Below are 144,179 nucleotides of genomic sequence, written 5' to 3'. Positions count from 1 at the left end.
TTCGCTAGACCCACGGTTTCTTCTACTCTTGTGCACCATTAGTTTATCATTGACTGTCAACCTACTTTTGGTTCACTCTGTACTTTACTCAAGCCAATACACATAGAAAACAAGCACAAAAAGATAATGCCTGCCTTTTTGTGCGTTTGTGAGTGTTGCATGCTTTCTCCCCCTCTCTCTAGCTCTCTCTCTCTCTTTCAAGCAGGGTTGTTAAGGGACCAGGAATTTTAAATAAATATAATTCCGGTCCAGGAGAGAAAATCAGCAAGCAAAAATGGGATCTGGACCGTAAAGAACCTTTTTATCTGTATAGTATTTCAATTCGGTCCAGGGACCTTTTTTCCCCGACCCATTTCAATACGGTCCAAGAACCTTTTTTTCTGAATGAATTTCAATTCGGTCCAGGAACTTTTTTGAATGTAACAATACGCAACTTGGACCGAATTTAAATGTGCGAGAAAAAAGGTTCCGGTCATGCAGCGGAACCCAATAGAACCCATTACAATTTATGAGTTCCTGGACCCTGCTTTCAAGTGACTATTAACAGATCTATACCAGTAACAATGTATACAATAAAAGTAAAACTATTGATTGATTTGCATTATTTTGCTTTGCTTTTTGGTCACTTTTGGTTAATCGCGAGGATAAAGTAAAACAAGAATGCAAGACAAATATAAGCATGAAAGCTAATTGGTTTATATTAATAGAAAGCAAAAATTGATTAAGTGGTAGTCATTCGAACTCGCAAACAAATTCCCATGGCCTGGGCATGAACTTTCTTTGTGAGTGTTCCTTGATGTAATCATCATTCATCCTTGTCGTCGCGAGAAGTCACAAGACAAAAGTAGCCGGAATGTGACGTGAAATAACAAAAATACAAATGTGTTTCCCAATTCAAAATATTTTGGAAGTCTTTACTGTTACATCATGCAGCACTATCTCCAAAGGAAATCCATGGGATATCCACAATGTGCAGATCAAATTCATGGATATTCTTTGGATGTCCATTTTTAGATATCCAGTAGATGTCCAGTTTTAAATATCCAATTATGGATGTCTTGAGGACAACTTTTCTGTGCCCACTTCTAGTAAATTCCTAATTACATCTTATATTCATATCATATATTTTTAATTCATATATTGCCTGCCCCAGTGGCGGAGTGGTTAGCACATCGCGTTACGACGCCACGGGTCCCGGGTTCGAATCCTGGCCTCGGCATGGATGTTTGTGAGTGTCCATCCATCAATTTAATCATATCATCGCTCATCCCCATCTTCGCAAATTAGCCAAAAGTGGCACAAAAGCGAAGTAAAATAAAGCAATTCAATCAATTTATTTCATATATTCTCCAGATGTTATTGGGGCCTCCCCGATGGCGCAGTGGTAGCGTCGTCGCCTTGTAATCAGGGGGTCCGGGTTCGATACCCGGTGGAAGCACATAGTGGTTCGGATTCCACTTTAAACTGTAGGTCCAGTCCCGATTAGCCTTACTGTGCATAAAGTGGACTTAAAACTCCAAATCAATCAATCAATCAATCCAGATATTATTAGAATAATTAAGTCAAGAAGACCTAGATGGGCATGCCATGTATCACGAATAGGAGAGTAAAAAAGAGTTCACAGGATTCTTGTTGGGATGAGACCTGTAGGAAGGCCAAGACGAAGATGTAGGGATAACGTTAAGATGAACCTAAAGGATGGAAAATATTGGATTGATCTTGCTCAGGATAGGGACAGATGGAAGGCTTGTGCTGCTGCAGCCATGAACCTTCGGGTTTTAGATGGCTATAGAGTAACTAAGTTAGTATTTATATCATATCGAAGTACTACATACATTTTAAGAATGAGTTACGAATAAAAAAATGTTCATTGAAGTCAGTCATTGTGATACAAAACTGTGGAACCCTCAACATTGAGTAGTAACACGTTACTAACACAGATGTTGGAATTTGATTTATAACTGCTCTAGCTAGAAATGCAACCATTTTGCTATTTCAAGGGTCAAAGAACTGAAAGAGACAACCAGTGGCATTCCTTCGTTTCGTTAATGCTCATCGATTTGAGCCCCTTCGTGGCGGAAACCAGGACCTCCGGACGAGACAGTGGGTGGTAAAGCGATTCCGCAAAACGACCCAGTACGTCACAGCGCCCCTGAGATTAGCGTAATACCCCATGGATAATTTCGTCATGTGTTGGAGGGTTGGATCCAAATATCTTTTAAGTTCGTGCAGAAGGATTGCCCCAATCAACAATTTCACGGGCACATTTGTGTAATTTCGGTAGGAAAAAAAACAAAGGAAGAAGAGAGGAGTATCGACCATTAATTACAAAATAATCGTATCAGGCTGGCGCGGCTCACGCAAACTGACTATTAATGAGAGCTGCCCCCGTAGACCAAACACGACGTTCGTCAACAATGCATTAGGAAGCCCCGTTGGTGCCACTAACTGATTCTTTCGCTCACATCGAAGCTCTGTTTTTGGCGTAACTCTTATCTGTCTGCTGTATCTAATTATGCGGCAATTAACTCGGAAGTTATAATTATTGGATGCCCTTAAATCGTAGGGTAAAGAAGCGAAGGAATTAGCCTGATCTGGTTAGTGGAATCAAGGTGATGTGGTCCATGCTTCCAAGGAATGATCCCATTGGCTAATCTTCTTTGCGTTTTGCCTAATTAACGATGGTTCACGATGTACATGAACTTGGTCGTTCAGTCCTCAGGTGCTGCACATTGCAGCTTCAGCCATTGTCCGGTTTAAGCTTTGTTGGGAAGTTCTTTATTCGTATGTGCAGAGACCATTCTGTGGTGCAGTGGGTACTAACATAATCCATGTAACTCATTATTTTTCGGTCATTACCGAAATTCTGTTTGAAACCACGACGGTAACTCATTACGACGCTGGTTCTTCCCGGATCGGATCGGGACCACTCTTGTTTTATACCAGATAAAATTAACACAAGAAATGTCAGCGTGGACCACTTATAAGCACTTAAAACTAGGAATAGGCTGTTCTGCATGTTCGATCTAGAATTCGAAAAACGAACATATGTTACAGAATGCGAGATTCTAATATCGGATCCAGGATACGACTTTCAAATATCCTGTCAAGGATCCGAAGGTCGGATATCAGATTAAGGTTGAGGATTTGGATATCGGAATCAGGATTGGGGATCCGGATAACGAATCCAATATTTGGGATTAAGTTATCGGATGTAGGATTGGGAGTTTCAAATATCGGATCCAAAATCCGCGATTTGCTTATAGGATACAGGATTGGTGATTTGATTATAGGATGAAGGATTGGGGATTTGGATATGGGATGAAGGATTGGGGATTTGGATACAGGATGCAGGATTGGGAATTTGGATATAGGATGCAGGATTGGGAATTTCGATATAGGATGAAGGATTGGGGATTTCGATATGGGATGCAGGATGAGGATTTGAAAATGGGATGAAGGATTGGGGATTTGGATACAGGATGCAGGATTGGGAATTTGGATATAGGATGAAGGATTGGGGATTTGCATATAGGATGAAGGATTGGGGATTTGGATACAGGATGCAGGATTGGGAATTGGGATATAGGATGAAGGATTGGGGATTTGGATATGGAATGCAGGATTGAGGATTTGGATATAGGATGAAGGATTGGGGATTCGGATACAGGATGAAGGATTGGGGATTTGTATATGGGGTGCAGGATTGGGGATTCGGATCTTGGATCCAAAGTTCGGTATTGGGATATCGGATCCAAGATGAGACATTGGGATATCAAATTCAAGATTCCAATCTTGCTGAATTCGTAAATTTCAGATTCGGATTCTAACTCGCATCCTTACTTGAAACCCTCCTGGTGGCTTTATTTCTCACCATATCATGAAATTAGATTCTCCCTTTTACTTTGCCAGCTGCTCCAGTACTTCTCCACGCCAGAAAGAAAGCAAAAGGTCTGCAGGAGAGAGACACGGAGGAAAGGGGCGAGAATCTAATCGAAGCTGCTCTGATGCCAAAGCACAAAGGTCACGTGACCCGGGAGGTCGAGGACCAATGTCGATTTCACAGCAGATCAGCCGAGAACAATAAGTTGTCCTTCCTTTGCCTACTTCAGCTAAACCCTTTCTTATTCGTTCGGGCTTTGATATATGCTCCATCCATGAACTTCGGCAGACGACTCATTGTTCACCTGGGGAGAAGAAGGAGGGGGGAAGCGGAACTACAATAAAAAGAAAGGAAAAAGGTAAAAGTGTCTAGGAAGGCACGATATAAGTAACAGACGTTAAAGATGGAGACGAATTGTTTTGCAGCTGCGCACTTGTATGTGTGCAACTGTTCATGTGTGCCTGGTGAGGAAATGTCCAGTGTTGCCAACCTCATTGATTTCTTGCTAGGTGTTCCATTCTCTTCTCTGTCCAATGTTAGGCTTATGAATTGGTAAGGCAAGGAGGGCGAGGGGTAGGCAAGGAAAGCAAAAGACTAGGGCACCATTCAAAGTTTTTTTCTTTCTTTGTAAGACAACTAAGTTAGAATATGCGACGGAGAAAATTGAACTTGGAATCTTCTGTAGTAATAGTGCGTTTTTAGAGATGTTCTTCAAACACCAAGGCATAACTGAAATATTATATTTAATCTTAAATATATTGTTTAATATGCTAAACTTTTAAAAATCAGAAATGAAAATCACGAATCTTTATATGTAACCTATACTATTTCTTAATGAGTTTTTTTTGTTACTAATTTCAAAATTTGAAGGATGTAAACATCACATACTATGGCTTAAGAAGAAAATATCGAAGGACGCACATATGATGTCGGTGCCTAGAGTGCGGGTGACGGTGGGGGAGGGGGATCTTGCCTAAGGTACCAAAATCTCTCCTAATTTGTAATACCAGCACAGTATTTTCCTCAGATATCTGAATGAATAGTGGGTTACTAAACTTCTCTAGCCAGTCTCCGTGTTGCAGAGGTAAGCGTGTCGTTCTACGAAGCTATGAGCATAACTTGAATCCGGTGTAAGGCATATGTGTTGTTGATGTTTCTTCAAATCGTTATGCATTCCCATCGCCGCGACTAATCTACAGAAAGAGAGATGACCTCCGTGGTGGATTGGTTAGCACATCTCGCTACGACGTCAGGGGTCCCGGGTTCGAATCCCGGCCTGGCATGGATGTTTTTTAGTGTCCATTCATCAATTTCATCACATCATCACTCATTCCCATCTTCGCAAATTAGCCAAAAGTGGCACAAAAAGCCAAGTAAAACTAAGCTAGTCAAGATACCCGGTGGAGGCACATTGAACAGTGCTTCGGATCCCACTTTAAACTGTAACCCCAGTCCCGATTTGCCTATCTGTGCATAAAGTGGACTTAAGACAACAATTCAAATCAATTCAACTATCTGCGAGGCCATGGACTTGGAGATTTATTCAAAGACCAGCTCTTGGACTGTCTACACTCTGGAAGTTGGCAACACCTCACATGACCGATATCGTGGGTGGATGGATCAAAGGAATATCGATTGATAGAACCAAGCAAGGGCAATCAATCTATGGCGCGTATCTTCCCATCTGATCTCCAGCATGATGGAGAATCACGAACCGCCGACCACTGCGTTGCACCGGCCAAAGAAGATCTGCGATCTTCGAGAGAATTGTGAAGGTTGAATGGGGTGGCTGTGACGCACAATGGTCGGATTTTGCCACTTGTTTTGTCGAGAGGGCGCCACGTTATCGTATCATCTTCTCTGGGAAAGGGCGAGACATGTTAAGAGTTACGGTTAAGCCGTTCATGAATGATGACCCAATACTCTTTGGATGTTCTCAAACCAGTGGTTTTTTGTAGAGAGGAGGGTCCCCTATAACCCCAAACGATAGTTGTAGCCTGCATGTTATATTGTTTACAAAATGATGCTGTACTTTTCCCCGGGAATCTATGGAGCAAGGTCTCGCATAACGGTAGAAAAGGTGAGGGCGGAGCGAAGCAGTACACACTTCCAGCTAAAGCTAGTAAAGTCACTCCCCATTCCACGCAATCCCGTTCCGTCGCATTGTCGATTAGTCGGACCATCTCGAGTCACTACTTGCGCAGAGGCTTGCTTGCGATCGCTTGCTGAGCCTCCCCGATGACGTTCGCTTGCTGAGCCTCCCCGATGGCGTTCGCTTGCTGAGCCTCCCAGATGACGTTCGCTTGCTGAGCCTCCCCGATGGCGTTCGCTTGCTGAGCCTCCCAGATGACGTTCGCTTGCTGAGCCTCCCCGATGGCGTTCGCTTGCTGAGCCTCCCAGATGACGTTCGCTTGCTGAGCCTCCCCGATGGCGTTCGCTTGCTGAGCCTCCCAGATGACGTTCGCTTGCTGAGCCTCCCCTATGACGTTCGCTTGCTGAGCCTCCCCGATTACGTTCGCTTGCTGAGCCTCCCAGATGACGTTCGCTTGCTGAGCCTCCCCTATGACGTTCGCTTGCTGAGCCTCCCAGATTACGTTCGCTTGCTGAGCCTCCCAGATGACGTTCGCTTGCTGAGCCTTCCCGTTGGCGTTCGCTTGCTGAGCCTCCCCTATGACGTTCGCTTGCTGAGCCTCCCCGATGGCGTTCGCTTGCTGAGCCTCCCAGATGACGTTCGCTTGCTGAGCCTCCCCGATGGCGTTCGCTTGCTGAGCCTCCCAGATGACGTTCGCTTGCTGAGCCTCCCCGATGGCGTTCGCTTGCTGAGCCTCCCAGATGACGTTCGCTTGCTGAGCCTCCCCTATGACGTTCGCTTGCTGAGCCTCCCCGATTACGTTCGCTTGCTGAGCCTCCCAGATGACGTTCGCTTGCTGAGCCTCCCCTATGACGTTCGCTTGCTGAGCCTCCCCGATTACGTTCGCTTGCTGAGCCTCCCAGATGTCGTTCGCTTGCTGAGCCTCCCCGATGACGTTCGCTTGCTCAGCCTCCCCGATGTCGTTCGCTTGCTGAGCCTCCCCGATGACGTTCGCTTGCTGAGCCTCCCCGATGGCGTTCGCTTGCTGAGCCTCCCAGATGACGTTCGCTTGCTGAGCCTCCCCGATGGCGTTCGCTTGCTGAGCCTCCCAGATGACGTTCGCTTGCTGAGCCTCCCCGATTACGTTCGCTTGCTGAGCCTCCCAGATGACGTTCGCTTGCTGAGCCTCCCCGATGACGTTCGCTTGCTGAGCCTCCCCGATGTCGTTCGCTTGCTGAGCCTCCCCGATGACGTTCGCTTGCTGAGCCTCCCCTATGACGTTCGCTTGCTGAGCCTCCCCTATGACGTTCGCTTGCTGAGCCTCCCCGATGGCGTTCGCTTGCTGAGCCTCCCAGATGACGTTCGCTTGCTGAGCCTCCCCTATGACGTTCGCTTGCTGAGCCTCCCCGATGGCGTTCGCTTGCTGAGCCTCCCAGATGACGTTCGCTTGCTGAGCCTCCCCGATGACGTTCGCTTGCTGAGCCTCCCCTATGACGTTCGCTTGCTGAGCCTCCCCGATGGCGTTCGCTTGCTGAGCCTCCCAGATGACGTTCGCTTGCTGAGCCTCCCCTATGACGTTCGCTTGCTGAGCCTCCCCGATGTCGTTCGCTTGCTGAGCCTCCCCTATGACGTTCGCTTGCTGAGCCTCCCCGATGGCGTTCGCTTGCTGAGCCTCCCCGATGACGTTCGCTTGCTGAGCCTCCCCGATGACGTTCGCTTGCTGAGCCTCCCCTATGACGTTCGCTTGCTGAGCCTCCCCGATGGCGTTCGCTTGCTGAGCCTCCCAGATGACGTTCGCTTGCTGAGCCTCCCCTATGACGTTCGCTTGCTGAGCCTCCCCGATGGCGTTCGCTTGCTGAGCCTCCCAGATGACGTTCGCTTGCTGAGCCTCCCCGATGACGTTCGCTTGCTGAGCCTTCCGATGTCGTTCGCTTGCTGAGCCTCCCCGATTACGTTCGCTTGCTGAGCCTCCCCGATGACGTTCGCTTGCTGAGCCTCCCCTATGACGTTCGCTTGCTGAGCCTCCCAGATGACGTTCGCTTGCTGAGCCTCCCCTATGACGTTCGCTTGCTGAGCCTTACCTATGACGTTCGCTTGCTGAGCCTCCCCGATGGCGTTCGCTTGCTGAGCCTCCCAGATGACGTTCGCTTGCTGAGCCTCCCCGATGACGTTCGCTTGCTGAGCCTCCCCGATGTCGTTCGCTTGCTGAGCCTCCCCGATGACGTTCGTTTGCTGAGCCTCCCCTATGACGTTCGCTTGCTGAGCCTCCCAGATGACGTTCGCTTGCTGAGCCTCCCCTATGACGTTCGCTTGCTGAGCCTCCCCGATGGCGTTCGCTTGCTGAGCCTCCCAGATGACGTTCGCTTGCTGAGCCCCCCCTATGACGTTCGCTTGCTGAGCCTCCCCAATGGCGTTCGCTTGCTGAGCCTCCCAGATGACGTTCGCTTGCTGAGCCTCCCCTATGACGTTCGCTTGCTGAGCCTCCCCTATGACGTTCGCTTGCTGAGCCTCCCCATTGGCGTTCGCTTGCTGAGCCTCCCAGATGACGTTCGCTTGCTGAGCCTCCCCTATGACGTTCGCTTGCTGAGCCTCCCCGATGGCGTTCGCTTGTTGAGCCTCCCAGATGACGTTCGCTTGCTGAGCCTCCCCTATGACGTTCGCTTGCTGAGCCTCCCCGATGGCGTTCGCTTGCTGAGCCTCCCCTATGACGTTCGCTTGCTGAGCCTCCCCGATGACGTTCGCTTGCTGAGCCTCCCCTATGACGTTCGCTTGCTGAGCCTCCCCTATGACGTTCGCTTGCTGAGCCTCCCCATTGGCGTTCGCTTGCTGAGCCTCCCAGATGACGTTCGCTTGCTGAGCCTCCCCTATGACGTTCGCTTGCTGAGCCTCCCCGATGGCGTTCGCTTGCTGAGCCTCCCAGATGACGTTCGCTTGCTGAGCCTCCCCTATGACGTTCGCTTGCTGAGCCTCCCAGATGACGTTCGCTTGCTGAGCCTCCCCTATGACGTTCGCTTGCTGAGCCTCCCCGATGGCGTTCGCTTGCTGAGCCTCCCAGATGACGTTCGCTTGCTGAGCCTCCCCGATGACGTTCGCTTGCTGAGCCTCCCCGATGTCGTTCGCTTGCTGAGCCTCCCCGATGACGTTCGCTTGCTGAGCCTCCCCGATGACGTTCGCTTGCTGAGCCTTCCCGTTGGCGTTCGCTTGCTGAGCCTCCCCGATGACGTTCGCTTGCTGAGCCTCCCCGATGACGTTCGCTTGCTGAGCCTAGCCAATGGCGTTCGCTTGCTGAGCCTCGCCGATGACGTTCGCTTTCTGAGCCTTCCCGTTGGCGTTCGCTTCCTGATCCTCCCCGATGACGTTCGCTTGCTGAGCCTTCCCGATGGCGTTCGCTTTCTGAGCCTTCCCGTTGGCGTTCGCTTGCTGAGCCTCCCCGATGACGTTCGCTTGCTGAGCCTCCCCGATGACGTTCGCTTGCTGAGCCTCCCCGATGACGTTCGCTTGCTGAGCCTTCCCGTTGGCGTTCGCTTGCTGAGCCTCCCAGATGACGTTCGCTTGCTGAGCTTTCCCGATGACGTTCGCTTGCTGAGCCTCCCCGATGACGTTCGCTTGCTGAGCCTAGCCAATGGCGTTCGCTTGCTGAGCCTCCCCGATGACGTTCGCTTTCTGAGCCTTCCCGTTGGCATTCGCTTGCTGAGCCTCCCAGATAACGTTCGCTTGCTGAGCCTCCCCGATGACGTTCGCTTGCTGAGCCTCCCCGATGACGTTCGCTTGCTGAGCCTCCCCGATGACGTTCGCTTGCTGAGCTTAGCCAATGGCGTTCGCTTGCTGAGCCTTCCCGATGGCGTTCGCTTGCTGAGCCTCCCCGATGACGTTCGCTTGCTAAGCCTCCCCGATGACGTTCGCTTGCTGAGCCTAGCCAATGGCGTTCGCTTGCTGAGCCTCCCCGATGACGTTCGCTTGCTAAGCCTCCCCGATGACTTTCGCTTGCTGAGTCTCCCCGATGACGTTCACTTACTGAGCCTTCCCGATGGCGTTCGCTTGCTGAGCCTCCCCGATGACGTTCGCTTGCTGAGCCTAGCCAATGGCGTTCGCTTGCTGAGCCTCCCCGATGACTTTCGCTTGCTGAGCCTCCCAGATGACGTTCGCTTGCTGAGCCTCCCCGATGACGTTCGCTTGCTGAGCCTCCCCGATGACTTTCGCTTGCTGAGCCTCCCCGATGACGTTCGCTTTCTGAGCCTTCCCGTTGGCATTCGCTTGCTGAGCCTCCCAGATAACGTTCGCTTGCTGAGCCTCCCCGATGACGTTCGCTTGCTGAGCCTCCCCGATGACGTTCGCTTGCTGAGCCTCCCCGATGACGTTCGCTTGCTGAGCTTAGCCAATGGCGTTCGTTTGCTGAGCCTTCCCGATGGCGTTCGCTTGCTGAGCCTCCCCGATGACGTTCGCTTGCTGAGCCTCCCCGATGACGTTCGCTTGCTGAGCTTAGCCAATGGCGTTCGCTTGCTGAGCCTTCCCGATGGCGTTCGCTTGCTGAGCCTCCCCGATGACGTTCGCTTGCTGAGCCTCCCCGATGACGTTCGCTTGCTGAGCCTTCCCGTTGGCATTCGCTTGCTGAGCCTCCCAGATGACGTTCGCTTGCTGAGCCTCCCCGATGACGTTCGCTTGCTGAGCCTCCCCGATGACGTTCGCTTGCTGAGCCTAGCCAATGGCGTTCGCTTGCTGAGCCTCCCCGATGACGTTCGCTTGCTAAGCCTCCCCGATGACTTTCGCTTGCTGAGTCTCCCCGATGACGTTCACTTACTGAGCGTCGCCAATGGTAGCGTTGTCGCCTTATAATGTAGGGTTCACGGGTTCGATACCCGGTGGTGGCACATGGCACAGTGGTTCAGATCCCACTTTAAACTGTAGGTCCAGTCCCGATTAGCCGTACTGTGCATAAAAACAGCAACTGAATCAATCAATCGTTTGCTTGCTCTAGAGATTTCTGGAATTGATTGATTTTATGTATTTTACTTCGCTTTTCTGCCACTTTTGGCTAATCACGAAGATGAGGGTGAATGATGATAAAATGACTCGGATGAAGGGACAGAGTCACAAACATTTGCGGACGACACAACACAATTCCTGCAGAGGATTATCCTGGCTGCAGGTCCAGACGCCACAGCCTCGTTAGTCTGCAACAATACAGTCCAGAGTGTACTACGTGGAAATGAGGTTGACATTTGGGTGTCTCTTAGAAGTGTCAACCCCTAACACCCCTAGTTTCAGAAAGGGCGGGTGTTTCTAGATGTGCTAAGAATTACCCACAGGCAGGCACTACTGCCAAAATAGCAGTGGTGTTGATATTTCCAATTTGGAAAACTTTAGTATGCTAGGAATTCCCACTACGACTCGTGCAAGAATTTTCATGATTGCGTTCCCTATTTGGGCCATTCCATGTGAAATCAAAGAATGAAAAGGCACTTTTCAACCTCACATATTTTGATTCATTTAGAATTTGGCTCACTGAAAGGACCACCTGAGGTAGGAAAATATGAAAAGTTGCAGATCCATTTCCTTTGCCGAAAATACAGGGATGCTAAATGTGCGATCTTGACAATTTTTTTCGGCAACTTGTTAACTTTGAACTGCAATATTTCGACAACCAGGGCACCTATAGAAGAGATTCAGACGGCTTTGGAAAGGTCTTGATGGCTCTTTCACATGAGATTGTAGGGTAAAAAAAAATGGAGGTGGTGGTAAGTCATTTTCTCAAAAACGGGTCTATTAATTTCTTTCAAAAATATCACATGTCATATGTACACTATTACTCAATTCCTTGTGTACGAGGGAGAGTGAACATTTTTGAGCCTCACAGGGAAGGGGTGTTTGAGCTAGAGTCTTCATTATGATTTCTCTACATTATCACATAATCTCTATAATCACCCCGCCCCCCCCCCCAGAACAATGTACTTAAGCATTCTGTGCTGCAATTTGTTTAAAGTCATCTGGTAGAATGATTTGACCTGAGTCTCACACAACTGAATGACCGCCTTCGTCCGTGTGGAAATGACGTCCTCGAAGTGAATTCTTCATAGCAGGGAAAAGATGGAAATCTGACGGGGCAGGTCGGGGCAATAAGGTGGATGGCGAAGTGCTGTGACCACACTCGACCAAAGCAGCCTGTGCAGTGAGGTCTTTCCGACAGAGGTACCGAATCAGCCACTCTCTTCTCTGACACTTCATTCATTGTCAACCTGACAAAAACATAGAAGAAAACATGTGGATTTCTTAACAGTTTGCACAGAGTGTCCTAAAACTCAAACCTTACATCCTCCAAAATTTTAACTACCAAGCATCACTCCTTCCATGTGAGGCTCAAAACTTTTCACTTTCCCCTCCTAGGAATAGTCCTACCACTTCTGATTCCAACGACCCTGTGACAAACCCCAGAAATATCCGTAACTGCAAGTTTCTTGTATAAAGGATCCAATTTGTATATTTCTAAGGCGTCTGAATATGATGGGAGTTGCTCAGATGGTTTGATTTATATTGCTTCGCCTTTCTGCGCTTTTGTTTAATCGCGAATATGAAGATGAGTGATGAAATTAATGAAGGGACACTCACAAAGTACACACATGCCGGGATTCGAACCCGGGACCGTTGGTGTGTTAACCACCTCGGAGGTGGGCAGGATGTTCTCGAGACAAGATCTCAGTTGGGGCTCTCCCCGATGGCGTAGTAGTAAATTCGTTGCCTTGTAATCAAGGTGTCCCGTGTTCGATTCCCGAAATTGCACAGTAGTTCCAACACCACTTTAAACTGTAGGCTCAGTCTCAAACAGCCTATTTGTGCATAATAGTGGATTCAAGCACACAAAAACAATGCATATTGTCTCCAGTGTAATGTTGATCTTCTGGAGATGCGGTGTTGTAGAGAGTTCTGGAAATTGATTGTCGTGGACCGACGCGTTCTCCTATGACACGCACGCTATAAATCTAAGGTTTAATAAAACAACTGATCAGTTCCTCATTAAGAACAGAGAGCCCTGTCTACCAGCACCATCTCGCGCCTAATTGTTAATGCTGAATAATGCCCAGGTACGAACCTAATTCCCTTTTTCTTCGGGTGTTCGGCTCGGCCTAAGAAATCCTTATCCGCAAATCGAACTCATCCATTATGTCCCGGGATGAAGATAGTAGTTTGGCCAATTAGTTACGCTGTCACTAAAACGATATAACATGATTTAAGTATGCAAAGAATTGACTGGTGGGGGAAGAGGTTGTGTGGGGAGGGGGGGAGATGGAAAGCTACCGCCAGCGGTTAGACCATTTAACTCTGCAGGATAGGAAATGCCTCTTTCGGCGGGGGAGGAGGGAGGCTGATTCATTATGTGGGACGAATCAGGTCTTCGCTCCGTGAGGCGACGGACCGGTAGCTGTTCAATTGAAACGTGGCAGGAGCGTTCCTTTGTGTTCCTTGTGGATTTGGAGATCGGCAGCGCCAATGTGGTACTGTGGTATCCATGCGCGTAACTTGGGGGGGGGGGGGACTTAAATTTGAGGGGAGCCTGGCACAATAGAAAACGTTCGACTGGGCACCTCTCCGCAGCGAGTTCTGGATTATAACACCATTAAGCCTTGTTTCCATGATATGAAAAACCCAATATGCCCAAAGTAAAGTTGGCTAGGGAAAGCCACCTGCTAGAATGTTCCAGAACAACTTTCTAATAGTCTGGAGGGGAGTATTTTTGTGTATATATATCGTCCTTTCCTTGTACCTTGTTACATTTGTACTTGGCACATAGTCTGAAGAAGACCTTGCTAGAAGGTTGAAACGTTACGTTTAGTTTATGTTTTATAATATAATAAATTACTGCCTTGGTCAGCATATTGAAGTTCTGGGTTGTTTCTCTTCAGAAACAAGCGCAGAGCTGCATTATCAAAAATCCGTGGAGATATTTCTCTTATGGTACACAAAAATCGAGTTGAAAACTTATTACTGCTTTCACTAAATATTTCCTGTGAGAAAATCGGTTGAGACAGAAAAAGAGGATTAAGATGGAAATATTTTTGAAAATATTATATAATCTTTATTGTAGAAAGGCAGAAGACGAATGATTTGGTACAATTTTTACGGTTTCAACTCCTTATTTAAGGAAGTTATTAACCTTTGAAAACCTTAAAAAAAATACTTATTTTTGTTGGTGAATATTGATTATCCGGATAATTAGGATATCCAGATAATCTGAATATTGATTATTCGGATAATTCGGATATACTGATAATCCGAATATTGATTATTCTGATAATCCGAATATTGATTATCCTGATAATCCGAATATTGATTATCCGGATAATTAGGATATCCAGATAATCCTAATATTGATTATCCGGATAGTCCGAATATTGATTATCCGAATAGATAGGATATCCAGATAATCCGAATATTGATTATCCGGATAATTAGGATATCAAGATAATCAAAATATTGATTATCCGCACAATTCGCATGTCCGGATAATTCGGATATCAGAATATGAATGTCCGGATAATTCGGATATCAGAATATGAATATCCGAAATGTAAATATTTGAAATCCGGGTAGAGAAGTATCCGATATCTGGATAAAATGTTATCTGGATTTTGCCATCCTTAGTAAAAACTCGAGGTCAACGTCTCAAGCAACACCAGCAAGGTAGGTGGGCTCATTATTTATTTATTTATTTATTATTACATCCGTACAGCTGCATTTGCGGACTTTCAACACTCGCAGAAACCTGTTTGCGTCAACAGAATTGACATTAGAGACAAATTGCTTTCAGTGTCGCTCAGCAGACACCATTGTTTCCATTACAGGACCCGTCCGCTTTTAAAAAGCATTACAGCATCGAGCGCTTTCCCAAGATCAGCTTTCGCGAGGAAGAACCAAGGGACCAGGCTAGATTTATAGTTGCCCAACTTTCCGCCGGCAAACACGGGAACGTAACTGTTCATCCACAGCGAGCTAATTGCTTGTCTGTAATGTTCCTGCGGTCAAATTTGACGCTGACCCCATCCGCGTTAAACTGAGGGAGTCCTCTGGTGGCAAAGGTTCCTCCTCGTCTTGGATGTTCTCTGCTGGCCGTGTCAGGTGGCAGCAGTCGCGTCTGACAGCGTCAAGTTTGACAAGACTCATTAAAGGAATTTGCAATTGAGGGGTGAAACACCTCACGCTTTCTGTTTGCTTTTCCGAGCCTCCTCAGCTCGGACAGTCTTTCGTGAAGTTCTTGACGTGCTTGTAAGCACGAGGAACCCACATTTGTCTCCTGGTGAAATCGATAATGGTTGTGGTCCTGCTTAACACTCAGACTCAGTCCTGCTTAGCCAGTCTGTGCAAAAGAAAATGAAGGAACTTTAGGCAGTGCAAGGATGCAAGACTGTGCTTTAAGCGATAATCCTTCGAGAACGAGAATATCCTTCTTGCAAGTTAAATCTCGAAGTCTTGGACTGGAAGCGAACAGCTTCCGAACTGCAACTCGACTGCATCACCAAATACGGTCAGTAGATAAAACTATAAACACTTGTTTTTCACCATGGAAACCAATAGCAGTTTAAGAAGTTCTTACCCTCATACATGGACGTATATATAGTTCACGTAAGAAAGGGGTTCAAATTTTGTTATGATTAGGGTTGCTTATTTCATAAGTGAAAATCCAGGGCACTGCTGACCGGAAGATTGTTCGGGAGCGGGGGGCGTATTTACTAACCCTACAGTACTGCAGAACCTCCAGCGATATTTGTCTACTGATTGGCTGCCATTCCGGAAGTTGATGCAGCGTTCCTTCAAGTTACCGCTAGATGGCAGGGTTCAAATTAACAGTGTAGATTTCTGATATCCATCCCAACAATATAAGAAACCCATTTACACTAAGGTTCATTTTTTATCAAAATTATTTAAATTAATGTTTTACAAGACAGAAATCAGAACTCTTCTTGAAGTGAATGATTTTTCTATTTAAAGTCACATCAGTGCAAACATTGTAACTACCAATGACTATTGAGAAAATTATGTATATCCAACGTATAGCATTTTAAATATTATATTTTATTATATAAACGTATATTTCTTAACATAATTTCTACAATCTGTTTACAAACTTTATTACTATACAATCACAAGTCTAATTTTCCCATACATTTGCTGTAAATGAAGAAGCAAGGAACAATGGACACGGAACATAAACACTTCCGGTTCACACAGCCAATAAGAAACTATAGGGTTTGTAAATACGCGAGCGGGGGGAAGGTGTAGGTAGTCACGGCCACGCTACTTACTATTGATACTTTTCTGTTCATCTTGTGTCAAACAACTTGAGAATGTTACGATGCTTAACTGGTTTTCTTAAACTGCATTTTTAAAAACCGAATTTCTGTAAGAAGACTCGAAGGAAGAAAATTATAACTGATTTGACAGTCCCAATATAGTTTCTTATCGCAGAAGTTCTGAAATTTTCAGGAAATTGTAGACATTTGCTCAGCAGTCCCATCTGGTGAGCGGAATTACGTAATTTCCTTCCCATCCATATCTCGTCCTATACGTCTCGAATTTAGGAAAATGAAACAAGTCCGAAGATATTTTTATAAACAAGCGGATAGAACAGGTAATCTGGTAATTTTACTTAACCAAAAAGGGGGGGTTTTACACGTGAACCCCCCTTAAATATGCCTATGTGTTTTTCCACACAACAAAACAACTACAACCAACATCTGGTTGACTTTCGACTTCCGTGATTTGAAACAAATGAACGAGTGCCAAGTCAAATACTCAAGCTTGCAACGATGCGTGCCCCGCGCTGTGGTCTCGATTTCTTTACTGGGCCCAAAAACGCAGGAGGTGGAGCCCAAGGACATTTATCCCTTTGCCCTTAGGTCCAGCAGCCCCTATTCCCACACGCAGGGTATACAGCATATACAGTGCTCGAAGTGAAAATTCCTAGCTGCAAGTTTTCTTGTTCGAGTTAGGGGATAGAAGGAAGGATCTTTATATGGATCAATGTGAAGACAATGCAGTAGGTGGAGGAGGATTCTTATGCAAATTATCCTACCTGGGGAATGCTTCATGATTTTTTCTTAGCTGGGGGATTGCATCCCCCTGTGTCCCTTACACCCCCCACCCGCCCCCTCACAGACTCTTCGAGCACTGATGATCTATTAACAAAATGGTTCTCGTTTCATGAAAAAGTATTTAAGAAATATCAGTGGTCTATCGAAAAGAAATGTCATGGTTAAAATTATGAATTATAATATTGAGGTCCGCTAATACCAAAATTAAATAGTGACCGTGCGGCAACAATCTTTACTCTTGGGAGATGGGGGGTCCAGTCCTTCCAATCGGCATTTCATTGAGTGACACATTTTCAGTGAATAAAGTCCCATCGCCGCTTTATTGTCTATCTCTCAAGACTGGAGCAGATTGAAATTTACCTTTTGATGTTAAGTCACCATCGACAATTTACACGTCCAGTCCAACCCCCATGACTAAAATGCTACTTTTGCTTGAGTATATAAATCACTATTAGTACTAGAAGGCTAATGTGATGAGCTCTCACGTTGAATCTTGGCCTGGCGTAGCCAGGGAATGGTTTTTGGGGCTGTTGAAGCATTCACCTCAAAGTCCAAAAGAGGAGTGTTTAGTATACTTTAAACAATTTCCACAAACAGTATTTTTTTTAAATGTATGTAACTTTTTTTAAAAAAATGTGTTAAACAAAGAATACAAAGGATCACAAACAGAATATTTGCCTGTGTGAAGCCTTCTCCCGCCTTCAGGAAAGGAACCCGGGCGGTGACACTGCGTTCAAGTAAGAGAAGATACAGTATTTCTAATTTCTTCTTCCAGTTATTGATCAGAGATTCAGGCCATCCTGTTTCAGTTTCGAGAAACTACTACACTGATATATATTCGAAGTCAATATACTTTATACAGAGTAAGGCTAATCGAGACTGGACCTACAGTTTAAAGTGGGATCCGAACCACTATGTGCCTCTACCGGGTATCGAACCCGGGACCCCTTGATTACAAGGCTATGACGTTGCCACGACGCCATCGGGAAGATGGCAAAAATGGGAAGGCAGAGTATTTGCGGTAAAAGTTAATTTAATATTCTGCGTCCGCGTCGCACTCTGGCATCTTCGCGATATTTTTTTCACTAAGGGGGCTCCCCAATATTTTAGGCCGAGTCTGCTGCCACGCACGTGTCAGCAGTAAAAATAAGCGTCAAATTTGCTCCTGCCACGTAATTCGTCTGCTAAGAGGATGTTACAAATCTTAAGAACAGATTAAAACGAGAGAAATGAAAGTTTATGATTAGTGAGAATGAATGTACAGGTAATTTAGAACTTTTTTTATTTAGAAAGCATTTAGCATATTATTTTAAGGCTAACAGAACCTAACTTAACTACCAGAGCATTTAGGTTTATTATTAGAAGAATGCTAAGGGACCTAATCTTAAAACATTTTTGTGAAAGTAATCGCTACAACTTCACACTATGTGTTACAGACGTAATTGCATATATAGCATGATGAAATCACGATAAAACAAAGACCGAGTCTGCTGCCACGCGCATCTTTTTTGAGGTTCCAGCAGAAAAAGAACGTGGCAGCAGACACTGCCAATATTTTACTTGCTGGGGAGGGGGGCAAAAACTTCGCTACGCCACTGCGACCGACGAAGCCTTTTTCCTAGCTCACTCCCTCCTTTTCACTACTCTTACAACGATACAGGGCCGCTGGTCGCTCTGAAGTCCACACGTGCCTAGGAGAGCACTTTTACAATGTCGGATTGCGCTATCGGGAAATACCTCTAGAATATATTGTCTTACGTGTCACTTTATGCAGCGATTGTGCTGACATCTATTTGCAGGTTTCCTCCCGTTTCACATGCTTGTCAGAATCGTTTAACTTCCTTTTGTATTTGTTTTTAAAAGAAGACAGTAATCTAAAAATAAAATTGCTAGAAACACTTAAATGGTAACCCAGTGTAGGTGCTCCGATTGGAAGTTTCCTGACTGAATTATACATTGAAATCACTCAAAGAGTTTCATATCCGAGAATTTAATAAGTGAAGCTCCTTCAATACTTTGCTCAACGGAACATCATTTGAGCATTGTGAACCATCTCCCATTGGGTCCTATAGGTTAAAGTGCCACTGGGCAATGTGCCTCACTGGGTATCGAACCCGGTACCCCTAGGTTACAAGGCGACGATGATAACACTACGTCATCGGGAAGGCGTGAAGTACGATAGGATTGGTTGATTGATTTGGTTTATTTTACTTCGCTTTGCTGCTACTTTGGGCTAATCGCGGCGATGAGGATGAGTAATGGTGTGAGGAAGTTGTGGAAGTGACACAAGGAATACCCAGGTTGGTTCTGGAACCCGGGACCCCTGTCGTTGTAGTGCGCTGTGCCAACCAGATAGGATAAGAACATGTACAGTCAGGGACACTTCTGGGTTGTAACAAACCCATTAACGTTCAACAACCCAGAAGTGTTCATGATTGTACAAGTACAGCATTGGAAATGTTGACGCGGCATCACTACAATCGTCTGCATACTGGCAAGGCACTCGCATTTCATGCACACCCAACAAGCGCCGATTCTCTCAAGATACACACCACAGTTATTCATGGGCCGGAACATTCATCCAGGACGGTAGTAGCATTGCCCTTGTAGCCGTGGCGTTCCGGATAGCTCAATTTGACTCGCTTCTGCATTATAGATAGGCTGCCGCGGTCCATTTCGACGTTGAGTTCGCCTCTCCAGCAACATAGTTGCCCGTAGCTTGCAAATTTAGTCATTAAGGCATCCTTCAACGTCTCCAAGGTTATCCATTTCGGATTTCGTTCTGCGAAGGCCTTTCTTTTATTTCCAAGTGCTCTGGATGGAAGCACTAGTCATTCCATACCATCTGCCGAAAGGGGAGATTCTATTTTCCCCACAATCAGGGTTGCCAGTGAAGTTTCTTTTCAGGTAAGATATTTGATTTTTATGATCTGTTACCTTGGCTAATCGTACCCGATGGAGGCACATAGTGGTTCGCATCTCACTTTAAACTGTAGGTCCAGTCCCGATTAGCCTATTTGTGTATAAAGTGTACTTAAAGCAGCAACTCAAGTTTTGGCTAATCGCCGAGATGAGGATGAGTCATGATATGATTAAATTGATGAAAGGATACTCACTAAGAACCCACATGCCCAGGCCGGGATTCGAACCAGAGACTCCTGGCGTCGTAGCGCGCTGTGCTAACCACTCAGCCGCGGAGGTCGGTATTGTGATAGAATATAAGTAGGCACGTACATAGAAATATATTTCAGGAGGCATCCTACGGTAACCAAATTTCCCACATATACGCACGTATATACAAACAATAACAGTCGAACTCCGTGACGAAGTGGTTTGCACAGCGCGCTAGGATTCCCTGGTTCGAATCCCGGCATGGGAGTTGGTGTTATTTGTGAGTGTCCCTTCATCAATTTCATCATATCATCACACATCCTCATCTTCACGATTAGCCAAAAATGGCAGAAAAGAAAAATAAATTAAACCAAACAAATCAATCAATAATGTTGAGTTGAATTGGTGTTTTAAGTCCACCTTATGCACAGTGAGGCTAATCGGGACTGGACCTACGGTTCAAAGTGGGATCCGAACCACTGTGCCATGTTCCTCCACCGGGTATTGAACCTGGGACCCCTTGCTTACAAGGCGATGACGCTACCACTGCGCCATCGGGGAGGCCCTCAATCAATATTAATAATAACAACAATATCGTTTATTGTTAATAATAGTGGGGATATAATTATTCATAATATAATTCAAAATATGTTTTTATTACCAATGGTATTAATAATAATTATTATTACATAAAAAGTAATAATGAATGTCCATATTCATTATCTAGTTTATTTGTAGTTTAAACGACTAAAATTTGTAATAAAAAAAGCTCCTCCACGAAGGAACATTATGTAAGAACCTTGTGAAAATAGTAACTTTTAAAATAGACGTTTGTGGTGTCCACGGTTTGAAACTTGAATATTTCCATCAAACCGTTTCCATTCTTTTTGTTCGCTTCTTGCATGCTTATAAGATTATTGTTAGTTAGTGACTAAAGCATATGAAAGCGCCATCTAGTGACTACCTCATAGCTCTAACATATAGGCCCCATTTTGTACTTAATGCATAATAATGATACTGTTATCTCGATATAAGTTCATTAAACAAGCGCCATTTTGCAATTAAAGTATATAATTTATTGATTCGGTTTATTTTACTTCGCATTTTTGCCACTTTTGGCTAATCGCAAAGATGAGGATGAGTGATGATAGTTATGATGAAGGGACATTCACAAACACCCATTCCCAGGTCGGGATTCGAACCCGGAACCCCTGGCGTCGTAGCGTAAAGCATATAATTTAAGCGGTGTTTGTTGCTAAATGCATAACATTTAAATACAATAACACCCTATTGTTCAATACTTTTCTTTTGTGTCTTAGAGAGTTATTTTTACTTTGTTTTCAGGCCTTCGTCCATTATTGTCGTACATCTCTCGATTATCTTCGGAAATAGAAGATACAAAAATAATTTTTAAATTGCACTGGCAACACTGCTTGCCCAGAATCCTTGCTGGATGCCAGTAACCATTGCCGGGAATGCACCATTTCGAACGGGGCATTTGAAAACGCGCTCCCAGTCACACACACACAAAAAAAGCAATTTAATAAAAGGTTGAACTGTTTGCTTATTGATCGCCCGAGGTGTCGTAATCGCTGTGTGGAGTTCGTTCAACTTTTGTCCGTCAGATGGTGTTAGTGGGATTTCCCTTTCTCCTATCCAAATATCCCTTTCTAGGAGAGGGAAATTCAAACAAGGGGAGAAGAAATGAACGAACATTCATGGAGGCGTTAAAAAACACTATTTTGAAACTTTATTCTTCTAAAGCAAGGAAGAAGTGCAGTTATCCTAGTTGAGAAACTCGTTTGAGGTTACTCCAAGCTTAGAATATAACTTTCGCCTTAAATCCTTGTGTACTTTGTACTTGCGTAGGTTAATCAACACGATAATGATGACTAAACAAACATCGCGGAACAGCCATGCAAGGACCGAGTGTCCAAGCTAAATCCTTCCTACATATCGTATCGTTCCCTTAGGAACCGGGGATCTTAACCCGGGACCTTCAGACGTCCCTTGAGTTGCGATAGTATTTTTCATCGTTCATACTCGCTTGGCGATTAATCCTCATGCGAGAGGTTGTACCTGGATAGCTAAGAACGGCAAATGAACACACAATACACACTAATTTGGATTTTAGGTCTCCCTAAGATTGTCTCGGCATGACGCAAGGAAAATAACTGTTTCAACCAGAAGCTGATGTTCTCCCAAGACTCGCCGTATGGAAGAAGAACGTAGACTTGTTCTTGCCGATGTATAGGTAGAGTATATCTGCACCACTACCTTGGTGCAACAGGCATTCAGACCGATGTGCGTTGCAAGACCACTCTCTCTCATGTAGTGTCTACAATCCTCTGCTCTCTGTTCAGATCTCACTGATCAACTGACGAACTGACTCTGAACCCCCCCCCCCTCTATCAGAATACACACTATTTATCCTCCAAGGATTGCTGTTGTAAACACCAGGTCGATGCACATCTTTACTTCCTCAAAGTTGTTTCTTAACCTGGTGCTCCACAAAGATTGATGTAACATCTTTACTCAGCAATACTTGGAGTTCCTAGCGACTGCTTCCTGGCTGTGCTTCTGATAGACAAGAATCGAGACCTTTGTGGTCATAATAAAGTATGAAATTGTAGAGAATTGATACAGTGATACTGAGGCGGTTTTTTGATTGATTGTTTGCTTTTATTTTACTTAGCTTTTCTGCCACTTTTGGCTAATCCCGAGGACGATAAAAGTTAATAAGATTTTCAGACAGTCACAAGCACACATGGACAGTATATAACACAAGCCTCACAGAAGATTATAGTGGATCTGAGTCGAGGCGCTAGGGCATCGTTAGTCTGCAAGAATGCAGTCTAGGGTGTGTTGCATGGAAGAAAGTTTGGCATTTGGATGTCTTGAGAAAGCGTCGCCCCCTGGCTCCCTAGGAAGAGGCTTTTTTTATATTAATAATAATGTAGGTAGTAAATATATGACATGGAACATTATTACTGATTTGAATGGGAGTGCGAAATCTTAGTAAGATACGTGTAGATAAATATGGAAAAGATGTTAAACAGAAAACGTACATACATTTGATTTCTTGTAGTTAATTCATGGAATTTGTCACTAAATGTTACAATTCCGGCCATTAAAGTACAATTTATTTGGTTTTAAGTCCACTTTATGCACAGAAAGACCAACCGGTACTGGGCCTACAGTTTAAAGTGCGATCCGAACCACTATGTGCCTTCACCGGTTGTCGAACCCGGGGCCTCTTGTTTACAAGGCGACGACGTTACCACTGCGCCATCGGGAAGGTCCTTAAGTGCAATTTAATCAGTCTTTCAATCACGATTTCCCTCGAAATAAATTAATTTCAGCATTTGTGGGAAATTTATACCGATTTTCAAGTATGCTTCCTCTTTAGAAAGGGATTTTTCTAACTGAAATTTCCCTCCATTAGAAACAATCATATTGTTGTCTGCAAACGTATGCCAGAAGACCGTGTCTTATTAAAGCAGCGCAAAAAGGAAGCTGAAGAAATGTCGTGTAATTCGCAACGGATAATGAACTAAAGGGGATGAGGCAAGAAAAAAGGGGGGAGGAGATCTCGAAATAATAAATATGTCAGCACGTAATAAATAAAGTGAGGAGATGAATGATGAAGACCTTGATGAATGATCTGGACGGATTAAAATGTTTCTTTGTGATGTTATGCTCGAGCTACTTCACTTGACGAGCAAATTAACAATGGAGGCAGCCTGCAAGAATAGTTCTTTGTTGAGACAATCGCCAATTTTTCAATTCCGAGAACCTTTGTCGTGTGTGGTCTGACTGCTTCTGTTAGATTCAGGTCTACGGTCACTTTTGCATGAGAGAGAGAAAGAGAGAGAATTAGGTATTCGTTGTCGGAAGTCTATGTGTTCTTTCCAGCATTCCAAACTAGATTTCCATATTTAGGCGCCATTTGGCGACTCAGGTGTAACACTTCCGTCGGTTCGGTAGACGTACGCTTTAAGTGGTCTAATTTCTTAAATAACAAAGTTGTATTACTGTCAGCAGAATAATAAGAAATTTGGTAAAATTTGAAAACTTATTTCTAAAATAAAACTAAGTTCAGTTACTCCAAGCCCTTTGTGATGGCGCGTTGGTAACATGTGGTCTTGTAATCAAGGGGTTCCAGATTTGACTTGAATTTTGCTAACTTTAGGTTGAATTTCTTCCATTTCTGGCTAATAGAAGAATTATAACATCTCGAAGGACACGTTACATGTACTGCTATAAGAATAAGTCTGTACGATACTTCTTGCTATAAGGAGACGAAAGGACGAAGTCAGTGCCAGCTCCTCACGACCACATTAGAAGTGGTGGTACCAGTGAAGTACTACAGTACCATTACAGGGCCGGACTGGCCCACCGGGTAAAATCCAGGTACGCCCTGTCAGTGCCCTTCCGAAAACACAAAACTGGGCGCCCTTTTGGCTGTACCAGTACGGCCCTGGTACCATATAGTTTCCTATGCAAACAGAAGATAGGATCTACGTATTCAGCAGAACCTTATGACCTCATTGCAAAATGTACTATATGGCACGTTGCATGAGAAGGAAATTGCGTAATTATATCAAAAGCAAAGTTAGTTTCCCGCAGAGAGTTGAATTTTAACCAAGATTGCAAGACAATGAGACTTATATTTGAATGTTTATTTAAAACAAATGTGTAAAACTCAAATTTGCACCAATGATTACATTGCAACATTTCCAAATCTAAAAGGATATTCGCATGCTTTTTACTTTCTCCAGGATAGAGCTCCGAGGCGACATCTATCATCAAATAAATACACTACAATGGGCCTGCCTGCAGAAGGAGCGCAGAACCATGAATTACATATGTAAACAGTCACTTAAACCAGTAACGAAACTGAAGGAACGTTAATGAGAAAATAAGACCATAGTTGTTTACGACCACACAACAGGTGAAGGAGAAAACAAAAAAACAGGCTTAGGCTTAACCTTGTTAGGTCTGGGGGGAAGTGGGAGGGGAGAGCCTAGAGGAATTGTATCGCACACACAGAGGGCTTTTTGTCTGTTGATTAGTGTAGTTTCGAAAGTGAAGCAAATAAACAAAGGGTGACGCTGAGATGCAAAATTAAAGATCGTTCAGATCCTACGCGTCTTGTGTCGCAGTTTTTGGCATTGAGTAATGTTAAGCAGTGTTGCAAACTTCTGTGCGAAGTGATGCAGAAAATATAACATGGGAATGACTAAGGACAATTAAAGAAAAATACAGTTTTCCCAAAGATCCCTTTCAAAAGTAACTGATATACTTCTTCTAGATAAGTAATACAACCAATTTCATACATGAACTGTATATTGTTCTCTATTTCACTAACGACTAACGCTAAAATTAATTTTCATTAATTAATAACAAACCTAATATCTATAAAAATGGAACAATAGAGGCACGAAATATCGGAGTAAGTGCTTATACTTGAAAAAAATTACGTCAAAGAAGACATTTGCTCGTAATAAAAAGAATAGGTACGTGAAAAATAACATTATTTTCTATTTCTTGTAGCAAACCATAAATTTTGTTTATTACTGTTGAAACGTACAGCACAAGTAAATGTAAAAAAGTAACGGTTAATTCAGTTGTTTGTTACCTGAAAAGTAACTATGATGTAGTTAAAGTTACTCAATTCTAAAAATAACTAATTACAGTTATTTCAAGGCTTAACTAGCTACACTTATTTCTAAAAGTTGGCTGCACTTTTTCACTCGTTTTCACTCTCTTTGCACCGAAGCGTCTAGTTGGTTGCACGGTGCAACACCGAGTTGTCTAGTTCGTTGATTTGGAGTCAAGTAGTGTATTTGGTGTCTGCACTACCTTCCGGACCAGTGTGTGTTTGGTGTATGGTCACGTGGTGCGTGTTAACTAATCAAACGAATGTTTAAAGCAGCAGACAGGCATTTGTTGAATCTTCTGCACTTGAACACCGCTATCCGTCTACTTGGTTGAACGTCATTTTCTTGCACCACTCTTGCACCACCCTGACACTGGATACACCTGCACTGCACCGAGTGTCAAAAAGTCCAGCCAACTAGACGAAACTAGTAGTTACAGTTATTTCAAGAAGTAACTAGTTAGCCTACATTTATTAAAATAAATTAGTAAGAAGTTAGAGTTATTTCAAAGGGTAAGTAGTTACAGCTATTTCCAAACGTAACTACAAGGGTTGGATAAAAAGTAATGGCAACACTGCTGTCCCTTGAAAGGGGCAAGTCTCAGCGCCACAAGCGTTTCGTGGCTGATAAAGGAATGTCAGACGAGGAAGTATAGTGAGTGGGAGCGATTGTATGTTATTCAGTCAAAAACAACAGTGCTCTGAAGCAGAGGACGAGAGTGCAAGCGCCCTAACAATATGTTTAGGCAAGAAGAACAACGTCTCTCAGGCAGACGGTCAACGCAGCCTACTTCTGCACCTTCTTGCAACACCACCTTCGTCTCGCATGAAGAAGGAAGCGACGGCACGGTGTCCCATCATCCTGCTTGACAATGCAAGGTGTCACACTGCGAACAATGTGACGGCGCTCCTGCATAACTGGTAGTGGGAGGTACTGGAACATCCGCCGTATTCACCGGTATGAGACCGTGTGATTACGACCGTTTTGTCAAAATGAAGGAACCACTGGGCGGGAAGCACTACGACACGCGCGAAGCCATCATACGTGCTATAGGGCGGTCACTGCGGGACATCGACAGAGATGGTCGCGCTGACGGTGTACGACGCCTTCCATACGTGTGGCAGAAGGTCGTAGAGATGAGGGGCGATTACTTTGAAGGAATGTAACACGTGCTCCTCTGCCAATACAGTCAAGTACCAATTATACCAGTGTTGCCATTACTTTTTATCCAACCCTTGTAGATAGAGTTATTTCAAAAGGTAAGTAGTTACAGCTATTTCCAAACCTGAGTAACTTCTAAAAGTAAGAAATTATAGCTATTTCAAAACGTAACTAGCTACATTTATTGAAAAGTAACAAGTTACAGCTCTTTTACAACTTAACTACTTAGTTAGTATTTGAAAAGATAACTAGTCGCAGTTATTCCAAAAAGTAACTGGAAATAATTATTAGCAATAGTTATTACATATCATTATTTCAAAACATAGCCAGTTTCAGTTATTTTGAAAGGTAATTAGTTACATCTATTTCAAAAAGTAAACCAGTTGTAGTTACATCACAAAATAACATTACAGTTGTTGCAAAAAGTAACTAGTACAGTTCTTTCATAAATTAAAGTTACTCGAGCAAAAAAACTGCTTCCTCCACAAACTGCAAAAAAAAATAAAAAAAATAAAAAAAATACGGTCTTACTTTTCTGAAGAATTTCCATTTAACAAAATTTGACGAACGTGGCATAGTTTGAATGAAGAAGATGCAGGAAATGCCAGCAAAGAGAGAGCAGATAACGGAACGCATTTCCAAGAAGTCAAGCAAACCAACATGAATTCCTATCTAGGTGGGAGTATTCAAACGAGCACACGTGTAAAGACTGGGAAGGGAAGAACTCATCCGCAACTCAGGTCGTATTTTGCAATTACACCTGAAAACATTAATTTATTGAACAGTAACGTATGCTCATGATTATTTTTTTAATAAATAGCGAAATTGTTATTTTTCCTCAAATTTTAGTGTTTATTGTGAATTTGATCATCTTTTCCCCTCCTCTTTACTTAACCCTAGGGGGGGGGACTCTCAGGCCCACTGATTCATTTTTAGCGTATTACATGTATATCCATTAATGTAAAAATTCATAAAAAATAGTAATTGTTCTTTCCAATATTTAAAATGACATAGCGTGATTTTTCACAAAACTGTTCATTAAAAAGTTACTTTATTTCGTTGATATTGTTTATAGGCCTCAAAGGCCCACCCCTTGGTAATTCTAAGGAAAGATTTCGTAATGATGTATTAAAGGTATTTCAATACATGAGAGGATATATATGCAATTGCTAAACTATAGTAACAATTTGAAATAATGAATGTATGGGTAGTGGAAAAAGAAAAAAAATATAACTTTGCTAGAATTTTGCACAGTTTAAGCATTGTTCCAAGTACCAACATTGTAATTGAAGAAAAGTAATAAAGGTTACAGTGATTTACTATAATTACTTAAAAATCATTATGTAATTTATCTTTCATGTTACGGTATAATCCATAACAAAACATGAAAGTAGTGTCTAATTAGTTAACTTATGTGTACAAATGACAGAAAACACACATCAGTCCAGTTCAATTGAACTTTCATTCATGGGCCTCTGAGGCCCCCCCCCCCTGGTAATCTGTGTAACAAAAAATACCTTGGTATTGCTAGTGTTAATTTTAAGGTGTGTCACGTTTTTCGAATGTACTACCTCCTTTCTCAATTTTTTTCTCAATCCGTTTTCCAATACCTTTTCTTTCCCTCTTGGTCTATTACTTCTTCCTTCTTTCTTTCTCGAGCTTATGTTTTTCCTCTTTCTCCCTCTCATTTGACCATTTTACCTTCTCTCCCTCTCTCCATCTTCCTTTGCTCCTTCTTTCTTACTGTATTTTAATTGCCGCCCTTCTCTTTCTTTCTGTCTTTCTCTCTCTCTCTCTCTCTCTCTCCCTCTCTCGCTTCTTTTTCCTTCTTTCTCTCTCATTTCATTTCTTGCATTTCTTGCTCTCTCTCTCTCTTTCTTTTCCGCTTTCTTGTTCTTCCCTTTTCATCTTTTTTCGCCTTTCTTTATCTTTCTCTCTCGCCCTTCCTTTTCCTTTCTATCTATCTATCTATCTATCTATCTATCTATCTATCTCTCCCTCCTTCATTATTACTTTTTCACGTTCTTCCTTTCTCTCTTTTAATCTTTTCGCCCATCTTTCTTACTTTATCTCTCTCGACCTTCGTTCTTCTTCTCATTTGATCTTTTTAGCTTCTCTCTCTCTCTCTCTCTCTCTCTCTCTCAATCTTTCTCTTTAGCCTTCTCTCTTCCTCTCTTCTGATCTTTTCGTCTTCATTTCTCCTCGTTGTTTTCTTCTCTTACTCTGCAGCATCTTTCACATTTCTTCTTTCCAAATCCCCTTAACACATGATGCTGTCACGTACCGACATGAGTATTATACCCTAGAAGAGTACGCAACTTTTCGATCCCCCCCTCCCACCAGGCTTTCAGCGGGCGCTCATGTCGACTGATCTTGCTTCTCCAGATAGGTAACTGTAATCGTAAACTAATTAACATTAAGAAAGCAAACTTTCCGAAGACATAGCGAAGCTGACTGACTGCCTCCATTGGCAACCTGTCGACTGAATCGAGCGTGGAGCAAACCGCATGGTTAATCACGGAAATGACAGGACGGGATGAAAGATGAATAAGGTTCTTACTCGAGACGACAGCCGAACGATTGTAAACCTGAAGGGGATCTGGATACGAACAATCCAAACAAACCCCCTTCCCTCGATACGTTTGCAATTCCGATGGAGACAGGTTCATTTTCTGAGCATCAGCTCCCCTCCCCCTTCCCCGTGTTGTTTTCTTACGCCCCTGGGGAACTTCGACGGTTGCGTGTGGGTGTAGTGCAATCTCAATGTTAATTTGCTTTTCGTTTTTAATTTGTTTGTGATTCCGCTCAATACGTGCTGTACTGGGGATAGTATTTCACTTCGTCAGAACAGAGAAAAATGGTGAATACGCACATTGAGAGATTCAGGAATCTCTATGGATTTCAGACTGAAGTCTTCCTACTTTATATATCGGTAAATATGCGATATAGCCCGAACGGATTTCTTCAAATTTACAGGAGAAGCTACTTACTGAAATCAGTTTCCGTAGCATTGTCGAAGTTCTTCGAGGTATCTTCTTTCGCGGAAACTGAAAACTTCACCATGGAATGCTGCAGAACAAGAAATAATAAATTTTTATGTAAGGAAGCAGCATTTTCTGTAAAGCGACAACATTTTGCCATTGTTTGCATTATGTACCTGCAGATGGCGCGAGCGTCGAAAGTCACACGGTCTTGTCAGTGTTTCCAAACGTGCCTTTTTTTTACGAGATTTTTTTAAAACTATGCTTTCCTAACCTAACCCAACCTAACCTAACCTTGCCGGAAATGGTCCGTGGGGCTATCGTGAATGGTTTTGGGGGCTATCGTGAATGGTTTTTGGGGCTATCCGTCAATGGTTTGTGGGGATATCCGTCAATGGTTTGTGATGACATAATAAACACGAAAGTAGGTATTTTCGGTTAAGAAGATTGAAACACTTCATACCCACTCCAAATCGACAAAACACAAGCACGACGCGCGATGATCCATGACGAGTGCACGCCATATAGTCTGTTACCCAAGCGGAACAAGGAAGACAAATAATGACTTGTAATATGAAAAGTTGACACTATTTTATGGAAAAAGGCATAACTTCACCTTAAAGAATCTTCCGCAATGCAGAATAGGCAAGTATCAATGCAAAGATGAACGAAATAAACGAGTGAGAGGTGTTCGGGCTATATCGCATAATTACCTATTTATCTTCTCTCTGTCTGTCCCGATTAGTTACTTCTGTTTCTCTATCTCTCTCTCTCTGACAAGCGACACGCGACAGGTAAAGTGACAACACCGAATATTAAAAGAGAAAGGAGAAACAGATTAATAATGTAAATGAAAAAGGGAGGAAACAAGGGAACGAGAATTCTAGCAGCCTTCAAGTCAGATAACTTATTTTGCCTTTATAAGATTGTAGGGCTATCTACAGAAAAGTTGTGGAAGAAAAGCATGAAAATTTGATGTTATACTTTCTCAGGGGTCCCGCACTTTGATTTCACGCTAAGCCTAACCTAATCTTGTAAGCATACAATAACGAGAAGCATTTTTTTACGCGGAACATAAACATGTGGGTAGGTTAGGACGAAGGAAGGCCCCAGTTAAGCCTCGGCTGGATGTTGAAAGAAAACCAAATTTCTAGGGTGTCGTTAGTTCCGTTCTAACAACAGTACCAAGGGAACACGAGGGAGGCGCTGACGTCGCTTTCAAGAAATTCTCCTTCTTCCCAGCCACAAACCCTCCCATATTCTTACCATCGTTACCTCGCTGCTTTTACGATCTTGCAGGGAGGGGGAGAATGGAATGGTCGTACCCACTGGCCATTGACAGATGTTCCGGAACCCTGAAGAATAACTGTTTTCCTTTCCTTAGTTGAAAAAAAGCTTACACATCGTCCTTTGAGATCACCAGCCTATGCACTGTGAAGCTGCATGTTTCTTTTTGTTTCCGTCGGTACATTCATTAAGTTACAGTAAAATGGCCAACTAACATAGATTATGTAGTAAAATACGAAGGGGCGAGGTGTAGGGGCCCCACAATGTGCTCTTGATTTTTTTATATAATCGCAGAAATTCCACAGATAGTGTCGCTTATAAAAAAAATCTATTTACGAAACAGAAATCTGGTTCCCAGTAACATCATATACGACGTCTGCGATAACAAGCAGTGACGTATTATCTCAGCCAGAGGGGCCCCGGTAACTTGTCATATGGGCCCCCCTCCGAAATGCAGAATTAACTTACTTGCTCGCAGATGTCAATCGATAGGAAAATATCCCTCATCTCATACCTTTGTATCTACGCAGTTTGTCGTAAACGTAGTGTAGCGTGTCAATTGTCTACAGTTAGGAATCCAGTAGAAATATTCAGTTGCTCAACCAGTCGATCCTTATTTTACAACAAACATCAAAATTGTTAATTCGTAACCTTTTAGTTTTACACGTGATATTTAAAATGTAACTTCCCACCAAATATTTTCAAGGAGGGGCCCAATTCTTTTCATATTGAAATAAGAGCTGAAATGAATTTCCCACATTGTCTACACTTGTTTTACTTCAAAGGGGCTGAAAACCTCAGTTAAAGGTGGGACCCATAGTAAATTATCCCTTTGCTGTAAAGACCATTATTCCATCCTCTGCCACGCAGGGTATACAACTTATGAGTTGAATGTGACCATTATTTTGTGTAATTTTGTAAGTTCATATTTCTTACAATTTGGCATTTTGTGGACATTTCTGTCGAACTAGTTCTTATTTTCTAATGTGTTACGATTTTGTTATCTGCAGTGTTCGAAAGGAAAATTCCTAGCTGCAAATTTCCTTGTTCGCGTTGGGGATAGAAGGAAGGATCCTTGTGTGGAGCAACTTGAAGATAATGAAGTAGATGAAGGAGAATGATTATGCAAATTCGAGCACTGATGGTCTATTAATAAAAAGGTTCTTGTTTCATGAAAAAGTCTTTAAGAAAGTATGATCACTGGTCTATCGAAAAAAGAATGGCAGCGTTAAAATTATGAATAATGATGTTGAGGTCTACTAACCTGTGGCAACCTTATTTTATTTTGGGATGGGCTCAGTCCTTCGAAGCTGCATTTCATTGAGTGATAAATTTTCAGTGAATAGAGTTCCTTCGCAGCTTTATTATCTATCACTCAAAGACTAGAGTCCGCAGTTATTTCTTCGTAGCAGATGGAAATTTACCTTGTGATAGGTTACTACCGACAATCTAGATGTCCGGTTCAACCCCCATTACTGAAGGATAAGTTTGTTGCTTGAGTATATTATTCACTCAGTATTAGAAGGCTAATATGAGCGACTCTTACGTTGAATCTTGGACTGGAGGAACCAGGGGCTGAAGGCACATTCACCTCGAAGTCCGAAAGAGGAGTGTTTACTATTTTTTTACAATTCCACCAAAACAGTATTTTTTAATATCTGTGTAACATATGTAACTTCATAAAAAATATTTCAAGCAAAAATACAAAGCATCACGAACAAAATATTTGGCAGCGGGAAGCTTCCCCCTCCTCCAAAAGTGATTCCTGGCTGTGTCGCTGCGTTGAAGTAGAGAAAATATTTCCAGATTCTTCTTCCAGTTATTTTTCAGAGATTCAGCCCATCCTGATTTAGTTTCAAGAAAGTACTACAGTGATATAAGTCGATAACAAAAAAATGGGAAGGCATAATATTTGAGGTAAAAGTTAATTTCTTGTACAACGAAGGGGGGAGGGCAGCTAACTATTGTACTTCCGTCCCACTCTGGCATCATATTTTTTTTTTTGGCACTAATGGGGCCCCTCAATATTTTACTTGCAGGTGGGCCCAAATATCTGCGCTACGCCACTGAGTGGCTCGGATCCCACTTTAAACTATACGTCCAGTCCCGATTTGCCTTTCTGTGAATATAATTGGTCTTAAAACAAGTTTAACAAACAAACGTTTTGCTATCAGTTCACAATTATGATTAGCTGTGCTCTAATAGTTGGTGATATTGATAAGTGTCCAAAATGGATAGATGCACGTAAAGAGTGAGGTATTTGCAAAATTTCCTGCAACTACTCTTGAAGCATCGATATATTATAAATTGTACATATATAGTCTCCCCACAATAACCAAATGTTAGCAAGTAGATGGAGCACTTCCCCTTCCCGTTAAAATACCATTCTGTACATAACCCCCGAACTCGGGATCTCTATTACTCAATATTAGTCTGTTCGATACCCGTTGTAGGCACATGGCACAGTGGTTCGGATCCCACTTTAAACTGTAGGTCCAGTCTCGATTAGCCTTCCTGTGCATAAAGTGGACTTAAAACAACAAATCAATCAATCAAGATTAGTCAAAAGCAGGTACGTATCAAGAAATATATTTCGGGGGGGGGTGTCCGAACCAAGTCTCAGAAATAATATTAGTAATAATATAAATGATTAAATTAAAGTATTCACATTAGATTAATGACATTAATTAAATATGTAAATTAATGTATTATTATTATTATTACTTGAATAGGCAAAAAGACGGTGTAGAAACAGGGATATAACAAAACGTATTCTTTATTTAGGTGTAGTTAATATCGCAAAAAAATGAAATGGGGAAATAAATGTCAAATAGATCAAGGATCGAATATTTATTGAATAACAAAAAAGAAGGTTGGATCCAGTAGACGAAAAGTAAATTTCTTGGTTAGTTCCATAAATCTTCTTTGACACTGGCCTTAACAACCGTATGTTCCCAATATAATCGTTGCCTTCCAATAAGTTCGGCAGAAATAAATAACCTTCGATTATACAACAAGTACTAAAAACGTATATTTTTATTATTTAATTTCAGTACTTGTGTACGATGAATTAGAGATTATAATTATATTTTCCTATATATTTTGTTTTGGGGGGCTGAACTTGTGAACTTGGATCGTGCATAAACAGTGGCGCAGGAACATTTTTCATCTGTAAGGTACAAAATTCGTCCTCAATATTATATATATATATATATATATAAAACGGAAAATCAGAGTTTTGTCATTTGAAAGTAGCGAATTTCTAATAATTTTAATGCAGGGTGACATTTGAAGGGACAATATGAAGGATTTTCCCCAGTCAGTGGCGTGGCGTGGGATTTTTAAAAGTGTTACCGGTTATCAGTAGGACATTTAAGGGAGACTTGGGCGCCTCCCCACCTCATGCCCCCCCCCTTCCAATGTCTTCCAAGTAGTTCATATAATATTAATCTGGTACGTCTGCAATTCATCAATTTCATCATATCATCACTCATCCCCATCTTCGCAAATTAGCCAAAAGTGGCACAAGGAAAGCAAAATCAATCAAATCAAATCAAAAAAGTTCTATGATGCTGTCATAAAGTGAAGTTTTTCATTTGAATTTGAATTTTTGGGTGCGTCATGGTCATGGTCCATGTTATCCACACCTGAATTCCACACGTTTTTTTTTTCACCCGAAAATTGAGTACATGGCCAAAAAAAGAGTTTCGACAACTGCGCACATCCACATAACCATGGATAGTCGTTATACCACGAAACATTAAAATGTCGGTCATATCCAGCAGACGATTTGGTTTTTAAATCGTTTAAAATAGGCTTTGGCCTCCCTTTCACCACAATTTCGCTTTTTTCTGCAAAAGAACGAACCGGAAGATTGCTTCAAAATATCTTCTATCGCACGATTACACACACTGTTCAGATAGGATGAACCCGCCACCTCGGAACTCGGAGCAAGCTCCATTAATTAATTGACAATGCCCGAAAACAACATAAAGACAAAAGACGCCACTCACAAAACTCCCACTGCACAGTCCCTCCCACAAACCGTTGTTTACTTTTGTAACACGTGAAGCACCCTTCTTGCCCCTTCCCCTTTTAGCATCGGCGCTTCCCCAATATTTCCTTCGGAACCTGCAAGAAGTGCAGTTCTACTACTGGTGCCATCTTAGTTCATTTGAAACCAGATTTGCCCAAATCGCGAAACTTTTCGTTTCAAATAAGACGTATGTAGAGTGATGTAGTCTTCATCTGTTTCCTAACTACTCCCACTCCCATGTTTCGCTAAATCCACTGAAATCTCATTTCTGACACCACTACTATTTCGTATATTTTACGTCCTTTGCTACCTTTAAGGCTTTCGCTTTATAGGATAATCGTGACGATGAGGATGCATGGTGAATTATTGAAATAAAATTATTATTTATTTGTGTATGTAATTATTAATTTTTATAATTATGTAAGTAAAATAATAACAACGAACATTGAATAACCATTTCTTGCTGAGGATTCGAACCTGGGACACCTGACACTTCAGAGCGTGCTAAGATAACAATCGGGAAATTATGCTTGTAAGTAATGTTTTCACCAAAAAACAGTTCTACCATCTCAAGAACATTGCTTCAATCCGAAATTATTTAATTCCTGCGACAACGTATGTCAATCTCAATTGGACCTTTCAACAATTATCAGAAATTTCTGTAACCGAAATAATATTATATGTGTGAAATATAGAATTTTAGGTTGACATTTTTAGAAGGACAGCGGACCCCTTGATCATACCCATCCCTCTCCTCTCCTTCTCGCCCATGATGTCGAAGAAGGACAAAGAGGACTTTCGTAATTGCTGATATTTAGAGTAAATACAAAATATCACTTGGTAGTTTGCTTTTCCCCCAGTGTGATTTGATTTTTTAAAATTTTGATTTGGCAATTTAAGTCCACTTCATGCACAGTAATGCTAATCGGGACAGTTTAAAATTTGGATCCGAACCACTTGTGCCTCCACCGGGTATCGAACCCGGAATCCCTTGATTATAAGGCTGCAACGCTACCACTGCGCCATCGTTCCCCAGTGTGACTGGACACCTTCAGAGTAAGATAGACCCGATTAGGCGACTTAGCTCTTTTCTGTCAATTGAATATGGCAACACTGATCTGTATCCGGTAAGGATCACCGGCAACTGCGGCGGCTAAACAGTCATGGCAATAACCCGCCTCCTCCTCCCGCCGTAACAGTCTTTGCCGCGACGGAAAGTCTTCCTTGGGTGGGCTCAGGGCCCTTTCCTCATGTTGCCTGAGGAGGGTACCGGATCAGTCCTCCTCTTCGCTTTTGCCGGTGTCAGAAAAAATGTCAGTCTGCAATGTTTACTTTACGACAATATTAGCAGTTTATGTACGTAATAATATTTTAAGACAGGTTCTTCAATTCTTTATATTTTGGTGTTACCTGCGGTAACAGCGGCTACATGCACGCCACGCCTCTGCCCCCCGTCTTGTTTTGAAACATCAAATTTCTAGTTATGAGTGACACATCTCAACCTGGGATCATTATTTTGAACCCACTTGTAAACTATATCGTACTTATGGTTTTCCATTTGGATTCATTTAAGTTTACCACACCATAGCTACATACAAAAAAATCTCGTTATGCAATTTATGGTGACTGTGTACAGTGACACCAATTTATACGGGTCTGTGGGACCCGAGTCCACCCAATAATTTATGTGATTTGTGAATTCAAATTTTTGAGCCCACCCAGTGTTTTTTTTTTTAAATTGGCACCCCTGACTGTCTCTTTTAAATGCCATGTATTCGGTATTTTTTCAGACTTCTGGTGATTCACAAGTATTCTTGTATCGAACACTAAAACTGGGCGGTGTATCTGACGTATGTTGAGTTGCTTGGTCATTTAATCTTCTTCGAGAGCTTGTTGAGATCTGTAGTATTTTGTTGTGTTTTATAAAAATAAGTCGAGGTGGTCCCCGATCTAGGAAAACCATACGTTTGAAAGCATTGTTTTCAATCTTCGTTGCACAGTATGAATGGCCGCTTTGAAGACAGGTTTATTTTTTAATATAGTCCTATTAAATGCACACACATGGCATTTAGATGATTAAGAACGTGTGTTTTATGGAAACATGTCATGTCAGCCAAAACACATTTTCACCTCACTCAAGTATTATGTGAATTCAATTGAAATTGTACCAATATCTACAACTGAATGTGAATGCGGGTTCCGTGCCATGAATCTAACCTTTACTGAACAGAGGGAGATTAAATATTTGGTTAAATGATAGAATACATTGCCGTAAATCAATTTCAGTGTTGGTGTTTTATTTTCATTTGGTATGAGCTCAAAATTTTAAACCTTCGTTTTAAAAGTAATTCAAACACAAAAATTGTTATTGGGGGCCATTTTGAGTTTTTTCGACTTTATTACTACCTTCATTTGAATATTTTATTTTCTAAAAATTTCGGGGGGGGCTGTAGATCCTTCAGCACCCCCTCTGCGTATGCATGCCAGTGCCCTCTGGATCTCCCTCCCCTAAATAGTCCTCGCCTCAAAAGTGACAGAAAAGCCAAGGTGAATTCCTTTTTCTAATCTCTAATTCTCCGAAACTATTCTTTTTCGAATGAGAAAATAGAGATTAAAGTTGATTTGAAAAAAAGAAAGTATTGAAGGACAATAACAGGGAAGTTTTCCCTTTGTAAAGTCGGCTGGGCGTCTCACTGGCCTGCAGGAGACTAAGATTAGATTCCTGGGCGTGTTTTGCAAGGTCGGATTTTTGCGGCCTTCTCTCTGCATAAAACGGCTCTGGGGTTCACTCATTCTCAAATAAATAGGTACCAGTGGAGGACGACACTTCTAGGGGCGGGGGAAGGCTAAAGCAAGCTGGAGCGTGATGCTTAAAAACCAAAGGATAGAGAATGAAAGTGAAAATAAAGATTGATTGATTGATTTGTGGTTTTATGTCAACTTTATGCACAGAAAGGCTAATCGGGAGTGGACCTACAGTTTAAAGTGGGATCCGAACCACTGTGCCATGTGCCTCCAGTGGAAATAAAGAGGCAAAACAGACTGAAAGAGAAGAAAAGGAAGTGGAAAACCAACCAAAACATACTATAATAACAGAGGGAGGGGTGGATTGAGAGAAATGAAGATAAACATTTCTCACGATGGAGTGAGAATAGGAACAAAGAAAAGAAACAGTACAGAACGATAAAGAGATAAAGGAAGGAAGAGAAACAAAAAGAGAGGCATACAGAGAAATCTATAGAAAGAGAGAATGAGAAACAGAAACAAAAGGTAGAAAACGAAATAGAGAACGAGCAAGTGGAGGGAGAGAGAGAAAGAGAAGGGCAAGAAATGAAGGATGCTCTATATCTGAAGAGCCAGGGAGAGAGAGCAAAGAACGCAGGAGGGAAAATGGAACAAGACCTAATCGTGAAAAAGATACTATGGTTTTACACACAGAGAGAGATAAAAGAGTTATAAATAAAATTGAGTTTTCTGTATTACAAGTTCTAGACTCTCCCAAGTCTCATTCCAGCTCAAATGAGGCGAAAAAAAAAGTCGCCCTAGTTTCGAGTGTAAACGAAATTTTAAAATTTTACTCGCTAAACTGCTGGAAAAGGAATACAATTCAATTGTATTCAAATATTATGCACCATTACCAAGGAGGGCCTACTTGTAATCAGAGGGCCCCGGGTTCAATAGCCGTTGAAGGAACGCCGCTCCCGAAGGAGTGGTTTGGATCCCACTTGAAACTAAATATTAAGATTTCACCAGATTTCTGACTGTGATGCACCGCAAAGTCATAAGTCCAATAGGCTCGAATGTCAGTTAATGAATGAATGCTTCCTTAGTTAATGTTACCAATGTCAAGTCACTGTTCAAATTGAAGGGGATTCCAGGAAAGTGTCTCCTGTCTCATTTTCCCCAGCCTCTACATCTTCAAACCAGTAACTTTAATTTTCCCCTTCGTAAATTTTCTGTTATTTTTGTATAATTTGTATTTTAATTTTTAGGTTCATTTAACGCCGACACGTCAGTCAAAATTGTCAATTTTTACATAATATTATATTAATTTTTGTATTAAGTCCTATGTTATGCACAGATAGGCTAATTGGGATTGGACCTACAGTTTAAAGTGGGACCCTAACCTGGGAACTCTTGATTACAAGGTGATGACGTTACCACTATGCGATCGGGGAGCATTAATTTCAGATGAAATTCATGGTTTGGAAATAAATTTATTAAAATGTTGTTACTTCACACCAAACTCAGACAGAGCATTGTCGTCCTATTAAATTTTGCGCTTTATACGTTTCATAATAATAATAATAATAATAATACGCATGATGATCATAATAATAATAATATGATGAATGTTAATTTAAATTTTTATTCTATTATTTACTTTGAGCTTCAATAAATTAAAATAAATCAGTTCTTGGGTCTCACCGCGCCGCAAAAGATTTAGTATAAGTAATATAATTGTATTAGGTAAAAAAAAGTCAAAATGCGAAAATGGGAATCTCTGAACCACTCTCTTCCATCCTACATTTTCTTCAATTCCCATTATGATGCATAACCTAGATATGTAAAAAAAATCGGAGAGCATCACAGAGTAAGTCAACGAAGTAACTGGCTTTCTTGTTTTGGATCAGACTTGTAAACCGACGTAATTTGTGTAAACTAAGTGATGGCGATTCACTTCCTCGACTTGCAAGACTGTCTGTCTTGTATTTTGAACGTAGCCACCCACTGAAGGAATGAATGCACTTCCCTGAGTTTCCAAGGTCTTTGCGCGGACAAAACATAAACCAGATGTCAAAGCAAGATAAGTTTGCAAATTGCGGTGTTTAACCCTCCCCCCCCCCTCTTCCGCTCCGAGCGGCACATGACCGGTGCCGCAGATGGGAGCATACACATTCAGAGGGTTGCTTGCCCATAAGCGACAGCAGCGCCATAAGCGGAAAATCCTCGAACTTCTAGAAGGCGTGGGAACTAAATACTTGTATTTTTTGTAATAAAATTATGTAATTTCTGTTGAAGATATTGTGCAAACGCTTGGAATTATCTATCTAAATTCACGACACTAAGATGCACAATGTTGAACCTAAACCGTAAGATGGTTTAAAATTCTTCAAACGCCCCATTTAAAGCTGCTTTCACATCCAATTAATGCTGCATTTCCAATTTTTTGTACGCTAAACTAGAATCCCAATTCGATTTTTTATTCAATACATCCCTTCGTGTATCCTTCTAGAAAAGCCTTGCAGAGTATCACCGAAATTGGAGGCATATGTTAGGAGATTTTGTCAACAGAACGAGAAGCAGTTTTCAGCTGTTGAGAGAAACATCCAGCCGAGGCTTAAGGCATAAAAACCGCACGCAGAACTGCACAGCCGATATCCCTCTCGTCGCGAGGCCAAATGCGCCGTACGAGATGCGCTGTTGCTTCCCACGCATGCGCACAAGGGCAAGAAGCAATGACGTCAGATGTTAGAACTCCCCATTCCGTGTGCACAAAACTTTGATCCTACAGCTTGCCTGCATTTCTGTCCCGTTATTAACATGTTCAGGGAAAATCTCCTTGAACCGCAAGCCAGGGAAAAACAAGTATTAGCCAAGAGATGGATGATTAACAGAAGAAAGAATCTGTTTTGGTATCCGTGCTGGGATCAATTTGAGAGGGATCTGCCCCCTGCCGGGAAGCAGGCGTAGATCGTTTCGTAGCTGTCAAACCCTTGAGATCGTTTCCCGACGCAGAGCAAATTGTATTCCCTTCTCTGCCCTCTCGCTGAGATCTTCATTCCCCTCATTTGATCCCCTGTGTTCGTCCAGAATGGAACACCTAATTAACTCCCGAGGGGATGTGAACCGCAAATCGGGCTTCTTTCAAAGCGATATCACGGCGTCTGCGGTTTCACCCAACAAACTGTTAGTTCCGGCAAACAGAATGCTTGAGAGATCTCTGAGCGAAGTTATACGAGCGACAAACTGCTGCTATCTTGGAATTCGACGCCATATTGATATACTTCCGGTTGATCACTTCACACCTGATTTCTCGTGAACTAGTGGACCGATTTTGATACATTTTGGTTTGATATGAAGTTTACAATGTGTAGTAACTTACAGTAATCGTCCCCAAGTGCTTCCAAAAGAGGTTAAAATATAACAATATTAATTAGAATTATATTTTTGATGAATTTATGTGTACTTGTGACAAGTGATCGAAAATTACACTAAATTGTGAAAACAGTACAGTTGTGATAATTTGCTCATTTTGCAGTATCGGCTTCGTTCTTGAATTTCCTCGGCATTTTGTTTTCATTCATGCATTTGTCACTTTACCTACCAACAAAAAATATGAATATTTAAGATGGATAATAAACATTTTAATCTGAACGTAGTAATATTGTTTCAAATAATAAAAAATCAATTTTGGGTAAAGAGAAAAAACAAAGATGCAAATAAATAGAAGGAGAAATAAAGAAGCAGTAAGGAAGAAACATAGAAAAGCAGAGAAAGGAAGAAAGAAGAAGTAAAAGAGAAAGGAAATAAAGATAGAGAGAGACAGGAAGAAAAGAAAGGAAGAGAGAGAAACAGAGGAAGAAAAAGGAAGAGAGAAACGAAGGAAGAAAAGAAAGGAACAGAGAGAAACGGAGGAAGGAAAGAAAGGAAGAGAGAGAAACAGAGGAAGAAAAGAAAGGAAGAGAGAAAACAGTGGAATAAAGGAATAGAGAAAGAGTGTGAAGAAAAAAGAAACAAAGGTAAGAGAAAAGAGAAACAGAAAGAGAGTTAGAAATAGAGAGAGAGAGATAGAAAGATAGATGAAGAGAGAGAAGACTGAAAATAAAATAGAGAAACAGAAGAAAGATATATTAAAAGAGACATACGCGTATAGAATGAGAGAGAGAAAAAGAAAAAAATGTCTGTTTTTCTTTATTTTTCAGAGGCCGTGATCACCGAAGCAGAGTTTGCCTATATATACATGTATACATATATTTCGTTTTAGCTTTTAAAGAACCAGAATGAAATTCTCGTAAGACAATTTCTCATAAAACAGTTTTTTAGTAATCCTGCCCAATCAGGTCTATCGTTGTAAAGTTATCAAATAATTTGATAAAAATAACAAACTAAGGAAAGGCAATAATGAAATTTTTTTTATCGCGGAAAAGCGTGGATTTAATTCAAACAACGTGGTATGTTTTTGAGTGATTGACCAAACTCGACCGAAGTTCGAACCCAATCACAGGTCATTGACCGCAACCACCACTTAACATGCCAACGACCAGAACACAATTCTCTTCATTACTTGCCTTCAAATTTAAGACTAATAATAGTTTCATATCCCATTGTAAGGAAACCATTGAATGCAATAAATCAAGAGTTATGGTTGCTGAAAAAGCTATCTTTATTCCGCATTATTTCTCATATAAGGTTCTAACGTTTTTTCTTATAACTTTCAGAACCACTCCATAAGACAAGACAATGGTATGAAACTATTATTAAAGTTAAGGATGGGGCCATAACACATTGCACCGGCAAATAGCTTTCGTTTTATAATTCATTAAAGCATGGTGAATTGAAATATAAAATATTAACTGTAGATGTCTCAGTTTTTGCATATTAAGTATCAGTTAATGGTCTCATGTAACTAAAGACAATTCCGGATATAAGAGGTTAGACTTAAAAAGGCAAATGTGGCTTCTTTTGTGTCTTTATGATTTTTATACTTTTGAATCGAATTAGTTGCAAAACTAACTTCAAGTGCCCTATATCTTCATGTAGAAACTAGTTGTTACGGGTTAAAATTCATGATTACGTACAAGGCCTTTACACCGCCGATCATTCACGATATGAACCAGTGATGTGCCGTAGACTATAAGTTTACGTCTACATGCGTTGTCTACACGTAATCTACGCGTAGATTACATTGGGTTGTTGTTTACATAGACTACGTAGACAATCTAATTTTCAAGGGTTTTATGAAAAGAAAGTGACATTTTCAACTATATTGGTTCCTAACGAACTGAAAAGAATCCTATTTACAACAAAATTTCTCTTCTCTTCTCGTATTATCAACTATGGAAGAAGATAAATAGTATGCAAAAAACAACAACAGATGGCAGTCGTGAGGTAAGAGTGGTCTTTTCCGCATAAAGCACTAGAATATTTCCTATGTTAGGTTTTTCCTAGATGAGAAATAGTTCGAATTTGAAAGAAAGAGTATGAAAAGTTCTTCACACACATCAGCAACTGATACGCAGTATAATTTTCTTCTAATTCCACGGCGCTCTTTGCTAAGTTATCACCTTTCGCCATGTTGTTTACATAGATTACGTAATCTACGTGTATAACAGTCTACATGTAAAATGTAGACTATCGTTGTTTACGCGTAGACGCACATCACTGATATGAACGCATTCGGATTCGTGTGTTAAGGACAATGACGTATTTATGGGAGGGTGTCCAGGGGATCCGCCTCCCCCGAAAGACTTACCATGTACTAAAAGTAAATAATTATGAAAATATACTTGTTTAACCTTTGCTATATAATTGAGGGTTATTCATTGCCTCTTAAGTTATTGGAAGGTAAGGATTATATTGGATCACATGGCTTTGAATGACAGTACCAAGGAAGATTTATGCGCACTACTACTTACACAAATACGCATAAAATATTTGTGGGGAATTTTACTTTTGTCAACTGTATCTACAATCCGTTTTTGTTATTCAATAAATATTAAATTTTTTTACCTCCTTGACATTGATTTCCTTGCCAGATCATTTAGGCGATCTTAACTACACCTAAGCTAATAATGAATACGTTCTGTTATATCTCTATTGTTGTGCCGTCTTTTTACCTATTCATGTAATAATAACAATTCAATATTAATTTTAAATATAAATTATATTGGCATTATTATTATTTCTGGGACACCTTGTTCGAAGCCTCCTCCCCGAAATATATTTATAGATATGGTCTAGTAATGGGTGTTTCATTGTTTGTGTTTTACCATCTGATATCGTCATTTCATTTTTCCTTCCAATTAACTCTATCCTCAGAAAGGAGATGTGAAATACGGGAAATAGAAAAAATGAAAAAGAGGTATAGGATGAGTATGATAAATATGAGGAGGAATAAATGCTGGTTCGAGAATGTACATCGTGAAGAAGTTGACCAATAAGGCTGGAGTACTTTCTATAAAATGCTGCAATGTTGTGACCAGGGGCGTATTTAAGGGGTGGGTTCAACGGGCCCAACCCCCCCTCTTTTGATTCAGTAAAATTACCAGATTACCTGTTCTATCCGCTTGTTTATAAACATTTCTTCGGACTTATTTTTTTCTCCTAAATTCGAGACGTATAGGACGGGATACGGATGGGAAGGAAATTACGAGATTCCACACACTAGATGGGACTGCAAACCAAATGTCTGCCAGTTCCTGATAGTTTCGGAATTTCTGCGATAAGAAACTGCATTGGGACTGTCAAATCAGTTATAATTTTTTCCCCTCGAGTCTTCTCAAAGAAATTTGGTTTTTAAAAACGCAGTTTAAGAAAACCAGGTAAACATCGTAACATTCTGAAGTTGTTTGACACAAGATAACCAGAAAAGTATCAATACTAAGTAGCATGAGTTCGTGACTATATACACACAATTTTGTCGGGTCCAGCACCCCTCCCCACCCGTTCCCCAACAAGCTTCCGGTCAGCAGTGACCTGGACTTTCACTTATGAAATAAAGCAATCATAATCATACCAAAAGTTGACCCCCCCCTTAATTGAACTATACATACGCCCATGGTTGTGACAGTTGCCTCGCGCTTACTGGAAAAGTAAGAGTTACTTGCAGTAACAAAGAGGAAAACAAATGCGATGTCTGCTTCGATAGATCTCAAGGGATCAAGAAGCTTTCTTTAAGTCCATGTGCTTAACGCATGAGCAAATTATGATTAAATGGCGATGTACAACAAGAAGTTGTCAATCAATAATAGTTCACGGTGATTGTTCATTTTCACGTCTAACGTCCAAAATTAAACGGTCACCCTCTAAGACGCTTCCAACAGCAAAAATAGGATAATTCGCCCCAACGACAGAGTGTTATTAATTAGCCACTGGACTAATCGGGAATGGACCTACAGTTCAATAAGGTTGGACTTGAATCAGTATCAATGCAAAAGGTTGACCAGGGACCCTCCAGGGGTCCTAGGTTGGAATTTCGGCCTGGGTGTAATTATGAATGTCCCTTCGTCATCAATTTCATCACTCATCATCGTCGCGATTAGCCAAAAGTAGCAGAATAGCGAGGTAAAATAAATCAAATATATCAATCAATATTGCTCTATACCAACGTTATACTATCAAAGAGATTATATTCACCCTCGCTCGCTACTGATCTGAACCTCTGCAACGGAGTTGATTGATTGAGTTCGAGTTTTAAGACCACTTTATGCACAATAAGGCTAATCGGGACGGGACAGTTTAAGGTGGGATCCGAACCATGAGCCTCCACCGGGTATCGAACCCGGGACCCCTTGGTTACAAGGCGACAATGTTATCACCACGACACCGGGGATCGAACTCGGCTTGATTTTATTTGATTTTTGTTATTAGCGTCGCGTTTCTGCCACTTTTGCCTAATCGCGACGATGATAATGTATGATGATATGATGAAGGGAATGCCCAGACTGGGATTCGAACTCAGGACCCCTGGCGTCGTAGCGTGCTAGGATGACCTCTCCGCCAGGGAAGTTGGCAGGAATCGAACCCGGGACCTTTTGATTACATAACAGATCAATGACGGCTCTAGCCATCTGATCGTCATTGCCGTTCCCCGTGCAGCGCGCACGTCTTTCGCCGGCCGTCTCAAAGAGCTTCCTAAAGCCGAGTCCTTCCTCCCGTGAAGACCTCACGCCAACTCTCTATGGTCCACGGATGGCCCGGGGCACCAGCCAAGAAGAAGATGCCCGTCACCATCCTACCCGCGCGCACTCTGACGGAAGTGGCAAGAACTAGCAGATCCCATCCGTAGCAAGAGGCGCAAAACAGGTGAATACGTACGCATACACAAAAAACACGCGCTACGCAAAACGTCTCTCATCCGCGCTAGTTGGTGTCCGACTGTACTGGAAGTGTTTCACCCCCCTCCCTCTTGAAAAAAAACCGCCGGTGCCAAAGATGGAGCAAGTTTGACCATCGGTTCATCCGACGACCACGATATCCGCAATGTGTCGCCCAAAGTGCCAGTGATTTTTTAGCCCCCCCAAGGAAGAAAAGTGAACCGAAGGGATATGTGTGTGCTTGTGGATACTGTCAGTAAAGTACCTGCTACATATTCGTCGACGAGCTGAAGACAGCAGTGTTTCCATCTCGTCTGATGGACGACATTGCCGACACTGACGACGCAAAAGGACATCTCGGTGCACTGTTTAATGACCAGACAAAATGCTACGGGGAGGAACCCTTTGCTAAACCCGATCTGCTATGGTGGGGTAACATTAGGAAGTGGGAAACAGGAGGACCTACGGACGTGGTAAGTAGTTTTTACCTCATTTACCCTGTTCAGGTAAAGGCTGTTACCGTCATCAGTGGCGCCTTTGGTCGATCATCATGTATTTGCCACAATTATCAATATTGCACGATCCATGTCGTATTTCAGTGCTTACCAGGTATTGCTGACAACAATGGTCTAAGCCGCCCCCTTGCGGAGCGGTTAGCACATCGTGCTACGGCGTCAGGGGTTCGAATCCCGGCCTGGGCATGGATGTTCGTGAGTGTCCATTCATCAATTTCATATCATCACTCATCCCCATCTTTGCAATTACCCAAAAGTGGCACAAAAGCTAAATAAAATACAGCAAATCAATCAACAATGGTCTAAGCGTTTCACCACCAACAATGCCAAGATCTCTAAAGTACCACAAAATACACTACGACAGTTGAGACTGCCAACAATCATATCGCATGATTCTTTCTGGCCCTCAGTACTCCCAGACAGACATTACTGTTGCCAACAATGGTCCAAAAAATTCTCCAACAATACGAAACACACCAGGACAGCCGAAATTATTATTCAACAATTAATAATATTGCATTATTGTCTCTATCTCTTAGTTTTCATAAAGAGACTATATTGTTCCCAATGGACCAGAAGGTCGTTTAACAATAGCAAGAGCCGGCTCCCGTGGCGGAATGGTTAGCAAATCGCGCTACGATGCCAGGGGTCCCGGGTACGAATCCCGGCTGGGCATGAGTGTCAATTCATCAATTTCACATGTCATCACCATCTTCGAAAATTTGCCAAAAGTTGCATAAAAAGCGAAGTAAAATATAGCAAATGAATCAATCTTAATGTTCAATTGACGATAAGGTCGTTCAACAATAGCAAGACCTCTGAAGTTCTACAAAAAAGACGTTACAGCCAATGAAATTTAGTTTCCAACAAGTAACAATTCTTTCCGGGTCTGTTTACTATGCGAGCTAATAGACTACATTGTTGCCAACAATACTCTAAGCGCTCGACAGCTTGAAACGAATTAATAATATCGTATGATCGTATCCAATGCTATCTTCCCCACCTCTCGGTTCATCTTCCGCTAGTGCCAAATGATAGTCCGGCTGTACCTTTGTCCAAAGGCCGAAGCCGGCGTGAGTTATGCCGGCCGCCCATCTCACGAACAGGCGAAGACCGATCTCAAGCTAAAAGAACCTTTAAAGATACCTAGAGATCCGAGAAAAAAATCACCAAGCATATTGTCATTCTCCAGTTGTTGACAACAATATACCTGCCAGCTCTAAGAAAAAAGTGTGCAATATTTTTAATTGTTGCGAATAAAACTTAACTTGAATCCTTGTCTTCGGAAGTATCTTCATTGTTGACCTTCATGATTTTGGATAATAGTTCTTGGAAATAACACACAATAATGAAATATAGCCAATTGTTGCAAGGAGCTAAACCTACAATCTAGCCATTGTAGAACTTACAAGCTTTGCCAATATTTGCCACCAACCTTCTGGACTATTGTTGCTAACAATAAATCTATTAAAATGCAGTATTGTTAATTGGTTTTAAACTAACACGGTGTTGTTGGTGTCAGAGGCCGTCGTGCTTTTGGATCATTGTTGGTCTATTAGTTTTCTCTGCGAACACTGAAGCTAGATTAACGATGAAATACTGTTCATTGTTGCAAACACTTGATTGATATTTACGGCCAACAATCGGTTATCTATCAACACCTTTCCCTCAAAATGTATCGGAAGAAAAGCTCGTAAAATAGTACTGTAGCTCAACAATCGTGTTAACAATTGAGCAAAGCAGTGAGTAACAATCAAGATGATTGTTAATCAACAATTAACCAATTGTTATTGTAGTTTTACATATTTATGGCCACAGTTCTGCGGAATGCGTCAAAAATCGTCACAGCATTATTTGTGAACGTAGATACATTCTGAATTTATCGGTCCTCTATTAATGGAAACTCATTGCTGAAATAATTGCGCTAAACCAGTGCTAGCCAGTGCATGAATATATATCTAGTATTTCGATTCGGCATTTAATTGTATTGTATTGGATTATGCAACTACTTTACTTCAGCTTTAAAACAATCCATAAAATTTCCGCGTTTTTGTAATATTAGTATTCTTGTAAATATCAAAGCAGTGTCAAAACTCTTTCATGAGTATGCAGCTACAATTTATCAATTATGTAAGACAAGATAATCAGAGCCATCTTGCGGGCGGGTTGAATATTTGTTGTATGAAATCAAAGCACTAATTACTGCTTATAATAATGGATTATCGATAGTAATATTATTTAAGCATGTTTATATGCACGGGCAACATTGGGTGTAGTTGGGCGTTATTGAAGGCATTTTTAAGTGTTAATTTAGCATACAAACACAGTATTGTGATAAGAGAAATCAAAGAACGAAAATCACAAAGCCATTATAATTAGGATACTGTAATATATATTCTTTCTTTACTTTATGTATTATTTTTTTACTTCGACTCTTTGCAGCATAGTGGTACAAAGTGCAGCTCCGTACAGTTATAAAAAATGTAATATCAATAATGCAAGTGCAACCTTGCTGCATACAATAATAATAATAATGAATTGAATTGACTCTTATTGTTATTGAATTTAGTTTCAAGTACACTTTGTGCACAGGGAGGCTAATCGGGACCGGACTTACAGCTTAAAGTGGGATCCGAACCACTTGTGCCTCCACCGGGTATCCCCTTGATTGCAAGGCGACGACGTTACCACTACGCCATCGGGAAGGCCTAATAATAATAATAACAACAATAAAAGCTGTCATTCCGTATGCGGTCAAATAAATACAAAAATGGCAGTAAGCTCCGTAGCGCCCCCCAAGATTCCACATCCTGGCGCCTCCTATGTACATAAATGCCAGAACACACGAGAAGACTGGAAGCTAGAACGTTCTGGGGCGAGACAAAGAGTCGTACACTCAACCTGCGCTTTCCTGGATTCACCGCTCTCTCAGAGATGCTCATATATAACAGTACCTAAAGTTGAATAGAATTTTTCCATTAATGCACGGTAAGGTCCACATCGCGTAATGAAAGCAGACACTTGTTATTAATCTGATAGCTAATTCAATGTAGTATTAGATGTGGAGGGGGGATATTAGAAAGAAAACATTACTTCGCTTCACTACCTCACAGGTAAATCGCTGCGATGAGGATGAACTATTGGAGTGTATGACGGTACAAACGCAATGATACTTCCTTACCCACGACTCGAATCTTGGACCTTTGGTTTCTTAGCGCGTTAATCGACCAATGCGGTCGGCAATATGATAACTTCAAAATGCGTCAATACTGTATGCATAATATAATAACACTAAAACGCCTTTTATTATTTATAGTAATATTAAAAACAATAGACAATGTAAATAAAAAAGCTTGGTGCGACTGTGATATTAGACATGTTTCACTATTTAAGTTCAAATGCCTTGATAGGAATTTCCCCGACAGTTTAGCGGCTAACAAGAAAAGCCTATTTGTAGATATATAATATAATAGTTAGGGCTTTCCCAGTAGGGATGGACGATATCGGAAATTTGATATTGCGATATATCGTCACAGACGATACGATATGGTGTTTTTTCCGTATCGTGATATCGGCGATACATCATCTCCATGATATATATCACCAAATATCGTGACGATATATAGTCTGGTTGATATCGCCTGGACGATATTTTTTCAATATCGCGATATATCGTCTGGACGCCCAACACCATTTACCACGCACGTAGCCAGGCCTCCGAAATCCTACAACTCTAAATAGTGTATTGTGGTAATTAACCCTTAGCATGATTCAACATCTCGTATAATAAGTTGTAATACACTGAGAAATTCGTCTTCACGGCTTCTACACCCACCCCCCATACACACACACACGGCTGATAAGGGATGAGCCTCCCCCGGAAATAAAATTTTGGCTAACGGGCCTGAGCTTACCCCGATAGCGTAGTGGTTAACACTTCAGCCTCGTAATCAAGGCAAGAACCAAGTTGTTACAACGTGTCCAAAAGTGCTACACACTTCCCGAAGCTGGAATTTAAACGATTTTGTTTACTTTCCTATACACCTTTGGCTATTTCCATCGCACCAAGATCAAGTAATTTCTCAAAGTTTTTTTTCCTTACTTAGCTGTGTATGGACGAAATAGAAGGTTTCCACGATAGGAAATTCGGTAATGGCTAAGGGACTAGTGGACCAAGATTGAATTAAAATTTTTTGGGTGCATCGGCACATTAGGCCATTTTGCACCCTTCAATATATATGGGGAACTAGCCCCCTATCTAAGACCTCAAAATTAAGAAAGGGGCAATATTAATGTACACTGAAAGACATTATAAGCACCCATTATTTTATTTCCTCCTTACTTAGAGTAAACCATTATATCTTTATGTCATTACATGTTCTGTCTTTCTTCCTAGATAATATTGATTACATTGAACCATTTTTTTTAACCAATTCCAATCCACTAATTCTTCTTTCGGAGAATTATTTTGTAGAAGTGTACTGTTTACAAATGTAGACCACACAATGTTACGTGTAGGATATGGAAAATAAGATTTGCTACCAATTTTAGTAGAATGTCTGAAATTGCTTTGAAAAAAGACTATTCCTTGTTATCGACCATCTAGTTTGGAACGTTCGTCTTCATAGAGAAGCCCTAGAAGATTCCAACCTTCGACTTCAAGGTCTATGTATCTCATCCGTGTACTTGCGATTTTATTTAGCAATCCATAGCTCCATTGCTTGTTTTAATTTCGTTTTAAAATCTCTAATCCTCTTCCTCTCCACTTCCATTATAATTGCTGCTGACTTAGTTAATTCCTCCCTTCTTGGTGCCTTATTCAGATATCGCGGTCAATAATTTCACAAATTTATCCAGCGTTTTCGATTCTGAATCTATTACACGATGCTTTTACAATTGCCACTACCACATATGAATTCTTTAAAAGAATCAATTCAATCCATTCTATCCGAAAGTCTTGGTGCCCTCGTCCGTCTTTAGGTAATATCATTCAACTGAGTTTGATAGGAGAGAAAAACTTAATCCTTTCTAGATTGTGATTCAAATTTAATGCAAATTTCTGCATACTATGCCGTTTTATGTTTTAACGTGTCATATGTTTCAGTAGTTTGTAGCTAGAGCCATCTAGGAAATCAAGTTTTCTAAGAGTAGTAATTAATAGTTACTATCATTTGGACAGCTTTTATATATATTAGCTGATCGCCCGGCGTTGGCCGGATATTTAAATATCCCAATCTTCTATTAGACAGGAAAATAATGAATTCTAACTATAGTGTAAAATGTAACTAATTTTATTTACAGGTATTTAAAAGTATAAGTACAGTATACAAATGATAAAGTAAAATCTTTTATAAATTCAATATAATATTAATTTAACTCAAAACTTGATTGTAAACAACATTGTTAGTTGCATCTCCAGGAGCAAGAATAAATCAATTGAACGGCATTGGGAGTGTCACTATTCACCTTAGCGACCCCGAAAGCTATGGATTCCACACTCAGATCGGTCGTTTTCGATTATTTTTACATGTCACCCCCTTCCCCCCCCCCTAGGGGTGTCTTACCCCCACAGTATTTCTTTCCAGATTGTAAGTGATATGTGTACCAAGTTTGGTTGAAATTGCTCCAGGCGTTCGAGAGTTATGCCGTAACGAACAAACACACACACATACACGTCTTCGATACCCGGTGGAGGCACATAGTGGCTCGGATCCCACTTTAAACTGTAGGTCCAGTCCCGATTAGCCTTACTGTGCATAAAGTTGACTTAAAACACCAACTGAACAAACAAACACATATATAAGTTTTGTTATATAGACCCCAGTTGAAACACAACTAGCCTTGACTGAAACCACTACATAATTTTATGAACCTCTACGGTGGATAAATTGTGACGTCACAAATTGAATTCGTAGGAAGGTAAGATTCTGAAACGGTTCATCCTCCTGTGTATCAAAATGAGCTGCATGAGGACTTTCCAGGATCACTTAGAGAATGAGGCAGAAATAGAGAGAAAAAGCTGTGTAAAGAAACAACAGAAAAATAGAAGAAAGAAAGCAGAAGACGGAAGTAAAAACAGGAAAGGGGGAAATATGAAAACAGAAGAAAGATAAAAACTGAGTGTAAAGGAGGAACAAGGGGAAAAGAAAGAGAGGTGAGAAAGAAACCGGAGAAGGCAGAAAAAACAGAAGAAGAAAGAAACCGGGTAAAAGAGAGGAATTGGAGAAGAAAAAAGAGAGAAGGTGAAAGAGGAAAGCAGCATAAGAAACATGGAAACAGAAGAAAGAAACATAGAGATGAAGAAAGAAAGGGAAAACAAAGAAAGAAAGAGACAGGATAAGTAAGAATAAAAGAAAGAAATAGAAGAGATGGAGAAAGAAACAAATAAAGAGTGAGAAAGAAAGATAGTAAGAACGTAAGAGAGAAATATATGAATAGAAAGAGAGCAAGGGGGAAGAGGGAGAGAATACTCTAACGACACGAACATGTTAACTCGACGATTCCATAAAAACAACCAGTCCAAATTTTAATAGGCAGAAATGAATGAGGCAAACCACATCTCTTATTGGTTTATACATGTTACCAGCCATTCCATATGAGAGTGGAAAAACAAGGTTAATTTATATTCTTATTCAAAGTATCATGTATGAAATTAGAGGGAAAACTATGCAGAATTTGGAAATACAAACATTAGTTTAATGACTTTTAAATAACATTGTTTCAAACCTATTACTTTTTATAGCAGAAATTGGATTATGTGTGTGGTGTTTTCACTTAATTTAGTTTCATTATGATACAGTATTATACCATAAAACTAAAATAATTCTAATTTCGTTCTAATTGTCTCATTCAGTGTTTCTATATCTTAAGCTCTGAAGCATCCTACTTCATTTCTGAAACAAGCCTTAGTTTGAAGAATTTATTTATGATAATTTTCATACTTTTTGCATTGTTTCATCATCCTACAAATTAAATAATGTGCATGGTGTCACACTCGTCACAGGAAAAGAATGTTTATAAAGAAAGTATGTAGTAATATTTTTTTAAACTAAAAGCATCAAAATGTCGAGTAAAGCTCGCTTTGTGAAAATAAAATAATATTGTCTCAGTAAACCAATGTATTTCACAGAGTTTTCTGAAAGACTGAGAAACGTCCTAAAGCCATGTCTCAGAAGTGTCACAAGTACAAAAAATTTATTTTCTGTAGCTCAGAATTGAGATGGGGAGAAATATTCAATAATTAACTACCTGAAAGGAAAATGAAATGACATGAATTGATAGAGTTACATATTTGAGGATGCTAAGGAAATAATTAAGGAATGAATGCAAATTTGTGTGAATGTCACACCAGTCACAATGGTATTGCCCTTATAAACTATTTTTTATCGTTTCTATGGGCAATGAATGAATGAGTGATTGAGAATAAATCTTGCCAATTCACGTGGGATTTTTTTTACAAACGAAACGTATTTTGTTTGCTTCTGTTTTCTGTGAGGAGTAAAGATAAATTTCAGTATTTTTCAGGTTGGGGACCTAGCTTGGTCATGAGTGTTATTTTCTGTGTCCCTTCATCAGGATCATATAATCATCATTCATCTTCATTTTAGTGATTATTAAAAAGGGGTAGAAAAGAGACACTAAATAAGATGAAACATATTTTATATCCGTATACAGGGTGTCTCAAAAATAATAGCGCAAACTGACACAGGTGAAAGTACACGATAATAGAAGCCAAAAAGTCTCAGTAAACATTAGTCCGCAAACGAGCCGTTTTCGAGATAATCGCGAATATGTGATTACAAGCCGCCACTGATTTCATTGTTTGTAAACGTCGTCCTAGTTGGTAAAATGCTAATAATGTGTGAGAATGTGTGGTTAGAAGCCGTCACTGATTGCATTTTGTAAACACCGAGTGCTTTACTCCTTGCGCGTTTCGAGGTTTACTCTTTGTTTACAAAACAGAACATTTCCGAGAGATGGCGTTGTAATGAAACAGGATGGATTCAATCAGTACACAGTCTAATCGTACTGTGGGAGTAACTTTTCTTACTGTATTATTAGCATTTTACCAACTAGGACGACGTTTACAAACAATGAAGTCAGTGGCGGCTTGTAACCACACATTCGCGATTATCTCGAAAACGGCTCCTTTGCGGACATGTTTACTGAGACTTTTTTGCTTCTATTATCGTGTACTTTCACCAGTGTCAGTTTGCGCTATTACTTTTGAGACACCCTGTATTGCATGTCGACCGCAATTGATTACACTGGGGAACAAAAAAAAGATTTTATTTTGCGGCATAAAGTTTAATAACAGTTTCAGCACACAAAACAGCTGTGATTGCCAATTGTATGATTGGTTCAGTTGAATTGACTCCAGTTATAATAAAAACACACCATGGAAAATATAGGAGGTAAAATTACTCTACGCTTTTCTCGGTAATATCAAAATTTGATAATGGGCTGAAATTCCCATAATAAACTTATTTATTTATTTGTAAATTGTTGCTAGGCAACTTATGAAGCATTGCTAGGCAATATATCGGACACTCAACAAACCTTAAGGAAGAATACCAAAACATAAAAATGGTTTCAGAAAAAAATTGAATATGCTGAACATAAGTGGCTCGTGTGTGTGGATTTGAAGATGGTGATTTTTTTACTAGGACAGCAAAGTGGGTACACAAAGTATCCCTGTTTCCTATGTTTGTGGGATAGTCGTGCTAGAGAAAAGCATTGGACGATAAAAGTTTGGCCCCCAAGGGAAAATATTAGTGGGAAAAGCTAATATCATTCATAAACCGCTGATAGATAGGGACAAAATCATCCTTCCGCTACTGCATATTAAACTTGGGTTGATAAAACAGTTTGTCAAGGCCTTAGATACAAGCGGTGATTGTTTCAAATATATATGCCACACTTTTCCAGGACTAAGTATTGAAAAATTGAAGGCAGGAATCTTTGACGGACCACCACAAATTCGTACACTCATAAATTATGCCAATTTTATAACTTACATATCTTACATCGAATCTGAGGCCTGACTGAGCTTTGTGTCCGTCGTCAAAAACTTTTTGGGGAATCACAGAGCAGAAAAGTACCCCGATATAGTTGGAAATATGTTGAAAAATTTTGAGAAATTGGGAGCTAATATGAGTGTAAAGATACATTTTCTACATAGCCACATTGACAGATTCCCTGAGAACGTTGGTGATTTTAGTGAAGAACGGGGAGAAAGGCTCCATCAGGATATAAGGATAATGGAAGAAAGGTACCAGGGACGGTGGGATCGCCACGTGATGGCCGACTACTGTTGGAGCTTACAGAGGGATTGTCCTAAAAAGCAATACAGCAGGAAATCGTATAGAAAACATTTCACATAGTTTGTTACTTCATTGTGTACATATTTTCTTAATTATTATGATTATAGGCCTATATAAATTTATTGTTATAATAATAATTGTAATCACAAAAAGAAATATTAAATTGTTGTTGGAAGTTCATTTATATGCATGTCTTATGTTTCCGCCATTTTGGTTTAGTTGCATTTATTTCATAAATTAGAGCCAATTCAGGAAATATATTATTATATCATTATTCAGCAGCATGAAATCGCCCTAAATTAACTCTCAAACACTGTGCCGCAATTTCACTGTTCCCCAGTGTTATTGATTGATCCATCGATTCATTGATTTGGTGTTTTAAGTCCACTTTATGCACAGAAAGGCTAATCGGGACTGGGCCTACAGTTTAAAGGGGGATCCGAACCACTATGTGCCTCCACCGGGTATCGAACACGGGACCTCTTGATTACAAGGCGACGACGACAATTTGATTATTGATCTTACATATTTTTCTGATGGTCAGACAGTAAATGAATATTTCAAATTTCTTATATATAATAAATATTGTGAAAGTGAAAAGGAAAAATGACGTTCACTAAGCCTTTGCATACGCAATTTGACATTTCCAAATGTTAAACAATCCAAGAAAGAAGATGAAACGGTATAATTATTTTCTGATATATTATAACGAAAAACTAATCATTAACATTAAAAAGATATATATTTCTCCCTTGCTAAGATGAAGACTAATGTACGTTAGACATAAAAGAACAAAAAATATAGCAAATTTTACCAGGGTACAAGCATTTCGAGATATTTGCTCTATTCGGAAATAAGGATTTCAAGACAGCACCACAGCATAGCTCTCATTTGCCAATAGAATTAGCAGTAGAAATGTATCGCCATCTCTCGAGCTAAAATTAATTCGTTTATTTGAAGTCTCAGAATTATCGGACAGAACTCCAATATAAGGGAGTGACAAGGGATAGATTACATGCTATATGCGACACGGACCAGCTCCGTTGCTGACTTGCGAGCTCGTCACCAAAGTTCCCTGGGTTCGAATCCCTGCCTAGGAATGGGTGTTCTTCTGCGAGTGTGCCTTCATCAATTTCGTCTAATCATCACTCATCCTCATCGCCAAAATAGTCAAAATAAGAAGAAAAGCGACGTAAAGTAATTGCAAATGCAAATCTCTCCAGTCCATACACACAGAAAACTAAATGCATCATATCGATTAATGCACCAGAATGCATGGATTGATGCATTAAAGTGTGTTTTGTAGCTTCTTCAAAGAATCAAATTAACATTTGATGCATTTGGATGCATTTTTGTATGCCGTGAAAGGAACACCAAAGTGCATCATTTGATTCAAGTGAGGATTCCTTTCAGTCGAGATGCGCTTCAAAGCATCAGTTCATGTTCCTTGATAAACCTTCCTGCATCATCAAAAAAGATGCATTCTGGTGCATCAAAACGCAGCAACTGATGCATTGAAGTGCATCTCGACTGAAAGGAATCCTCACTTGAATCAAATGATGCACTTTGGTGTTCCTTTCACGGCATACAAAAATGCATCCAAATGCATCAAATGTTAATTTGATTCTTTGAAGAAGCTACAAAACACACTTTAATGCATCAATCCATGCATTCTCCCGAGCGATGCGTGCAGTTTGTCGTGTCATTTAGGTGCGAAAGGTTGCATTTAGTTTTGTAGTTTCGTTTCCAAATCACTGTGTCGCTTGTGGCCTCTTACTTCTGAAAGCTCTACAACTTTAATGCTTTCCTTTAATGACGGCACAAGAAAAAAATTAGAGAGGGCGGGAATATTTTCTGAGTTGTCATATTTTGAATTACACCTAAATATTCTCGAAGAAGAAAGCACATTTGAGCTAAGATAACATTTATCTACAGCGTTGTTAAAGGTCCATCAACCCATAAATTCTAATGGGTTTATTGGTTTCCATTGCAGGACCGGAATCTTTTTTCGTGCACGATTAAAATTCGGTCCAATTTGCGTATTGTTGCATTGAGAAAAGGTTCCTGGACCTGGACGGTATTTAAATTGATCCGAAAAAAAAAAAAGGTTCCTGGACCGAATTAAAATTCAACCGAAAAAAAGTTTCCTGGACCGTACTTAGATTCACCCGGGAAAAAAAGGTTCCTGGACCGAATTGAAATACTTTACAGATAAGAAGGTTCTTTACGGTCCAGAACCCATTTACGCTTGCTGATTTTCTCCCCTGGACCGGAATTGCATTTATTTAAAATTTCTGGACCTTTACCAATCCTGTTTATTTATCAAAATTTTCTTCCTTGTTGAGGGGGCCCTCCGGGTGAGGGGTTAGTACCAACTAACGTCTCCAAACCTTGAAAAGCATCTAGCTTCGATGGTCAAGATTAGCGTCTCTGCAGGGAGTGTTAATTTTTGTTCATATTCTACATCTGCCATTGCATCGAGAGAAAAGAAATTTAATTAAATAATAATATAATGAATATTCATGAAGATGTTTATTATTTTATACTGATTTCATTGTTGTAGACGATACTATTGGAATATAAAATTACTAACTCTTACCCTAATATGGTTGTTGTTACGTATTTTTCAACATTAGTCTAAAAAGCGGAAGTCACGTTGTTACTTTTCGATAAATCCATTCTTACGTTCAATTTTTATTTTGTTAAGAAACATCAAGTACGAAAACCTTTGTCAGTGCTGTCTGAAACAGGTTCCGCCATGACGGGGAACATTTTGAATTTTGTTCGCCAATAATTTTGCCTGCTAGCATGAGATATGAACATTGAATAGTTGGATAAACAAAATATTAATTTTCATTAGTGAAGTCGAAAGGGGGAGCGAATGTAAATTGTATTTTTCTTTTCAAAATTCAGGAAGTATTATCAATAAATTAGCGTAATGTAAAAACCTATTTAACAAAAAGAAACCTAACTTTTGTTAGTACATTGTTTTTAGATAACTCGAAATATGCAGAGAGAAGGACGTAAACAATTTATAAAATATATTATTTAGCAAACGATACAACTGTTACTCACGAAACGGAAAAACTTCTTACAGAACTACAGAACTAGTTGTCGTTAACAAACGTTGTATGAATAATGAAGAAACAAAGAGAATGAAATCTGATACATGTACAGCTGAAAACGTCTCGACGAAGCAAGATAATTTCACATTGGTAAATGTTAATAGAACTATTTGCAATACAATATTCCCAGGAAAAATTAGGGTATAAATGATTCTCTTGACTGGAAAGTTCGCAAAAAAAAAAAAAAAATAATGAGGCTAAAACCTCAATATATTATCATTGGACTTACATAATTGTTTTTCTTGGGGTCAAAAACCAATGGCTAACGCACTGACTTGCAGTGACAGCCCTAAATTTACACGGTTCAGCGGACATCACTGTGTTCGGTTTTGCCATGTTCCACGTACATAAAATATAAAAGTGTGTATAAAATCGATTTCGCTGTGTGAATTGACAACGATAATGGATTTCAAAAACAGATGCAAAGAGCTTCAAAACAAGCCCAATATTGAATTTGTAGGACTACCCAATACTAAGAAACAGTTGTCTCGCAAAATTGATAAGAACGGTTTTTTCACAAATTTTAAAAACCTGGAAATTAAAAGTTGTGTTCAAAACCTTTCTGCCTGCGCCGTTCCAAAATTTCGTCACGATCGGACCATTCGTTGTTTATTTATAGAATTTTAAAGAGAGCGATCGTTCTCAAAACAAAAAAGAAACGCCACTTTTCTTGTTCACACGCCGATAAGAAATATAAGGCATACTAGAAAAAATGTGGTTACCATAGATTAACGCAGAATTGAATAATCTAAATTTTGATGTTACTCGTTTTCATTTATGTCTACTGGTTGATTTTTAATTGGAGTCCAAACTCGGCTAAACTGATAATGAAGTCTTTTAGAATGTTCACGAACAGAAGATCTAATAAAGTTATCATTTTCTTTTGACTGTGGGTTTGTCAATGTCTGGAAAAGTATCAGTTACACAACTGCTAGTTGTAGAAAATGTATGCTTTTATTCTCTACTTGATTTTTTTACTGCAAAATTGAGTTAAATGTTACTTAAATGTAAGTTTTCGTAATGCTGAGGCAAGAAAAATTAAGAAAGTATATATCTGCGCCATCTATTAGCGTTACTTAAAACTATTTCCGATTACCGCACAACCTGATGTGAAAATTTCGAACTACAGTGAGCCATATGCTGGTTTTGAAATCAAGATGCATTATGAACAGGACTGACCACTTAAATATAATGAAGCAATAACTACATGGAAGGCCTAACGATTTCACAACAGTAAAATATATTATGCCGCGGCAGTATACACATAACACATACGAGAGAGTTAGAGAAACGAATCTCCTATCTGTTCATACAGGTACGAATCAGTCTTCGAAATCAAGGTTACTTGTGCTTGGTTTCAAGTCCACCTCTATGCACATACAGGCTAATTGGGACTGGACCTACAGTTTATAGTGGGATCCGAACCACTATGTGCCTCCACCGGGTATCGACAGCCTGATTACAAGGCGGCAACGTTACCACTACACCATCAGGAAGGTTACAAATCAAGGTCGCAGCGATTAGAATGTTTTAATTTTGACTTTACGTAAATTTTTCAAGTAGCTGCTTATTTTTGCCCAACGAACGTAAAACACCATTGACCACTTTTGTCAATTGGAGAGATATTAATGCACATAAAATAGTAACTATCTGGATGGAAAATTCAACGATAGTACAGCTCCTGCCTACGATATTATTTGTGTAGAAATATTAACGAACGTAAAATTGATGATTGGCGACTTTTTTTTCAGATAGAGATCTCAATACACGTAAAAACTGGTAACGTTTTCCAAATAGAGATTTCAACGAACGTAAAAATAGAGGATTGGCCGGATTCTTGAAAAGATAATAGACAACAATTAGAACAACACACACTGACAGACAGTAGTACGCTTTTAGAAAAAATCGCTCGACAGAATTACTCGTGCATGAATTATTACATAACTGGCGACATATATTAAATGGTAAAGGGAAGGAATACATAGGCATTATTTCTCAGTAAAGCATTCGACAGTGTTCAACCAAATTTATTAATACAGAAATTATATCAGCAATTCAATTCTCTACCGCTACATGCAACTGAATCGAAAGTTATTTATGCAATAGGAGTATCGACACAAAAGTAGGCACCTCGATTTCGAACAGTCTGAATGTATCTCTCGATGTACCACAGGAATCTATTCTAGGCCCAAAATTGTTTAAAATACAGGGTGGTTATAAAGTCCCATGACATTTTTGGGAAATCGGCTACTAATAACAAAATAAATGGTACTATAGTACAGAAGAGACACCAAAACACAAAATTAACGCTTTTCTATATGACTTCCACAAAAGTAACACCTTCCCACATGACCTGCGAAGTGGGGCGGTGCACCGTCTTGTTGGAAGACCACTGTACCAAGGATACCATCATCCAACAACTGCGGCTCTAGGAACAGTTGTAACATGTCGAGGTAAGTGCCTCCATTGATTGTTAGTTCCACAAACATGAATGGCCCATAGACTTTTTGTTCGGTCATGCCGAGCCAGACATTCACTTTCGGAGTGCCCCTTTGTCATTCGATGGTATTATTGGGCGGCCCATATTTGACAATTATGACGGTTCACATGCCCACAAACGTGGAATGTAGCCTCGTCGCTGAAAAGGATGTTGTCCATTAACTGTTCCTGATGTGCAGCCTCACAGAGATCAAAGATGTGGAAAAGTGTTACTTTTGTGAAGGTCATGTGGAAAAGCGTTAATTTTGTGTTTTGGTGTCTCTTCTGTACTGTAGTACCATTTATTTTATTAGTCGCAGATTTCCCAAAAATGTCATGGGACTTTATAATCACCCTGTATTTGTACGCAGATGACTGTACTGCGCGTGAAGCAATTTAGAAAAAAAGTAATTGCAAATATTGAGAAAAACATGCCCGAAGTTCTTGAGTGGTATCAATCTAACATGTTGAAAGTGAACGAGTCTAAGACGCAAGTATTAATACTATCCATTGAAAACAATAGCAATACGCTGATTGACAACATTAAAATAGGAAATTCCAATATAAAACCATGTGAAGTTTCTAAAATATCTCGGTATATCCTTTTCACAACATGTAAGAAAAATATGTGCACGTGCAGCACCTAGAATCAAGCAGTTTCAATTTGTGTGCAAATATGTACACCTTGCCCACAAATTAGCGTTCTATTATACAAAAGCATTTATTAGGCCGTTACTTCAATACTGTTCCGCTGTACTTTATGGGATTAAAATAAATAACACCACGAAACTAGAGAAAATGCAAAATTGGGCCATTCGTAGCATAAGAAATACGGCGCACACGACCTCACGTGCAAGCAGACAAGAGCTGCAACTACCCACGCTGGAATCCAGGCGAAAACATGCATCTCTACTAAAAATTCACCAGGCAATTAACACGCACCACCACTTATTAAAGGACAAAGTAATGATATCTAGTAATATACATTATCCCAATCTGCGATCCAATAACACAAACAGTATCCGAATACCAACGTGTAACAAGGCAAGATACGAATCAAAATCCCTGTCATCTCTGGCAAACGAAGCGTGGAACCAACTGCCTTTAAATTGCAGAAAGAAGAGAAATTTGGCAAATTTAAAAGACAGATTAGGACATTAATCTATGAATACTGACACCGTGCCTCATCTGCCACACTGCCTCCTTCACGTAACGTATTTGCAACACTGTTTATTTCCTTTCAATTCTTATGCTTTTCAATTATATAATTTTGTATTAATTATAATAGCATAACTGTACATAATTCATGTAGAGCAAAAAAACTGTTATTATAGTTAAAATATATACAATATAGAATCAATATAAAAAGTAAATTGTAAGCTAAAATGTAACCCTACTGCAAATAAATAATAATAATAATAATTTTCCAGATATAGATCTTAATGCACGTAAAATAGATAACTTTTTCAGATAGAAATTTCATCGAGTAAAAGTCACTACTTACAGACATAGATTTCAACGAAGATAAAATAGGTGATCGGCCACATATCCAAACAGAAGTCAATGATGCCATTATTAGGTCAATATTCTGCAACAATTATGACAATATTTGTGAGAACTGCTTCCCAGAAAACCGAAACAGAATTTGGCAAAGAACTTACTCTCAAGCGTATTTCAATCTTGTCGAATCCGATATCAATTCGATCCTGTTACACGCATTCCGCGTCCATTCGAAAGTATGTACATTCTGATACAAAAATTTTGTGGAATATGATTCTACCGTGGATCGAACATGGCAGGAGAATTGGCTTCGGAGGGCATTGAAAAGTGCCAAATATGAGAAAAAGGTCGAAATATTTATCTTTACTCCGCCATTCATGTTTTAAACCTCGCGAACATAGCTCAGGTTTCCGATGGCACTATCATAAAAGGCAGTGTTGCCAGAATCTTGGAAAACAATTTCCAGTTTTTCAGGTCTAAAATTTATTTTTTCCCTTAATGTTAGAAAGATGAATTACTAACATAAAATTATTTTTTATATTAATGAAACAGCAATTCAGGAAAATGTTAGGATCGAGTGAATGAATGGACGAAACAATGAAACAATAATGAAAATTATTGATAAATTATAGATTTTGCAAAAAAATTAAAATACTTTACTTTTCATGACAACAGCTAATATTAACTGTATTATTACAACAACTTTAAAAGTTTGCTACCGTGAAAATATTGTTTGCTCTGAAGAGAATTTTAACTTAAATGTCTTATATTACGATTCTTATTTATTTATTTATTTATTTCGTCTTCTTTTACATGGCGACGTTAAGGCTGTGTAGCCTTTTCTTCCACTTGACCATGTTTACAAAAAAAATTGAATGTGAAATAATTAAAATATTGAAAAAAAGAAAGAAAAAATATATAAAAATTACAGAGAAATAAAAAATACAAAGAAAAATTACATATAAGAAAGGCAATCTAACCTATAGATACGGGCACACACACTCACACATACATATTTTTGCCGTTACACACGTACAAGCAAATACATAACACTACACTACTTAAGCACTACTTAAACACAGTCCAAAACGGCATATTTTGACAATAATTCATCTTAACTATTACGTTAAATCAATTTTTTGCCTTACGTCCTTCTATCATTCTCTGCACCCGCCACATTATTAGGGAAGTCAAACATTTAATTTTCATATATAATATGTGTAACTTTAACAATTTTTTGAACGTCACAATTCGTCACGATTCTTCTCGGGGGGGGGGGAATAAATTACGATGCGAAAGATAGGAAAATGCACATGCCATTCTAATATGGTAACAATTTCCATGCAATTTGAATATTTTTCGTAAAATTTCTCTTTTACCACTTTTCACCGAAAATTCGACCTGAATTTTCTTGGGTTGAACGATTTTTTTCCTTACCCTGGCAACGCTGATTTAAGGTTTCCACACATTATATTTCTATTTTGAAAATACACTAACATGTGAAATCGTCGAGAGACAAATTTTGTAAATAATTTTTATATTGAATTCATGCGCTTTGTTGTGCGGTATTAATTAGGCCTAATAATTGTTAATATTTATATTAATAGTTAATAGTAAAGATCGAATTTTTGACGTGTTTTGGAAAGGGACCCATCAGTCACCCGGAAATAAACAGAATAAGACGGAAAAATGTAGAAAGTTAAGCGAGAAACTGCAAACCGACTCGTGGCATACCATAACATTTCTCTGCCAACTTTTAAAACAAAACCTTCATATCTTGTACTTTTTTATTCCTAGTCTTTCAAAATTTCAACAGGACAAACACAAAAATTCATGCCTTACCCCGGACTCGAACCCGGGACCCCTGGCGTTATAGAGCGCTGGCCACTGAGGTCGGACCAACAAAGTTCGACCTAATTTTTGGCACCCGCTGTTCTATAAAAACTGCTTTTCCGGATTCTCGGGAGTAGCGACGCGCAGAGGGGAAAGCTTGTGGGCGGGGCCAGACTAGGTGGGGAAGGGTGCGGGATGAAAGCAACGAAGTGCTGCGCGGTGTAACAGCCGTAAAGCAAAACGCTTTCTGCTGCCAATTTCTTCTTTTATTCTTAACAATGGCCAGTGTATTGTTTTACACAAATAACAAATAATATTGCACGTTTATTTGTCTTTTGATGCTACGAAGAACAGAAAAAAATTAAAACAAATATAAACATACATTTGCAAAAAACATGCAAATAACCACAAACTATGAAACATCATGTATAAAAATGTGTTTTAAAGAAGTATGAAAAATATGTTTCAAACACTTCGTTTTAAACATTTGTAAAAAAAACAAACAAAGCCATGTGTTTCAAACAAGTTGTTCTCGAACACATTCAACACTATGAGGCGCTCTCCTGAATGCAGAGTTCCCCCAGACTTGCGAGCTGACATGTTTACTACGGAACTACTGGACGGCGAATGAGCCCCCTCCCGTGGATGCCCCTCCCCTCCGCGCGTTCATTGGACGAGGCGCACACCCTTCAACATGCGCACAGAACGCGTTCGCGTTTTCTTACTCCAGAGAATCCGGGAAAGGAATATACCTTGTGGAATTGTAGCTGTGAACGATACCGACATGAGGCCTGTTCAATTTGAAACACTGGCGACGTCACACCGTGGAGGTTTATACTGCCTCGTAGCATGGCCGTATTTAGAGGGAAGGGGTTAGGGTTCAAACCCGCCCCCCCCAAAACATCTGGCATCTTGTAACACATTTTCAAAAATTTATTCGCAGTTTCACAAAAATACAACAGGGAGACAGACAATCCTGGAATAATCGAGCTAGAATTTTCAAACATTTTGAATTCTGAAATTTGAGCGAAACGGGTTTAATTCTCAGAATCGCAGCCCACCCGCGACCCCTTCATTTTCACTTCTGCTGTCCTTTTTCCAGTGCTGTTCCTGGATCAGACTGAAAATTCCGTGATTGTCCCAAAATTCCAGTCCCAACTTTTAAATTCCCCCTTTATAAGAGTTCAAATCTAGGATATCCAGCTTCCTAGAACGTCACATTCACTATCCTTCACCTAGCGGTTCTAGGTGACACTTCGCTGCTCCAAGTTGGTGCAAACCTGCAAAGGTGCCGCCATCTTGTTTAACTGATTCCCAGCACCCTGTTCGCGAGGCAGGCGTGCCAGGCCCATCTGTTAAATAGTTCTAGGACGCCACCACAAAATAACAAAGAAACACCAAACATGGTCGTATTTTCGACTTTTTATACAACTTTTCCGGTTGTATACTGAATGTACCTTGTACATTGTAGTTAATACAAGGGTCGTTCAAAGTTGACCGGGACTTTTATTTCTGCAGAGGAAATAGATAGCAGAAGAAACACCAAACTATGTCAGTTTTTCAAAGTATTCTCCGTGCACGCCGAGGCACCGTTGCCATCGTTCCGGCAGCTCCCGAATTCCTTTGGCGTAGAAAGAACTTGGTTGTTGTCGTAGCCACTGGAGGACATCGCTCCGCAGTGCTTCGTCTGTCGTGAATTTCTTCCCTCCCAGATGGTCTTTAAGGGGTGTAAACAAATGATAATCACTGGGGGCTATATCCTGACTGTAGGGGGGATGGGGCAGAACTTCCCAGCGCATGTCTGCCAGAGTTGTTGTTGTCACATTGGCCGTGTGAGAGCGGGCATTGTCATGGAGAAGAATGACATTTTCAGACATCCCAGGTCTTTTCTTGCGAATGGACTTTCGTACAGCACCACTCAACAATGTGGAGTAATACTGGGCATTAATCGTGCTCCCTTTGTCCAGAAAATCCACATGGATAACGCCCTTCATGTCCCAGAAGACACTTGCCATGATCTTTCCAGCGGACGGCTGCGTTTTGCTTTTCTTGGGGGGCGGGGAACCTTTATGCCGCCACTCCATGCTGCGTCTTTTGGTCTCTGGGGTTGAATTGTGCAACCATGTTTCATCACACGTGATGATGGATTGCAACAATTCATCACCTTCTGCTCGAAACCGATTCAGAAGCTGTTCACAGACCGTCCTGCATGTCCACTTCAGATCGAATGTCAGCTGGCGGGGAACCCACCTTGCACAGATTTTGCGGAAGCGTAAGTGGTCGTGAATGATTGTCTCAACACTCCCGACACTGATATTCACCTCGGCAGCAATATCCCACATTGTTACTCGCCGGTTCTCAAGAATCATTTGCTCAACACGTGTGATATTCACTGGTGTGACTGCAGTCGGGCGAATGTGTCCATGCGCTTCGTTTGTCACCAGCTCCCGTCCTTCGCGAAACTGCTCACACTATTCGTACACTCTTGTCCGCGACATCGTTTGTTCACCATACTGTGCTTGCAATCGTCTGACAATCTCAGCTGGTTTCACTTTCTCCTTCACGAGAAATTTGATTACACACCGCTGCTCCACAGCCACAGACACACTGCTTGCCGCCATGTTCGCTGCAACTGCTGCGCATGCGCGAAATACGTCATGCCGGGCACTAGATACTCGCGAAGGAATACATTACGTCAACCGCACGTTTCATCATGATCCGGCTATTCATCGATTTTTTACGTACGAAAATCCCGGTCAACCTTGAACGACCCTTGTACATTTAACCCATAGGATATGCGGTCCTATAAAACCCATACTTCTATAGTACATAGTGGTTGTATATAATGCTGTTTGATAAGGATAGGAACAATATGAGCGTCGGAAAGTGGGATCGAACTGGTTCATAGAACCCCCCCCCCCCCGAATTGACATTGTTTATTGCAAGTTACAAAATAGCATAATGTTTGTTAGTTTCATTGTTAATAACGGAAATAAAGTCCAGTTAGTTGGTATGCCAACACAACACAATAACCAAAGAGAAACGGCGTTAGATCGAAAAATTGAGATTACAATACAGGCACCAGGTTACGCTTTACCATTTAATCCAAAGAATTACTGGTTTCCACAGTTTTCAAAAATCCAAAAATTAAGTTTTTTGTGAATGGTGAAACAACATAAACTTTATGACTATAATTTCTCTTTTATTTTTAAAGCTTTTTCTTTTTCTTGAGGTACCTAAAACTTAATAACAAAATATAATAACTGTATCATACGTAAAATAAATAAATAAAAACAGTTGTGCTGTATATTCACGCTTCTGGTGGATAGAGTAGAAGTCTCCTCAAGGATATAAGGACAGCAATAATAATAATAATAATAATAATAATACGTTTGGAATTAGTTAGTTTATGAAATATAAAAAAATATTAATATTATTATTGGTATGAATGTACAATATAGAGAATGTCTCCAATTCCTTTACTACTTGTTATACTCACTAAATATGCAGTCCTGGTAAGGTATCTGGAGTTAAGATTTGGGGGTTACGTATAGAAATTGTACACTTACGTCTATATATGTTGCAAAATTACGTTCTTCATTACCGCAATTATTCTCCATACATAAACATAACAACCATGTTTGATGATATGAACAAGTGACGTTCGGCATTCGTGCGCTGTCTACAGCGTTGCCACATTGTTCCTTCGTTACGTGCAGAGCATTAGTTGAGAAGAGCATGTGGAATGCTGACTTTCATTAGAGCTAGGTTTGGCAACTGTGTTCGAGCGTTCTTCTAGAAAAATGGCGTCTTTCGCAGTGAGGAAGCTAGTGCTACAAAATTTATATTTTGTAACAGTATGTGCTCATTGGGAAAAGATTTAACTGATATCCCCACAAAACTTTTTCCGGTAAGGTTAGGGTAAGAAAGTAACTTGAATTTCGTTAATACTTGGTAGATTAACTAATTTTGGCCTTCTGATCAGTACATTATGAACGGGTAGCCGCACGAACCATGCACGGGTAGTCCCACAAACCATTGACGGTTAGCCCCATGAACCATTTCCGGTAAGGTTACGTTAGGTTAGGTTAGGCAAGCTTAGTTAAAATTTTGTTCGTAAAACAATGCGATACAGCTTTTAAAAAAATCTCAATTTACATCAGCTTTTTCACGATTTCCAGACCTGACCCCCGCATTTTAACAACAGATTCGTGATTAGAAGGCCAAATTTAGTTAGTATACCAAATATTAATGAAATTGGAGATATACTCTATATTCTACATTCGCTTCTTATTATTGTTATTATTTCTATTATTCAAATTTCTTGTGACGCCCATGGGAAAAATCATGAGTGAACCCCCCCGCCACGAATTTTTTTTCTGCCTACGGCCATGCCTCATAGTTGTATATCACACATAGGAGATGTATTTCGTAGATTTTACGGATCTCCCTTATCGTACAACGCTAGGGCAACCTTGCGTTCTGACGTCAGACGATGAATGCCTAAGTTGATAGTTTAGGCTAGTTAGGTCTAGCTCTCTTAGCATAAATAATACATTTCTAGTGTATTTATCTAACAGAACCAAACCCAACAGACCTAACCTAAAAATGTAAGCATTCATCGTCTGACGTCAGAACACACGATTGTCCTAGTACTGTACGATAAGCGAAAACCATTGCACCAATGTCGCAAGGGAGACGGATATTGCTACTGCATACCCTCGTGATACGATCGGTAATAAATATTTAAAAATAATGTTCCTGTGCTGTTTCTACAGAGAATATTGAAAATATTCTTACCTTCAGCCGTGAAATGTGAACAAAACGTACTTCGTTGTTGCAACTATATTCTCGTCCCTTTTCTCCTGAAGACGTGTACTCCAGCTAGATTCAGCATTGCTCATTTGACCGCACTTTAAAACAAATGCTACGTGCGCGACATCTGTTGCAGGTCTTGTACGGTAAGTACACGCTGAATAGTTTGGCGTCGGGAGCTGGAAATGAACAGAGCATCGAAATAAGTTTATATAGTTTTGCTGATAGCCTGACAGCCTCATGCCAGTGAATGTAAGGATATGTTCAAGGGTTCTGTTAGAAGAGTGGGGCAGTAAGAATCGTATTTTAGGCTACAAGAGTACAGTGTGTGGGATGAAGCCACACCACTCAACGTAGCTGCTATATGGAAGCTGTAGATGTTATATAGGGTGTTCCGTATAGGACGCCGAATTTGAATCGAGTGCTTTTATTTCGAGGTTGGCAGACCTGTTCTTACCAATGTTGGCATCTGTTGTCATGCCGATTAATGTAGCCTCAATTGTTTTGACTCGTTTGTTGTGGGCCTCCCCGATGGCTTAGTGGTAGCGTCGTCGCCTTGTAATCAAGGGGTCCCGGGTTCGATTCCCGGTGGAGCCACATACTGGTTCGGATCCCACTTTAAACTGTAGATCCAGTCCCGATTAGCCTTACTCTGCATAAAGTGGACTTAAAACACCAAATCAATCCAATCCAATCGTTTGTTGTGGTTACGATATGGAACAGTTTATGATTGAGCAACGTGTTCTCATTGTGAAGACTAACATTGACCCAAGACGAATACCAGGAATGGCCGGTCATGTGTTCTTACACCCTGTGATTTCTTCTTATGGGGGTTTGTGAAATCACAGGTGTACGCCAACAAACCACGAACCCTTTTGGAACTGAAGGCGGAAAACATACGGGTGATTGGAGGCATCGGGACAGACATCTGCGAGAGGGTTATCAATAATTTTGTGGAGCGTATAAATGCATGCAGACTCAGTAGGGGTGGACATATGCCTCACATTGTCTTTCATACGTAAATGGGAGATGTTACTGCTTACATATATGTGAAATATAACTATTTTCATGACATTTTCCCTACTTTTATTTAATTTTCTAATTCGGTGTCCTATACGGAACACCCTTTATTATGATTTATGAGCTGTGTAGGTACGACCAATATATTCATTTGCGGATTTAGCAGGAGGGGCACGGTGGCGCGTTCCCCTCCCAAAACAGATCATTGAGCACTATAAAAGTATATATAGCATTATATTACAACGGACAACACAATGCTCGAGCAATATTGTTTCAGATAGTAAGACAATGAAAGAAAGACAAGCCCCAATAAATTAATCGGGACTGAACACTTAAATCAGTCGACACCGGAAACAGAATCCGAGGTCTGTTGCTCACAAAGGGATAATATTAACTGGAATGATGACACAAAACGAGAGTATTCCAGGTCTGTTTAGGAGCGTCTCCTGATTAGACGAGTACACAATTTGTCCCTGTCGTCCTGTAATTCATTGTTAATTCAAATAAAACAGAACTACTTCCATTTCATTTCATGATCACACCCTTGGGTTTGTTATCTGGTGGGGATACATTATTGTGCAATACGTCGGATTCAACTTTGAAGGTCCAGTCCCGATAGCCTACCTCCGTGGCAGAGTGGTTGGCGCAGCGGGTTCGAATCCAGGTTAGGACATGGAGGTTTGTGTTCGTTCGTTCTGAATGACAAAGAGATTTGAGATTGATTGGTATGAGTATGATGTGTGGGGAAGGTTTCCACCTAGGGGTCTTCCTTTTAAAGAAAAAAAGTCGGTATGGCGTCTGACTGCCACGCGGGAGTCCCGGGTTCGATTCTCGGGGCGGGTGATCGAAGGTAAGAATTTTTCCGGCCATGTCCCCGCATAAAGCGGCTCCAGGGCTCACCCAGCCTCAAATCAATGGCTACCTGTGGACAAACCTGGGCCGCCGGACCGTGGTGCTGATCACAGCACCTTCAAAATGGCCGACATCGAGAGAATGATGCGTCCTGCCCCCAAATCCCTTAAATATGCCTTCATGGCACGGGAAACGTTAACCTTTTTTTGACTTACTATACGTAAACCGAACTCTTATAATTGTTTTGACGTTAAGTCCACCTTATACACAGATAAAGTAATTAGGACTGGACCTACAGTTGAAAGTGGGATCCATATATTTGAGGCCGTTATCAATATCTAGGAAAGTCACATTATATTTGCAATGTTACTACCTCTTACATGCTGAGAGTAAAATTTGTACCCCTCCCAGCAAAAAAAGTTTCTAGATCATGGGCAAAAGAACACTAAAACGAACACAGGGAAGAATCTATTTATCACTTCGTTCTTGCAGTGAATGGAAAATAAAACATGAACATTTCAGATTGGCCATGGAGTGTATCTCAAAGGCACATTGAGACAAAACCGTGCAAGCAATGAACAAAGCAGAAAACAGTATTTGCTTGGGGCAACTGGAGGAAAATGCCAAGCTCCAGAATAGCGAAATCGGTCATTGCGGCAAAAATTGCAAAGGTTTCTCAAGGCGTTTGCCGATGACGCAGCAGATGACGATGGAATGGAAGCGCAAAGAAAGGCGCGGTTTCGGCAGTCAGTAGTTGCAAATGAAGACATTCTTCTAGACCTCGAAAAGCACTCGGTGATCTGATGCCCTTTCAGCAAATAAGTGCCGCTGGATTTTGCGTAACTCGTTTGTTTCTCAATGCAAGACATATTAGCTAAGTTTGCCTTACTGTCAAATACTAATCTTTGGCAGATGTAGTGTTTTCATCATGTCAGTGGTACAAGAAATGTAATTGTTTTAATTAATAGACTGAGATCTGGTCATTTGTGTACTGGGCAGCGTCTATCCAGAATTGGAATAATGAACAATAAGAGATGTGAATGCGGCTGGGAAAGTGCACACGAGCAACATATAATACTGGAATGCTCAAAATATAATAGAGAGAGAAATATGTTGTATAAAACTTTATATAATATAAAGGTTCAATTTCCAATAAATCTGTCAAGATAGTTGTCAATTCAGATGTGCGGATGGGGTATAGTTAGGAATGTTCTCTTTTTCTGTAAATCTAATGTCTGGAAAATGGGAGGGGGGAGACTGAAAATTTTAATGTAAAACAATTATGCATGTTTTATATGTGTATTGTAATGGACAACAACGGCATAAATGCTATTAGGACCTAAAAGGTATAATAATTCTTTAATCTTACATTAGCCCACAGAAGTAATTATCCAAATGAGAAATTTTCAGAAATATTTATGATGGATCAAGAATTACTTGAAGGGATAAAGAGAGACAGAGAGTGAGAATGATAGAAAAAATGAAGAAAAGGTGTAGAAAGGAAGAAAAGGAAAAGTAGATAGAGAAACCCGCGAAGGAAGAGAGAGAGAGAGAGAGAGAAGAAAAGGAAGAAAAACAAACAAGAATGACAGACGAAAAAGGGTGAATAACAAGAGAGAGAAAAACAGAGCAAGAAAGTAGGGGAGAAAGAGAACAACAGAGGAAGAAATAGAAAAGGAGACAGATGAAGAAAAAAAGAGAAACTGGAAAAGAAGAAAAACAGGAGAAAGATAAACAGGATAACGAAAAAGCAGGAGAAAGAAAATCAGGAGAAAGAAAAAACAGGAGAAAGAAAAAAAGGAGAAAGAGAAAGAAGAAACAGGAGAAAGATAAACAGGATAACTAAAAAAGCAGGAGAAAGAAAATCAGCAGAAAGAAAGACAGGAGAAAGAAAAACAGGAGAAAGAAAAAAGAGGAGAAAAAATTGGAGAAAGAAAAACAGGAGAAAGAAAAAAGGAGAAAGAGAAAATCAGGAGAAAGAAAGGGAGAAAAACAGGAAAAGAGAACGACTAAGGAAGAAAAATGTAAAGAGACAGAAAAAGAAAGAACAAGAGAGAGAGAGGATAAAAGGGAAATAAAATAGAAGAAATAGAAGGGAGGGAAACAGAGTGAGAGAGAAAGACAGGAAAATATGGAACGAAAGAAAGAAAAACAAGATAAAGAAAGAGAGGAAACAAGAATAAAGAAAGTGAAAAACAACCCGCGAATCCACTTAACCGTGACCACAGAAGCAGAACCCACCTGAAACGGTAGTTTTTGTATTTTTCTTATTTAACGTCGCACTTCTATCACTAATCGCGACGATGAGATGAGTGATGAATAGATGAAATTGATGTGGTGATATTCACAAAGAACACCCACGCCAAAGCCAGGACTCGAACACGGAAACTTTGCTGGCGAGATTGAAAGCCAAGCAGGTTAAGAAAAGAGGAGACAAAGATGAAACAGAGAGAGAGAGAGAGAGAGAGAGTAGAGAAACAGAAGAGGAAAGATGGAAATGGAAAGAAGTAAAGAGAGGGAGAGAGAGAGAAACGATAAAAGAATTGGAGATAGTAAGAAATATAGAAACGTGCAAGGAGAGGGTAAAAGATAGAAAAGTGGGAAGAAGGAGATTTTTGTTATTTTGATTTGCTTTATTTTACTTCGCCTTTAGTGCCACTTTTGGCTAATTTGCGAAGATGGGAATGAGTGATGATATGGTGATATTGATGAATGGACACTCACAAATATCCATGCCCTGGCCAGGATTCGAACCCGGGACCCCTGGCGTCGGGGAAGAAGAAAAGGAGAGGAATGGAGAAAAGAGGGAATCTTGGAGATGTTTCTGACCAAAGCGACAAGCTACATGAAGGTTTCACACCGAAGTAGGAAGCGACTTCGTATTCGCTACCAACAGACCGAGGCGCCACGATATTGAGAAAACAGCCCAGTCCAAGCGACACGTAGGCTTGTCGTGTCGCTTCCGTTCGAAAAGCTTCATTTGTTTCTGAAGGGTCGTTTCGAAGTGGCACGTGTAACGTGTCGCTTCGGTCTGGAAACTCCCTTACAGAGGCGTGGCGTGCATGTGGCCGGTGTTACCGCAGGTAACAGCAAAATGTAAAGAATTAAAAAGTTGTTTCAATAGAATGACGACATTGTTAAATACCTTAATGAGCACCGTTGCCGTCGAGTAGATATTGCCTAGGACATTTTTTCTGCAGCCGACAGAAGCGAAGAGGGAGGCCGTTCCGCTACCCTGATGAGGCAACAAGGGAGAAGAGGGCGCCAATGCAAGGAAAGAGCGGGGAAGGACTTTGGGACATAGTGTGCTGGGGGGATGGGTATTCATATGCCTGTTAAGGGGCCCTGTTGCCGTTCAGACCTACCGGAGCAGCCAGTGTTGTCACATCGGATTGGCAGAAAAGAGCAAAATCCCGCCTAAAATGGGAATACCATTTCTGTGAAGCAAGTAGAAGTAGACTGCAGAGCCAAGGCTGAATTGAACTACAACTGAGACCAGTTAGGTAATAGACGAAAATATAGTTCCTTGGTGTGATTCGTGATTTGGACAAACCTTGGTCCAAAATACTAAGTTGGCAACAGTAGTGCGTACAGCTGGGCGCTACCCTTCCACAAAGGAGCGGAGTTCTGTCGTCTGCTCAGTGCTCACCACACAAACGTCAAACTGACCCCAGAAAAGTGTGGTTCTTCTTCTTCCCCTTCGCACCTCATTGCAAAGCAATAGAGACAGATGAAGAATTGACAAGGGTCGACCACTATTCATTGGATTTTCGTGGTAACTGTCTCACGAGTGGTAGTTCTTTCTAGGAGTGTTTGTGGCTAAATCACTGTGCTGATTGCAAAACAAGAACGAAATGAACAAATATCTAGCTCGAAGACATGTTTTCTTTACCGGGGGGGGGGGGGGGATAACGTCTAGCAGGCATGATTGTCGTAATGATAGCCGGTAACACTTTTGAGAAAGTCAAGCCACGCCACTGCTTCCTTAGTATCCATGAGCCCATCTGAAAGAAGGTTTCTGGACCGAATTGAAATACTTTACAGATAAAAAGGTTCTTTACGGTCCAGAACCCACTTACGCTTGCTGATTTTCTCTCCTGGACCGGAATTGAATTTATTTGAAATTCCTGGACTTTTAACAACCCTGACTCTATCCAAGTTACTACATTTCAATTTTCCAACCAATGTCATGTGCAGTATTGGACATTTTATTGCATTAACAAATTTTACCAAGTTATTAATCTTTATAACTTTATAATTCTCTAAATATTGTTAACTCGCTACTTCTTGCTTTGTATTTTAACGCTCAGGTATTTACTTGTTCTACACTCAACATACAAAGGATTAATATCAACCAGCGCCATCTGTTGATCTGATGTTTATTTACAATATCGGTACTCGATCCCACAAGGCTTTGCGGTAAACTTCAACGACGTCATCAAAATGGTCGCCACAGTCCACACTTTCCTATATTAATATGTCGATATCTCAAGAACGGATAGCCCGATTTCAGTGCAACAAAATCCATTCGAAAGCCAATAATTTTTTTCTGAAATAGAAGTCTATGGAAGCAATCGCAGAAATGTGATTAATTGCATTTACATTACTTTCATGATGTAGCTACTTGCTTCTCGCATTGGAAATGCCATTTTAATATTAAGCTCCATATTTTCACTGGTTTACGCCGGGGGGAGCTGATGGGGCTACAGCTCCATCCGAAATTTTAATAAAATGAAAAGTTTCCTATGAAAGCAACAAAGAACATGAGAAAGACCAAAATGGTAAACGCAAGCATATCTTAAAATGACCCCCGGTTACCATTTTTGCTTTGAACAACTTCTAAAACAAAAGTTGACAATGATAATTACGAAATATTTTTTGGTGTATCCCCTCTAGAATGCAGCTATATAATATTAATCCTTACAAGTCCAGACTCCTCCGAAAATATCCTGCGTACGCTAGTGTATATTTTGAATATTCTGGCATTAAAGTGTCGCCATATTCCCTACTTTCTCTCTCTCTCTCTCTCTCTCTCTCTCTCTCTCTCTCTCTCTGTGTGTGTGTTTCTCTGTCTCTTTTTCTTTCTCCAAACCATAAATTCGTCCCCACAGGGTCAAATACACAGAAATTGGATAGTAACGAAAAATAGTACTTCCCTACATATTTAACGGACAAATTTAGGTGGCAAAGAAGTTGAATTATGTTTTCACTTACAGTAAGGGTTTAAATGACTGCAATGAATGCAAAATCAGTTCATCATCAGTTCCTTGGTCCAGGGTGCAAAAAATCATATTTATTTCAAATAAATATCATGAGGTTCCCCCGTTCATGCTTACCTAACGATCCAATTTCTAGGTAACAATACAACTTTCATTATCTACCCCACAAACTAAAGGATTTTTTATTGGCTGTAGGTTTAGAAATTTGAAATATTGAAAAATACTTAACGATCACTTTTCGAAGTGGGAAACAGGTTGTATTATTTTTTAAAAAAGCAAAATATAATGATTTGTAATATTCAGTATTATTAACATGAAAAACACATGTGATAATTTTCTCCTCTTCCCCTTCTTAACGTAGTACAGCTTAATGTGTGGAAATAACTTGTTTTCCTTTTTTAGAAATTAATGGTTGAAATGAGCGCAATTTTATAAATTCCGTTGGGTGAGTTTTGTTGGTCCATGTTCAAAATCATGGTCAAATTAGTAAAATTAATAGCACCCCCCTCCTCCTTTCTCGCTACTTAACGTGCAACTTTGCCAGATGAAAAACAACTTCTATCGCATTTCTTACTTAATAAGGTTCATAAAAGCAAATTCGCTATGGAGTAGGGTGGGGGGGCAGTTGGTTAGCCTGCGATGTTACTTGTTTTTGTTCAACGTTCTCCAGATTTTCAACTTAGTTCACAAATTTATGTGCAGATGTCGCACCATGTAATAAGGCTACGTTTCAATTGAGTCTGTTTCAGTGTTATAGAAAATGAATACATTTGTTTGGTCCCCTTTCTAATATTACTTTAGTTTTATAATTACATTGAAGACTTTTAAATATTTACTTACAAATACTTCGAAATATTTCCATAGATATACAAGTGCACCTGTACGTTTTCTAAAGGAAAGTGACCAAAATGTAAAGTGTTTGAAATTAATCATGTGGCAGTTAGGTATGAAATGGATTAGTTAACCAAAAATGTATATCCAAATTTTAGGATTTCACGTTTGATCTGTAGTTTCTGACAAAATATGCATTGCGGGAATGAACCTGCACAGATAAAAATAAATGCATAATATCTTCGATTATTTGATACATCAGAAATGCTATTGATGCAATAAAGTGTGTTTTTTTGCCTTTGTCAAGAACCAGGTTTACAGTTTCAAGCATTTTTGGTACACCTTCCTGTATCTTTCACTATGATGCACTTAAACATTTGGTCAGTGCTATAGACTTTATGCATTTTTCTTTCAACCGATTCTTTTCTGGGTGTGGGTATGTAGCGAGGATTTTCTTCTGGTGGAGTGCAGCTTTTGTTACTGGAAAATTGTTAAGAACAAGACAGTACTGAAACAACAACTTGCAAAGTATGCGTCACTATGTGTATGAATTATGTTCATAAAATACTAGTTTGACGAAATATTACATGCGACTTGTCAAAATGTTACCTATGATACCACTGTCGCACAGAATATGTGCAAAATCTAAGATCCGCGTGAAACGTCAAAAAAATAATGTAAAATGCTAATTTTGCATTATTTTGTTACTCAGAATTAATGAAAAACGTGTCCAGCATGTAACTTTGTACCCGTAAGAAATTTCTAGCAACCAGGAACTTATATTGTAGGCTAACTACATGGACGTCCGCAGGATTTTTCCAGGGAGGGGCAAGGAAGGTATTTTTTTCAGGGGGGCAAACAAGGCACATTTTCCCCAAAAATAGTGTTGTTCCCTAAAAAAAACATTGCTTAAATTTGAATTTATGGTGTTCATGCAATAATTAACACATATTATTGTGGCTAAAATGAAATTATGTGTGAAATACATAATTTTTGGTTGACTTTCATTTTCCAGGGGGAGGGCCCTTGCCCCCCCTTCCGGACGCCCATGTAACTAGACTATCTGCGAAGCCTGAAGCTAAAATATTAAAAATCTAGTAGAAATCGTGAATAAAATTGTCCATTTCAAGATGATGTTGCTAATTCTAGAGTTGGAAACGTCGTTTCTTAGGAGTTTGCAACCTTGTTGCAAGGTGGCTTCCTTGAGACGCCAAAAACGAGCAAAATGGGTGTGTCTAGTCCCTTATATGTAGCCTGGGACCACATGCCATAGTGAGATAGTCCCCCTCTTGAACTCAGTATACGCTACAGATCGCAACAATTAATATTTCTTGATCGGTGCAGGCACATAGTGGTTCACATCCCACTTTAAACTGTAGGTCCAGTCCCATTTAGGCTTTCTGACCATGTAATGGACTTACAACAGTAACTCAACAACAAGAACAATGTTTTTAGGTGTTGTTGCTATTGACAAGGGGTTCTTACATATAGAGCATTCGATGCAACATTTAAGGATGGACGTTCCTCTGCAAAACATGAAAATAAGCACGAGTTAATCAAGAATAGTTAATGCCATTTTTGAATTTCGCACAACAAAATAACAAAAAGAAATTGGAGTTACTTTTCCATGTTCCATGTGCTCCATGGGTACTAATCATAACCTGACATATCCAGTCTGAAGAACAAGACAATTATTCTAGTTTTATTATGTCATTAATTACTAAATGTACGCTGGATTATCCTCGTAAAGCCTCAATTAAGAAAAAACCTAGAACTCATTTTTCTGAGTTTACGAGGGCCTCTAACCTACATTCAGTGCTGTGCGTCTACGCGTAAACAAGGATGGTCTACATTCTACACGTAGACTATTTTATACACGTAGACGACGTAATCTATGTAAACAACATGGCGAAAGGTGATAACTTAGCAAAGGGCGCCGTAGAATAAAAAGAAAATGATACTACGTATCAGTTGCTGATGTGTGAGGAGAACTTTCCATACTCTCTCTTCCAAATTCGAACAATTTCTCACCTAGGAAGAAACCTAATATAGGAAATATTCTAGTGTTTTATGGGGAAAAGACAACTCTTGCGTCACGACTGCCATCTGTTGTTGTTTTTTGCATACTATTTATCTTCTTCCTTAGTTGATGATAGAAGAGAAGAGAAATTTTGTTGTAAATGGAATTCTTTTCAGTTCGTTAGGAACCAATATAGTTGAAAATGTCACTTTGATTTCATGAAACCCTTGAAAATTAATTTTAATGCACTTTCGATTGTCTACGTAGTCTATGTAAACTACAACCCAATGTAATCTACGCGTAGATTACGTGTAGACAACGCATGTAGACGTAAACTTATAGTCTACGGCACATCACTGCCTACATAACAGAAAAATGCCAGAACCGCCGAAAAAGCAGGAATTTGATTTGCCAATTAGGCGCCGCCACCAGGCTAATGATGAACCTTCATTTCGACAACTTGTGCATATAGTTTACATTTGCTATTAATTGTGACTGTGGTAATTTAAGGGGTGATGCTCAACATATTATTTTGGAATGTCTAATCCACTCAGAGAAACGAAAGACTTTATAGAAAACATTATCAAAGAATAATGTTCCTTTTCCCATTAATTTGACTTCAATGTTGTACGCATCAGATATTAGAATTGCATATATTATACTTACTTTTTTGAGACAAGCTGATATAAAATTGTAATTTATTTTTGTTAATGAATGATTGCATGTAGTTATATAAAAATATATTTATGAGCGTATTGGAACTTTGTGTGTAAAATTTAGGTTAAAATGTATCTTATGTAATTAAAATGTATGCTGGGCGTAAACAGCCACATGTAAAGTTGTAAGTCCAACAAAATTTTGTTGTAGAAAATGAGTTTCAAAGGAATATAAGCATTGAACATCAGATTTCACGAAAATTCGAGTTTTGATCCTAGTGTCAAAATAACAGATTATATTTTTATCCTTTCTGAGAGGCTAATTATGCATAAAATCTCGAAAATGATTTATAAATTTAAATTGGTTGAGTTGCTATTAACAACCTCATAGAAACTTCTTTATGGATATAAAAAGCTTGGAAATATGTTACCTAAATACATCATAAAATATGTAAAATGTAGTAAGATATTTTCATAAACGTAGAAAGTATTTTACCCATTTTCAAATAGAACGTAGCATACTTGGAATTTGAATCAGATTTCGCTGGGGAAAAATGCATACTTGTTCATTTTTTCTAGTTTTGTAAATATCCAAATTGAAATAATTACTTTTTTAACGAAATTATTAGTCTATAGGCATTTCTAATAGATGTTCGCAATACTTTCGTGGTTACGTAAGCCTATTGAACTATTGCGAATATCTATATAGGCAAGAGCGAAAGCCACACCGAGATTCACGTGAATGCTCCAGATGGAATTTTAAGCAGATGTAATTTATCGAAATTTGGAGATACGGTAACGGTTTTTAGAAAGGAGAGGAAATTTCGAAAACGGCTTCGTGGTGGCCAAAGGTCCACCCGAGTCTGTTAACTGTAGGGAATAATCTTCCACATTCTTCCTATTTTCTCGCAGTGTACAGTCAAGGAATTTAATTGTACTGTGTAATTTATACAACGAAATTGCCATGTACTCATTATAACGTTTTGTAAAATTAATTAGAAAAGTTTGCACTTTCAATGAGTAGAATTAAAGACTAATAACATGAAGTAATAGAAAATTCTACTTAGAAATCATAGAATAATGTCGGGGTAACTGCACCTTGGTCAATAATGCTGTGTAAAGAAGGACGGCCGTATTTATATGAGGATATAGGGGGGTCAACACTCAATTGTCTGAGGATAGTAAAATCAAATGCCTATAACTAACATAATAATAATAATAATAATAATAATAATAATAATAATAATAATAATAATAATAATAACCCATGGCGCGACAGCCCTCGAAGGTAGTGTTGCCCACGGGACGAGACGGGACAGGCTTTTAAAAATTCGAGACGAGACGAGATTGATCATGTGTCCCGAGACAAACGAATATTTTCGAGACGAGACAGCATTTCACAGCATTTTCACGAGACGAGACAGGGCAAAGTCTCGTCTCGTGGGCAACACTACTCGAAGGGCCTTGGCCTATCTCCCGACTGCCAGTCTCCCTCTCACGATCAGAGGTGTGGAGATCTTCAACCAATAATGGGGTGACGTGGGGTTGTAGGAGAGTTCCGAGACCGGGTTACGCTACTCACTCGTAGCTCCCCAATTTCCTCGTTGTGCTGGGTTGCCACCGGTCCTGTACACAGGCCGAAAACCCAGAGACTGAACCCAGGCGGGCTCTAACCCATGTCGTTCCACGGATGTGAACCAGCTTCCCATAATGCTTGTTTTGAATCTTAAACACGTTCAACTTATTGATCTTAGGTAATAATACCAAATATTTAAATTAATTGTAATAAAATTTATATTGTGATGATGTAGGACACCAGTACTTCTAAGGAAGATAAATCTCAGATTTTTCAACTCGGAAAAATTTTGGTTACATGCCCCGCGTATTAATCCGGGCCCTGGCCATAAGACCTGCACAAATTTTGAGGTGGACGAGTTTTCTCTTTAGATCCTGTTAGGGCATGCCTAAAGAAAGGAAAAAATCTTGGGTAGACATCTGGCATGCGGGACCCAAGTTTTCTAGGGGCCCATAAATTTAAGATGGCCGCCGCTTCACGCACCAGCAAAAGAAATCAATCATGACTCCTTGAAAATTGGTTTTTGACAATTTTGTGTAGAGACATATTTTGTTCAGAATTGCAAACGGAACGAAAAATATTGTCATAGTTTTTTCATATATTGCACTGTTATGGAGATATATCCAGTGAAAGAATTCCGTACCCTTTTCTGCGAGGATTCTAAGCAATATTTTACACTTTACTTGACATTCCGGCATATAAAGAGCAAATAATTACTGCCTGTGATACTTTGTTGATGCCTACTATTGTGGCGCATGGCCTGTGTGACGTTATACTACAAAGTTGGCTGCCTCTGAAGACATTAACAAAGAACATCGACCATGTCTCCTTATCTCCTTCAGAAGTTCGTTGGGTTTTTGAATGAAGGGAAGACATGTGTATGGAGGATGCCTTCATTTTGAGGCATGCAATCATAAGTATAATACTAGGTGTTTTGCTGGACAATGTGTCTAGAGAAGGTACATGGCGTCGGGAATCCAAGATGGCCGCCATGGAGGTTCTGAGCATAAAATACTGTCCATATCCTGATTTACAGTTCGTTTATCAGATTTTTCCATAGGCGTTATCTGTTAATAAATGGCAAGTGAAAATATATTATTATCATTTTTGTAACTACCAAAACAGGATCAAAAGAGAAAACTCATCCACCTCAAAATTTGTGCGGGTCTTATGGCCAGGGACGGATTATATATTTTATGTCCACCTAAGGCCAGCCCTCGTTAAAACACATCAAAGATTACTTAATTCGAGACATTAGATCAGCGTAATGATAATATATTTACCAAAATAAAGCATCCAAGGTTCATTTTACAATCCATACACCCGTTTCTTCTCTTCCGCAATCAGTCGGGTCTTCATTTTTAGCCAGGATCACGTCGCAGCCGCTAAAACAAGAAAAAAAGAACAACGAGCGACAGGAGCTTGCTGCCCTCTCGCGGCCGGACTTGGAAACGCACCAGAAAGTTTATATAAAAAAGAAGAAACATGCTCGTTTCTGCACGCCTTGTCTGCGCCGATGTTCTTTTATTTCTTCGATCGTGGCATCACTTACAGCACGTTTTAATTGCATTTACGTGCCATGTGTGAGAGGCTAAAATCATTTTAATATGCCGGGGATAACTTCTCGCTTCCAAGCTTTTTTCTATACATCCTTTTTAATTTTTTGCGTTAGTGGTTCTTGCTTTCATTAATGTTAATTTGTATGGCAATTTATAGATGGCGCCTAAGTACAGCTAATAGATTTTTACTACAAAGTTACTTACTTTTCGTGGTGACTGCACTAATTGCATAACAGCAAATGAATATATTAACAACACGTAAAAAGTTTAATTATAATTTTGATAGTATATCTTATTTTACTTAAATGGCCGTATTTAATGCTGATTAATGTAGTATCTTTATTAATCTCGCATTATATGTAAGAGATGTGTCTACTAACACACTGGATGGAGTTTTCATATCATTTTAACCCATTAGTGCCCGGAATATTTTTTTTTCAGATATCCGTTTTATACTTGAATATAAGGCTATTGAGGGTCAGATATTATGCTTAACTTCAGTTTCGATATGATATCTTTACTTGTTAAAGAGTGGAGGGGGGCCCACAAATGTGGGCACTGGGCACTAATGGGTGGGGTATTTCCTTGCCCACAAATGTGGGCACTGGGCACTAATGGATCTCCTGATATTTATTATGATAGAGCAATTATAATAAGTCACTCTTCTACAAGAGCTTTAAAGTAATTTATAATGCAAAGGTTCTAAATTTATGAAAGTACAGTTGGCCTGTTCAAAATTTTATGCACTGAAGTATACTAGAATTTACATATCTCCTTGTATATATAATGGTAGATTTTTTCCCTTAGTAAATTACTCCCAAAATATTTCGTCTACATGAGCTTCAAATAAATTTATAATGCAAATTTCTGGATTTGAAAAAGTATCTCTTCGATTTTTCAAAAGTTTATTTGTAACTGTGAAACCGTTCAAAACATTTGATGTGACATCCCACGTTGCATTTTCTGCACTTTTTCCAAGTATTCTTCTTGCACTCTCCACATCGTATTTGTGTTTTTTTGGTTTCTAAGATGTGAAGAGCACCATCCAGTCGAATATTATGGTCAACTCGTATCTTCCCAGTTGTGGATACTCGTGACTGCCTTGGACGCTCTTGTGTGTACCTAGACAAATAATTCTGAACTACAAAGCGGGTGAATGCGAGAAGATCTAGACCCTGCTGGTTTCCAATGGGTGTTTTTAATCTGTACAGCTGCCAAGCATTATTCATTGTAACATTTAAAAAATAAGCAATGAGCTGCCAGTACCATTGTGATGCGGTAAGTAGATATGTTCTGATCCATTTGGTCTATTCCACCCATGTAAGTGTTCTACCTCGCAATGCAAGCTGGCTGATCTATAAAAATGTGCTTCTTTTCTGATCGACACCATATTTTACTTTTCCCCAATGGATGCACACCACAGCTCGTCGATGCTACAGTTACAACGTTGTTGTCATTGTATTGCACCAAAGTTATTGCAGATTTTGTGCCCGTGACCTGGTTATATGAACCACGGATTTCCTTCTTGAACACTTTGGAATTAATGAGAGGCGCCTTTTCAACTCGATTTACTCGATTGTACCAACTGCATCATGCCCTTTTTGAAGTAAGGATTCAAACAATCTGAGGGACGTAAAGAAATTGTCCATGTACAGGCAATATGTAGTATCAGGTGGCATTTTGTTGACCAGTTTCGTAACAACAGAACCACCTACTCCAAGTTCAGGAATAGTATTACCTGTTGAGGCCCCCTGGTATGGTTCCACCTCGAAGCTGATTACCAGATAAATGTGTGATATCAAAATTCTTCAGAAGAAGCGCTATCCTCATCGCTGGCCAATGCATTTTCAGGTGGTTGAATATACACATCCGCATGAAGTACGCCATCCTCTTCAAGAAGAGCTGCGATTTTTTCAACATTTAGCCTGGAAAGAAAAATAAATGCTTGTTATCTATCTGATACCATTAGATATAAACAAAATTTCATTCAACTTGAAAAGAACGAACGGCAAGGAGGCATTAAATGACAGTATTTCCAAGCCTACCTTTTATGCCCTTCCATTTAGAAAAAGTCCGATGGCTATATAACAAAACATATACAAAGGAAATCCGTTTCCGCAATGAAGAAAACTCATAAACTTCAATCGTTTTGGTATATAATTTATAAATGCGATGTAGTAAATATTCTATGTTCCTTTTGCAACCAATGTTTTTTGTGTAAACTACAATTCATGTGAAATATAGGTCTAAGGCTCAATGTTAAAAAAAATAGCTACGAAAACTGCAGTAGAAGTTCACCCACCCTCTTGTGCCCAGTGCCAACAAAAGTGGGCAGTAAAAATTAAACCCTTACTGTTACTATGCTATGAAGTTCAAAGAACCTTTTACTTTATAATAATAAACATAGATCATAGTAGTTTAAAATGACCCTAACAAATAGTAGGTAGACCTGTTTAAAAACAATGAGAAAATAGCTTACCTTCTGGAACTCGCCATGCTCGTAGACTTATCAACTGCAACGTACTTCAACAATAGCTCGCGCCAAAACGAATGCAACGTTCAATTTGATAACGTTACTGCAGATCACTGTTGCCAAATCGTAACTGATAATACCAACAATTTCACGATGAATTTTTATTTACATAGTTTGTGGGCATGATCAATAACTGCCAACAGGCGCCAACAAATGTGGGCACTGGGCACTAATTAAAACAATTTACTATCGCAACTCATTCTCATCTTTGCGACTAGCCAAAAGTGGCAGAAAAGCGAATTAAAATCAATCAATCAATCAAACTTCTTAGTATTTTTTTATCTCATAAAGCCAATGTTATAGAAAACAGACCTAATAATCTTATAACTAGAGCCCGGAAGTTCAGGCATTTATTTTCGTTAAAATAGGCAGGCAAAAAGGCACTTATAATGTGGAAAATAGGCACAAAAAATGAAAAAAGGCACATTTGGAAAGGGCTTACTTTTATCTATAATTTCTGGCAAAATGTTAAAATCTACATTGGGAAGAGCATTTCAATTTTCTCCGTCTTGATTTGCACATAACTGCAAAGTGTTTTTTTAAGTTCTCAACATTCATTGATAGTAGTCTGTGAGAGAGAATGTTTTTCATAATAGAAAATGATATTTCTACTTCGACAGAAGTTATTGGAGCATACATAAAACAAGCTAATGTAGCTGGACTCATTTTGGGTAACAGCATTTTCACCTTTTAGAATATCACAAATTGTTTTCAATTGTTTCAGGTTCTCATTTGCATTCACTACCCGTTTGCACTTTTCCGCAACAGCTGGCCCCTTTTCTCCTGGCACTTCCATCATCTGCTGCATAGATTCCTCGTAGATTTTCATGGATGCTATAATTGTAATTGACTCTGGCAATGCACCATAATGTGCAAAAATAAACTTGAATAGCACAGGAGTTTTTTTCACTTCACGAATTGAAGCCGCTTCATTTTCTGGAAGAGCATCTATCACCTCACTGATTTTTTCAAGGTTGTTAGCATAATATGTAGCTGCTGATATCCAGGTTCCCCATCTGGTCAATACTGGTTGCGGAGGAAAACTAAGCTCAGATGCAACTTCCTTAAATTTTCGGGTTCGAGAGGGAGATTTCAGGAATATCTTCTTTGTGTTCGAAATCAACCTGTCCACTTCAGCAGTCAATCATGCACAAGAAATGTTAACCGAAAGGCAATATCCTAACTGAGCATGAAATACATTTTTCTCACACTTTTCTCCTTCAGCAATGTTGAAACATGCATGAGTTCAATATTACTTAAATAAGGCGAAAATTATTCACATAATAAAAGGAAGAAAAATAAATGGCCCCCTAATAAATAGGTTCCAAATAGGCAAAATAGGCAAAATGAAAGGCTTCTAAAACATTCGAAACAACATAAACGTATATCCGGAAAAAAATTATCAATATATGCAGTAGATAAAAAGAGGCATTTTGCCAAACTTCCGGGCTCTACTTATAACAATGCAGTTGAATATTTGAAGAATGAGGAAATTCTGGCTCTCTGGATACTTACTGCTAGAGACTCGTGCGCCCGAGACGAGAAAGGAATTTGGTTCATCCTTTAACGGGTTTGTCACACATCTTTTTTGGGACAAATGCTCTTATTTCCCTAACTTGCACATCATTTTAACATCAACGAGCACACTGCAATATCTTCGACCCTATAAGAAATCCGCAGTAAAAATTATATAAGTTTTGTGTGAATTGCGCGCGGCGCTCTACAAAAAGAAAGTAATTATACTAAGACAAATTTAGAAATGCAAATTGGCTAATATTTATTTCTCCATTCTATGGAATAGTTTATAAAGTAGCTATATTGAACATAGTACAATTATTACGGTATATATAGAAACAATACGAATAAGAAAAATGTTGATGAAGATACGCATGTGCTTTAAATATAAAATATTATGGAGTAATAATTGATAACTATTATTAATTAATACTGAGAGTATTCTTTTCGTGTCGTAACGTAATGAAACTACACTACGACATAACTACATCGCAACGCTAAACATGTATTTCCCGATTTTCAAAACATCCCTACGTACTTATAGTCATTAGTCTGTGCCTTGCACACCACATCATCATGAACAAATCGGATAGTACTCTTATTATTTTCAAGCACTAAGTATAAACTTGAAGCTTTCAAACCTTAGAGACAAGTTACTTGGAAACGGACATTCAGAAACAAATGCAACCTTTCGAACGGAAGCGGCACAACAAGCTGTACATGGCGCTTGTCGCTTGCGTGTCGCCCGGACTTAATAGCCAGCATATTGTCGCCTCGGTCAGCTGGTCGCGCATGTCGAGTGAATGCTTTCTTGTAGACTGGAGTGGGCCGTGTCGATTGCCGCTTGGGTGCGAAATCCCCGTGTTGTGTCGCTTCGCTCTTAAAGCTGTCTAAGAGACATGCGAGCGAAGCGAAGATCTTATTTCTTGACAGGTTGACAATATTATTAATTTAATCGGCCGCCAGAGCTTTCGAGGACGCCATGAGGTTTACTCTTTTCCAACTTTTTCTGCTTTCCCCATCCTCACTGTAATGGGGGGGGCTGACGAAACAACAACCCCCTCCAAAATTTAGTAAGAAGTAAGGAACTCGGGGAAAACCCGAGATGATTATTGCAATTCTCCTTAAAATCACACCCGATTATACCATGTCTGACTTTGAACGGCTTTTAAGAAGGTTACAAATGGTAATCACGAAATATTGTGTGTATCCCGCCCCCTCCCCAGAACGTAGTTCAACTTTACAATTCCACCCTCTTCCGAAAACAACCCTCCCTACGCTAGCAGCCTCCCTCACCCTTTTAGCAACTGCAAATATTCAATGGCGTGCTCAACTTTACTTTAAAAACAGTCAGATACCGAAATAGAAACCGTAACTCTCTTTTAAAGTTTCACACCTCCCCCCTCTCGCCCCTTTTTGAAATATATGTGCACAATACCGAGGGAAAATAACATCTTTGTTGTACGTGCTCATTCTGTATTTAGTACGAATAAGGCAACCTGTTCCTGTGGTATTCATGCGTCTTGTTAAAGCTTGCAACTACAGACACACATATGCAAATCAGGTCCGACTTTCTGCAAATTAAGTTGTTCGGGATCGCTGTCCGTCTGTGCGAATGCTGCCACATCCTTACGTTTCCTGGACGAGTTTCGCGTGATTAATAGCCACCGTGCTTTCAAGAAGCGATAGAAACGTGGACGTGCAATGTCCATCACGTATGGCCGGAACAGTTGCCAAACACTGGACATAAAGGAATAACCGCGCTGTATGTCTTCTTCAAGAATATGTCTCGGGAAAACTGAGGTGCTGATTCTTGCACGGACAGGGACAACAGTGCCGCTCGCCACCATTGTTGATCTTTTCACAGGCGCGTGTCTCGCTCATTGTTGCCAGGCGATGATATGGTGATTCCTCATTTCGTGGTGTGTTCTGTTTCCACCGTTGAACATTCATGTTGCAGATACCACCTCGTTTGTTATTAGCTCGTGTCCGATATTTCACCGCCTTCTGCATTTCCCAACGTCATCTGTATAAATAACAAGGAGGAGTTGTGCCTCAGGCCCATGTATATTCTCTCGTTTTGAGTGCAATAAGGTGCATGCCTCTTTACCGGTTCAATCCGTATATATTGCCAATAACATCGTGACATTGTTAACGACCCCCCGTTTAGTATAATTTTAATTTTCGTCAAATTGCACACGTTGTCGAGCTGTGCTTTGTGTTTATCCCGTTTCATTTTTCCCATCAGATTACATACATTGTTGAAAAGTGGTCTGTTCCATTTGCTTACAATAACAGGCATTGTTGCGTCAATACACCGTCCTTCACTATCAAGATATTACAGACAATGTTGATAAATCTGTTTTTCTGTCCTACTTTTTTTCATTAAATTACAGAGCAATGAGAATAATATACATTCTGTATTTTATTGGAAATAAGATCCTTAAGAAAATATTTGGCCTAAAAGGGATGAGGAGACAGGTGAGTGGAGAAGGTTATATAATTTAGAACTACATAATGTGTATTCATGTCCAGATATTATTACAATGATTAAATCAAGAAGACTTAGATGGGCAGGCCATGTGGCACGAATGGGAGAGGAAAGAAGAGTTTACAGGATTCTTGTTGGGAAACCTGATGGTAAGAGACCTGTAAGAAGGCCAAGACGAAGATGGAGGGATAATGTTGATATGGACCTAAGGGAAATCGGTAGGGATGGAAAAGAGTATATAGATTTTGCTCAAGATAGGGACAGATGGAAGGCTTGTGTTCCTGCAGCCATGAACCTTCTGGTTTAAGAAGGGTAAAGAGTAAAGTTAGTTAGTATTTTATTTACGACTTTTACGAAATCCTTCCATCAGGTAGAGCCGACCACGTCATGAATTGGTCAGCAGGGAGCGCTACGGTGCCAGAGGTCAAGGGTTAGAATCCCGGCCTGAACATGATTGATTTTCGTCAGTGTCCTTTAATCAGTTTCATATCATCACTCATCCTCATCTTCGTAATCATCCAAAAGTGGCTGAAAAGCGAAGTAAAGAAAACCAAATCAATTAATCAGTTAAAAACATTTTAGGTATAGTCCGCCTCGTCTGCCTTTGTGGCGACCATGGACGCTAGTACGCATGCGCTGGATGGACGAGTCCAGTACTAAAATGGGGTGAAAAGGGAAGAACTGGTTCCGTGCAAATCGTCTGCCGCTTAAAAGCGTTAAGAAGCGATACAAGTAGCAACAGCCAATAGAACAAAACGAGCCAAAAGAACGGGAATACTGATCTTAAACCTCCAGGGTTCTTTATTATCTATCTACTTCCCCTATCGCCTGTAGGTTTGTGCTCTAGAGCAGTATTTATGAATCACATTATAGAAAACAGTAAAACTAAAGATATAGTAAAAAATAGTCACCTTCCAGTAAAATTACTTAGCGAATCAAATAGGAGTAACTGCAAATGAAAATCTAAATTGGTCAAACCATATAAAAATACTTGTTAAAAAACTAAATTCCAAAATATTTTGCACTGAGGATATTAAAACAAACACTTAATACAAATTTACTAATTCAGGTATATTATGCAATGTTTCATTTACTAATAAATTATGCACTATAATTTTGGATGAACTCACCGGCAAGTTTAGAAGCAGAAAACAAAAGTAAGACATTAGGATTATAGCAGGATAAAGACTAGGGAATCGTGCAAAAACGTTGTTTAAGAAATACAAAATATTAACCCTCCCTTCACTGTACATATATGAAATGTCATTATATGCGAGAAAAAATATTACACCACGAAGTTCAATAGAACATTCATATAACACCAGAAATATAAAGCTTCTAAAGCCATACTTCACCAGGCTAACATTAGTTCAAGAAAAACCCAACAGATGGCAATAAAAATATTCAATAACCTACCAAATGACATAAAAACAGAAAACATGACAAGGTTCAAAAACAAATTGAAGAAAATGTTATTAAATCAGAAATATTATACTGTTAGTGAATACTTAAATTATAAATTATAGACATCTTGTCTGAACTGAACTGCAACCTCCAAATACCAACGTATGTGGTTTATATGGAGTAATAAAAATTCAAATTCAAATTCCAAAGTATATAATCAAGTTGTATGGAGGGACTTAGAAGGCTTATGTAGATTAGTTTAGGAAATAATTGCATGCTTGTAAGAAAAAATACCAATATTTGCGCACTGAAATTCCACATTTTCTAAAGAAAATATATTAATATAAATAGTCCTGAAGCGTCGTACGGCCTTGTACAGACTCCGAAAGTATCGGCTAATATCTAGCTTCTATTTCAGTTAAATCTGAACCGATCTTTTTGTTTTTCAAAAAATCAATGGACATAGTATTTATCTTTTTTATTCAAAAATAAAACTATTCTTTTTTTGTACCACTTCCTACAATTGCAGCAGTTATGGTATATTTTAAAATTAATTATTAACATTAAGGTAGGGGGAGCAACTGCTCCAACTTTCCCCTACCAAATGGCTGCTACGCTTTCCTCCTGAGATTTCGTCCTGCGTATGGTGGCCACCCACCATCGTGAGGATATCGAGGAGCTACGGATGAGTAGCGAAACCAGCTGACAGCTGTGGGGTTCGTCGTGCTGACCACACGTCGCCCCGTCACTGCTTCGATGATCTCCCACCTCGGGTGAGTGAGTGAGTAGAACCAGTTAGGCCCGGGCCCTATTCTCCGGCCGCCGAATCAACCGGTGTCCATTCACGGTGCAGAACGCTTGTTTTGACAATATCCTCTTTTCCTGCTGACTGCTTTGGGGAGGTGGAATTCTAATGTTGCCGCTTCTTGCCCAAGCAGTGGGCGAGCTCTTTCGTAGGTAAACGCGGTAACAATAGCTCTGTCCGAAAGGTACAAAGTACGGACTTGAAGTATGGTCTTAGCGGAAGTGACGTCACCTAGTACAGTTCGAAAGCGCCAAGAACAGAAGTACGCAAGTGCACAGCTTGCAGTACAGACGGGAGCTGACTAGGTCACGTGATTTCCACACTCGTTGTTCATTTGTTTAAAAAGCCAGCAACGCGGGTTAAATATACGTTATGGGCCAGCAAGTTGTTGGTTAAAGTGCTTCTAATGTGTGGAAATGTATGTGTCCGAACATTTGAAAATGCTCTGTGATTTGTATGGTGATTTTCACAAGTGTTTAAAACGTGGAAAAAAGAACGAGTTCTGAGTTTTATCTGCTGATCGTGTTTGGCGCTGCAGTCAAAGTGCAATTCGAAAGACACTTCCAGTCCACGATTTGAAGACCGCACTGCAAGACCATACTCGGAGGATGCTCGCTTCAAGTACGGTCTTGCGCCTTTCGGACACGGCCAGAGGGTCACCATAAGTGCGGTCCCGCGCCGGATACTAGGCCTTCGCGGCTAAAAATGGGCTGTTGCGCCACAGGAATAGTAATGTTGAATGCGCAGGCGCAGAGTACTTCTGCGTGTCCATTTGTCGAGGAGAATGATTGGCTACGAATTGCGCAATGGGAAATTTCGAAATGTCACTGTCTTGTACAACCTCGTTCTGTTGACAATTTGAAAAAGATGACATGGTTCAGTAGCTACTTATTCGGGACACACAATCTAATGTGAAAAAATATTAATATTTGTTGTTTAATATGAGCTGAGCCAGCTAGTAGTGTATATTAGGGGTTTCAAAATAGTACTTAGTAGGTATGGTCTTTTTTTACCAATTGAATATCACTTTTTGACATATTTTGACAATTTTTTGTCGATGTTTTAGCGTTTAGCGATGTTTTAGTACAAATTTTCACTATACTCATTTTTCCCCCACTCGTACTTGGTAGGTATATCATGATGTTACGTGATACAACTTAACCTATCATTTTTTTACGATTATTTAATTTTTTTACGATCCTAAGTGATATAACTTAACCTATCATTTTTTTTTATTTAGGTACTGTTTGAACGTTATTATTTGAGGATCATATTTTGTTGGTATTTTTTTTATCAATCGAATATAAGTTTTTGACATATTTTGACAATTTTTTGTCGATGTTATAGCGTTTAGCGATGTTTTAGTACAAATTTTCACTGCACTTATTTTTTTTTCTATTTGTAGTTGGTAGGTATATCACGATGTTACGTGATATAACTTAACCTATCTTTTTTTTTACGATTTTTTAATTTCTTTTACGATCCTAAGTGATATAACTTAACCTATCATTTTTTTTATTTACGCACCGAACTAACCTACAAGGGGGAGTCCGTTTGTTTTAATATTTCAGTATTATAAGGTTTTCACAAATTTTATATAACCTAAAATGTGTTGGATGTTGATTTTTAGTATGTGGCAATTTTTTATGAATTTTAAAACTGTTCCGTCACCCTCTCGTTCTTCACGTCGTAGGCGAAGGACTTCTCTGCAATCAGGATGACACTGCATAGGGTATCCTCGGGCAAGGCATCGTGGAACTCGCAGACAACCTTGATGTTGGTTCGATCGTTGACCACAACCTTCTTCCTCTTAGATGTGTTGATGACGGTCATGGGTCTCCGGGCTTTGAATTCGCTGGGCGTGTAGTACATGTCCACGCTTCCCTCGGTCACGCGTTTGTAAGCCGTGTAAGCTTCGTAAAGTTTGAGATAATCGTTTTTGGTCACGTCGAGGTTGTAATTCTCGCGCGGGAACACTTCGTTGCGTCCATTCTTCAGATAAACGTTCTTGATTTTGCAGTCGTCGAACTTGCTGGAATCTTTCTCCTGATTGTTATCGCGTCCGGTCTGAAAAAGCACCACGACGAAATCTGGCATGTCGAACTGTATGTTGTTGAACTGCGTCGTCACGTCGAATTCCATGTGACTTCCCGACACCATCTTCTGCACGCACTGGTAACCGTGAAAGTGAATCAACACCTGCGGACTTTTCAAGATCTCCGCTTTGTACTTGAGGGCGTAGTTCGTTTCGTATTCCACCACCGGCATTCTCAATTCCATGCTCCGGATGACGCATTTCGCCGCTTCGGGTAAAGTGTTGGCTATGGGCGTGGTGCCGTCCGGACCCAAAGTAGCGTATCGCATCAGTGCGTCGTTGTCGTTGGCCGCTCTTCGAAACGTGATCCTCAGTCCTCCCTTCCATATGATCTCCTTGTAATCCGAGAAGAAACCAGGCAGCAGACGCATGGGAAAGAGCACCGTGTGATTTTTCGTCGATATTTTGGTTCCGGCTTCGAATCCCCCGGCCTGGTAGTACGCTGCGTCCGTTTTGGATAATTTCAACGTTCCCACTGCCGTCGACGTGATGCCTGGATAATCTATTCTGTCGATGACAGTGTTGTGTTTCCTCACCTCCACCTGCGAGAACAGGTAAGGCACGAAGTTGTCCACGAGTATCAAGTTTGCTGCTGCAGGAAACGCGTCTCCGCTTTCCTTCTTCACCACGTCGAATTGAAGGTAGAGGTCCGCTCTGTGAGGATGAATAAACCCGTCGCCTACGTCCACATCGTATTCGATCTCCCTGTTCGCCTCGTTGAGATTGGCGAACGTGCGACGGTTGGGAGGGAAAGATTGCAATTCGTAACTTTCGATTTGCTCCATTTTACATGTATGGTTATTTATTATATGTTGATCTCCACGATGGCCGTCGTAGTGGCACCTGCGAAATCCACCACGTCTCCTTTCTCGTTCGTCACCACCAACTCTATGTCGTCTATGCGGTTGCGACATACTGGAAAATAGATCGGCGAAGAGGGCGTGTAGATGATCGGTTCCATGAACTCGGAACTTGGTTTGAAAGTGGCTATGATTCCCGTCTGCTTGTGACTTCCTAACAATCCGTCCGAAGATTTCGTGATCATACCTTCGGCCACGTTACAGTGTACGTTCAGAGTCTCGATGGCCAAGAATTTAGGAATGTTGGTTGCTACGTGCTTGATGCCAGCTTCGAGTTTGGTGTCGTTCTCGAAACCTAAAAGTTCTCCCATGGTGCCCAGGTCCACGGTCTCCGTCGCGGATAGGATTTCCACTCTGTGCGTCACCGAATTTTGAGAAAGGTATGTGCCTTTGGGTAACTGAGCTTGCAAAGTGGAAAGATTGTATTGTCCTGGCGTGACGACGATGTGTTCGCTTCCGACGCTAATTTTGTTGTTGTGCTGGGTGACGTTAGGTATGAGGTACATGCTGTAGAATGCACGCAGAGCCACGGATTTAGGATAGACGATGTCGTCGTGCAGCGTGAGTTTCAAGATCGAAGATTCGCTCGTGAGATGGAACACGCCCATCTTAGTGATGTTGTTTGAGGTTCCACAATGCTTTCTGGAAATCCTCGATCGTAGGGTTATTTATTTTAGAGAGAAACGCGAGCACGGAGAGGCAGAGATGACCGCAGTTCACGTCTCCGAAATTTTGAATGCGTTCGTCGTTGTAGTATATAGAGGTTTTGTTTGTTTTCAGATAATGAATTAAATTTGTAGGTGGAACACCTCCAAAAGAATCGAAAACGAATGCTTTATCATTGTTTTTGTGGTAACATATCCAATGCGTGCCTGGATTTTCTTGACCGTCCAAGTTGACTACTCCGCATTCTCTTCTTTTGACGCTTGAAGGTAACGAGTCGGACATGAAAACTCCTCTGAAGTGTTTGATTTGTAACGGTTTGATCAGAGATTCAATATCTCGGTTGGTGAGTGCTTCTGTTTCTTTTTTTTAAACTTCTTCATCATGCCCTTCCCCTTCTTCTCCATGGCCAGGTTGTGACGTTTCTGTTCTTCCAATTCTGCTTTGTTCTTCTTCGAGTCGATGACGGTTTTCGCGATGGCGGCACTTCCGCCGGCCAAACTTCCAACGGCCCCCAATGCTGCCAGGATGGCCGGGATGCTGAATATGAAACCTCCGACCTTTTGTTGTTTTCGCGAACGCTGCAATCTTTTCAATTGAGGTGTGCTGAGCAGTAATTTCATTCCATGTCCTTTCGACAAGCAAGAACGTTTCTTCTCACGTTGTTTCTTGGTGAGTAACCCATCGAGGGCACCTAGATTTTTAAGATTGGAGTATGGTATCTGGTACACGACACCCTTGGGCTTCATGTTGATGCTCTATGTGTTATTTTCACGGTATGTTATTTATATATATATTCTGAGATTTTTTTTGTGTAGTTTTTTACGGTATGTTATTTATATATTTTCAAGGCCTCGCAGTCGTTACACAAATTCTATTACGTGCTTTGTTTTTTTGCCAAGAAGTTCCTTTGTCCCCTTGTACACGATTCGAGTTTTGTTCTCGATTAAAATAGATAGCTTCTCGTCGGATAACATGTTAGCGTATCGATCTGGTAAAAATAGACTGTATTGTGCGTTGAGCAACAGGCGTACCTTGGGACCATACTGCGTAGAAACGATTGAACCGGAAGTTATCGTGTAAGGTTTGTCGACTTCCAATTCCTGAATTTTTACATACTCGACTGACAAATTTAGCATTTGTTTTAATGCTTGGAGATCACTTATTTTTTCAGTCGTCATATCAAAGAAAAATTTCAAAGTGTTAGAGAGAAATTTAATTGCTTTTTTTCACTATGTGTGTTATTTATATATACCAAAAATTATTTTTTACGATGTGTGTTATTTATATATCAAGTTTTTTTTACGGTATGTTATTTATATACCCCACCCCAATTTTTGTTTCGTGTTCATGGCGATGGTGGTACCCAGTGCGGCGACCCGTTCACCCAGCGATGCGTCTCTGCTCACGAACCTTTCGAAAGCTGCGTGCTCTAACTTTCTGTCTGCTTCGTGACGTGCGTCCAGATCCGTCCGCGTGGTGTTGTAGGCGATGTCGTGATCTTTGCATGCCGCGTCCAACGGATTCACACCCTTGTCTCCTCTCTCCAATCTTTTCTCGAGTTTGGTACCCGGCCCGCAGTACTGGTAGCCAGGTAAATGCATCTCGAAAGGTAACTTGTTGATGATGTCGTTCACGAGTCCCTTTCCTTCGGCCACGTTCCAAAATTTCGGAGGCAGCGTGTTGATGATTTTGATGAGGTAACCTATGCCCTTGTCGTCGTTCACGATGAAGTTGGAAAGTTTCGTGCTGATCATGTCCACGATGCCAACCTTCTCGTTGTAGAAATTACGGTTACCTGCATTCTCTTCGCCGGCTATCACCAACAATCGGTCCACGAGTTTCCTAACGTCGTCCACCCAAACGAATTCTTTGGGTAACGTGTTGTAGCGTTTGACGCCGCTGCCTGTTTTGACCTGGTTCCAAATCGGTTTGATGAGATTCCTGTACTTCTCGCCGCTGCTCGATTTCACCCTATTCTGCGAGGCGTCGTTGTTCTGGTACAAGGCATCCGTCATGATCAGAATTTCCTTGTAACTTTGGTAATCTTCGTCGGTGTAATCTTTCGGCTGCTTTTTGGCGATGAGTTCCCACAGTCCTACCGTACCCGGATACCTGTTCCAACTATCCTTGTCGCCTAAATTGACTTTAATGTCGTTGCCTTCGAAGGTCACCTTCGATTTCCCAATCTTCCACACCACACCGCCGCCTTCGCTGGTTTCCATGCTGGGATACAATCCGAACACTTCATCCTTGTCGAATTTCCCCGTGCTCAGGTAGTCTCGTGCCAAAGGTCCCAACTCGATTTTATCCGAAGACGACGACGTGCTACCTATGGCTCGACGTCGTGCCGGTGCATCCTTCAGTTCGAACGGCGTCGAAGGAATGCTCGAAATAGGCGTGGGTACGGCGTAACTTTTAGCTGCGAGCGGTACGAGTTCATTAATCAAATTTTTATTTTGTTCCGTGACACTTTTAATTTCTTTACCTAGACCGCTGATGGCATCAATCACGGGTTGATCCTGACGTTTCTTCTCTTCGTAGAATCCGCGATTCTCGGATTTCCAACCTTTGAAGCGTTTCGCGAGGTATTTTCGCAACTTGAGATTTTCGTCTTCGATTTTTCGTTTCGTCATGACGTTATTTATATACGTCGTTTCTCACAACGTTGCAACGTTTAGAAAGTCGTTGATTTTGTTTCTGTATTTTCCGTCGTTGGGTTTCCTCGTCATGTCGATCGTCGCGAATCCGAAATCGTCACCGTTCCAGCAAGTAGAGCAGCAGCCTTCCGAAAATTGATTGTAGTTCATGTCTCCGCCTACGTAGTCATCGTACGCATGCTTGAGGTTGGTGTGATCTTGACGAAACAAACATATGAAATTGGCGTTGTCGCGCACTAACTGTTTTGGAATTTTGGAAAACGTTTGAGCTAGGTAAAAGCAATCCATTCCTTTGTGACGACCTTGCGTGAAAAAGTTGCGAATTTCATTTTGATTTTCCAGGATGGCGTCGTCGAACACAACGACTGAATTTTCACGACAATCGTCGAGTGGTTTTATTTCCGAGGCAAACGTTGCAATGTCCAGACCATCGTACAGTTTCATCAGTTGCTGGTATTTGGATTGCTCCAAACTTTTCGAGAACACGTACAGGTGCCTGTTCTTCCAATCTAACCAATTCGGTGCGAGGAGAAAATTGTCCACGAGCAGTGTCGTTTTCCCACACCCCGAAGGACCTACGATCAGACAGCGGATGCTGTCGGGAAGCAACTCGCCGTTCTTTTTTTTTCTCGTTTGACTTTCCGGATCCGGTAGACGCTTCACCACGTTCCACGTACTCACAAGATCACTTCGTCCGCATCGATCCAACTCTTTTCCGGAAGTCCCAGCCATTTGACCAAAAGTTTGTCACCTTTCCTACGCAATACTTTCTCGATGAGGTACGTGTCGGGGTGTTTTGTTTTAGAGAGTTCCTCTTCGTAAAATCTTCCTTTCAAAATCTCGCCGCTACTATCTTTTATTATATACGTGTGTCGGTTTCCAGGTAGAACTCGAACCACTGTAAAGAGTTCCGTGCTCCAATTTTTTGTGAACCCCTTCTCGAAGGTGCGTTTGAATTTGCTGATCCTCACCTGGTCTCCAATTTTGTATTTAGCTTTTTTTGTCGTGGGTGTGTACTTTGGACAGTAAACGGTAGAAATTAAACGCTGCTCGTCGGACTTGGTAACGTCGGCTGGCTTCATGCCTATCGTTCTGTGCACCGTATCATTATAGGTGTCGACGAGTTCCGGTAGGATGTCGACCCATTTGTAATTTCCCCGAAGCGTGAATCGTTTCCACATGTGTGTTTTCAAGGTTCGATTGAATCTTTCCACGATGCTGGCTTTGACGTGACTGAAGGTCGAATAATGTCGAATCTTGTGTTTTTGAATAAACTTTTGGAATACGGCGTTGTAAAATTCTTTACCGTTGTCCGTTTGCAGAAACCGTGGTCGTCTGCCGCCGCTTTCGCGAAAAATTAATTTGAATGCTTCCGTGACGCACGTTCCCGTTTTCGCCTTCAAAGGTAGAGCCCATGCGAATTTCGAAAACGTGTCTATGACGGTGAGGAGGTACTTGTTGCCCTTGTTCAATTTATGTACGTTTTTCAAATTGCCGCTACTCATCTCCACGAGGTCGCTTTGCCAGAGGTCGTCGATGCCCTTGGTTACCACAGCCAAACGTTCGTAGTTACGGCGCGCAGGTTTATGCAATTCTTCGACGATGGCTTGCCTAGACATTTTCTTAGAGATTACGTTTCAAGAGAAGCACAAGCGTGATGGGATTCAAAGAGGGTGGCACTTCGCTGGTGTTTTGAATGATCAGCTTATCGCCGGCACTCACGTCGAAAACGGTGAGATCTTCGTCTTCGTGTATTTCATATATGTTGCGCGTTTCGTTCCAACGTGCCAGAGGAATGTTTCCTGCTTTCTGCACACCACGATTCGATATCAAAGTCATGGTGGGAACGCTAGCTTTTCTGCCGTGAGACCAGTACGAAAATTCGTTTATCTGAATCGTGCCATCGAGGAGAAACTTGTAGTACGGATGATAAGGATGCAACATGTACAGTTTGTTACCTTCGACGAACGTGGAGATTCTTTGTTGATTGGGTACGCTGTTGATTTCGATGGCTTGCAGAGAATGCAGTTTAGCGAATTTAGTGTCGACGCCGAGCAGATTACTGTGAACTTGTCCGAGTTTATTTTCGATGGGCAGCAAATGCTCGACTATGGTATCCGTTACGGCAGAAAACGACGGTTTGATTTTCACTTCCACGTTCAACTGCTTGTAGTTTTCGTTGAGTTCTTGCAACTTGGCACCGAAAGAAGCCAGCGTCGATTCCTGCGTGGATTCCAGCACTCCAACTTGATCTCTGATGTTGACGACGATGTTCTGAAGGTTCTCGACTTGATTCAATTTCGAGCTCTTCTCGGTAAGATCGTTCACGATCCTTCGCATCTCTGTAAACTGCGTGTGAAGGTCGGCGACGCTCTGCGAAGTGGGCAGCGTCGACACCAGCGAACTAATTTCGTCTCGAATCTGTTCCACGTTCGCCGTTTCCGTTTCTAGTCGTTTCAGCATTCGAGATATGTTTCTTTTCAAAGCGTGCAATTCTTTGGAGGTGGGGAGATTGGCCACTTTACTCTCGAGATCGCTCAATGAACTTTTGATGTCGCTCGAATTGGATAGTGCCGTCACCGCCGTTTTCAATTTTTCCAAATCTTCGCTCGAAGGCACGCTCGTCCGTAACGATTCCAAGTCACCCTGTATGTTGTCGAGTACGTGATGAAAATGAGCGAGATTCGTTTCGACGTTCAAATTTTCTAAATATTCAATCTTCTGCTGAACCGTGCTCAACGTGTCTTGAATGCTCGTCAACGCTCTCGCTTCAGCGTGAATATTTTTAATTTCTTCGTTGATCAATTCCAAGGACGCCTGAAGCGTAGCGATGGTGGTTTGAATGTGTTCGAAATCTCGATAGGCCTCCAATTGAATTTTTATGTTCGCGACGCTTTTACCGATGACCTGCAGTTCGTCCGACGATGGTAGGTTCGTCATTGTATCTTCCAAAGTCTGCAACTTGGATTTAATTTCTTCCAACGTGCTGGTGAATTCTTCTTGTAATTTGGAAACGACGACATGCAAGCGTTCTACATCAATATCGTTCACGACGGTTTGAAGTTCAGAGAAATTCTTTTCTATTGCGAAAGTTCGTTCTTCGATTTCGAGTTTCAATTTTTCCAAATCTTCATTTTTCGATTGAAATTGCTGTAATTTGGCCAAATCATTTTGAAGCGAATCCACGCTCAACTGTATATTTTGAACGTTGTCGTAAGAAGGTACGTCGACATAATTTTTTATGAGCGTTTTCAGTTCGGAATCGATTTTCAGAATGGGGTCGAGACATTGCGTTTGGAGCGTAGCGATTTCCGACTCTAAACTTTTGTTTAAGGTCTCCTGCAAAGCGATCAAATCGGTCCTTAACTTCTTAACTCGAATGTCCAACATGAGAATCTCTTCTGCGTGGTCTACACGCTTGGTGTTGCCGAAAATGTCGTTAGGCATTTTTGGTTAACGGTTATTTATAATAGGATAGACGATTCGTAATTCTACGAAGAGAGGAATAAGTTTGTCGTAATCTCCGAGGAGTTCTATGTAAAAATAATCTCCTGCAGACACATCGTACGTAATGTTAGAAAGCATCTTGTCGTGTTTGATTCGAAAAATGTTCTTGCCGGTAGAAATTTTGATTTCGCCTGCGTTTTCCGGATTCACGGTGATTTGAAGTTTCCCGTCGATCGGAATTTCGTAGAAATGTAAATTGTTATTAAAAACATAAAACATCTTGCCCACATCGTCATTCAGTTTCGTCCAAATGCTGTTGAGGTGAATGATCAACAGACCGTTGAGTTTAGGTAACACGGAAGGTAAGACTTCATGATCTGGTATGGTTTCCATGATGATCTGTTTTTTGAAACCGAACAAGTTCATAGGCATGCTGGTTATTTAAGAATACGGTCATAGTTTTTTGTAATAACAGTCAGTGTTTTTTTTACTCAGTAACAAAAGGTTTTTTTGAGTTAGTGAAAATTGTTGTGTGTGGTGGTGAGTGCTAATTATTTGCACTGTGCGCAATTCTTATTTATTTCTAAACGACGATGTCCCCAAGGCAATGTGTGAATACCACACTCGAGGACGCACCTCTTATCGTCATCGGGATCCAGCGCAATTTTCCTAACTTCGTTTGTGGTGATGATATGGTCGACGCTCTGGATTCTTTGTTCTATGCTTAGTATCGTCGATTGTGAGTAAAGGCAATCGATGTAATCGTGGAAGGTGAGTTTGTTCTCCACCGTATTTTTGCCCACACCTTTTGCTTTCTTCGTGACACTACTCTCTGTTCTCATGGCATACATCTTCGAACGCAAACCCGCGAACTCGACAATAATATCACCGTTACATTCATCTTTCAGCTTACCTAGGACTTTTTTGTTGAGGGAAGGAATCCCAAATCTGTTGGGTTGAGGATACGCAGAAGTATCGAAATACTCAAGCATGGAAGGATTTTTTATGTCTTCATAGAGGTTAGGTGTTTGTATGCTGTAAATGAAGCTGTCGGTGTCCGTGTACAAAAGTGATATCTTATCATTGTAGAAGGGTTTCATTACGTCATAATGAAATTCGAACATGTAAAGTTTCGACAAGTCGAGAACCGTTGCGCCAACGTAAATTGGTTTTCTGAATTTCATCAATTTTATATGTAGATTGAAAAGTGCCAAATTCTCGTTGTAAATTTTTCTCGACTTGAATCTAGGATCGGCTATCCACTTCCGACATTTATTCTTATCGGAAATTAATTTCACGTCTACGTGCTTTCTAACATTCTCCATAGTCTTTCCGTACACCGCATTGTTCATTAATTTAAAGAAGTCCTTGTCTAAATCGGAAGTGGCAGCTGTTCTATGTTGTGTGTTAGTTTCTATGTAAGGTCTTAACCACGTGGAATGTTTAAACTTTAGTATTCTTCTAACATTTACTATCTGAACACCCTTCCCAATCAAAAACCGGAGATTCTTGTAGTGGACGACGTATCTCTGTTTAGGGTCCAATGTTAACAAAAGCTTGTCTTGAACCGAGTCGGGTGGACATTTGATTTCGGGAGTCGGAGGCAAATCCGAAAACGTGTCGTGCTGGTGGTCGGAGAATTGGAGATCTACCTCTGCGAAGACACCACACTCGCTATCGTCGAAATGAATAATGTCTATCGAAGTGGGATCTAACCATTCGAATCCCCCGTAAGGAAGTTTCTGAACCATGGCATGTCCGTAGAGATTATTAACGTCGGCGTAGAAGATGTAATTCGATGCTCGATTTGAATCGTAATCTTCTTTCATGTGTACGTTATTAGCTTTTACATGTCTCTGTACGCATTGCACCATTCCACCTCGTATCCCTCTTTCGATGAAAAGTAACATGTCAACGTCCGATATCAGTTCCAGCTTGACCTTTGTCTGGAATAACATTGCCGACCACGCTAATCCCGGTAGACTGTAGAAATACGCTGGATCTAATTTATAAATATTCGTTGCCGTTTTCCTGAACGCTTGAAAAACATCCGCGAGTATCGTCACGTCCAGTTTTAAGTATGCGTCGTGGTAGTCTCCGAGTGTCCTACATTCTAATTTCTCCCACATGAGTTGCGCGTGTTGGTATTCTTCGTCCGTGATTCCTTTCTCTCTGAGTCTGCTGTAAAATTCTCTTGGAAGTGGAAGAGCGTCGTCGTTAAATTTAGAACCATCACTAACATATTCGTAAGGATAAACTCCTTTACGTCTAACGAGTTCTATGTCTACGTTGGGAAAACTAGCTCTAGTTATTTTAAATTGATCGTCGGTGAGTTTGTTCGCTAAAGCATCCAGACTTGCAGAGAGAAATCTATACGAATCCAGAAAGCGCATCTCGATTGTATTTTTCGTTCCCGGAATCGACACTTGCTTGCTGAGACTAATGTAGCGTTCTTCATTCTCGGCCAAGACACCTATACGTTTCGGATCGTAGCCAAGATGTCTCACCAGGTGGTGAAAATCATATCCGCTTCCGTTGTGAAAGAATATGGGGATGAATTTAGGTTTCTGGATTTTAAGATTGCACGTGTTGCAAATTCCACCTATGTAGTTTCCGCTGAAATGATCGTGGTGGAATATTTTTTTGTTCTCATCAGTGAAACTTTGATCACATACCGGACACAGCTCAGTGGAATTGTAATTTTGAAGTTCATTTTCAGTTAAAGGTGCCATCGGTTTTGATGTAAGCAGTACGCTACCAATTACCTCAACCTCCTCCACCATTTTTTCCAGGAAGTGTTCGATTACATTTGGCCCGCGATATATATATGCTTCATTTATTTTATCACGTCGCACAACAACATAGCCGAAACTATTAGGTTGATGAAGCTGGTACGGCGTTGTGGAGGAAATTTCAGGATCTGGTTCGCAGTAGGAGAGCGGTTTGAGGAACGCCTCAAAATCTGCGACGATGATTGCGGGATGTTCCAACAATGCCTTGTGCATTTTGAATTCTTCGACTTCGTTCGTTTCGGGCATCAACATTCTAGCCGGTCTGTTGTCGCCGCAATAAATTTTATGTTCGGCAAGTTTCTCCAGAGCAATTTGACGTCCGGTGTATTTTCGATAATCGAGTTGTTTTTGATCGTCGAACGTGGTTAGGCATCTCGGGCAAACTTCGATGCAATTTTTATGCTTGGTTGATTGACTTCTGACCAAACGTGATAGTGAACGAATTAGCGTGTAGTGATGAACATCCTCGTTTGAAATTAGAAGGAGATTTATTACACAGGCATCGTCATCGTCGATATCGCTTATCCTGATAGGGTGCACGAGATATTTATCTGACGTGAAGGAATACACATTAATAGCGATGCGTTTTCCTGTACGATTTTCGAACTTTGTTATATCCGACAATGTCACCGGGTATTCAATGTCAGACATTACACTTTGAAAGTCGGTCTCGTATTGTTTGTAATGTCCAACCCACTGTGGATTATTTTTGCAATGAACAGGATGCAGTGCAGCCAACACACACCAGAGAAAACACTTGTTATCGCTGTTCTGTATATTTAGCACAGCCCTCTTGTGTTGAATGTTCGGTGGAAGAGGAACGTAGCTGGAAGCGCGAAGAGGCGAGAATTGGTTCACGTAAACAGTTAACGTGTGAGGACTTCCACATAGAGACCATCCCGACCCTTTAGCCTCGAAATCGTCATGTTTCTTAACCAGCTCGTTGGAAACTTTATAATAGAAGTTGTCCAAATTTTCGACGTCCGCCAAATAAAGAGTCTGGTTTTTTGTACGATGATAAAAAATACTCGTTGTGCCATCAACTTTCTTGTATTCAGAAAACAGAACAACGTATACTTTTATAGAGTTGTTTTCAAGTTTATCTTTTAAAATATTTACTACAGATGTTTTCGTTTCATCCAAGAAACTAAGAATGTCACGACCTGGTTCTGACTTAATTGAAAAATCCTGTAGTTGGTCGTTAAATGCAGATCTAATTGGTTTGCATTCATTAGATAATTTAATTTGCTTGGAAGTGGAAGCTTCCGTTTCTGAATTATCGATTTTCCTTTTCGATGTTGCTTGTCCGGTCGATGGTTTGCAAATTTTGAGATGTTTACTTAAATTTGTAATGCTAATCATCTTTCCGCATCGAGCACAAGGCTTAGAAGGCAAGGAACGATTAATTCTCGAACCTGTTTCGCTACATCTTGCCCTGTGTACCGATAAATTGTTCCTTGAGATTAGCTTCCCACAAGTAACACATTCAGTTTTATCATTTTTACGATTGAAACTGGTGGTGGATGCCATTGCTTTCTCCAAAATCACAAAAATCAAAAAGTCTAGTATATAGCGACACAATTTTCAGGTATGTTATTTTATATAGAATTTCTTGGAGTGATTACAAAACTCAAAAATTCAATCTACTGTAAATAGAATTTCAGGTATGTTATTTCTTGTGTGCGAATACAAAAACTCAAGAATTCAATCTACTGTAAATACAATTTTCAGGTATGTTATTTTATATAGAATTTCTTGGGGTAATTACAAAACTCAAAAAATAAATCTACTGTGAATATAATTTTCAGGTATGTTATTTTATATAGAATTTTCTCGGGGCGTTCAATATTGTCAACAGTATTATATTTGAGCGAGTCGCTTGTCGCCTAAACACTGCAGCTCACAGGTCGGGAAAATCTGACATGAAAGTAGACAATACGTTTATGCCTTATTTATATATAATTTTCACGGGGCGTACAATATTGTCAACGGTATCATATTTGACCGCGTCGCTTGTCACCTAAACACTACAGCTCACAGGTCGGGAAAATCTGACATGAAAGCAGATAATACGCTTATGCCTTATTTATATATAATTTTCACGGGGCGTTCAATATTGTCAACGGTATCATATTAGAGCGCGTCGCTTGTCACCTAAACACTACAGCTCACAGGTCGGGAAAATCTGACATGAAAGTAGACAATACGTTTATGCCTTATTTATATATAATTTTCACGGGGCGTTCAATATTGTCAACGGTATCATATTTGACCGCGTCGCTTGTCGCCTAAACACTGCAGCTCACAGGTCGGGAAAATCTGACATGAAAGTAGACAATACGTTTATGCCTTATTTATATATAATTTTCACGGGGCGTTCAATATTGTCAACGGTATCATATTTGAGCGAGTTGCTTGTCGCCTAAACACTACAGCTCACAGGTCGGGAAAATCTGACATGAAAGTAGACAATACGTTTATGCCTTATTTATATATAATTTTCACGGGGCGTTCAATATTGTCAAGAGCGTTAGTTTTTGTAGAGCTCTCTTTTTCCATTTTTCCTCTATACAGTGAAGCTGTAGAAGACGCAATTAGCTAACCTAGCATACAACACACCTTCCTAATTAATATGGATATTGTCACACATTTCTCTTATTTTATACTGTTGTAAATAGAAAAGATTATGTACGGTAAATATTTTGTACATTATAGGGAAAAAATGCAAAATATCCTCCAATTTTAATTCGAATCGAGTCGAATTTTTACATATTTCCACGCCGCCACATATTGTCCTATTTGCTTCTTTTACTTGCCTTGCTTAATTAACTCTCGCTAATTAGCATTTTTTTGGAAGAAGTCAACTAGAACAACATATGGCGGTATGAGAAATATGTAAATTAAAGAACATTTTAGCAATATATGGGCCCTAGCAATTAGCTTTCTCGACTAAGAGTACTCTTTCAAACGTCTTCTGCTGATCGTATTACTAAACGAGGACGTTTAAAATTTTTGGGTGTTGAAAAAGTTTGACGCTACTTTTTTATTTCTATTGTTTGCTAATAGATGGCGCTAATAGTACCCCCTCCCCCCTCTTCTCCTCTGCTGTATGACAAATAGCGCAAACATAAAAATCAAGATTTTGGAGAGCAAAACATAAAATTTGCATGCATCTGATGTCGAACCGGGAACTTTTATCTTTCGGGGAGTCAACATTATTTTTTACTCAGTCGTCATATAACATGAACGCACGCAAATATTCACATGTGCTTTTATTATTTTGTGTTCGGTAAGTACAAGTATATTCTTACATAAATTATTGTTTAATTTAATAAATTATTGTTTAATTTAATAAATTGTAAACTCGGAACTTGCTAAACTAATACTCCTTCTGTGTTTCATTAAACTATTGAAAGCGAATGTTGCGTGCGCGCGAAAATAGCACACAAAAAAGACCGGATGGAAGCAATTTAAAATCACTGGGGCAAGGTCAGTGTTACGAGAGCGTAAAAAACACGTGCTTCCATTCAACTTCGAAAAATAAGAATGAATATGTAATAACACTGGTATTATTTGTAATCACAGTGCTTACTCATGTATTTTTGTTTAATATTTTATTTCAAATTCACTGTCAGAAACTAGTGTTGTTAGTTTCTGCATGTAGGTTTATTTACTCTGTTGGTTGTCACTGTCAAGTTTTTAGTATTCGTACAGCATAAAAAACTATAACCCCCCTCTCAAAATATATACATTGTATACGCCAAGATGCGCAATAGCCTGGCAACACATCATGAAAAAACATGTCAAGAAGACCCAGTGGGTTTATAAGTCAGTGCTGCCAATTCCTATTTGTAGGTTAGCTTAGCCAGTGAAAGATCATATAGTAGAATTTTTGTAGAGTGGGTGTTTGCGAGTTCCACGATGCCTTGCCCGAGGATACCCTATGCAGTGTCATCCTGATTGCAGAGAAGTCCTTCGCCTACGACGTGAAGAACGAGAGGGTGACGGAACAGTTTTAAAATTCATAAAAAATTGCCACATACTAAAAATCAACATCCAACACATTTTAGGTTATATAAAATTTGTGAAAACCTTATAATACTGAAATATTAAAACAAACGGACTCCCCCTTGTAGGTTAGTTCGGTGCGTAAATAAAAAAAATGATAGGTTAAGTTATATCACTTAGGATCGTAAAAGAAATTAAAAAATCGTAAAAAAAAAGATAGGTTAAGTTATATCACGTAACATCGTGATATACCTACCAACTACAAATAGAAAAAAAAATAAGTGCAGTGAAAATTTGTACTAAAACATCGCTAAACGCTATAACATCGACAAAAAATTGTCAAAATATGTCAAAAACTTATATTCGATTGATAAAAAAAATACCAACAAAATATGATCCTCAAATAATAACGTTCAAACAGTACCTAAATAAAAAAAAATGATAGGTTAAGTTATATCACTTAGGATCGTAAAAAAATTAAATAATCGTAAAAAAATGATAGGTTAAGTTGTATCACGTAACATCATGATATACCTACCAAGTACGAGTGGGGGAAAAATGAGTATAGTGAAAATTTGTACTAAAACATCGCTAAACGCTAAAACATCGACAAAAAATTGTCAAAATATGTCAAAAAGTGATATTCAATTGGTAAAAAAAGACCATACCTACTAAGTACTATTTTGAAACCCCTAATATACACTACTCCAGCTCATTTTCTTTTGCGAATGGGTAGAATAGTATCTTCCAAACTATATCCTGTCCCGTTTATCTCTCGAGCAAGGCCGCGTATGGCGGCAGAGAAGGGGGGAAATCGAATGGGTAGAGCGAAGCCGTACGCGCTGCTGCGAAGGCTGGTAGTTGCAGTCGCCTTGCACACTCAATTCCATCCCCTCTCACGTGATCATTGGTGGAACCGTCTCGCGTCACTACTTGCGCAGAGATTTGGTTTCGTTCGCCTCCTCCAGAGATGGCTGGAACAAAGTATAACACTACATGTCGCGCGAGATTAGGAGCATCGCTTCTTGGATGCTTTTTCAAAATAATAATCTTGTAAAAACTGCAGCTTCTCAAGAAATGAGAAAAATACCGTATAGCCTATTGATAATTGCAACGTTTCGCTGCAAAAGGTTCTTGCCTATTGATCTTCATGGTAACAGTTTCATATCGGCACAACGTCTTTCTTCATTTTTACACAAGAAACTACTTAGAGAAATGAGTTTCGGTAGCATTTTCAAAGTTAGTGCAGGTATTTTCTTTCATCTTGGAATCAATTTCACCGGGAAGTCATGTATTTTTTCAAGAGAAATATCTCTCCGACGCACAATTGCCGTTGCTTTCGTTTCCTTCCTCTACGTGAACCGGATGTAACCCCCTGTCAGTGTTTCCAACCACGCCGTTGTTTTTCAAGAAGACGTAAAAACGAAATATACATTCCTGATATTACTGCGACCCCAAATTTTAACTATGTTTGCCTAACCTAACCTAACCTTACCGTGAATGGTTTCTGGGGCTATGCGTGAATGGTTTGTGGGGCATTTTTCGGTTAAGATGGTTGGAAACGGTGCGTACCAAATGATGATCCACAACGCTAGTCAAGCTGTGCCCGGCACATCGTGTGTTACGCAAGCAAAAGAAAAGGAAGAACAATAATTACTTGTAATGTAAAAAATTGAAATTATTTTCGTGAAAAAAGCAAATTTTCACCTTGAAGAATCTTTCGCAATGCAGAATACGTAAGTGCGAATGTTAAAAATGACAAAATAAACGAGTGAGAGGTGTTGTGCCCATACGAAACTGGTACCCTCTTCATATTATTATGACAACTCTGCTACAATACCTCTATTATTAAATTATTAATATATGTTATATACTATTTGTGGGGGAAAAAGAGAAATGCTTACAACAATAATTTACATTTTTTTTGCATAACTTTCCAAATATAAATTCTGTATTTGACTTGTCAAAAATTCGTATGGGTATTAATATGTCTGACAAATTTAAAAGTCATGATGGGTTATAACAAGGAGAGGCATTATCTCCATTGCTCTTTAATTTTGCCTTAGAATATGCTGTAAGGAAGGTAAATTAATCTAATGAACGACTAAAATTAAATGATCTGACTCAGTTGTTTGCATATGCAGATGATGTAGACTTACTAGTGGATGATATAAATAAAATTAAGAATAATGCTAAAATATGTTTGAAAGAAGTTAAAGCGATAGGTTTGGAAGTTAGCAAACATAAAACTAAATATTTGCTTACAGGTCGAAACCAAGTGTTAGGTAACAATCAAAAATTAATTACTGATAACAACTCGTTTGAATTATTTTCAAAATCCAAGTGCTTTGGAGTAATAGTAACAAATGAAAGTGATATTAAATCGTATAATATCTAAGAAACTAAAAGTTAAAATATACAAAACAGTAATTTTTCTTGTAGTATTACATGGATGTGAAACTTGGTCCCCTTTATTAAAAGAGGAACATACATTAAGAGCATTTGAAAGTAAAATTCTTAGGAAAATATTTGGTCCTAAAAGAGATGAGGAGACAGGTGAGCGAAGAAAGTTACATAATTTGTATTCATCTCCAGATAATATTATTAGAATGATTAAATCGATAAGACTTAGGTAGGCAGGCCAAGTGGCACGAATGGGAGAGGAAAGAAGAGTTTACAGGATTGTTGTTTCGAAACCTGATGGTAAGAGACCTGTAGGAAGGCCAAGACGAAGATGGAGGGATGACGTTGAGATGGACCTAAAGGGAATTGGTAAGGATGGAAAAGATTGGATTGATCTTGCTCAGGATAGGGACAGATGGAAGGCTTGTGTTGCTGCAGCCATAAACCTTTCGGGTTTAAGATGGCGAGAGAGTTGGTTAGTTAGTATTTGACTTGTGAAATCGATATTGGCCTTAGGACCTGTAACTATGAATGTGTCCAGAGCGAAGGAAATTTGTAAATCAGGCACTGAGAAAATTGTAAATCAACATTGCATGGTTGACCTGTGATTCGAACTCATCCGCAAAAGAAAGAAAAACAACGAAGCTTTTGTTTTTCACACTATGTAGGAAGATGGTTTGTTTTAAATAAGGTTGATTTAAATCAAGATTTAAAGTGGGTAATTTTTTAAAGAAAATAATTTATAGAGTAATGTACATAAGGAATTTGTAGATATCAGAATAATTTTTGGTGAAAGTACGTACATTAAGCTTGTAATCAGTGAATGGCGTTTACTAGGCTCTAAGAAGGGGAGCTCACGCGAAAGGAAATGTAATATGTAACACCTCAATTTTTCTTGATTTAAAATTAAATAATTTTTATAGGCAAAAATAGCAAAAAAAAAATGTTAGAATAATGGGGACCTCAGAAACGTAAGGTTTGGTAGAGATAGGTAAAATGGGATAACAGAAAAAATACTGAGGGATCCTCACAGGAATAGAAAGTCATCACAGTGGAACCTTTGTCCAACATATACGGTGCAAGACGCTGGCGTTACGTCACAAAGTGAAGAATGGCGGCAGGGTCAGGTGACGGTCACCCCTTCGCTCCCCGTCGCAGGCAGAGAAGTCGGTTGCCGGTCACCAAAGCCTTTACAGAGCATTGGAGGACGTTGGAGTCACCCATGTGACCCAGCAGCGAGAAGAAAGTTGATCTTTTCCCATACTGCTGGTTGCATAAGTGACATCCTTATCCTCAAACGATATTTCTGTTTGATTGACAAAAGGTACAAGGCGCAAGTGTTTGTTTTGATGTAAGGACAGGAAACAGGTGCTTGACATTTATAAGCAATATTACTCTCTTGTCGCGGGTCCTGCGGTCCCCTTTCCTTTCTTTTGTCCTGTTTCCCACGCTAATCTCTAAGGATGGTAGCAAGTACGAGATAGAATACCCGGTGGAGGCATCTAGCGGTTCAGGTCCCACGTTAAACTGTAGGTTCAGTCCCGGTTAGCCTCTCTGTGTACAAAGTGGACTTTGCTACGTCCCCGGCTAGGATTATGAGAAGTCTTCTCCACTCAGGGCTTTCTGGGTTTAATTAACAGTCTCAATATCACATAATTAACGCTTTAATAAGAGTAATAGCTTTAACTGGAAATTAGTTAAAACACACTTCCACTGAGATACTTACTTTACACTACAGCGCCTAGAATAACGTAGTGTGGAAAACGGCATGGTTTTGCTCTCTCTCGCTGGTTCCACTCGAAAATGATCCGCTAGAGGCGCTGGTGTTGACACCGCGGCTTGGTGTTCGAAGTATGGAAGTAAATGGGGTTTTTGCTGCAACGTCTGATTCTTTTCCTTGTAACATTTCTTTGCATCAGAAAATTGTTATGATATTTGGTACAGTAGTCGCGAAAATATTAAAGAATATTATGAACCGTCGATCATGACCTGTCCTTGAGTTTTTTTATTAACAATGCGGAAGAAAACATAGGTATGGATTGTAACACGTAACATGACAATTGCTGCGAGAATTAGTATTGTGTATGCATTATCCTGAAAGGTTCATTAATATTGTCATTGTCACAAATATTATTTTTATGGAAATTCACACAGACAATACTCGTTTATTTTAATTAATTAATTAATTAATTTTATTATTAATTAATTTATTTAATTTGCGGTTTATTTTCATCAAGTACAAGGTAGACATTTTACAGCCAAGTCACGAGTAAAAATGCACAGTCCTTAACACCAAAGTTCTACTTACCAATCTACACGAATGTAAAGCAATTTGTTGATAGAGATGACAAGGTACAGCCTAATCGGCTATTTGAACTCCATGGAATATGAAATTAAATTCTTTCGAATATCTGCATTTCGGGAAAATGACTTCATAATATGTACGCCACGAAACATTTTTTCTCCTTCATGACACTATTTCAATTTTATTAGTATACAAAAATAAACTTGTGTACACAATCCAACGTTTGACGTCCAGCCTCACATGCGATATGTTGATGCTCGTGTTGCGTTGCACATAAAACGTATTTATGTTACTTTTCTGTGTAAATTAATGCCATTTCGTGACTGCAAATCACTCCACAAATATAACTGTTTCCATCAATTCACTTACCGCCTTTCTAGAGAAACAAATCTACACAATATATTCCAAAAACTAACTTAGCGGCATTACTTTCATAACAAAATTAGCCGCTGTGTCGATCGCACTGCCATCTACTTGTCATCGTCTCGGGGAACCAGTTTCTTGGGTCGTTTTCCACACTACGTTATTCAAGGCGCTGTACTTTACACATGCCTTGCAGAGGCAAATCTTTCAATTAAATTTCAGCTTTGCTATTTTCAACAGATTAGAAACAAGAAATAGCCACAATATTACTCACAAAAAGCCTTCCAATAACACAAACTTAGACTTACATTAATGTCATGTTTCATATTTTTCATAACCAAACCAAACCGAAAAAAAATCTCTATTTTCTTTCATAGTTACCAACTCGCTTATTTTTGCGGAGTTGCCAACCTCGCACAGAAAATTATCATACCTAAATGTGTGATAACACTAGATATCTTCAATGACCATACAGGCCCTCCTATACGATTGATAACACTGATTCAAACGAACAGGTACGTAAATTAAACAAATAAATAATAATCTTTTGCTACGACATAACTTGGGTCGTTGCAACTTCCAAACAAAAAATCTAACTCAAGAACGAGACAGAGGTTCGACAGTCTCATCTGTTCTGCGTATTCTTATTGAACGTGCTGAATTTACTTTCAACAGACAAACTTTTAATCTTCCGAACTGTTATAATCTTTACGTCCCTTTTTAACATTAAGGTAGGGGTTTTAGATAGGATAATTTTTTTCCTCGTATACTTTTGCAAATTGCCGACACACAAAAATTTTAATTCGTCATCACAAATTTTGTTTTGGTTAAGGGGCTTATCCCCATGTTGTCTGACGGGCAAAAATAGCCTTCTTGGAAGCTTAAGTAAACTACAGTGCAGATTATGTGAAAATTTCACCCCGACAAGAGTTTCAGTGAATGTTCTTCACTTTTGTTAGCTGGTGGAGAAACGAAAAGGCTCGTTACCATGGAGACGGTTTGTTCTTGTTTTGTCTGCATTTCCAAACTTAACATCCGCAACAGTTTAGTAATATGGAGGGTTAATTTGCATGAAATGCCTTTGCTCTCCTCCACCTTCTTGGTTCCACGTTCCACTGAAAGGCAGATCAGGTGTTGACTGGCCGAAGAGTGGTTTATGACTAAAGGTAAAGTAATGAAGAGACAACACTGCACCCAGCCCTATCTCTTGTTTCAACCGCCCCCCCCATATCTTTTCACTTTCTTGTTACAGCTTTCATACTTGTATTTATACTTGATAATACCTTTCTTATTTTCTGGAGGCACCTACGTATTTGCTTAAAAGGGCACTTCTTTGTGGTGAGCACTCATGCTATACTGTAGTATAGCTTGTCACTATTACCTTACAAACTTTCCAAGTTCGATTATGTGGGGCCAAATTTCATTGGTTGAAATGCCACTTTCAAATGTAGTTTCCGGTCCAATTATCAAATCCGTTCATACATTACACTTAAAACAAATGTGGCTGGTTTTATGTCACTAACCGCAAAAATGTAACCAATTTTCATAGCAGCTTATAGTATCCAGGAATTAAACTTGAAAGAGTTAAGAAAACACCCAACTAACTCTCTAGATTTCTTAAACCCGAAGGTTAATGGCTGTTTCAACACAAGCCTTCCATCTGTCCCTATCCTGGACAAGATCAATCCAATCTTTTCCATCCTTACCGATTTCCTTTAGGTCTATATCAACATTATCCCTCCATCCTCGTCTTGGCCTTCCTACAAGTCTCTTACCATCAGGTTTCCCGACAAGAATCCTGTAAACTCTTCTTTCCTCTCCCATTCATACCTCCTTATCCAACACTATAAGAAAACAGCACAGAAAGAAATCCCTAATCAACATATGCGACTATGAGACAATGTTTTTCAACCTACTCTATCTTGGTATTCCTTGCTGTAATATATTCTATGCTTGGGTAACACGGATTATAGTCCGTGAGATATAACTGTTCTCTCTTTGCGCCAAAATATCACTTCACCAGTAGGCGCAGTAGCGGAGCAGCCAATCAAGGAGAGCCTCCAGCTCATTGGTTGCCTGATCACGTGAGTGCCATTACATCAGAATTTGGCAGGAAGAGAACACAGTTAAAGCTCACGGACTGCAGTGCTTTTGTGTAATAATTGTCGCTTGCATTTTATGTGCTAGTTTTTGACTGTTTCTTCTTCTTTGCAGATGAATCAGCTATGCAGAGTCTGTGGGGAACCAGCGGCAGGATTTCACTTTGGTGCTTTCACGTGCGAGGGGTGTAAGGTGCGTTGTAGGTATTATTCTCCTGGTGTAACCTATTCCCTACTGTCCCCGCATGGTTATTCGAGCGAGCCAATGAGCTTCGTGCGTCTACTGCTGAAACGCCAGCTGATTGGCAGTCACGCTCGTTGACTGAGTTTAGGCTCTTGTGTGAAGAGGGAGGCACTTACTCCTCATGCACTATATTAATATCGACATATCAAGTTTGTTGAAAACATTTCACTTAATTTCTGGTGAGTTTTTACCACGTCTGTACCACTTCTGACAGTGCAAATGCACTTTGCGCGAGCTGCTGAATCAAAAGTATTATCAGATAACATATGTTATCGGAAAAAACAACAGCTACCTTTCCGCCCGAAATAAAAACTTAAAAAATACCAATCTATAGTTTTTTCCTCCCAAATAATAGAAAAAACACATACCGTATAGTTCCCTTTCTATTATGAGGAATATAATAGAAATTGAGTTAGAATGTTCTCTTTTTATGATTAGAAATACAGAAGGAACATTAGTAGTGCTCAATATGTGTCCATACGCAAAATCAGAAAAAAATCTAATTGATTTAATAGTAAATACCTTATCAGTCTGTTGTATCTCTCCAAGCATATTCATGGAAAGAGCCAATACACGTCTGCCTGAAAGAAAATAGAAGAAATGTTAAAAGAAACGAAAAAATATATACATCGTGTAACTGGGGAACAAATGTTAGTCTCAGGTTTCCATCAAATTACGGACACTAACTTATTTTACTGGTAACATGCCAAGGTAAGTTTTTATTTATTCTCTATGCATAGGAGGAGAAACTATGCGGAATTATACGGGGCGAAAGATAGATCACGATTGGCCTGGTTCAGACTGGGGGTGGACACAAGTCAAACGCAAGCGGGTGGACGGTATTGCAGAATGTGCGCTGTACGGTGAGGAAAGGGAGAAAATTTCACATTCTCCTCCAGTGAGAGGAAAGAGGGGAGAATATAAACAACGAACAAAGAAAATCTATTAGGGAAATAAATTGCTATAACATGAAGAGTATAATGAAAACCATTACGAGGAAGGAGAGGCTAGCAGGGGAGAGGGTTTCAAATAAGGAATCTGGTAACTTGCCTGCATTATATCTGGACAAAGATAACACAGAAGCTATGAGGGAAGAATGAAAGTCAGTGACAGGCGGGTTATTAAGACTTCCAAGAATCAACTATCTAATGATTAAATGATAATACAATAGTAAATGTGTAATGAAAACAAGGAAAGTAAAATGTAGAATATCTTATGCTTGATTTTATGGTCTATTTTCCCCACTCTTCGTTCATTGTAAATACTAGTTTGCACAATTTTTGTGCATATTTTCATTTTTAAATTATTAAATTGTTCTTTTCAGTGCCTATGAATTAGCGATTCTAAATAAATTCTCCCTTATATTTTCATTAGTATTTAATTATTAACAAATATTTTATAGGAGAGAAACGGTATGCTATGTAGAATACTAAAAATATTAACATATTGCGCGACAGTCCTCAAAGGCACTTGGCCTATTTCCCGACTGCCAGTCTCCCTCCCACAATCCTACCTAGAGGTGTGGAGATCTTCAACAGGTAATGGGGTGACGTGGGGTCAGCACGTCGAACCCTCAGCCGTTGTAAAAGATTTCCCAGTCCGAATTACGCTGCTCACTCGTTGCTCCCCAATTTCTTCACGATGGTGGGTTGCCGTCCATCCTATACACAGGCCGAAAACCTAGAGACTGAACCCAGACGGACTCGAACCCATGCCGTCGCGCAGTCAGATCCCAAAGCACAGCGCCTTAGACCACACAGCCACGAAGGAGGACATGTAGAATAGTACCTTTTCTAAATATATTAAAATTATCAAAATGTCCTATTTGATTCGTGCACTGGCACTGTGGTGTTAAAGATTCACTGGCAGTGATTGCAAGAGGGTCACATCACATTTTGGTCAATGTTTAACTTCAGTGGTGTTAAAATGGCTTACAGCCTTATATCTTTGGTATTTTAACAGCACTGAGGTTAAACTTTGACCAAATGTGGTGTGGCCATTTGCGACCGTCCTCTGTCTCGTTTTGAGACCAAATATTCTACTGTGTGTATTGTTAAAATTAGTATATTTTGATAATTGACAAAGGGGCAATTCCACTGTGACGGTTGTGACATTCAGACAAATTGACATTCATTTTTTAAAATTTTTCTTAGCAGCTTCAAATATGTAACGCTATCAATTCATGTAATTTCATTTTCCTTGATGATAGTTATTTAATTGCAGAATATTTCTCCCCCATCTCAATTCTCAGCTACAAGAAATATATATTTTTTGTAATTGTGACGGCTGTGACACTTCTGAGACGTGACTATATGACCTTCCACAGCCTTTAAGAAAAACTCTGTGAAATACATGGGTTTACTGAAACAATATTATTTCATTTTCACAAAGCAAACTTTACTCGACATTTAGATGCTTTTAGTTTCTAAAAACATTACTACATACTTTTTTTAATAAACATTGTTTTGCCTGTGACGAGTGTGACACCATGCACATTATTTACTTTGTAGGATTATGGAACAATGCTAAGGCTATCAAAATTATCATAAATAGATTCTTCAAACTAAGGTTTGTTTCAGAGATGAAGTAGGATGCTTCAGAGCTTAAGATATAGAAGCACTGAATGAGACAATTAGAACGAAATTAGAATTAATTTTGTTTTCTTATGGTATAATACTGTATCATAATAAAATTAATTAAATGAAGACACCACACATAAAATCCCACTTCTACTATAAAAACTAATAGGTTTGAAACAATATGTTATTTAAAAGCCATTAAACTAATGTTTGTATATCCAAATTCTGCATAATAGTTTTACCTTTAATTTCACATATGATATTTTGAATAAAATAAATTAACCTTGTTTGTCAACTTTCACAATGGAATGGCTCAACATGTTTGGAAGAGAGGTGGTCTGCAATACCATTACAATGTTGTGGTCACATCAGGGTATATATGAAGCAGTAGTCATGCTATAATTTCCAAAATAATGAGTTGGTAACGTGCTTAGTTTGTTTGTAAGGTAGATTGTACCAAAACACGAACAAAACAGGCTAACCTTTCATGATCACTATTATATGACAACGGTCAACGATTACTCTATCTGAGAACAACCTTATACGTTTAAGAATTGAAAACTGCTTATAGTTAACAACAACTGCGTGTGGATTAATTTGCAATTATTTATTCTATTGGGTAATCATTATTCAACTTCTAGTTTCCCTATCTTGGTACTTTTTAATAGGTGCCCTGTTTGTTATTGACGATATTATTAACAAGAAACTCATTTATATGTACTAGAAAATGACGGTTATGAAAATATATATTTAGTTAGCGTATTTTCAAACCCGATAGTGCTGCAGAACCAGAAGCATAGCTATAAAGCTTTCTTATTGGCTGTGTGCACCGGAAGTGTTTATGTTCCGTGTCCATTGTTCCTTGTTTCTTCGTATGGAAAAATAAGACTCGTGATTATATAGTAATAAAGTTTGTAATCAAATTGTCGAAATTATGTTAAGAAATATACGTTTATATAATAAATACAATGTTTAAAATGATATACGTTGAACATGCATCATTTTCTCAATTGTCATTGGTAGTTACAATGTTTGCACTGATGTGACTTTAAATAGAAAAATCATTCACTTCAAGATGAGTTCTGATTTCTGTCTTCTAAAACATTGATTTAAATAATTTTGCTAAAATATCAACCTTAGTATGAATGGGTTTCTTATCTTGTTGGAATGGATATGTGAAATCTACACTGTTAATTTGAACCCTGCCATCTAGCGTTACCTTGAAGGAACGCTGCATTAACTTCCGGAATGGTAGCCAATCAGAAGCCAAATATCGCTGGAGGTTCTGCAGTACCATAGGGTTTGTAAATACGCATTTAGTTACTTAAATCAAAATATGGAATTAAATATGGGCTTGCAATTGTCTCACCTAATATGCATTGCACTCGCATAGCATCAATTGTAATGCAACATTCAATGTGTCTTTTCTGTTACCGAGGCAATAAATGACCAAACTTTCTTTTAAGTGCTGATATGTGAATCCCCTGTTATCCCTGGAGCCTGGGCAGATTTTATTGATTGGAATTTATCCCATGAAGTAATGGAAGTATATTTAAAAGCTTGAGCTTGCATTCTCTATCCTTGACAAGAATGTTGGAATAACATATGTATTGTAGGGCCTCCGCCGATGGCGCAGCGGTAGCGTCCTCGCCTTGTAATCAAGGAGTCCCGGATTCGATACCCGGTGGAAGCACATAGTGGTTCGGTCCAGTCCCGATTAGCATTAATGTGCTTAAAGTGGACTTGAAACACCAAATCAATCAATTAATCAATAACATATGCATTGCCTGTTGTCACGCTCTAAAACAAATAGAGAGCACAAAACGAACAGAATACAGATGAACGGACAAGAAACGAAAATAAGGAAATAGCATGAATATTTTATGGAATAAGGAAAACGTTTGAAAATATGGAAATGATATGCAAAAATAAATAAAATCTGTGCTGAAAGCTAATATGTGTAAAAGTATGTAAAATAAAAGTAGCATTTTACGAACTTACGTACCACAAATCCCAAAGATAATACAAAATAACATTGATTTTAGATTAAATATGTATTTACATATCAATCCGCTCCTTCATTATTAATGTTAGAGTTTTTCGAAATCTCGTTTTACTGAAATAGTTGTTGAAAAGCGAACATTGTTGCTTGTGTGTAGAAAAGGTTCTTATTGTAAAATTACCCTGACAACAGCTTTGTGAGTAATGTCGAAACCGTTGGCATTAACCCAAGTAGGATATAGTTTGTTAACATTCTTGAGAAAATGTAACATGAAATTATAAAGGGAAATTATTTTACTTTAGTTATAGTTTTAATACAATTTCCGTGAAATAATGGGGGGGGTGATATAACGATAATTTAAATGTAAAGTAATCATGTATGTTCCAAAAAAAATCATGGACAAAATACGGTTTAAAAGCTGTTAGGTCCAAAATAAAATATTGATTGATTAAGCACTCAATGTGCTGCTTGGTTGACATCCTATTCTACACCCTCGAATTTTGAATTTTTTTTTCATTATGAAGGTTATGTGATCCTATTTGTGAATAAAAAAAATTGGAGCGCGGAAAGAAGTATTTACGACTCTACAGCCGTTTAAAGTTGCGATTTTGTCGTTTGAAATTGTTGAGTCCAAATTTCCCACCGGTTCCGGGCTCCGCCCCTGGGATAATTGACTTACCGCCCTTTACCGCTACCGCGGCCCCGCATTTATCTATAGAGTCCCTTTTAAATGCATGTTAGAAATTGACCGAAGTCACCTGCCCCAAAACTATTTCTCACTGTTTTCCGCATTGACACACGAAGATACAAAAAATGAAGGCTAAAATTAAACCAAAGAAGGTAACTTACCTCTTTCTACCAAGGGCAGGTATTGAATTGAGGGTCGAAGTTCAATTTGTAAGTCCAAAAATGAAGTATCTCCTACGTTGAAAGTCCTTGTTGTCCTTTTCCACAAAATACCAACCTCCACTTCCTTCCCATCATAAAAATTAGAAGTCGCAAATTATCCCATCCCACAAGTCATTTAGAAAAAACAACCCTCCCTTTTACGGCATGAAGTTGCCAAAAAAAAAATATTATTTCCAATTTCTGAAGTCGCATAAATGAAATCGAATGTCTGAAATGTCCAATCCGTCAATATATCACACAAATAACATATCGCAATCGCAAATGTTCCTATTGCACAAGTCAATCATAAGAAAAAAAAGAAAAAATCAGACGTGCACCTGTGACATAAATCGATGATCCGAAATCTTCAGACTTGCGCCTGTGACATGAATGCATCATTCGCCATCATAAAGTTCTGAAAAACCTTTTTGACGTTACGCAAGGAATTTTAATTTCATAAAAAATGTAAGTTTCGTAGCACGTAGATCTAAAAAATTACTTTCCGCGCTATTTAGAAACATCGTTTATTATGAAGAACTAATTTTTGTAACGAGAATATTTGAAATGTGCGAAAAATCGAGGGTGTAGAAAAGGGTACCGGAATTTGTAGTTATTACTTTGTGTGGTTTTGGTTTTCACGCTCCTTTCTTCTTTCTTTCAGTCCTTCTTCGGTAGAACTTACAACAATCTATCCACGATACAAGAGTGCAAGAACAATGGACAGTGCGTCATCAACAAGAAGAACAGAACGTCGTGCAAGGCCTGTCGCCTTCGCAAGTGTCTCATGGTGGGGATGTCCAAGAGCGGTTCACGCTACGGGAGGAGATCCAACTGGTTCAAGATACACTGCCTCCTGCAGGAGCAGAACCAGGGACAATCGGGGGGCGTTTTCGGGGAAGGACTTGACAAGGTCGTCAAGGGGCCGTGGAACGGGGTGTCAAAGAAGACGGTGCTTCAGCATCACCCTTCCGAGATGTTCGACGACAAGGGTCTCGGAGGGGGGGCTAGTGTCTCTTGTGTCCCCTTGCCGATGTCTGGCGGGAGCCCGGTGGACAAGCACGCTCAAGGAGCCAGGTCGGCCAACAATACCATCACCAGCGGCGGCAATCACAACAATAACTTCTTGGTGAGGAACTTGTCGTACAGTGCCGAGGCGTCCTTGTGGGCCGCGAGAAATTCCTTGTTGCCGCTTCAAGTACCCCCGGACTTGAGTGCCCTTCCGCCTGTGCCCTTGTCGCCCTTCCTTCCTAACCCTTTCATGGGTTTCGGGGTGCAGAACCCCCGGAATCTCCTCTTACCTTACATGGCGGCGGCGGCGACGCATCAAAGGCCCCAACCTGCCTCCTTCCCCCGTCTATCATCTTCATCGTCATCCTCCAGCTCTTGCGAACAAAGGGACTGCCACTCGGAGCCTCCAGTATTACGGGAACTTCCCAAACCGGGGCCCCCGAGCCCTATACCGATGCTAGGGCCCGTGCAGGACAAACCCATGGATCTTTCCGTGAAAGGGCTTCAGGAGCAAGCCAATCAGGCTCTGGAGTTCTCGGATGATGAGGACGCTGACAGCGAAGAAGAACTAAAGGGTAAAGAAGACGACAGCTCTTCAGAGTCTCTTGAGGAAGAGGTAGCAAGCAGAGAGACCAAACCAACAACACCACTCGATCTAACAACGAAGACATGAAGAAAAAAACCTTAATACCTTTTTTTTGTCGGGTGTGCAATATGTGTTAACAAATATGCATAGTATTCTTCTCCTTTGTGCTCTGAACAAGTGGTTGTTTTTTGGGGTGCGTGCGTGCGTTGTCAACAAAGAGTGCAACCGTTACCATTTATAAGAACCTCACCCTTTAGGGGTGTGTTTCTCAACACTTGCAATAAACTCTGGGAAAACCATATACGTCCAGGAACCAGCATTGTAGTATAAGTTCCTTCAACATGACATATCCACAATAATATATTGTTACCTTCGAATCGGGGATTGAAATAAGCGTATGAAGACACTGAAGACTCATAGTTGTGCCTCGAAACATCTTTCCAAACAATACTTGTTTCAGGAAAATTAACAGAGGTGCAAAACATTCTCAAAAAAACTGTTCCTTTTTTCCAGTTTTCTCTACACGATATATATGACTGTGCTAAGCTCTTGAGTGGTTATATGTTCTTGTTATTCCAGGAATCGACAATATATTTATATGTGTAAAAAGTGTACATTATACGTTTAAGTTAAACTGTTATGTTTACGAGCGATCGTAGTGGAAAATTATGTTTTGTTACCATACGCTGCCTAATCAATGGCTTTCCGGCAACGACAATGAGAGGGTGGAGTAATTGTTACGAAATTGGCTTTGTTGCCAATAATGTTATTAGTGCCAAACATCCGTACCTTGTCATATTCTGTATATCAATGAGGGACTTCCCTAGGAACCTTTCCTCACTGAACTTTTCAACATAGATTCCTACTGGAAGGGTGTGTATGTGTGTGGGTGGGTGTGGATGGTCTTAAACTCTCCTGGTCGAGAGACACAGTAAAGCTTGTTCAAATTGAAAAATTGTAAATGTCTTTGGCAAGAATATTATTTTTAAAAAATCTCGAGGGAAAAGCAGTGTATGTGATTCTTTTTATACAATGTTTTTTTGGGGGTTTGTTGTCGTGCAAGAAACGTTCTCGTGTCAATAAATATTTTGTATAAGTTGAAATGTTATTTTTATGAACATAAAACTTAGCGCATGCACTACAAATGTATGGTGGCATTGTCAACAATTACACCATGACAATACAGAAGCATTGTACGGTCACGGACAGTTCTGGGTTGTTACAATACCATTGACTTTCAAAGGGATCATACAACCCAGAACTGCCCAAGCCTGTAAATGATTCATATATTTTAAATTCACTTTCCAAGATAGGTATTGTAGATATACAGTTTGAAGTACTGCCATTTGAAGAGCTAATTATTTCAAGGTTTAGACACTCTAAATTCAGTGTGAGCTATATTGGGGACCCATCAAATCGCCGTCTGAATACTATTTTGTCGTTGTCCATCTGCACTAACTCCTTAAGAGAGATGATTAAAATTAGAATTATGTAAATTTCAAATACACTACAAGAATTCCACAAATATTTTATTATTGTTGATAATACCCACCAACCAGATATGTTATTTCGGAACGTGATGCATTCATGAGTACAGAAGAGGATAACGTGACCAACTCACTTCCGACGAAAAGTGGACATACGATGAAACAGTATTCAGCCGGCGAAATGTCATGTCTGCAATCCAGAATAATTCATACTCTTTCTAACATAATGCATGCCAATCGCCTCGGTAAGTGTGGCAATTCTCAAATTCAGTTCAGTTCAGTGAACAATAGAACGAATACAATTAAATTACACTTACATGTAAACATACCAAAGCTTAAAAGATATATGGAAAGCACAACAGAGAAATAGAAATTTATTGTAAAACAGAAACCAAGTAAAATTCAACATAAAACATAAAAAGCCACATTGAAAAGACGTATCGTGATTACATACAGAACTTCAGTAAACATAATCACGGTTACATGTAAATGGACAGTTGAGAGTTGACGAAGGGTGACAGTTGAGAGCATAGTAGTCACATTTGCAACAAATAATTATCAAATGTTTGTAAACCTAAAATAATTTCGTTCAAAGTCATATCATCCATTGACAACACATATCAGCATTACTGCGGAATTCTCAATAACATTGTAATCATTTGGTACTATTGGCCAGAACATTGTACTCTTTTGATGAATGTAACGCAAAGGGGTTCATAAGAAAGTCTTGGCCCATTCATCGTTCTCACATTAAATCCTTACACATTAAGATGAAGTGTATGTGTGAATGTGTGTATGTAGAAAAATCCGAAACATGTTAATTTAATGTGAATATGACTTAGAAAAATTTGTGCAGAGCAATAATAATGTCTAATATACGCGTTACAAAATGCAATAACAATTAGTAAAAAATATTTAAAAAATACGTAGAAACCAACAGTGGAAAGGTGAATGCCTGGGAAATATATTTTCATGGAGCCATTCAGTCTGGTTTTCAACATTTTAATGTTTTGTTATTAAAAAAATAAAAGTAAAGATACCCCTGTGCGTGTGCACACATACCATGAAGGCACATGGGGTGATGTGGAAGTATAAAGTTCCACAAATTCTTGATCTCAGCTATAGTTGGGATGATGTGATCAGGATCATGCTCCCTTTAGCGCTCCAGGGATGTCCCCAGGTACCCATTTACACGAAGCTGGGTGGGCCTGAGAGCCGTGCGGAAATAGCGAAATGACTGGAAGAATTCATGGTCTAGATCACCTGCCCCGGGATTCGAACCCAGGTCGTTCGCGTGGTAACCAGATCCTGATCTCAGACCCAACTGGTTGCTCAACTACATTGCTCTATCTGTCAACCAATCGTCTTCGGGGGTGTGTGCTTCAATGAGTGTCAACAACCTCAGTTGCGAAGCAAAAGCTGTAGCGGTAACATCGCTCTCCCGTTGCAACGTTGCCAAGCTTACGTCTGCTTTGTCAGTTATCTTTACTAACTTGTTTGTACAGTGTTTTGGTATTTTATGTACGAGGGGTGTTCCATAAGTAGTAAGCCTGATAGGGTTCCCATAGTTCAATCTGAAAGTAATTTGGGGATTTGAAATAGCAATTCTTTGTAAGTGTATATGCAAAGCGGTGTCTAGTTCTAACTATCCTAGTTGTCTTTGCAGGAGCTGGAAGTGTGCTAAGTGCGTAACGTCAGAAAAATGAAAGAAGAGATACGAGCAGTGATGAAGTATCTGTTGAAAAAGAGGTTGAGTCCCAAGGAAATCCATGAGGATATGGTGACAACATTAGGAGAGGATGCTCCATCCTCTGCCACAGTGAAGAGATGGGTAGGCATCAAAACAGTAGAAACACTCCGGTTCCCCCACCCCAAAGAAGGCAAAGTCCGGTTCCTCTGCTGGGAAAGTGATGACGACAGTCTTCTGGGACTCTAAGGGTGTTTTGTAGGTTGATCATCTCCGAAAGGGAAATACCATGCCCGGAGAGCATTATGCTTCCCTGGTGAGGCAATTACGGGGTGTTTTGAAGACTAAGCGATAGGGAAAGCTCTCTAAAGGGCTGATTCTGCATCAGGATAATGCACGTGTTCACACACCGCTTGTTGCGATGACAACCATCCGTGATTGTGGGTTCGAATTGTTGGAACATCATCCTTATTCACCCGATCTTGCTCCATCAGACTTTCATCTCTTCCCTCACCTGAAAAAAGCTTTGGGCGATGTGCATTATCAGTGTGATGATGACGTCATCAGTGCTCTGGGTGACTATTTTGCAAGCCTTGAGGAAAGCTTTTATGAGACCGTAATAAAAGCAATGCAGAACCGTTGGCAAAAGTGTGTGGACCTGCAAGTAGACTACGTAAAAAAATAGGTGGCTATTGTGGTCCCATTCTGTTCCCTTCTAGGTTAGGCTTGCTACTTATGGGACACCCCTCGTATTAATTTTCCGTGCTTTGTGTACTATTGTACAACTTTTATCTAGGAACAGCGCTGATCAACTCCCCTCCCCCCCCGTTTTACAGTACGTTTGGCAACATGCTGTGTATCCGAGGCTCATTTGTCTCGTCCCGCCAGGAACTTTCGGTGCCTTGTGACTCGAAAATGCCCGAAGAGAATTCAACTGATTCGTTGTTTCCCAGCCGCCGGTTGGAAATGCGAGCGGTATAGTCTTAATAGTAATAATAAAAACAATAATGTGCATTTTTATCAGAAAGAGAAAGTGAAATTGAGGCCTCTTGAAACGAAAACTGCGTAGGCAATGACGAAGGTGACCACTGGTAACTGTTACAACAGTACCCTCCTGTGTTAGCTTCTACCCATTTTCTGTGTGTTACTTTTTTTCCGGAACATGCATTCTGTCTCCAAAATAACAGTATACCGAGCACAAGATCACCATTAACCAGTTTCCTTTATGGTAAGACCGACTGAAAAGAAGGTCACTTTTGCTAGTGGTTCCTTAGCTGCGGCGCAGAAAAAGGAAACAAGGCTACCAATAAGAAGACAATATGGTTACCCGCAGCGAATTCTCTGTGATGCAAATGGGTCTGAGAGCGGAGTTCAAAGCATCACTTCCATTGACCCGCATAAGGATGCGAGGAGATGTTTTGGCGATGGCTGAATCTCGTCTTCCCCCGATTGATTTACAACGCGGCAGTAAAAGATGGCTGGTGCTTGCTTTTTAAGATCAGTGTTTCCATATTCAAAGTACTAGAAAAGAGCTAAATCATCACCATTCTTCACTGCTTAAAATCTTGAATTGTTAAGACCACTTTATGCACAGATAGACTAATCGGGACTGGACCTACAGTTTAAAGTGAGATTCAAACCACTGCACAATATCCTCCACCGTGTATCGAAACCTAGACCCCTTGATTACAAGACGACGTTCACTGCACTTCAGGGCTTCAATGATGTGATGGAATTATGTCTATCTAAAATGACTATAACTACTGGAACTAGAAAACTGCTTACATTAGGGTGAAAACTGGACGGAAAAGAGGTGAGTTGACAACAGTACTTCTTACAGAATTATGTCCAACTGAAAGGACTACAGTAGAACTAGAAAACTGCTTGAATCAGGGTGAGATCTGGACCCAAAAGAGGTGAGTTGGCAACAGTACTTCTTAAAGAATCATGTCCAACTGAAAGGACTGCAATGGAAATAGAAAGCTTCTTGAATCAGGGTGAGATCTGGACCCAAAAGAGGTGAGTTGGCAACAGTACTTATTAAAGAGTTATGTCGAACTGAAAGGATTACAATGGAACTAGAAAACTGTTTGAATCAGGGTGAGATCTGGATCCAAAAGAAGAGAGTTGGCAACGGTGCCACTTAAAGAATTATATGTAACTAAGAGGACTATACTGCAAGTAGAAAACTGCTTGCAACAGGGTGAGATGTGGACCCCAAAGAGTTAAGTTGGCAACATTACTTATTAAAGAATTATGTTTAACTAAAGGGACTATAGTAGAACTAGAAAAGTGCTTGCATGAGGGTGGGATCTGGATGGAAAAGAGGTGTGTTGGCAACAGAACTTCTTGCAGAATTATGTCCAACTGAAAGGACTACAGTGGAACTAGAAAACGGCTTGAATCAGGGTGAGATCTGGACTCAAAAGAGGTGAGTTGGCAACAGCACTTCTTAAAGAATTATGTCTAACGAACAGTACTGTATTGAAACCAGAAAACTATTTACATCAGGGTAAGATCTGGATCCAAAAGAGGTGAGTTGGCAACGGTACTTCTTGAAGCTCAATGCATCTATTTTGGTTCGAAAGCGGAGGCAATGGCACATTAGTTTCCAAGGGTGATAGATATTGAAACAGCTTCTTGGCTTCTGAAAGATATGAACAAACAAGACGAGCAGACAAAAAGAATGTGCTTTCAGCTGTCAAAGCAACTTTTCTATTTCCTAATGTTTTTGAATACATTTGCAGATCTCGTATGACCGTTTTAAGGTGTCAGGTGTCTCCTCAGGAGAACAAAGGACAGTCGAGTTAATGATACCACAAAAGGTAATTAACGATTGGTAAGATAACCCGAACCTGTAGCTTGCGGTTGCTTATTGGTATTTCTTCCTTGGGACCTGCTTTCCCGAAATCTTACAAACGCCGAACGTCATGACATCCGCCATGTTATGGTTGTTGTTTACGGTCGAAGGTGATTTACAGCGGAGGGGCCATAGGGGCTATTTCCGTAAACAGCTGTCGGTCGTAGTTTCTGATTTTGGTCACGTTTCGTGCAGAGGCGTCGCCAGAGGAGGAGGTCTGGCCCACCGCAATATAGCCACGTGAAAAAAATTGTCAGAATCATTTGGTTTGATTGATTTGGCTTATTTCACTTCGGGTTTCTCCACTTTTTGGCTAATTGCGAAGATGAGGATGGGTGACGATATGATGAAATTTGATGAGCACTCACAAATAACATTCATCCAAGGTCGGGATTCGAACCCGGGACTCCTGGCCTCGTAGCGCACTGCGTCAAACACTCAGCCACGTTGGATGGTCTAATCAATTGGAGATAGAATCACATATACATCGGAGCCGGCCTCTGTGGCAGAATGGTTAGCAGAGCATGGGTCATGGGTCCCGGGTTAGAATCTCGGATCGGGCATGTGCATTCTTTGTGAGCGTACCATCATGATATCATCACTCATTCTCATCTTCGCGGTTAGACAAAAAAGTGGCAGAAAAGCGAAGTAAAATACACCAAATCAATCAATCAAAATATACACAGAGGAGGGTTAAGAGAGTGTGATAGAGAGAAAGACAGGATCAAAGAGAAGAGAGGGAGACAATGGAAGCAAAAAAGAGAAAGAAAGAGGGATAGGAAGGAAGAAGAAGAAATAAAGAGAAAGTGAGAATGGAAGTGCTCTAGATATCATTGTTGTAAAGGGCTTTGTCCCCGTATGATTTGATGAGTGGAAACAGCCTAAAAAACTAAACATCAATATATTTTATAGCCTATCAAAATAGTTTCACATTTTGAGCTCTTCTCTCTCTCTCTCTCTCTCTCTACCGTTGTCTCTTCCTTCTCTCTGTTTCCACTATGTAAGCTATCCCTTTCTCTCCTCTATTCCTATCTCTTTGTCTTTTTACTCCTGTCGCTCTCCTCTTTCTATCTCTCTTTGTATCCCTGTCTCTCCCTCTTTCTATCTTTGTCTCTTACACTCTCTGTATCACCTCCTATCTCACTTCGTATCCCTGTCTCTCACTCATCCTATCTCTCAGTCTTTCTATATCTGTCTCTCACCTTATCTCTCTTCGTATCCCTGTCTCTCCCCTCTTCCCCTCTGTCCTTGTATCCCTATCTCTCACTCTTCCTATCTCTCTGTCTTTCTATCTCTGTCTCTTACACCCTCTGTATCTCCCCCTATCACTCTCTCTTTTTCTGCATCTGTCTCCCTTCTCCGTTCTTGCCTCTCCCTCTCTCCACTCTGTTCCTGTCTCCCCATTTCTCTTTTTTACTCTGTCTGTACCTCTTTTTATGTCTCTTGGTGCTCATCTCTGCCCGTCCGTCTAACTATCTATCTCTGCTTGGCACCGCAGCCCTTGGAGAGAACTTCCATGACGACCATTATTTAATAGACATTGGACTTGGCAGTGGCTTGCCAATGTTCTGCCTCTGCAGATCTTTATTCGTCTTTCAAGAGATCATACCTGGAGAAACCGTGCCATGGTAAACCGCTTGCGTATATCATCTGCATATGGCGAAATCGATACATTAACATGCGCGCGGTGCATCCTCCTCAATGGATTCCCGGCGGCTCCCAAATCAGCTCCAGGTGGGTGTCCCACATTCGTTCTGATCGCCTTTACCTTTCTATATATCGACCGGGTGGCAGGGGTCAGGCGCATCTATCGCAAGACAATGGGATCCACCGGAGGGTCATTTGCATCTCCTCCGCGCTATGGACGAGTTCTTTCCTTTCTGTGTGACCTGGGGGAGAAGATTCAATTCTACGCTCTTGCATGACACGTATGCATATGTGCATGTATGTGACGTTTGGATGACCGCTCGCAGCGTACTCGTTTCGTTAAAGAAGTGGTTCAAGTTTGTTAATATAAAGCGATGCCGAGGAGGGGGTGCAATCCTTTCAGAAGCGGTTAAAGTTATTTTAATAATACGACGATTCCTGGGGAAGGGGGATTTGTTAGTCAGTAAACACCACAGTAAAGATACAGTAAAATGAAAACACCATTAAGCCTTGTTTCCATGATTATGAAAAACTAAATATGCTGACCAAGGCAGTAATTTATTTTATTAAAAACATAAACTAAACGTAACGTTTCAACCTTCTAGCAAGGTCTTCTTCAGACTCTGTATCAAGTACAAAAGTATTTTCAAACTTGGTAGTCTTCCTGTCTCCTTTATGCATTTCTTGAATCCTCTCCTCCTACAGTTTTTTATGATTCTTTCTTTTATAGTTTGTTCTTCTTCTGTTCCACAAATCTCCTCATATCCATTTTCTTTTAGGTCTTCAAACTTCCTCTCGTACCATTCTCTTTCCATCACCACAATTGCTCCACCTTTATCTGCCTGCTCTATCACCACATCATTTCTTGTTTTTATTTTCTTCATCCCTTCCCTTTCTTTTTGACTCAAATTATCTACTTTTCCTTGTTTTCCCATTTCTTTCTTCAGTATGGCTGCTGTTCTTCTTCTAATCTTGTCTCTTTCTGGTTCTTCTTTTATATGGAGCACTGCTTCTTCAATGTCATATATAACTTCCTCATAATCTACATATCTTTCTTTAACTTTGAAACCTCTTCCTAGTTTTAAAAAAGCTTCCTCTTCTTTTGTTAGGTCTACATTCCCTATTACCACAACTCTTCTTCTGGTATCCTCTTCTTCTTCCTCTTCACCTCTTCCTTCTTTCCATCCTAGTCCCTCTCCTTTCTTCTTCAAATTTATTTTCATTTTCTCTCTAAATTTCCTCTGCCAGATTTTCATTTCGTGAGGACTTTTGTACTTGATACAGAGTCTGAAGAAGACCTTGCTAGAAGGTTGAAACGTTACGTTCAGTTTATGTTTTTAATAAAATAAATTACTGCCTTGGTCAGCATATTTAGTTTTTCATAGTAAAATGAAGTAAAATATCGATATTATATAAAAAAATCCACAACCATTTTAAGCACACACGCAAACATACTCACGAACACACACACATACAAATACACCCCTGTTTGTGCGTCCTGTATTTCATGCTAGTCCTGTTCGCTATGCCCAATACGAGCAAGACTTCCATAACTTTTCACTCTCTGTACATACACACTTCTAATTTTCTTCGAGTAGAGGGTGAATCATGGAAAATACTAGACTTCTAGGATAATATGCAAGGAAAAGAAGCATATAGCTGGACACATACAGAACGAGTAGACAAAACCAACTCTCCACAAACAATTATTTCTTTGTTAAAAAAGTAAAAAGGCAAACAGAGCATTTTGTGTGTACAGTCACTATACACACGTCAAACAAGGAGGTTGCGTAAGATACAAGCGGTAACAGTTTCATACATCGGAGACACATTTCTTCATTTTTACAGAAGAAACTACTTACGGAAATGTGTTTCTCTAAGGTTTCCAACGTTAGTCGAGGTATTTTCTTTCATCGTGGTATCTATTTGACCGGGAAACCATGTCAGTCTTTCCAACCCCCCCTTTTTTTAACTATGCTTGCCTAACCTAACCAAACCTAACCTAACCTTATCGGAATGGTTCGTGGGGCTATCCGTGAATGGTTTGTGGGGCTATCCGTCAGCTACCCGTGCATAATGTACAATTTGCACACGTGACGAACACGATAGTAGGTATTTTTTTTCGGTGAAGAAGGTTGGAAACACTGATATTCGAAAACAAAAGAAGCGATATCATTCGCAAAGTAAGCACTTAGAAAAATGAGTTATTTTAGTAGAAAAAGTGTTTTTTTTCGTGTAAAAAGCATAATGGCACCTTGAACTATGATCCGCAATACACAATTGGTAAGTACGAACCATGCGAAACGCAAAATACACGATTTTAATGTGTCTCCGATCTATGAAACTGGTACCATACAAGCTGCATGCTGCAAAACTAGTAGGCTCACATGGAACCTGATAGGATGACGTTGGAAACACTGTGTTGGGGGCGGAGTCAGTCATTGCACATGCGCATAAGACTTGTGCCATTGAAAATTTTGACTATTGTTAAAGGAGATAATAGATGTTGGGTTTTGGTAAGTTATGGAAATAAAACGTTCAATATAGTTGTTTCATGTGATTTAACAATGTGAATGACAGAAATTTAATAAATAAGATTGTGTTTTGGATTAGTAGTGTACACACAAGGGAGTAAGATGCTACAAACCACTTTCAACCATCTCTCCTAAAATAAACATTGTTGTAATAAGTATAAATAGTAAAACACAGCATGAAATCTCCCCAAAATAAGTGATTCACAATACCCCATCACACAATAAATTACTGACATGGCAGTCTTATATATTTTGAAACAATTGTCTACTTAGTAACATAATGGCTAATGTATTCTATTTTAACCTATGCTTCAGAGTTCGATTGCAAGTGGGAACCAGTGTTGCCACAATATGAGGGCACAATTTCTCTTTCCAAGGGTCAAAATTTCCCTTGTTAGATCAATTTTTCCCTTGACTTAAGCAAATTATATAATAATAATAATAATTAGTAGTAGTAGTAGCAGCAGCAGCATTATTAGTGGTGGTAGTGGAAGCAGTAGTAGTACATAGTTAAGAATTCCGTTGAATTCGTTATTCGTTTGAATAAAAAATATATTTTTTTAAATTTCGCATTTCAGTTTCACCACTTCCTGACCAGAATCCTGGTCAGGAATCCATTTAATCGTAAATCACATCCTCATCGTTACTATTTATCCAAAGATCCATAAAGCAACGTACAATAAACTTAAAGGAGCAGAAACGAGTAGGAATTGCAAAATAAATAAATAACATAAAAATGTGGATATGAAATTCGAAATTAACATAAACTGTATTAATTTAGTCAGATGACCTTAAAATTTCCCTGCAATTGTGGTATTTTTCATCGAAATTCTCTTTTCCCTTTAGGCTAAAATTTCGGTCCGAATTTCCATGCAAAAGGGAAATTTCCCTTCATGTGGCAACACTGGTGGCTCCATCATGCTCTCAACTCTTAATAAGTTCGAAATGTCGACATTCATCGCACTCTAATGTACAGATGTCAGAAAAGTAAACTGTTACATACGTACTTTTCTGACATCTCAAACGGATCACCCTGTATATAAACTTCGTTTGATTCCATTGAAATATTCGGTAACAATACAGGGTGTCCACAATTTTGTAAGAAGAAAATTCCAGGTTTTCTAAACCAAGAACCAGAATTTTTCAGACCATGTAATAAAGATAATTCACGTATTTAAACATGTGTGTAAGAAGGTCACTACATTTTTGCTAAAGAACAGACTCAGTATATCAAATAACCAAGTTTTTAGAATAGCCACATCACATGCTGAAAGTAATAACAAGGGAAACGGAACAGATACTGGGCAGGAGCATCAGGCGACGGAGCTTTTACGATTGATTTGGTGTTTTAAGACCACTTTTATGCACAGTAAGGCTAATCGGGACTGGGCCTACAGTTTAAAGTGGGATCCGAACCACTATGTGCCTCTACCGGGTATCGAAACCGGGACCCCTTGATTACAAAGGGACGACGTTTCACTGCGCCTTGATGAGCTTTTACGTATTACTCGCCACGTAATGACTAATTGTACATGAAGAACTGCATTTTACAGTAAAAATCATAAAAATTATAGCATAATTAATATATTATAATAAACTGTACATATTCATATATTAATCCTAATATCAATTAAACCCAACCAAAAAAATTGCAACAAGAAGGTAAGAAAGGCCAATAACCACTTCTTATACTACAGAGCATTCATTACCTGACATTCGCTACGAGACTCGGTGGCTATCTTTACAGAAAAAGTAAATTCCTTGACTTTTCCAGGTTTTATAGACGGATAGGTCACCCTGCAATAATTGTTACCAAAAACTGTAGTCATTCTGTCTATCTAAGTCTTTAGTATTCTCGGTAATCTTATCTACAGGTTCCATTGTAATGGTTGGAGTCACTAAAATCAGGTATTCAAGTCAAGTATCAACAATTACATACACCCGTCGACATTTTCGTAGAAAAAAAACCTTTACTAGCTTGAAGATTCGAACCAGCGCGTTTCTTTCTTACAGCTCGTTCCCAAAGCATGATGCCTTAAACTGCATGGCCCCGGTAGTAGACGTATGGAACCATCCGGTGAAGGCATCTAATGTTTACGTACTAGCAAAGGGAAGTTTTAAGTGCGTGACCAATACAATGGCTATTTCGGAAAACCAAACGCAATTTTCCTACCGTCGAAATATTTTAAAATGCGATATCGAGAAGGGTACTACTTTCGTATAGATGAAACACCTATAAATCATTTATTTCGCACTTTTTTACATTGCTAACGTACTATTCTGCATTGCGAAACATTTCTTTAGGTGTAATAATAAATTTCTAACGAAAATAATGTCCATTTCTTACATTTACGAGTACTTACTGTTCTTCGTTATTTCGATTCTGTAACACACATTATGGCGATAGCGTACTGGTTCATCGCGCGTTGTGCGAGTGTTTTGTCGATTTATGCAGTGTTGAACCTTGTTCACCGAAAAATACCTATTTTCGTACCCGGATTTGAAATTATGCTAATACCTCGCAAACCATTGACGTTAGCCCCACAAACCATTGACGTTAGCCCCACAAACTATTCACGTTAACCCCACAAACCATTTCCCGTAATGTTAGGTTAGGTTAGGTTAGGCAAGCATAGTTTTTTAAAAAAAATTAAAAAATTAAAAATACTCGACACGTCATGTAATAGTGAAAACACGGCGAGGTTTGAGGCAAATGGCGGCAGCAGCAATAACGTGTCGGAGAGATATTTTCGCAGATAAACACATGATTTCGCATTAAAATGGATCAAAACTACATTCCCGAACTTCAACAACGCTAGAGAAAATGATTTGCGTAAGTACTTTCTTATGTAAAAAGTAAGAAATCCGTTTCCGCTATACGAAAGTGTTACCTCGAGAACGTAATATGCAGTGATATCAAACCGTAATCATTGTAGCTTCCACAGAGGTTGCAACACATCGCCTCAGTTCACTATAGGTTTAGCTAGACACATCTGAATCGGTAACTTGACAACGGACGATGCGGGGAGTCAAATACAAATTAAAATTATCAACGCATGTTGAAGACAGTGGAGTGGGAAACTTGTTAATTCCACAATATGCTACAATTCCTCTGCACATTTTGCTTCATGTGAAGATAATTTCAAACCTTCCAATGAAACAAAGATTGGAACCGATTGAATATTACAAGCAACAAGACGTTTTCAAAACCAATAGTGGACATCCTATCATTAAGCAGACGTGTTGCTATGTAAACTCACCGAAATGTTCAACAATTACATACATCTGTCGAAATTTTCGTAAAAGAAAATTACCTTTAGCATCCTGAAGATTCGAACCAGCGCGTATCTTGCAGCCAGCTTCCAATGCTTACGAATTCGCATTCCTCGTGCCGGTAGGGAGCGCACGGAGCGTACCATACCAACTGTTTTGTCCAGGTCAGCTTTGCTGGGAACACGCCTCCTCGGGTACGGAGCAATTAGTGATTGACAGATCGTGCCATTCTAACTTTGTGAGCTTCTTTAGCGCAACCGACGATTTGCGACAGGTAGACCATAACGTGGCTGTATCGCCTCCATCTCTAGAGAACTCATTGTCATTCCTTCCGTTCAAATAGTTCACAATATCACCTTTTGACACCTTTTGACACCTTTTGACGGCTATCTTTGTATTTGAGCTTAGCCAAAAGGCCGAGTTTTGTAGTTAGAGATCGGTTAGTCCATCGAACTCTCCAGCCTGACTATTGCCTATTCTTTTTTGGCTTTTTGTCAATTAGAAGAGCTCCGCAGCGATCTGCGCATATCGGGACTTAACTTGTCAGGCTATAGCAAACCACTTCACGCATTTCCAAACGTTTTTTGGGGGTTTATGATGGGGATAAAAAAAATAATTACTGAAATATTAAATTTAAAACCCCGAAAAAACGTTTGTTCTATTAACAAAAGGGCATAAAACGTACGAATTTTTTGATTTGGGCTTTTACAGCGGAAATAAATTATAGAAAAAGGTTGAAATAGAGCAAAATTCAAATTTATGAAACTTTATCGTACTTGCGGCACCTCAAGACATGCTCCGATCACCATCAAATTTTATTTTGGTTGTTTTTACATCAAAAGGCAACTTTTCCATACTATTAGATTTTTTTTTTAATATTTCTTTTTCGTTCCACCCTACTGGGCATGGCTGTTCTCTGGGAGTGTCCCTTCATCAATTTCATCATATCGTCACTCATCCTCGTCTTCGCGATTTGGCACGAAGCCAAAAAATAAATAGTAAACCAAATCAATCAACCAATCAATCAAGATCACGGTGGGAAATGAAAACTCAGCCTTGAAGTCTAATTTTGGAAGACATGTTTTTGCAAGGTCACAAGAAATCAAGGGTTAACAATAATTTTTCAGAAAACCACCTTGTAGTACCTTACATAATAGATTCGTGTATGGGAATGTAATTAGCAATAAATAACTAAATTCATCAAAGTATGGCCTTAATCATTTCTGCAAACACCCCCCCCCCCACTTATTCCGAGACAAATTAAAACATTCCGGGAAGTGTACCGACTTAACTTTATCAGGCTGTGTATCTTGACAGTTCTTTCACTATCCAAGTGTTCTTATTATTTTTAACACTTTTTAGAAATTGATAGAAAATAGGCAGAAATTCAACACTACTTTTTTACTAAACGTTCAAGCACACTGGGAAAAACGTGTGTGTATTGCTTGAAAATTAAAACGGAAGAACTGGGGTTTGATCACAAGATCATTGCTCATTCGAGAGAAAAAAGAAGACTGGCAACCCAAAGCCTCAACCATTTACTCTACGATTCACTTCTTCCAGTTGTGTCTGACAAAGTTGTAAAGTAAGCAACTTTCTATCTGATGGTTGTTTACAACTTACAGATATTCCTACACCTATATTTCACCTACACAGTGAAATACTTTTGGTAAACTTTCCGTATCCGGAAAACGCCTGAAACTCGCTATTTATGTCATTTTCGATAATCCTACTTACGTATTCTGCATTGAGAAACATTGCTGAAGGTGGCATTTCGCTTTTTTTTCACGGAAATAATCTATATTTTCGACGTATGAAGTAAGTTTTCTTCGTTTCTATTTCCCTTCGGTAACACGGTAAATGGCGGTCGCAGTTTCACTACCCGTAGTCGGCATGCAGTGTTTCCACCCCACTTCACCCAAAAATACCTACGTAGCCCCACAAACCATTGACGCATAGCCCCACGAGCCATTTCCGGTAAGGTTAGGTTAGGTTGGATCACGTTTAGGATAGAATAGTTAAAAATTGGTTTAGAAAAAAATTCGTAGCCACACACACCATTCACGCATAGCCCCATAATCCTTTGACACATAGCCGCACGATCCATTGACACATAGCCCCCACAAACCATTTGCGGAAACGTACCTTCTTCAGTTACAAAAACACGTGTTTGGAAACACTGACCGGGATTACGTCATCACACACAGTCAACACCCGACTGGAAGGAAATGGATGCAACAGCTTTCGTGCATCGGTCACACATTTATATCGAAAAATAGATGATTTACCGGCAAAATTGAATGAACGATGCGAGAAAACACTTCCCCGAACTTCCACAAGTCTACAGAAACTGCATTCGGTAAGTAATTTCTCCTGCAAATTTTAAGAAATCCGTTTTCCGGATACGGAAACATTTAATAATTTCTAATCAACAAGGTTTCTTCATACCATTAACTGCAAGTTACAATAAAAGCAGCAATGAAGAAACAACATTTGAAATCACATCACTAACTCTCTTAGTCTTACTTAAAATTAAAAACGTCGACTTACTAACTACTTGCTATAATTGTCGGTTAACCTTACCTGTATCTACAAGAATCACATGAAGTTGGTTTATCAGTATAAAGTGAGTAATGATCAGTCAAGTGGTTTCATTACCTCATGACTTGTCCATATCATGTACACGTGCGTCATATATACGCAGTATTCCGAACTAAAGCTAAAATTCAAGCCAGCATACAGCGGAGGTAAGGTCGAATTTATGTGTAGAACGGATATCAGAGAAAATAGAGAGAAGTGCAGGAAATAGGTAATGAGAGTGAAAGGATAAAACAGAAAAATAGCGAAAAGGAAGGCACAACCCAAGTATAACACCTATTGGGTGAAGGTACGTGTCAATAATATTTTTTAACTTTGTTGGACTTTCTGAGTGTACTTTTCAACTTAAGAATAAAAAAAAGAAACAGAACTCAAACATTACTTTTTACTGCATATTAATTCACATTGTGAGCAATGTGCGTGAGTCTGTTAAAAAAATTAATGAGAATAGGTGGGAATCGATCTCACGACCAATGTTTTTTTTAGGGGAGAAAAACGTAAGTTCACTGCCTTAACCGACTACTCCACGAACTGTATATAAGTGATACAACTTTCAACAGCTTCACGGCTTATCTTCCAATCCCTGACTCAAAAGTCTCAACACACATGCTTTCTTTGAGAAATATTAGAAAAAGAGGTTTAATATTAATTCTCTATGAATAGTAAATCATGAAGAACTGGAATTCTTATGGGCATGGTTTGTAAAACACATTCAGAATGCAAACATGATTGTTTATGTCTCATATCAATGCAATGTAAAAATAATATGATCTACATTCTACATTAAAAGTCAGTATTCCTGTATATGAAGAATGTAAACAATCCTTTACATAGATAAAAAAAATAGTACGTTCTTCTTCACAAAAATGTGGAAGAGGTAAACTTCATAAACGAAGTATATATACAGGGTGAGCATAAATTATTTCCCTGATTACAAACTTGTATTGCTAAAGAACTATGCTAGATACAGATATGCGGTGTGTTGGAAATGGTAGCTTAACTCATAATGTCTTGTTATCAGTACACTTCGACATGTGCTCCCTTTGTTGCCCTTAGAACGTCTAGGCGATACTCAATTTCTCTCCATGTCTTTGCCAACATCTATTCCGTCACCGTCTCTATAGCATCCCGTATTCGTGTCTGAAGAGTATGCATATCAGGAACTGGTGAACTAAACACTGTGTCCTTAACGTAACCCCCCCCCCCCAAAGTCAAGAGGGGTTATGTCCGGCGAACGCTGGGGCCATGATATGGGACCGTCTCTACCGATCCATCTGTCTGGAAAAGTGTCATGCAAGAACTGGCGAACAGTTAACTCCCAGTGTGGCGGTGCACCATCTTGTTGAAACACTACCCATGGTTGAAATTCCTGTAACTGAGGCGCAACGTAAAAAAATCATAATCAGGGAAGGACTTTATGCTCACCCTGTAGAGCAGATCAGGAATATGATTTGAATTTGTTCTGAAAGCAGGTTTGGTCTGAGAGGTGCTTCTGTCCCGTGAACGTGTGATGATATTCCAACAACAAGCAAAAGACAACAGTCATCCTCTACGATACGAAACGCAAGTTGTTTCCAGAAAATATGTATGGATGTGATATCTGTAAGTGTGTGTGTTAAAAATTATGTACGATGGACCAGGATTCGATCCCAAGATAACTGATCATTCGAAGCAAAAAAAAGATAGAAACCCAACGCCTTGACCAACTACTCCAGGATTCACTTCTTCCAGTTGTGCCTGACAAACTGTATAATGCTGGCAACTTACCATCTGCTGTTGTTTACAACTTATATTTTCATTGCTACATCTGTATGTCAGCTACACTTGAGAGAGAACCATTTCTGAACATTTAGCAACTTCCAATTATCTGTAATTAACTTGGAATCTTGACTCCATTAAGTCAAAGTTACTCTGAAATCAGCATTGGAGAAGCAACCCCTCTTACACTGTTACTTAACATTAAAATATTGACTTACTAACTACTTATTAAATTATCGGTTGACCTTCGCTGTATCTGCAAGCATCACAGTTCTGTTTTCAGTGTAAAGTTAGTGATGACTAGTCTACCTCATGACATGCCCACATAAATGTATGTGTGTGCCATCTACACGCAATATTATAAATTAAAACTGAAATTCACGCCCACAGAGAGCGAGAGTAACATCGAAAAGCATAATCAGAAAGGAAATGAGAGGCAGACAATTAATGGATGGCAGAAAATAGAGAATGAGAAACAGGGACGTCGGAACCGGGGGCGGGGGGCAGGGGCGATTAATCATGAGGGGAGGTCAAGATAGTCTCCGCAAATCGCGTACAAAAAATTAGACTATATTTCTTCCAAATTATGTTTCGTTTTGAAAAAAAATGAAGATTTTTTTACACTAGTTACATGAAGGTGGACTCAGTTTTCGCTACCAGCAAGAAGTACGTGCAGATGTATACTTATAAACAAATAGCATAACTGTATATTAATTCATGTAGGGCAAAAAGCTGTTTTTGTAGTTCAGAATCAATGTAAAGAAAATTGTAAGCTTAATTGTTTGATTTTTTTTTGATTTGGTGATTTAAGTCCACTTTATACACAGTAACGCTAATCGGGAGTGGACCTACAGTTTAAAGTGGGATCCGAACCACTTGTAAGCTTAATTGTAACCCTACTTTAATAATAATAATAATAATAATAATAATAATAATAATAATAATAATAATAATAATAATAATTCACATCTCCGCAAATCAAGTGTAAAGTGGAATTATCCTCTTAGGAATTCCCCTCTTCGGTATCTAGTTTTTCTTTGAATCTACCAGGTTTTCTACGTACAGGTGCGGTCGGCGTGCCCCGATGGGAAGGGCGCAGAGAGCAGCTTAATTTTAAATCTCTTCCTATCCACCTACAACTACATTATACTGTACGGATGCAAGGACTCTGAACCAGGGGGGGGGGGGGGGTAGGTGAAGCTTGAGCCTTCTGGGTAAATAGTTGAAGGTGGAAAAAATGCGAGACGACGCGGTGCTCTACTCGGTAGGACGTCTGACTGCCAAACGGAGACCCTGGTTCGATTTCCGGCGTGGGTGATCTAAGGTTCCTGTGGGCAACACGGGGAGGCGTCCGGAGCATGGTGCTGATCACATCACCTCCAAAATGTCCGAGATCCAGAATGTGTGGACCCTACCCTCACATCTTGTAAATGTTCCTTCACGGCACGGTGCTATATGTACGGTTAAACAAAAATAACAATAATAATCACACTTGAACATGAGAATCTCCTTCTGAGGTGTAAAACTAAACAATCAGCCCTGAACATGATGTAAAACAAACAGTCTGCTGTCCACGGTAGCAGACAAATGAAGCTGCCCGTTGAAGGCCTCTAACGCTTACGTACTAGCAAAGGGAAGTTTTAAGTGCGTGACCAATACAATGGCTATTTCGTAAAACCAAACACCATTTATCTCCTGTAGAAAGAATAAAGAATGTGATATCGAGAGGATAAGATGCAGTGATATCAAACAGAAATCATTGCAATGATCTCACCTTCAAAGGTGTTGCAACGCACTGGAAGATCGGAACATCTGGGTCAGTAACTTGACAGCAGATGATGCGGGAAGCCAAATGCAAATTAAAATTATCAACTCCCCAGGTATCTCACGTTCAAGACAATGGAGCGGGAACCTAGTTAATCCTACAATATGCTACAATCCCTCTGCAAATTTTGCTTCATGTGAAGATGATTTCAAACCTTCCAATGAAACAAAAATTAGAATCGATTGAATATTCCAAGAAACAAAACATTTTGAAAACCAATAGTGGACATCTTATCATTAAGCCAAACCGAAATATTCAACATTACGTACGTCTGTCGATGCTAAACATCCTGAAGATTCCAAGCAGCGCGATTCTTGCAGCCCGCTCTCAAACCATGACCTCTTTAACCACATGACCACGGTTCAGACAAATGACGCTGCCCTGTGAAGGTCTCTAACACTTAGGTACTCGCAAAGGGAAGTTTTAATACAATGGCTATACAAACAAAATATGGCTCCCGTGGAAATAGTTGAGAATGCGATATCGAGAGGATAAGATGCAGTGATATCGAACAATAATCATTCTAAACACCTCACCTGCACAGAAGTCGCAATCCACTGTTTCAGTTCACTACGCTTATAAAGTTCGAGACATCTTGGTTGGGAACCTGACAACAGTCGATGTGGAGAGCCATTTGCAAATGAAAATTATCAACTCCCCAGGTGTCTCACGTTCAAGGCGGTGCTGGAGTATGAACCTATAGATCGACCACAAGGAAAAAAAACCTTGGGACGAAAAGTCCCCGCGCAGCTTTCCTTTCTTCCCTCCACCTCCGGTCATAAGGAAGCATTGTCCACTCTCCCCCACCCCTACTCGCGGTGGCACAGCAGTCGCGGGTCTCCGCAGGTTGTTTTGCTCGTGGTTCCACTATAGTTTATTCCACAATAAGCAACAATTCCTCTGCACATTTTGCTTCATGTGAAGAGAATTTCAAACCTTCCAATGAAACAAAGATTGGCTTCCATCCCCTGTATCCTTTCTTGCTATTACCTTTCACCTACACGTTGCGGTTAACGAGAGGTGGTGTAAACAATAGACATGAGTGGAGGCCATGCCTCACCGAAATGTTCACCTGCTTACTTGAAATTTCAGATTGGCATGCAAGAACGAAAATACATCTTTTTC

General features: G+C 39.9%; 1 protein-coding gene across 1 annotated transcript; it reads left to right on the top strand.

Moving 5' to 3' along the window:
* The first annotated feature begins 46,316 nt into the window (after window positions 1-46,316).
* Window positions 46,317-124,308, top strand: LOC146004641 (uncharacterized). Its single transcript, XM_083143543.1, has 3 exons — window positions 46,317-46,786; window positions 116,194-116,271; window positions 122,453-124,308. Exons 1-3 carry the CDS (start codon window positions 46,631-46,633, stop codon window positions 123,470-123,472), a joined length of 1,254 nt encoding a protein of 417 aa, XP_082999669.1. The 5' UTR covers window positions 46,317-46,630; the 3' UTR covers window positions 123,473-124,308.
* The last annotated feature ends 19,871 nt before the right edge of the window (window positions 124,309-144,179 follow it).

The sequence above is a fragment of the Lepisma saccharinum genome, chromosome 22 (genome assembly GCF_977018435.1).
Source record: "Lepisma saccharinum chromosome 22, izLepSacc3.1, whole genome shotgun sequence".
Classification (NCBI taxonomy): Eukaryota; Metazoa; Arthropoda; class Insecta; order Zygentoma; family Lepismatidae; genus Lepisma; species Lepisma saccharinum.
This window is presented reverse-complemented; position numbering and strand designations above follow the sequence as displayed.

Coding starts and splice junctions, on each gene's coding strand:
- LOC146004641 (XM_083143543.1), top strand. CDS start 46,631: ATGGACGACATTGCCGACACTGACGACGCAAAAGGACATCTCGGTGCA. Junction 46,787..116,193: donor CAGGAGGACCTACGGACGTG/GTAAGTAGTTTT, acceptor TCTTCTTTGCAG/ATGAATCAGCTATGCAGAGT. Junction 116,272..122,452: donor TCACGTGCGAGGGGTGTAAG/GTGCGTTGTAGG, acceptor TCTTTCTTTCAG/TCCTTCTTCGGTAGAACTTA.